We start from the raw sequence: 144,179 nt of genomic DNA, 5'->3' as shown, positions 1-144,179 counted from the left end.
CTGTCACATATATAACACAACCTGTATTCACTACACTGTCACATATATAACACAACCTGTATTCACTACACTGTCACATATATAACACAACCTGTATTCACTACACTGTCACATATATAACACAACCTGTATTCACTACACTGTCACATATATAACACAACCTGTATTCACTACACTGTCACATATATAACACAACAACTGTATTCACCTTGTCACATATATAACACAACCTGTATTATATACACACCACACTGTCACATATATAAACACAACCTGTATTCACTACACCACACTGTATATATAACACAACCTGTATTCACTGTCACATATATAACACAACCTGTATTCACCACACTGTCACATATCACATATATAACACAACCTGTATTCACTACACTGTCACATATATAACACAACCTGTATTCACTACACTGTCACATATATAACACAACCTGTATTCACTACACTGTCACATATATAACACAACCTGTATTCACTACACTGTCACATATAACACAACCTGTATTCACCACACTGTCACATATATAACACAACCTGTATTCACTACACTGTCACATATAACACACAACCTGTATTCACTACACTGTCACATATATAACACAACCTGTATTCACCACACTGTCACATATATAACACAACCTGTATTCACTACACTGTCACATATATACACAACCTGTAACACAACCAACCTGTATTCACTACACTGTCACATATAACAACCTGAACACCACGCTGGTTCAATGTCACATTGTCACATATCACAACCTATTATTCACTAGATGATTGGTTCATATATACCAACGACCAATCATCGAAAAAAACCTGGTTAGCGTCATTTTTTAGATTTTCCTGTATTCAGGTTGTAGTTGCAGATAAGTATAAAGAAAAACTGTCTAATAGTGTTGTGACATTGAATGTGGTTCTCTGTTGTTTTTAGAAACTGCACAAATTACAAAAAACATTTGGTTCTCTGTTGTTTCACATCCAGTGTAAAATGATTCAGTTCCAGTGTAACATTAACTTCCCAGATTCTTCAAGAAATATTCAGTCATGACTTTTCAGAAAGTGAAGTGAGTTTTCTTAGAAATAAACACGTTTTCAGGCCCTGACAACGTCCTAGATATGTTCCGTCATCAAGTATTTCAAACTCTATTACAGCGGTCCAAAATCGTTTGTGTTCGATTATGAGAAAATGTGATCGATTGCTTGGTCGTTTGGCCACTGCGACCAATCTTCGATTATTTCAATTAATCGGACCACCACTACTGTCTAATATATAACACAACCTGTATTCACCACACTGTAACACAACACTGTCACATACAACACAACCTGTATTCACCACACTGTCACATATATAACACAACCTGTATTCACCACACTGTCACATATATAACACAACCTGTATTCACTTCACTGTCTCATATATAACACAACCTATATTCACCACATTGGTCACGTGTTTAACACAATCTGTATTCACTACACTGTCTTATATATTACACAACCTATATTCACCACATGGTCACGTGTATAACACAACCTGTTTCACCACTCTGTCACATATAACACAACCTGTATTCACAACACTGTCAAATATATCAAAGACTTGAATTTACTACACTGTCGAGTCCATTGACAGACATCTTTAAATTGGTTGAAGAACTGAAGAAAGATTATCAGAGAGTTGCCTGTCAACCAGAAGCCATCACAGCGTCGGTGAAGACCCTTCCAACGTCCCAGGTATCGCCCGGGGGATCAGGACAGTGGGTGTGACCAAACATGTCCCAACGGAGAGGCAAAAGGGTGAACCACTAAATAAACTAATCTGTACACCTTTACACCAGCAAACCATTCAGTCCCTCCATGCCCAAACTCTAATGGTCTACACTTCAAAAGACTGATAAAACACTTATTAAATAAGTCGTCCTGATCTGCCGCACGAGCCTCCATTGTTCTAGTCGTGCCTCGGGGGTACATTAGGGACCGTCCCCACCCCCAAGTCTCGCCGGGCAGTGATGCGCGACCTCCCTGTGAGTCAGCCCCAGGCACGGGCGACTATTATGGCCACCAGTGGGTCTCACAAATGCTTTGTTCCATGGATTAGATAATAATTGATAGTGCCTGGAGTAGCATCAGAATTTAACAGTTCTAGTCGACATAATTCTAGCATCGCTGCCCTCTAATTTGTCCACATTTTCTCCATGGCTCCAGGCTTCTTCCCACCCAACTCAAGTAATTGCAGCATTCTCCGAAATGGCACAGAAAGGAACGACTGGGTATTCAAAAGAACCGATCAGAGAATGAAACAATATGTTGAAATGTATCGGTGTGTACTGATTAAAAACGGGCGTTGTTTCTACCGTAACCGATGTCCTATTGTACTCCACACATCTATCTTAGCGCAGTAGTTTGAGAAGATGAAGGCACATCAAGTACTCTCAACACAAATGATGCTGCAAGATACCCTGTTGATGTAATTGGAACGCTGAGTTTCTAAGGTTGGGTATTAACAAAAAAATATAGGTATCTTTATGAAAATACACTTTTCATTGTACTATACTAAGTAGAGCATATATGATTATTCAAATATAATTTACATATCGATAAATATGTAATGGTATGGGAATGCAAGGCAATTAGAATACTGTTTTATATGTTACATATTTCTGCGAGTTTTTCGTGATATGTATGTACCTTGCGTCCGTTGTTATTCCAGGTGAAATATATTCCGCAATAAAGGGGTCCGGTTTGCCAAGGTTCCGCTGTAAAACATATAATTGATTTGATGTTTGCGGTCTGATTTCAATACCGTTTTTATGGCTGTGTGATATATTTAAAATGATGGTTACCTGTGTAATGTATTTTACAGAAATATTATTCTAATATTTTATACATTTGGAACAAAACCGAATTAGAGAAAAGAGATTATTGCTCACAAACCCTTGCTGAACTTTCCAAACGGAGAAAAGGAAAACGGTTCTTCAAAGGAAATACTTCGAAAAAAGTATTGTACAAGATTACAAAGCTCTATTCGATAAGTATTAGGTTTTAAGATGCTAGAGGTCCTTTCACAAGACACTTGAGATCTTATTTTGAATCAGAATTTGCACACCTGCAATTTCCTATGCAAATCGCCGTTAATTGTTACCTGTCTGAATGCATTAATCCATGGGAGTATCAATTAGACGCTGGCGACAGGTAGGTGAGGGGATATTGCGGGGTAAGTGGGGCGTTGCATTAAAAGAGACGTGTAATTACTCGCTATTGTAGGAACGATATCTAACACAGAAGAAATCAATGGGCTTAAAGCTCCTAACACCACCACCGTCGATATCGTATCCCTAACTCATTTCACGCGGGTTGGTATCGCTCCGCTGGCTCCTCACAGCGAAGCTAACATTTCAAAGGAGCATTTTACCCCTCAGGTCGACGGAGTTACGGCATAATATGACGACTTCGTCTACTACCCTCCCTCCCCCTCCTCAACCACACATCCACTTGTGCGAGCCCCGATTGCAGTTTGTCCGCACCAGGCGTCGCTATGGTGCTGGCTTCTGAGGCTCGCGCGAAATACGGACTTGCCCTGGGGCCAAAACCCGGGAGTGAGAACTGTTTCCCCGTCAGTCTGGGCGCATTTAGCAGCCTACACTGGTCGCAAGCAGACCGTGTATCGCGTTCTCAATCGTCACTCCATTTATATACGTATTTCTGGATTATCGTAGCCTATTTCAAAGGTAAGTTCATTTACTATTATTCCCTCGTTAATTTGTTACTAAAACCATATGTGAAATTGTCGATGGGCGTTTCAAGACCAATAGCTTGTTTTATAAGATGGTTGAAATTGAGTCCACGCGACGGGTTGTGTGACTGTTTCAGAAATGTTGATTTGTCTTGGGTGAATGAATTATCCATAGGCGGATCCAGAGGGGGGTGCAGGGGTGCGCACCCCCTTTTTGTGCTGAAAGTTTGTTAAATGACTATTGAAACTCAGGTGAAAATGAAGTGTGCACCCCTCCTTTTCTCAATAGTGTGCACCCCTCTTTCTCAAAATGCTGTATCCGCCTCTGTGATCTACACTAAAACATCTACAGGTAGTCATACTAATATATACACACTGGAAATTCACCGAATCTCCCGCCTATGGTGAACGAACATGGTTGGGATTGCAACACCACAGGTAAACTCCCAGGTAAACAAATGCCTATTAATTCTCTATACAGGTTCGCGCAACACCTGTTTCTCCGATTACATCATAATATTCTCGGTCGAGCTTCGTCCAGACAAACAGCGCACAGATGAACGTTTTCGTGGTAAACAGTGAATGTTTTCATGGTAAACAGTGAATGTTTTCATGGTAAACTTTACCCGAATTCTGAGTCGCTACCCATACTTAAGCCGTATATTAAGCCATCTCTCAGGAAAGGTATGCTCAAGCTTAACACTGACTGAGTTTGGTTTTACGCCGCTTTTAGCAATATTCCAGCAACATCACGGCGGCTCAAGCTTAACATGTTCCTACAGTGCCAGGACAGTGTTGGATCTGCAGACTACGATGTTAAATAAACTGACGCGATAATAATTGTCTCATGTCAGGACGAGTTTATTTGGGGTAATATGTCTATAAATAATTTAATATAATAATTTATATTTACATTAATGTAATATGAGTAACACGACGTTTTGGAATGTAATCCTTCTCCTTCTTCAGATGATGATAAGAACATACTCCGAAACATCATGTCCGCTTATACAGAAGTTGACATTCAAACAGATTCACTCTTTAGTGAATCACTAAATGTCATTCAAAGACCGGTGTTAGTCGAAGTTTTGATCGTGGAAATACACAACCGAAATGAACCCAACGACTTTTGTAATAAAATGATACGGTATGCGCAAACCATTTTAGTGGACATTGAAGTAATCACTCTTTTTGTACCACTGCAGGCGGAATAACCCGCCCCACCAGCTGGTCTTGGTTACCTGGCTATAGATGACATCAAACAGTTTAAACGTTGGTAAAACGATATTCCGATGCCGGGTTAATGTGGCGTTGGAGTGGAGACCTATATTAGATAAAACCTTCAGTGAATTAACGCTATACTAAGTAGCACATCCGTGAAATGTGTAGTGATATGTTTATCTATCTATATATACGGGTTGACTTTGAAATATTACAAATCAAATCGGTATATCGTGTTTGTAGAACACATTGACTTTAAATAACTGGTAACTGTGAATGTTGAGTTTTAAGTGTAGACTTATTGCGTTAGGTAAATCTTTCAGTGAATAGAACGCTTTACTAACTAGCACATCCGTGAAATATGTAGTGATTCGTTTATCTACCTATGCGTACGTGTGAACTTTGACATATTACAAAGTATGTGTGTGTGTTTGGTTTTACGCCACTTTTAGCAATATTCCAGCAATATCATAGCGGGGGACACCAGAAATGGGCTTCAAACATTGTATCCCATGTAGGGAATCGAACCCGGGTCTTCAGCATGACTAGCGAACGCTTTAACCACTAGGCTACCCCACCGCCCCTATTACAAAGTATATCGTGTTTGTAGAACACATTGATTGTAAATAACTGTAAGTATTTCCTAATTGGGGAATATATGTTGCTGTGTAGTGGTTTATTGTTGCGATTTTGTCTGTAGACACATATGTTGAACCCTGTCGGCCGGATGGGCGTGGGTAGCCTAATGGTTAAAGCGGTCGCTCGTCACGCTGAAGACTTGGGTTCGATTCTCCATATAGGTACAATGTGTCAAGTCCATTTCTGGTGTACCCCGCTGTGATATTGCTGGAATATTGCTAAAAGCGGCCGAAAACTAAGCTCACTCACTCATGTCGGCCGGGTCATTAGGTGAGTGGACACAGAGGGACATCGGATGCACGGTCACATGGAATGGTAATGGTCACCTGTCACTAGATCTACTGCGGGTTGACGTGAGACATGAAGCTCTGTGGCGACAGCCATAAGGCGGCGTGCTCTGTATCGTGTACCAAGTTTGATATACTGCATCTATATCAGGGTTGATATATACGTGAGACCTGATATAAACATTTATATCAGTGTTGATAGAACCATTCTATACCTGGCCTGCTTTATAACTCTCAGATATCAAATCTGAAATATCCCATATGTACCAAATAGTATCCCCTTCTATACCAGAAGGTAACTCACGCATATCAGACAGTACCCCGCCCCTATACCAGACAGTACCCAACTTATATAAGACAGTACCCTACCTGTACCAGACAGTACCCCGCCTATACCAGACAGTACCCAATTTATATCAGACAGTACCCCACATATATCAGATAGTATTCCGCCCATACCAGACAGTACCCAACTTATATCATACAGTACCCAACCTATAGCAGACAGTACCCCTCCTATACCAGACAGTACCCTACCTATATCAGACAGTATTCCGCCTTTACCAGACAGTGCCCAACTTTTATCAGACAGTACCCAACTTATATCGGACAGTACCCACATTTTATCAGACAGTACCCCGTCTATTCCAGACAGTACCCCGCATTTACCAGACAGTACCCAACTTTTATCAGACAGTACCCCACCTATACCAGACACTACCCAACCAAAATCAGGCAGAGCCAGACTGTACCAGATAATATCCCCCCTCCTGTACCAGGCAATAAACTACAATATGAGACCGTACCCAACCAATACCAGACATTACTCAACCAATACCAGACAGTACCCAACCAATTCCAGACAGTATTCAACCAATATCATACAGTACCCAACCAATACCAGACAGTACCCAACCAATATCATACAGTACCCAACCAATACCAGACAGTACCCAACCAATACCAGACAGTACCCAACCAATATCATACAGTACCAAACCAATACCAGACAGTACCCAACCAATATCATACAGTACCCAACCAATACCAGACAGTACACAACAAATACCAGACAGTACCAAACCAATATCATACAGTACCCAACCAATGCCAGACAGCACCCAACCAATATCAGACAGTACCGAACCAATACCAGACAGTACCCAACCAATACCAGACATTACTCAACCAATACCAGACAGTACCCAACCAATTCCAGACAGTACCCAACCAATATCATACAGTACCCAACCAATACCAGACAGTACCCAACCAATATCATACAGTACCCAACCAATACCAGACAGTACCCAACCAATACCAGACAGTACCTTAAATATGACAGGCAGCACCTCGCCCGTATCAGACAGTACCCAACCAATACCAGACAGTACCCAACCAATACCAACTATACCAGACCTACACATGCGACTTTAAGGGGACGAGCCACCAGGAGACCGAGACCACGGTATGCAGGTACATCACCTATTGCGGTCTGCCCTCGATGATTCAGCAGCTGAAGCCTGGGGGCCAGCATTTGTCATCCTCCCTCGCGTCATCCCGGAGCCGACCTTGTCCATGTAGAAATAGTCGTATCTATCTGGTTTACTGATACTAACAGGCAGACACTCACCACAGCCTTAATATGACACATTGTACAACATTAGAGATAGATATCGAGTCACACTAAAAGGCTGGAGGACCTAAAGTGATATGTGCTCGAAATACGTTCCAGTGGAATTTGCTGTCAATTTTTGTCAACTGTTCAACATTTTAATCGAAAATCAAGCAATAGCTCTGTTTTGGTTACACAAACCCTACCTCTAGCTGCCCTTCAGAATAATCGAGACGTTCGAGTAGCCTAGTGGTTAAAGCGTTCGCTCGTGACGCCGATAACCTGGGTTCTATTCCCCACATGGTTACAATGTGTGAAGCCCATTTCTGGTGCCCCCCGCCGTGATATTGCTGGAATATTGCTAAAATCGGCGTGAAAACATACTCACACACTTCGAAATAATAATGCATTGTCATATAAATTCTTCAACGCGGTGTTTCACAAAGGACATTTGTTAAGTTACTGTTTAACTGTTGTGATATAACATCAGTTTATATTGCAGTTTGCTGATCCTTTGACCGGAACTGACGTCACGGCGCGTGACGTACACCACGACATGTCGTCCCCAGTCACCTCAAGACCCTCATCCGTCACAACCCCCAATGGCCACTTTAACAAGATTTCCGGTGTTCCCTGCCCAGCGACCCCTACAAGATATACAGCCCCGGTCCATATTGACGTGGGCGGTGTCATATACACGTCATCTCTTGAAACTCTCACGAGGTGAGTACAACTAGCAGAGAGATGGGAGAAAGTGAGTGAAGATGATTTTACGCCGCTGTTAACAATATTCCAGCAATATCACGGCGAGGGACACCAGAAGTCCGCTCCTCGCACTGCACCCCTGTGGGGAATAGAACCCGGGTTTTTAAGTCGAGCGAACGCGTAACCACGGTGCTACCGTACCGCCCCGAATGGGAGTGAGTTTGGTTGAACCGCCTTGAACAGTATTTAGTAACAGGTGTCAGTTTGATGTCTGAAGAAAGACGAAGTTATTCAGATCATAGTTACACGTTCACAGCTTCTGTGATCTCATGAGCTTGGGTAGGGTCCTGAGGAATCTAGGATTCGAACCCTTAGGTTTCTGGCTCACCCAACGGACTCATCTCTGGGAAGCAAATTGGACGACGGGGCCAACAATCCCGTTTATTCAAAAAATATTTCCACATCACTGATTCTTGGCTATGACAAACAATAGTACTGTTGGAATCATTTACAATAAGAACACGTCCTACATGCTGAGTGGGTTCGTAGTAGCGTGTGCAAACAGTCTCCTACCCAGAGTTCCATGCGCCAGCATAGAACCTTTGCCACAGCCGAGCGCCATGTGACGATTCGATACATCTTACTCAGCCCACTGAAGATACCGCATACCAAATTTTGACGAGTTTACATCCAGATTTTCATAGTGAAGTGTTGATTTCCATCCAGAAAATATCTTTAAAGCTGAAAACTTTCCAGTCCACGTTCCACGTGCTGTCATGGAAACCCCACGGAGAGCTGGGTAGACGGTCAGTTTGATGGTATGCACGTCACTGCCGCGGTTTTAGTAACATATTTATATAACCATGCAAGATGATATGTAAAGCGACTAGAAAGGCTTGCATTTGGACAGTTTGTTCTGATTTCAGAATAAGCTCTTTGTATTTTGAGAAAGTCCGTTCACGTTCGTGTTGGATAGGATGGTCAAGCTTTGTACAGTATATCATCGCCCTTTAAAGGTGGTCATGATCTCAACCACTCGTTTGGCTGGTCCTATCTAGATTATTTACAATACATTGTAATAACACTTGCTGACTGAACCGTAAAACAATATTCACCTACTCAACTAACCGCCTCCGTGGTGTAGTGGTTAGAGCGTCCGCCCGGAGAGCGGAAGGTCGCGGGTTCGATCCCCGACCGCGTCATACCAAAAGACGTTAAAATATGGTACTTGTTGGTCCCTGCCTGGCGCTCGGCATTAATGGGTACAACAAGGACTGGTCGGCTCGGAGTCAGTATAATGTGTCTGAGTGGGGTATTCATGCTTCACTGCGGCATGGTATCTCAGTGGGCTAGCACTATAAAACCAGCTTCAGTCTGGGTTAGTACAAGTAGCCGCACATACACATACACACGCATGCACGTCGTCATATGAGCGAAATATTCTCAAGCACGACGATAAACCCAATTTCACCTCACCTCACCTCACCTCACCTCACCTACTCAACTCGTGAACATACGAATCTAAGCATCCGGACTACAATAGCTATATCAACGGTCATGCCATACTTAAAAGCCATCCAACTGGGGTTCTTTTTCAACTTAATGAGTGAGTGAGTGTTACGCCCATTTTTGCAATAATCCAGCAATATCACGGCGGGAGATACCAGAAATGTGCATCACACATTGTACCCATGTGGGGAATCGAACCCGGGTCTTCGGCACTTTAACCAATAGGCTATCCCACCGCCCCTTCCGCTTAACGACCATGTACTGGACGCTTCCAAAGGTCTCAATCAAGTGTTTATTTTTGGATGGCCCGTGCTTTAGGCTGGGTATCGCCAGGGGCTGGACAGGAACTTCACCACAATCAGCCTGGGTATTTTAACCGCGTGGGCAATCTTTGTCCTGGTTGATATTTTGAAGCATCATATATGGCTGACCGGAACAAAGGACGTCTAAAGACACAGCCCCAATATATACACCGATCAGGACATAAATAACGGATAATTGTACCTATGGTGTCCTTTCAGTCAGTCAAAGGGAAGCTGTATCGGATGGTGTACAATGATCAGAGGTGGTTTGGTCCATGAAGGTGGCAGTGCGCATGTGCGTGGTAATATTAAGTCTGGGATCGTGCCATCCCAGTCTATTCCCAGACCGCCAGATTCGGCAAGTCCTGGTGCTTCTGTTCTTATAGAATGTGGGTCATCTGAAATAGGACATGAAACCTGTGTCTGGAAATAGGTCTTCGTTAGGATTATATGAGACCAATATAGAAACCTGTCTCGGTCCTTTCTGGGAGAGCGTCGTTTATCGCGTGCAACGGTAACTGGTGGTCGTATATTGTTACTCGGAGACGGGACTCTTTCATTGCCCTTTTTGAGAAATCAGAGTGGTAGCCATTATGAAACAGGCGTATGCGTGTGTGGGAATGATAGGATGGTGCGTGGTGACAGAATAGTAAGCCTGTGGTTGTTGGGAGAATGGTAAGATTGTGTTTTTTGGGAGAATGGTAAGCTTGGGTTTGTTGGGAGAATGGTAGGGTAGTGTGAAGGTCGGAGAATGGTAAGCTTGTGTTTGGTCGGAGAATGGTAGGGTAGTGTGAAGGTCGGAGAATGGTAAGCTTGTGTTTGGTCGGAGAATGGTAGGGTAGTTTGAAGGTCGGAGAATGGTAAGCTTGTGTTTGTTGGGAGAATGGTAGGGTAGTGTTTGTTGGGAGAATGGTAGGGTAGTGTTTGTTGGGAGAATGGTAGGGTAGTGTGAAGGTCGGAGAATGGTAGGGTAGTGTGAAGGTCGGAGAGTGGTAGGGTAGTGTGAAGGTCGGAGAATGGTGAGCTGGTGTGTGGGTAGAAGTATGATAAACTGGTGTGTGGTGTGAAAATGGTTAACTGGTGTGGAGTTTGTAGAATGGTGAGCTGGTGTGTAGGTCGGAGAATGGTGAACTGGTGTGTAGGTCGGAGAATGGTGAGCTGGTGTGAAGGTCGGAGAATGGTAAGCTTGTGTTTGTTGGGAGAATGGTAGGGTAGTGTGAAGGTCGGAGAATGGTGAGCTGGTGTGTGTGTCGGAGAATGGTGAGCTGGTGTGTGTGTCGGAGAATGGTGAGCTGGTGTGTGTGTCGGAGAATGGTGAGCTGGTGTGTAGGTCGGAGAATGGTGAGCTGGTGTGTAGGTAGAATGGTGAGCTGGTGTGTAGGTAGAATGGTGAGCTGGTGTGTAGGTCGGAGAATGGTGAGCTGGTGTGTGGTGAGCAAAATGATGAACTGGTGTGTGGGTAGAAGAATTGTGAGCTGGTGTGTGAGTAGAAGATTGGTGAGCTGGTGTGTGGTGGGAGACTTTTAAATTGATGTGTCGGGGGAGAAGATGGTAAGCTGGTAGGTGTGGGAAAATGTTGAGCTGGTATGTGAGTGGGAAATGGTAAGCGGGTGTGTGGGTGAAACACTAGTATGCTGGTATGTCCGTGAAATCCTGGCATGCTGAACATGAATGGTAAACACGTAATTCAACACCACGTGGGCGAATAAACGCCTATTGCGTACTTTCGAGAACTAATTGAGGCTGCCGAAAGTTATGAACAAGCAACACCAAAGAATATGACCATTGAACCGATATGACGACAAAGCTAGGTGCTAACGAGTTAAACCAGAAACAGGCTGCACACAATTTCATGTACCCATTGCAGGCGCGTCTAGTAGCCCCAGGGACATTAAATTCTGTTGTCCCCCACCTGCCTCCTCCCCTCTCCCCTTCCCGACCCCAGGGTGTGCCCTCGAAGGTCTTTGTCAGCTAAGTGACTCTCTTGCCCTAAGTAGAAGCAATTGTCATTTGTTGCCGTCGTCCGACCATCTGAGTCCGCGGCGGGCAGACGATCAATACTGAGTTTTTGCCGCCACTTGCTTTCTGTGGTGGCCACTTTCTCACACTGTTTTTAGACAGAGGGCAAACTAAAAACTGAAGTCATTGATCGCTGTTGATTTGGAGAGGGTCTGACGGAAGATCGTGCCTGCTCAGGGTCGCCTCCGGGCCCTGTGTCCGACTCTGGTCAAGTCGTCTGCTGAAGTGGTTGATTCTCCGAGAGACAAATGTTAGCGCTTCATAATTGTCTGAACTACCTGGTCTTGGCGTATCTGAATGTATGCGACAGAAATATGTTGAAAAACTTGTGAATTCAATCGCGGTACTCTGCACGTTTCATCAGTGAAGCCCCCAAAGATCAAACGATGTCGTTTTCTGGCGATTACTGATTGGAGAGGTTTTCATTTGGATTGATTAAAAGAGTTAAAATGTAAATCCTGCAAACAGCAGTTGAAACGCGGCCAACGACTGATCTGAGCGGTATATTGTAGTTGTTGCACTTGCGTTGATTTGAGAGCGCAATTTCATCCCTGCCATTCGACAGGGCCGAGGAAGTAGCCGTGGGCTATCCTCGACAAATAATTACAGCCTTCTTTGCCGCTACCCCTATCCTTTTACTTCATGCCTCGCAGAAAGTTGCGCTCGCCATAGAGGGGAAGTCGCCCAAATATTAACCCTCAGGGTGTTTTGGCACGGCATTGAGGGTCAACAAGGGGTACCGTCTACTCCCCTTCTTCTCAATTGCAAACAGAACTGGAAGAGAAGCTGGAAATCATCGGCAAGTGTGCTCCTCTGGTTGTGACATGTTGTATTTTAAGCAGGACGATATTGAATTCTATTGACTCCCTCTCGTTGTCCCTGGATAAGGGGATGTGGGGGCGCCTGAGGCTGATACGTTTTTTTCAAATCCAGGATAGTGAATGTTGTCGATAGAGGCAAGGCTGTCAAACCTAAAGAGTGATTTCTGTCTATAAGATAATGCAACATGTTTAATGTTGTTTGTGTACGAGAAGCAAAAGAAGTCGTTGCTATGGTTGCTCGCGCTGAACACGGAAAAGCCCGAGGGATGGGCCGCGGACACGTCAATTCGCACAAATCTGCAAGGCGTTCTGGAGGCAGGCAATTTGCGAAGGCTTTGCGTGTTATTTTACTAAAAGCAGTCATAACCGATGTAATATACAGCATAAGCTAGAAAATACCCGTTGCCGAAGCGGTGGAGTTTCGCACATTGTTCTGTTGTCATGGCGAGATCGCTTCAGCCTTTGATCCAAGCCCTCCGGACATGGCCCGGGAACGTGGATAATTAAATAAGAATGGTTTTGCACAAAGATGATTTCATGCACAAAAAAACAGACAGAATTGTAATGAAGTCTGGATATGCCCGAGGGCAAATATACCTCTTGCTAGACGGTCCCCCACCGAACCGTATTCTTCGGGCCCTCGCTTTTTCAAGACGAAGTAAAGGAACAATTATAATGAGCCCAGTCCGGATGAAATACAAGCTTCAAGCCGGTATTTACTATGGCCTCCGGGCGAATTCACAAATGGAGGTATAAATGCCTCGAGGTTGTTAATCCGCTTTCAGTATACACATTATAAGCTGGTGGGGCCAGCCAAGTTGGTCTAGTGCTATGGCGGCCCTATATATGTGCCAAATATATTCAGTCAGTCTTCACGGTTTGGTTGCGATGATAATAGCTGTACAAACAGTAACTGACGCTGACGTGGTGTAGATCCTATTACGTCTCCTGTAAATTTCTATGGTAGCCTTGTCACTCGTCGAGTTTTCTTCATTGGCTGTGTGTCAGAGAGACGATATCAGTTTAGTGGGTGTTGTATTTAATCTTTACCATTTATCGAAGGTGAAGGTGTGAATTTGCAAGGAGAGGCGTTATTAGGTGATGTGTTCTATCATGACGGAGTCCGCTTGCTGCTTGAGGGAAGCCTATCGGACGCTTATCGTAGGCGTTTATTTTGATGAAATTCACCCACGCGTCTGTGATACTCTTTGACTCTTCATACTCGCAGAGTATCTAGGATTGAATCCTTAAGGCCCACCCCGTGGTCAAGTCGATAGAGCGTCTGCCCGGAGGACAGAAGGTCGGTGGTTCAGTCCCTGGGTCGTATTGCACCAGAAGACGTAGTTTTGTTACCCTGCCTGTGACTCTGCAGAAGGGGAGGGGTGGGATGGTTACTTGTCTCAGACTCCGTTTTCTGTGCATATCTTGAACGTGACGTAAAAGCCCATTTCACTTGGATTCTAAACTGAATCATTGATTACCTAAGGGACGTAACTCCCGAGCTCCCTTAATGTCGCGCTCTTGTATGATCCCCGGGGAGCTGAGAATGAAAGTTGAATGTATTCCGATCCACTGACGGGTGATAGTAATGCAGTGCAATGATTATTCACATAATTCGTAAATTGAATATGGTAATATTTTCTATATAAAACACATAACATTACGTGCGTCTTGACTGAAAGGTTCATTGCAAGCAGGGGCTGTTGGGTAGGCACGTGGTTAAGGCGATCGCTCGTCAAGCCGAAGACTCGGGTTCGATTCCCCACATGACCACAACGTGTGAAGGCGATTTCTGGTGTCCATCGCTGTGATATTACTGGAATATTGCTCAAAGGGGCGTAAAACTTAACTCACTCACTCACTCATTGCAAGCAGATTTGGTCGAGCTTCTAGAATCACTTGAACTTAAACTACTACGCGCAATAGCATGATTAACCCTACCATGCATAAAGAAAACGACCCGTGAAGAACTGGATTAGAATTGGTCTTAGGCATCCCGTGCTTGTAACAGGCGACTAATGGGATCGGGTGGTCAGGCTCGCTGACTTGGCTGACACATGTCATTGTATCCAAACTGCGTAGATCGATGCTCATGATCTCAATCACTGCATCCAGTCTCCAGACTATTAACAGACCACCGTTTAACAAATCGCTACCCGCGGCGTCAAACAACAAACATACAAAAAAAATAAACGAGCAAATCAAACATTCAGAAAACATGTCCATGAGTGAACTGTTTACACACGTAAATTCCTTTCAGAGAGACAACAGCTGGCGGGAACACATGTTGAAATTGTATTTCGTGTATTTACCTATATTTGTATAGATTGTGCCTGGGGCGATGTGTTGTGTTTGAAAGGTGTTGATGTTAATTAGTTCACTCAAGGGGCATGTACCCCCAGGCAACTGGACCCAGGCTGCCGAGATCAGCTGGACCGTACCACACAGTCTACCTATTGTGTCATGGCCCCTCGGGCGCTGACATCCTAATGGACACATATAATAGGAGAAAAAAGTCCGTCAACTGTACTTGATTTAATTTGCGGTTTGATGATGGCTTCTTTTGCCCACGAAAATAGAAGAGTGTCTGGCTCCAAAAATCTTGTATAAATTCACTTATTTTTCTTCTGTTCTCTATGGTTTCTCTTGAAGAGACTTGGTGCTGATTCTGAATGCAATTACTGAACCGACGGGAAAAAAGGTTTATGCCTGAAAAGTAAATTTCACTTAAATTATGTTCCTATTTTGAAAACAATCGAAACAGAGCAAGCATTAAGTCCATATCACTGTATGTTACCCGTACCAAAAGATCAGTATTGAAAAATCTTTGAGGTTTAGCCACCATGAATCATTGGTGTATACTTTCTTTTGCCTGTTAGTATATATACAGTACTGGTTTCTATCAACTTATGATCTGGGCGTGTCCTGTGTGCAATAGATCAATGTCTATATGGTGTCAGGTTCGCTGACTTGGTTGACACATGTCATCGTATCCCAGTTGTGTAGATCGATGCTCATGCTGTTGATCACTGGATTGTCTGGTCCAGACTCGATTATTTACAGAGAGCCGCCATATAGCTGGAATGTTGCTGAGTGCGGCGTTAAAAAACAAACCAAACAACTGAAAGTCCTTTGAAAGTAACACTGAAACCAACTCACTCATTCACTATATCCATTAGGCTTCTCTGCAAGAGTGCGGTGGGGTAGCCTAGTGGTTAAAGCGTTCGCTCGTCTCGCTGAAGACCCGGGGTCGATTCCCTACATGGGTACAATGTGTGAAGCCCATTTCTGGTGTCCCCCGCCGTGATGTTGCTGGAATATTGCTAAAATCTGCGTAAAACCATACTCACGCACTCTCTGCAAGAATACCCGAAGAAGTAGAATCTTAGTCGTGTTATTTAAAAAGCAGGGCGAGCTTTTTAAGCATAAACCAACCCGCCTTTAACAGTCAATATTCATCATTCTGCACCAAAACTTGGATATGATCGTGGGTAAAACCTTTCGATCCTTATGAACATGATAGATTATCTGACCTCCACCCCCCGGCGTGTCCAAGTCGCCATTACCTGTGCTTTACAGAAAACACTTGTCCAGTTTCCCGACCACCTCCGTCGCCCTGGCGGGATCGATGGGGAAGAAAGAAGATATATTTTACTGCCTACATAAGGCAAGAGCATGCAAGGCTTCCGGGAGGCATTAGCGCGTCTGGGAGGGTCGATAGGCCGCGGTCAGAGACGCCCATAACTCGATACTTAAACAAGCCCGCTGGCCATCATGGATTTTTTTTATCATGAAATTATGTGAGATATATTCAAGGAGCCAGTTGTATTGGAAACTGTTGACAATGACCAATTCATCAGCTGTGTTTTAGTCTTTAACCTTTGGAATAATTGTTAAAATTGTTCCTAATAAGGCTGGATTTCCCAAAAGACAAATCCGGAAACAACTGAAAATCGACTTTGATTTTTGTTATAATCTGACAACGTCATTAAAGATGGTCAGAATTGAAGATTGAGATATGTGAGATTTTAGGTGAAACGAATAATTCCATTAATGAGTGAGAGTGATGTTTTACGCCGCTTTTAGCAATATTACAGCAATATCACGGCGGGGGATACCAGAAATGGGCTTCATACATTGTACCAATGTGGGGAATCGAATCCGGGTCTTTGGCGTGACAGGCGGACGCTTTAACCACTGAACTACCCCACCGCCCCGATTCTATCAATGAATCTATTACGGTATTTCTTTTCCAAACATCATCTGAATTGTTTTGAAATTTTGAAGATCCAAGGTCACAATTTTCATATTTCTCACAGGATGTTGTCTTTGTGGTGTTCCCAGGTTTCCCGACTCGCGACTGGCGAAGATGTTCAACGGAAGCATCCCTATCGTACTGGACAGCCTGAAGCAACACTACTTCATCGACCGTGACGGCAAGATGTTCCGCTACATCCTCAACTACATGCGCTGTCAAAGGTGTTGTCTTCCAGAAGACTTCACAGAGTGGGAGCAACTTCTTGAAGAATCGCGATTCTTCGAGCTCCAAGGAATGGTTCGGGACATTGAAGCTACGCGACGTAGCAAACAGCGTCCAGTGACACAGCCCGCACAGACGACGGACCAGACAATCATGCAAACAGTCCGTGAGATCAAGTCGGAGCCCAGTTCGTCCGAGTTCTGTGACTGTATTGCAGTAAGTATCAGCCCTGACCTAGGGGAGAGAATCTCGTTAAGTGCTGAGAGGGCGCTTTTGGAAGAAGTTTTCCCGGAACTTACGTCAGCGCTGATGGATACACGGAATTCTGGTTGGAATATGGAGAACCATTTTGTGATTCGTTTTCCTCTCAATGGATTTTGTAAGCTCAATTCTATTCAGGTTATCCAGAGGCTTTTAAACCACAATTTCCAAGTAATCGCCTCGACAGGCGGTGGCGTGGAGGGTCAGCAGTTCAGCGAGTACCTGTTCTGCCGGAACTGCAAGTCGCTACACTGAGACAGTCATGTTATGGAGAGGGACGGAACTTTAACTGACCAGTTGCTTTATGATCAGAAATTCCACATTAATCCTGTGAATGAAAGCTGCTGGCGACCCATATAACGCGATCTTATTCCGTTTCCGTGAGGGTGGATTTCGGATTAACTCATGTAACAACGAACTGTGTCGTTGTCGACGTTAGCTGTAAGCGTCATCTGATGCCTAAGAACAATTTGCATTTGATAGCAGATTTCAACTTCCGCGCCACCATGATGGAAGTCATCTACGGATTATTTCAGGGCCTTGAGACACTCGGAACAGCTCGCCGTATCCCGTTCCCATATACCTCGGCCGCACTGGAGTAGTGATAATACTTTGCAGCCTATTTACTGCCAGATCCTTCCGCGTGAAGTTCGTCTGACTGTCATGACCCTGGTTTGGAATGCGATCATTTTATCTTTGACATAGAAAAAGTATATATTTTGATTTTTGAAGACGACATTCAGTAAAACATAAGCCAAAGCCAAATTGTGGTTTGTCATGTGACCGGCTCTACTTTCAATATGGATTCCCCAGGTGTTATGGTATGTGATTCAGGCGAACTAAGTGTCTACAGCAAACTACGAAACTAAATGTACGGACCATGCGGTCAGCTTTGTGTACATGACGTGCAAGTATATAGTTCTGTGATATGAGATTTCAATGGACCTGACTTGTTGGCGTTCTCTGAGCGTTATGCTTACCTTTCAGCTGTACCTATGACAGTGCTAAATGTTTCAATCATATGTTTAGAGGTATTTATACTTTCGATTAATGGTGTTAAGTCGTACTACTAGGAGATATCTTAAACTGATTCATATGTATACACATACTGCTTGAATTAATTCACTGTGTCATGTGATCACGTTAGTTAGGGGCAGCTACAGACTGGACCCATGCCCTTGTTGCGCACGCTCGATATGCGCAGCAAAGGCAAGGAACTCGTTCAGGGACAGCCAGTATGAATGTCGTCCGCGCACTTTTAGTAGTATTTGTGGTTATGAGATTTGACAATTATTGCATCTATTTCACACCTAAAATGTAAAGTCATTATCAACTGCTGTTTGTTGAACTGTTCTTGGTAGAAAGCATATGTACATATATTTATGCTTTTTGTATTATCATGTCTATTTATTCGGTGCCTGTTATTGAAATCTTGTAAGTGCCGGGGGATTTGAACCTTGTAATTATGCATGTTTTACATTCTGTGAAAAACAGGACGAATCCGTTACAAACTAACGGGAGTAAGTATTCAGTATGATTCAGTTGGCTCAATAACGTCTGTATTTGTATCAGGCTACTGTATCAGGCTACTATATCAGGCTACTATATCAGGCTATTTCTGAAATCATTATCGTGAATGAACATGGAAGAAGTTCAATAATACTGTTTTAAGCCAATCAAACACGTCGATTTAGATATACTGTATGTCAGACCAAGCCAATCAAAAGCAAGAATATCAATGATATATTAGTTGGTCTGGTAAAATAGGTTTGGAAATTCCATCTTTCTTCAGAGTGAGTGAGGTAGGTTTCACTCCACTGCGAACAGCATTCTGGTCATATCACGGCTTCCCGCTTGGCCTGTGTGCGAAGAGCTCTGTAGATTGTAAGACGTTACCGCTTTGGTAAGAACCACGAGCGTGGGTATAGTGCAGACAAATCAAGAACCCACGCCACGCCTTTGCCATCCGTGCTCCTTTTCAGACTATATCTTTAGGTTTCATTGCTATAAGGGACGGCTGGCTGGCTAGGTGGTTGAGGGGTTCTCGCTCATGGCTCAGTTTTAAACGTACGTTGGTGACGCTCATTGCAATCTAGGATAGTGGTGGGAGGTGACTTAATATATCTGGCTTCTAACTTGGCTGATTGCATTTCATCAGTCAATCAATGTTCATAATGTCAAACGCGAGTTTGTCAAGTCCATTAACTTGTCGCCTTCATTAAAATTAATATTACTGCACTGATAATGAAACAAAACCGTTATCATGACCAGTTAATGTTTCTGGAATATTGCCAACAGCGGCGGTAAAATCTCATCACTCACTCACGAAGAATATATTGGTAAATATCACGAGCTTATTATATAAGTAAACATTTTGTAGAGGGAATATCGCTGTGACTCATCACAGAATACATTTTGTATGTAAATCTATATATTTTCGGTGTTTAGCACAGAATGGTTGAACACAGTGTGTGCACCATCTTCGATTATCAAGGGTATTTTACCTCCATCCGAGTATGAACCTTGAACGGAGGTACGATACACTAGCTACTGGAGGGTGTGCTGGTACAGGGGGGAGACATTCTCTTCCCACAGCCGAGGCCTTGCGAATGATCACTTTTGAAACAACGTCGCTGATTGCACAACTAAATCTGATTGCCTCCAATCACCAGTCTTGAACGCTCACACCATGAAAGGGCCGTATTAGAACAGAGGTTACGTAGGAAGATATGACAGGAGTAACCTCTGTGGGAAGAGAATGGGGGTGAGACGGCAGCTCCCCGGAGTAGATAATTTCGTCACAGATAGATTCATAATGTGTGGTCTGTTTTAGTCACGTGCAATGTTATGATCTTATGAAATCCATTGAATGATTAAACGTCTTTACAAATCTTCATGTTTTTCTTGTCAATTTTATACCCACGACTGCATCGATCCCACATATGATCACATCTCTCCCACTCAGTAAGTTAGACTAACACGTAGTCTCTGAATATAAAATTTTGAAAGAAACAAATACATTGTACTTCAATTGAAATTGGAATAGACTATAACGCTTAGTTTCTGAATATATATGATTTTGATGGTTGTAAATAAACCCATTTAAATCGAAAAGGAGCCCCCGTGAGATGGACCAGAACCTGAGGAAATCTAGACTTGCTTCATTTAGGGCTTTAGCATTGCAGGGAGGGTGAGGCAGTAGGGGAAATAATGTGGTTCAGGGACTGTGAGACAGACTTGGAGGGTGAGGCAGTAGGAGAAATAATGTGGTTCAGGGACTGTGAGACAGACTACATTGCAGGGAGGGTGAGGCAGTAGGGGAAATAATGTGGTTCAGGGACTGTGATACAGACTAGGAGGGCCAGGCAGTAGGGGAAATAATGTGGTTCAAGGACTGTGAGACAGACTAGGAGGGTGAGGCAGTAGGGGAAATAATGTGGTTCAGGGACTGTGAGACAGACTAGGAGGGTGAGGCAGTAGGGGAGATAATGTGGTTCAGGACTGTGAGACAGACTACATTGCAGGAGGAGGGTGAGGCAGTAGGGAAATAATGTGGTTCAGGGACTGTGAGACAGACTACATTGCAGGAGGGTGAGGCAGTAGGGGAAATAATGTGGTTCAGGGACTGTGAGACAGACTAGGAGGGTGAGGCAGTAGGGGAAATAATGTGGTTCAGGGACTGTGAGACAGACTAGGAGGGTGAGGCAGTAGGGGAGATAATGTGGTTCAGGGACTGTGAGACAGACTACATTGCAGGGAGGGTGAGGCAGTAGGGGAAATAATGTGGTTCAGGGACTGTGAGACAGACTACATTGCAGGGAGGGTGAGGCAGTAGGGGAGATAATGTGGTTCAGGGACTATGAGACAGACTACATTGCAGGGAGGGTGAGGCAGTAGGGGAAATAATGTGGTTCAGGGACTGTGATACAGACTAGGAGGGCCAGGCAGTAGGGGACATAATGTGGTTCAGGGACTGTGAGACAGACTACATTGCAGGGAGGGTGAGGCAGTAGGGGAAATAATGTGGTTCAGGGACTGTGAGACAGACTAGGAGGGTGAGGCAGTAGGGGAGATAATGTGGTTCAGGGACTGTGAGACAGACTACATTGCAGGGAGGGTGAGGCAGTAGGGGAAATAATGTGGTTCAGGGACTGTGAGACAGACTACATTGCAGGGAGGGTGAGGCAGTAGGGGAAATAATGTGGTTCAGGGACTGTGAGACAGACTAGGAGGGTGAGGCAGTAGGGGAAATAATGTGGTTCAGGGACTGTGAGACAGACTACATTGCAGGGAGGGTGAGGCAGTAGGGGAAATAATGTGGTTCAGGGACTGCAAGACAGACTACATTGCAGGGAGGGTGAGGCAGTAGGGGAAATAATGTGGTTCAGGGACTGTGAGACAGACTACATTGCAGGGAGGGTGAGGCAGTAGGGGAAATAATGTGGTTCAGGGACTGTGAGACAGACTACATTGCAGGAGGGTGAGGCAGTAGGGGAGATAATGTGGTTCAGGGACTATGAGACAGACTACATTGCAGGAGGGTGAGGCAGTAGGGGAAATAATGTGGTTCAGGGACTGTGAGACAGACTAGGAGGGTGAGGCAGTAGGGGAAATAATGTGGTTCAGGGACTATGAGACAGACTACATTGCAGGAGGGTGAGGCAGTAGGGGAGATAATGTGGTTCAGGGACTATGAGACAGACTACATTGCAGGAGGGTGGGGCAGTAGGGGAAATAATGTGGTTCAGGGACTGTGAGACAGACTAGGAGGGTGAGGCAGTAGGGGAAATAATGTGGTTCAGGGACTATGAGACAGACTAAAAATTGAAAATGAGACCCAGTGGGTCCAGAGACTGAACCTGAAGAAAGTCTAGACATGTTGCATTTAGAGAATTGCTTTGAAGAAAGGGATGTGTAGAAGAGAACACAATCAGGGAACTGCGAGACAGACTATCAATGTGTCTAAGACATGTATTACCGAAAATTCTTCTCCCATGAGGGGCGGTTGGGTAGCCTATTGGTTCAAGCGTCCGCTCGTCACGCTGAAGACCCGGGTTGGGATGAAGTCTATTTCTGGTGTCCCCCGCCGTGATATTGCTGGAATATTGCTAAAAGTGGCATTATAAACAAGTTACTCCTTCGAAGAAGCTGACATTGGACTGGAATGCAATGGTGTTAAACCAATCCGACCCACATCATTCATTATTCGTCGAGCATAAGGAAATACCCAACAAAAAAATAAACTTTGAATGATAAATGTGTCATGTTCAGATCACTTAACCTGTATCCGAAACATAATTTGACATAACCTTTTTCCAAGGATACTTCCCATTAATATCCTTTAACTACCTGCATATCAAAGAATGTTCTTGCAATCTTACTACCGGTTAGAGAGTGTGTGCAGAGACTGAGCTAAATGTCAAACAACGTTGTGGAACAAGCAGAAGAGGGGACAAAAACTATAAAGCCTCGTTTAAGTCTCAGATTCCCACTTCCGCTTCCCATTCTCTGTATGACCTCTCAAGCATGTGTGGTGATCATTGAGTTCCAATGGCGAAAAAGAAGAAGGGCGAGAAGAAGGGCTAGGTTAGGTCGTAGGATAAGGACCCTGATTGAAATGTCAAAATATTAAAGTTTATCTTTTAAATCCTTCAACGACTTGCATGGGCGGTGGGTAGCCTAATGGTTAAAGCGTTCGCTCGAAGACCCGGGTTCGATTCCCCACATGAGTACAATGTGTGAAACCAATTTCTGGTGTCCCCAGTCGTGATATTGCTGAAATATTGCTAAAGGCGGCGTAAAACTATACTCACTCACTCCAACGATTTGCAATCGAATCGCTTCAAAACGGTCTATTTTGAAGACGATATACCAGGCGGGTTTGGTCGTGTCATAAATTCGACAAATAACTGGTACCTGTGTAGTTTCTATATTTCATTTTATTGACAAAAAGTTTAAAGTGAAAAACTGAAATGTTGATATGAAAGTTATGGTGAGGCAGTAGGGGAAATAATGTGGTTCAGGGACTGCAAGACAGACTACATTGCAGGGAGGGTGAGGCAGTAGGGGAAATAATGTGGTTCAGGGACTGTGAGACAGACTACATTGCAGGGAGGGTGAGGCAGTAGGGGAAATAATGTGGTTCAGGGACTGTGAGACAGACTACATTGCAGGGAGGGTGAGGCAGTAGGGGAGATAATGTGGTTCAGGGACTATGAGACAGACTACATTGCAGGGAGGGTGAGGCAGTAGGGGAAATAATGTGGTTCAGGGACTGTGAGACAGACTAGGAGGGTGAGGCAGTAGGGGAAATAATGTGGTTCAGGGACTATGAGACAGACTACATTGCAGGGAGGGTGAGGCAGTAGGGGAGATAATGTGGTTCAGGGACTATGAGACAGACTACATTGCAGGGAGGGTGAGGCAGTAGGGGAAATAATGTGGTTCAGGGACTGTGAGACAGACTAGGAGGGTGAGGCAGTTGGGGAAATAATGTGGTTCAGGGACTATGAGACAGACTAAAATTGAAAATGAGACCCAGTGGGTCCAGAGACTGAACCTGAAGAAAGTCTAGACATGTTGCATTTAGAGAATTGCTTTGAAGAAAGGGATGTGTAGAAGAGAACACAATCGGGAACTGCGAGACAGACTATCAATGTGTCTAAGACATGTATTACCGAAAATTCTTCTCCCATGAGGGGCGGTTGGGTAGCCTATTGGTTCAAGCGTCCGCTCGTCACGCTGAAGACCCGGGTGGGATGAAGTCTATTTCTGGTGTCCCCCGCCGTGATATTGCTGGAATATTGCTAAAAGTGGCATTATAAACAAGTTACTCCTTCGAAGAAGCTGACATTGGACTGGAATGCAATGGTGTTAAACCAATCCGACCCACATCATTCATTATTCGTCGAGCATAAGGAAATACCCAACAAAAAAATAAACTTTGAATGATAAATGTGTCATGTTCAGATCACTTAACCTGTATCCGAAACATAATTTGACATAACCATTTTCCAAGGATGCTTCCCATTAATATTCTTTAACTCACTGCATATCAAAGAATGTTCTTGCAATCTTACTACCGGTTAGAGAGTGTGTGCAGAGACTGAGCTAAATGTCAAACAACGTTGTGGAACAAGCAGAAGAGGGGACAAAAACTATAAAGCCTCGTTTAAGTCTCAGATTCCCACTTCCGCTTCCCATTCTCTGTATGACCTCTCAAGCATGTGTGGTGATCATTGAGTTCCAATGGCGAAAAAGAAGAAGGGCGAGAAGAAGGGCTAGGTTAGGTCGTAGGATAAGGACCCTGATTGAAATGTCAAAATATTAAAGTTTATCTTTTAAATCCTTCAACGACTTGCATGGGCGGTGGGTAGCCTAATGGTTAAAGCGTTCGCTCGAAGACCCGGGTTCGATTCCCCACATGGGTACAATGTGTGAAACCAATTTCTGGTGTCCCCAGTCGTGATATTGCTGAAATATTGCTAAAGGCGGCGTAAAACTATACTCACTCACTCCAACGATTTGCAATCGAATCGCTTCAAAACGGTCTATTTTGAAGACGATATACCAGGCGGGTTTGGTCGTGTCATAAATTCGACAAATAACTGGTACCTGTGTAGTTTCTATATTTCATTTTATTGACAAAAAGTTTAAAGTGAAAAACTGAAATGTTGATATGAAAGTTATCAGATATGGTAAAATGTTTACACCTAACAGCTTTGACTTCTTGCACTCGCAAGGTTTGGACGTCTAATGAAAGGCCGCAAAGGGAGTGAGTGAGATATTTTACGCCGGTTTTAGCAATATTCCAGCAATATCACGGCGGGGGACACCAGAAATGGGCTTCACACATTGTACCCATGTGGGGAATCCGTGTCATCGGAGCGAACTCTAACCACCGTATCAAAACGCTGCATGCAGACAACTGGATATATAGTCGACCGTGTAATTCTAAAGTCCACCAATGAAAAAGGTTTTTGTCAACGTATGGATTCAAATATGGCCTGCATTACTGATCACTAAAATCTAAAGATTTGAACAAAACGTGACAACCTCATAGCATCTCTGGCCAACCGATCCCGTTAGTCGCCTCTTACGACAAGCATTGGTTGCTGTAGACCCTTTCTAACCCTTCACGTGTTCTTTTCAAGGTTCATCTCAGTTTAACAGTTTGGAAGAGATGAGAAGGAAATATGCACTTTGTGATTTTTGAAAAGAAAAATTAAAATTGAATATATCGCACAAAAGCCACCCGAAAAACGTACGTCTAACTAAACTAAATTTAAAAAACAATGAACGCCAAAAAATAGCTTTGACAATAAGGCTGCTTCGATAATAACAAAAATGCAATGCCACATTAACAGAAGGCAACGCAAGATGTTCCGCTGTTGTTCCGCTTTGACAGTTGTCTCCTGGCTTATAGTGCTGAACCCATCACATCTCCATGGTGACAGATAAGTAAACAAAATCAGCTGTGTCTGCTTCTAAACAACAGAACTTACCACGGGATGATGATCACTGAGCGTTCTGATCAGGACGCCAGTGTGCATTCGTAACTACTCGCCTCTTTCCGTGACCTACAAGAAGACTCGTACCCCTATCGTGGCAAACCAATCAAAGCGCGCGTAGTAAAACGCATTTCGAAGCATGAAAATGGCGGCACCGTTGAACTTTGAAACTTCGCTAAACTATGCAAAGCACAATTTAACAAAAACTTTGAGCTAAAGGATCAGAAACTTTAAACACTGAAACATGTTTACAAAGTGAATGACTGTATTGCTCTTTTGCCCACGGGATATAGGATATTATATGAGCCATGCTTGTAATTTCAGAGTTATCTTTCCTTTGTAATAGTACTAGACTATTTTCATCCCCATGCCCGTTTGCGCTTAGACAGGGCCCAGTCGTAAACATGGCCACGAGAGGTGTACGAGACGCCATCCGGCTTGCCGGAATGACACGAGTAGTTTACGAATGGCCAGTGTGTTGATACCCACACTAAACGCCAAAAGAAACGTTACCCTCCTACCTTTATGAATTACTGAAAAACTATCAAAGATATGTTAGAAGGTATTAGTTTACAAGAAAGCTTAACAACACAGCTTTATGCAAATCACGAAAAAACATTCTCAAATGCATTCATATTTAGGTGAAATGCATCTTTTTCAGAAGAGTTAAATTGTCCTATATTCGTCCATGCCGATTACCAATAACAGTGATTTAGATGTTCAAAAGAAAGGTTGAAATAAAATTCTGCTTTGGGACAATGATAAACCATTCAAAGTCACCATTTTCAACTATTAAAACAAGAAACAACTGTTGTAGAGTGTGTAAAACTGTAAAATAATCATTCCTATAATTTCAGGCTTTTAAAACATTTTCTGCTGATTTGCATAAGTGAAAACAAGTAACACGTGTCTTTGATATTGTGAAAAAATGTTTAGGAACATCTACAATTATCTTTGTTAACATTTTTGCTTTGCAAAGTAACATTTTTCCATTTTCTGTTTACACATAGCAATATCAATCGCCAAAACGCAGCAATATTCAAGCAGTATTTGCATCCATTTCACATGTAGAATGATTCTATAGGGTATGAAGAGAGCCTAGAATACATGATATGATACACAAGTACGAGAAATATGTCACGATTAACAGCTGAAGAGAGAGAGAAAGAGCCATTGGGATGGTGCAGATGGGGTCGACATACAATGCTGTTGCCAACGCCCTCGGATGCCACCGTATCACGGTTATAAGCCTTATTCAGGGCTTCCGACAGACTGGGGTCACCGTAGACAGACCAAGAAGTGGACGTCCACGCATCACAACGCCAGCTGAAGATAGGTACCTCCGTCATTAAGAAAGGAGGGTAACGTTTCTTTTGGCGTTTAGTGTATATCATGCCAAGTTTATTCCCCAGAATGTTCTCAACATATCTCTTTGTTTGTTTGTTGTTTAACGCCGCACTCAGCAATATTCCAGCTATATGGCGGCGGTCTGTAAATAATCGAGTCTGGACCAGACAACCCAGTGGTCAACAGCATGAGCATCGATCTACGCAACTAGGGTGCGGTTTAGAATTGATCTTCAGTAACCCATGCTTGTCGTAAGAGGCGACTAACGGGATTGGGTGGTCAGGCTCGCTGACTTGGTTGACACATGTCATCGGTTCCCAATTGCGTAGATCGATGTTCATGCTGTTGATAACTGGATTGTCTGGTCCAGACGTGATTATTTACAGACGACCGCCATATAGCTGGGATATTGCTGAGTGCGGCGTAAAACTAAACTCACTCACTCACTGTTCCTGATCATGGATCATCTCAGAGGCTCTCTATTCCCATCTTGAAATCCGCTGCCAACCTCTTAACAATGGTAAATTTAGAAGCATCACAAATGACACCATGGTCCAGACTCGATTTTTTACAGAAATGCTTCATGACACCGTCTCAACAATCAATTTCTATTTTTATCAATAGAACATGTCTGGTGACGTAATGGATGCAGAAAAACGCTGCCTTGTTAGAGGTGTGGTTCCGATTCTGACGGTGATTTATAGAACGTATTGTACTTCATACATACATATTGTTAAGGGTGCACTTATCAAACACGCCTCGGGTGTCGGAAAATGTATCAAACTACATTCATTTAGAATGAGCGTATCAGAGAATTTTCTTCATATATCGATCCTTTACAAGTTAAATCTCTTCCCAGTGAAAATCACTAATGTTTTGCTGTTCTTAATAAATGATGTCAGTCCCGTCATACTCTGTGAAAATGTATCTATAGTACAGCTGATTGATTATATTTTGCTCTGATCGTTTACTGGAAGACGGCACGAAAATTGTAGAAATAGCAACAAGGGGGGCCACGTGTGAGTTGGGTTGCTTTTAGCATTATTCCAGCAATATCACGGCGGGGACACCAGAAATGGGCTTGCACATGTGGGAAATCGAACCCGGGTCTTCGGCGTGACGAGCAAAAGCTTTAACCACTGTGCTACCCCACCGCAACCATGCGGCTGGTCCCGGAATGGCACGAATGGTCACGAATGTTACATAAGCTGACAAGGTATTTCTAATAGCATCATTGTAGCAGTTTCATCCTCTTTTCTTCAGTTCGGATCCTTTTTGGCACCCTACCCCTTCCAGCCTTTCAAAGCAAATATTTAGTTGCTTTATTCGTGATCCTGTATACTTGTTTATCACACAAACCTATTACTAACATATTTGGTGACAACAATACACATTGTAGCAGTTTCATCCTCTTTTATTTGCTTTTTTTTTTCGCACAGGGGCCCGGAGTCGGTGGGGTAGCCCAGTGGTTAAAGCGTTCGCTCGGCACGACGAAGACTCGGCTTCGAATCCCCCACATGGGTAAAATGTGTGAAGCCCATTTCTGGTATCTCCTGATGTGACTTTGCTGGAATATTGCTGAAAGCGTCGTGAAACTAAACTCACTCATTCACTCACTCATTCACTCAAAGGGGCCCCGAGTTGTCCACTTTGCTGTTCAGAGTTGCGTCCCTTTCGCATGCCAGAAACCGATGATAGTGCTTCGAATACGGGTAAGCCTGTATTAGGTTCCTAGATTTGTCAGCACCATACCCGTGTTGGTCAGAGGAGACCTACATCACGGAGACCTACATCACGGAGACCTACATCACAGAGACCTACATCACGGAGACCTACATCACGGAGACCTACATCACAGAGACCTACATCACGGAGACCTACATCACAGAGACCTACATCACGGAGTCCTACATCACGGAGACCTACATGACGGAGACCTACATCACAGAGACCGATATCACGGAGACCTACATCACGGAGACCTACATCACGTGCGTTGCTCTCACAAAAAGCCAGCACTCCGTGATAAAAGAGGTGGTAGGGTAGCCTAGTGGTTAAATCCTTCGCTCGTCACGCCAAAGACCCGGGTTCGATTCCCCACATAGGTACAATGTGTGAAGCCCATTTCTGGTGATATTGCTGGAATATTTCTAAACGTGGCCTAAAGCCATACTCATTCCGTCCGTAGTATAACAATAATACCTTTCAAAATGACACTAAAGACCAAAATCATTCACAAACTCTTTCTTAACTAAGCATATGTTTAAATATGCATCCTGCCTGAAATATTAGCTGTTTCGCTCTTGTGGTGACAATACTCAAGTTACTTTGGACAACACCGAGGGGAGTTCTATGGAGTTCTATGGATACAACTTCTTTAATATAATATGAGCGACGTTTCCGTGTAGCTACTACCTGACTGACTGACTGAGTTTGGTTTTACGCCGCTTTTAGCAATATTCCAGCTACATCACGGCGGGGAAACACCAGGAATGGGCTTCACACATTGTACCCATGTGGGGATTCGAACCCGGGTCTTCGGCGTGACGAGCCAACGCTTTAACCACTAGGCTGCCCCACCGCCCCGTAGCTACTAACACCGTTATGAAGCAAGTGATGAGTTTGATGATGGCTGGACTGCCACGTGTCCATGAAGACGGCGGATAACTTCTTTGAGTGGCAGTTAGAAGTTGGTGTGATGAACAACGAGGAGACAATCCTTATTATCTTACCTCACACATAAATGTCGCTTTCTGATTGGCTGAGGGCTCTTTTATTATTTTCAATGTACCCCGCTTACAAGCGAGTAACATTTCAATGTACCCCGCTGTCAATGGCAACTCATTTAGTACTTCATGGTAGTAATTCTTTATCTCGAATTACATTGAATCACGTATATGATGTACGGAAATTAACGATGTTTTGCGAATGCAAATCGATGGAAGGGACATAATCTGTTTTTCTTGTCAGCAAAATCTAGCAATGGCTATAAAAACATTTGTACCCGTGCTTCAAACAATTCAAAATTAACATTAAGGTGTTCGCCAAGATAAATACATTGTTCACTGGTCCCTCGGGGCCCATGGGTTGATGGTACATCGAGGGTACATCAACCCATGCTCCCCTCGTTACCAGTGAACAACTTATAATATACTCACCACATACTCCTGGTGGTTGGGTTCAGAAGCTTGACGGCTGACTGTTTCTGGGGCTTCCAGTCTAACCCACACTAAAGCACATGTAGCAAATGGCCACTTTGTTCAATACAACCGTGAACCCGTGAAGATCCGTGTTAGAATTGATCTTCAGTAACCCATACTTGTCGTAAGATGCGACTAACGGGATCGGGTAGTCAGACTCGCTGACTAGGTTGACACATGTCATCGTAGCCCAATTGCGTAGATCAGTGCTCATGCTGTTGATCACTGGATTGTCCGGTCCAATCTCGATTATTTACAGACCATTGCTAAATAGCTGGAATATTGCTGAGTGCAGCGTTGAACAACACCAACCAACAACCAACCATGAATGGGTACCCGGTAGGGGTTGTATCAGTGTGTGTGTGGGAGAGAGGAGAGGAGATAATCGTCCCCTTCCCGCCTCTAAGACACATGCACTCATACTTCTTCCTCATTGTACCTGCTGAGGGCCTTAAAGGGCCACTGATCCAGAGCAATTTCCATGGACTGGTTGTTGCTTTTGTTATTGTTTTTCTTCCGTGAGTACCCGGATGATATCCAAACAAGGGTTACCGAAGAGAGTAGTCGACCGACTCTGCCTTTTTTAGGATACGAACGGAACTATTGTTGCATTTGAAATACCAGGCATAATCTACAGCATCTTCTATTCTCCTGGAAATACATACATGAATCACTATGCCAATCAAAGTGGGTTGTTTATTTGGATTCAAATCATCAAATGTATTATATCTTAGCATATCTTAGGTAATAGACATCATATTTTTCATGATTAAATATCGGGAAAAACACAGTGCTGGGATACTTTATTACAATCAGACAAGAACTACCGGGGATATTTTCAAATAACGGCATCTGATGGGCATGGACCAATGGGCATCCACCCTTCCTAATCACGTTCCCACTGTTTAGGTTGAAGAAATTCTGCCAAGGTGGACAGTAGCCCAGTCCCCGTGTTCGTCACGCTCGAGGGAGCAGGGGATCGCCAGTTTGCAGCTCGGTTTCCTAATTAGACTGTTGTCTGGAAACATTAATCGCTCTGGATCAGTGGCTCTTTAACCTCATAAAACCAGAATAACAACTTTTAAAATGAAAAAATCAAGGCTAACAGAATCCTCATCATACGTGTCAAGAAAATACGTTGGCCGATTGGTTGGAAAACCGGAAGTACGGATGTATATCCCTGATGAAACTGGCCCACATTTCAGATTATGTGCAATTACATCAGACAGACTCGCGATAATCACATTTGGATGCCACAGCCTTATTGGTATTCCTACGCGCATGTCTGTCACATTAGATGAAGCCACACAAACTGAAACCGCCAGCAAGACTTTAGGACCAGTGACCACAAAACACAGGTTGGCCCTGGCGACGGGTGAGTGTCATGGCGTACATTATAACGTCTGTATTGTACAAGACACCCTGGACTTGGGAGACAAAACAAAGTTATAGACACGACTGGATGACGCAAGAAATATGGAGTCATACGGCTTTATGTCAGGGTTTAGTATCGTGTTGGGCAACACATGCCAAATTGTGTTGTATACAGAGTTTGGTTTGGTTTGGTTTGTTTCACGCCGCACTCAGCAATATTCCAGCTATATGGCAGCGGTCTGTAAATATTCGAGTCTGGACAAGACAATCTAGTGATCAGCAGCATGACCATCGATCTACGCGATTGGGATACGATATGTGTCAACTAAGTCAGCGAGTCTGACCACCTCATCCGTTAGTCGCCTTTCCCGACAAGCAGGGGTTACTGAAGACCGGGCCCAGGGGTTGAAATAACCCTTTGCCCGACGCCCAGAGTCCAGTGTTTTTTTCTGTCGGGCAAGCAAATTTGTATATCACACTGTACCGGTGTCCAGTTGATATACCAATGTTAATTATGTTGTTTATTTAAAAAATCAACAAGAAAACGGCCGGTATAGTGGAAAAATTATCAGGGCAAGTGATTTTACATGTGCCACTGTACCGGAGTACACTAGCAATTTTAAAGTTATTTCCACCCCTGTCAGACTAATTTTAACCCGTATCTTCACGGGTCTGTGTACAAAGAGGTCAGGGCTGAACAGGTAGGGCCAGTGTGTCGTTGTTCGATCTTGGCGCTGAGGTGATCGTAAATCCCATACCTTAACATAGACCTCCGACAGTCGCAGCGCTTAGGTTATTAGACTTTTAGAGACCCTGGTAAATATTTCGGTCTTTGCAACAGAAAGAGATACCAATTCAGTCTGTCTTTTAGCTTAATCTCTTGTCTAACAGTAAGTCAAGTCTTGTCCTCGAGAAGCTTGTAGGATCGGTTGTTGGGGCCCCCAGTTATAATATGATACGTGATGAACCAGAATGGCCTTCCACGATATGGGACAACGTCAGTATATTGTTGGGAATGTATCCTTTCTGAGGTACCTGGATTTTGTGTACGTACGTGCGTGCGTATTAAGTGAGTGAGCGAGTAACTTTGGTTTAACGCCGCTTTTAGCAATATTCAAGCAACATCACGGCGAGGAACACCAGAAATGGGTTTCACACATTGTACCCATGTGGGGAATCGAACCTGTGTCTTCGGCGTGACGAGCGAAAGCTTTAACCACTAGGCTACCCCATCGACCCGTGTGAAGTGGAGGTGTCATCGTGTCTTGACGTATAGAAGCCTGGTATTTGAGTAAAATATTTGATTTGAGTACGATTCATGCAGATGGGATCCCTTAGAAAGATTTCACACTGACGTGATTAAAATGCTAACCCACTTAAGTGAATCAATGTTAACTTTGTGTATCACAGTTGAAATTACGAAGAAGGCGAAGAAGCCTTGTATCCTTAACGTACATGTACTTTAACTATATGTACTTTAACGTGGTGTCAATGTTGTCCCTCTGAAAATATTCATCTGAACAATGTCTAATCATAACAAATCAACAGCAAAGCCCATAGCTGGTAACAGTAGACATGCCCTACAGAGGAGTAGTATACCAACTCACTTGACAAAGTCAATATCGGGTGTGACCACCAATTGCGCTGATGCAGCCGAGGCAGCAGCGGAACATATGACACACCAAATATTTGGAAATAGCTTTGGGGAAAGTAATGCAAAATATCAACCAAAGACTGGCTCAACTATCATGGTTAACTGGTGTTGAGAGACGTCTGTAGAAACTGAGATTGGCAGAACAAAATATTGGTTCACAGACCAGGACTCCTGACAGATGACACCCTGACCACCAGATCCCAGCAACAAAGGGAAGTAACTCCAGGACAGGAGACTCACAAACTTGTTGCCTTCAGAGTACATGGAAACACGATTTTCGATGACTGGCAGATCCAGTGTGCCTGCGTTGTACAACAGCCCTCCCCTTTTGAGTGAATGAGTGAGTTTAGTTTTACGCCACACTCAGCAATATCCCAGCTATATGGTGGCGGTCTGTAAATAATTGAGTCTGGACCAGACAATCCAGTGATCAACAGCATGAGCATCGATCTGCACAACTGGGAACCGATGACATGTGTCAACCAAGTCAGCGAAACTGATCACCCGATCCTGTTAGTAGCCTCTTACGACAAACATAGTCGCCTTTTATGGCAAACACATGCCCTCCCCTTTTTGACAACAAAAATCCAACCTGACCCTGATGTATCACATAGAAATGTAGTTTAAAATGTGTCTTTGGCAACCCATGCTTGTCCTGCCAGGCAACTAAGGGGTGGTCAGGCTCCCTGACTTGGTTGACACATGTCATCCTTTCCCCAGTGCATGGATCAATGCTTATGCTGTTGATCACTGGGTTGTCAAATCCAGACTAGATTAATTACAGACCGCCATCATACAACTGGAATAATGCTGTGTGCTGTGTTAAACAATAAACTAACACAGAAATGTTCTAATGGAGATAAAGTCAAACAAAAAAGAATCAATTTTACATCTATTTATTTATGACAAAAGGCAAAATGATTTACAACAAGATGATGAATGTTGACATGAAGACTCCCAAGTCCTGTCTGAAGGTGGAAGATCCAACAATGCCATACTGTGAAGGATGATCGTTCCTCTTGTAATGCCAAGGATGAAGATGCAGAGTATGAACTTGGGGCACCTGCCGCATTCAGCAAAATTGGAAATACTGTACGCTGAAGCAATCACCCATTTATCCTGACATGATTCTTGGCAATTAAAAATGACATGATTAAAATGTCTTGACCATCCTGATGAAATGCGTGGATTCAACATTCTTGACCACAACACGCGTCAGTCACACAGTGTCCATGCACATTACTGACAACCTGTACCACACTGAACCTGATCACACTGGGCAGCTTCATGATCTCACTGGCGGGAGGTCTCATACCTGGCGGCATCCCTGCAACACAAATATACAGTTGGTTACACATACTATCTGCCCATACATTGTCACAGTGAGTGAGTTTAGTTTTACACCGCTTTTAGCAATTTTCCAGCAATATCATGGCAGGGAACACCAGAAATGGGCTTCACACATTGTACCCATGTGGGAAATTGAACACAGGTCTTCAGCGTGACGAGCGACCACTTTTTACGACTAGGCTACCCCACTGCCCCCCTTGTCACAGATTTCAACTGATTTGAATTTTTGATCAAGTAAATGTATCTATGGAACAGGAGCCCTGTTTTTAACATATGGATTCAGACCATTACTGATGAAAATAGATCCGATTTCAACTATCCCTCTGAAAATAGATCCGATTTCAACTATCCCTCTGAAAATAGATCAGATTTCAACTATCCCTGGGTACTAGAGTTTTTTAAATATAATAATTGCCTTACTAACCAGTGTAAAGATAATAATCCCTTGGTATGTTAAAACAATGGGGAAATAAGAGCCAGTATGGCTTGTTTTCACCTTTTACGATTAGCAGACATTCAGTTACTTTCATTATAATCATTGCAAAAGTTAGTGATTTTATTTCAAGTGGCAACAGGTCTACAGGTCCATAATGATATTTCCCTGATATCCGAAAATTGAAATTCCATGACATTTATCACGACAATGACCAGTGAGCATATATTACTGTCAAATACATAAAATAAATAAGAGTGTTTGGTATTTTCCTGCCTGGCTTGGATATACTCCATATTGAATAACTCGTTTGGATCAATAACATTAAAACTCAATTGAAAAGAAGCTCATTTTCAAAAACAGTCTTTGAATATTGATTCTAGTGATCCAGAATAGCAAATTGATTTCATGAAGGGATATGGTTTGACTTCACAAACACGCCAGAAAATAGTAACAGTCCTAACAACTGTACAAGACTAGATATACTGATATGTTGGGATAAACGTGTAACTGTTGCCACAGGCATTTTAGCTGGAGCTTGTTTTGTTCGTAATTCCATACAATGCTGATGCTTACTGTCCGGGGTGCTGTTATTGAATGCCACATATGATTTTGGTCAGTTGATATGACAGTTGAGGGAGTCAATACTGCAACCACTCCGAATCAGAGCTCCAGATGAGATTTAGCTCATGTGGGTACTGAACCCACTATTTTTTTGGAGTGGGTTTTATAAATGTTGAGTGGGTATTTCATTTTCCGTTACCCACTGCTTTCAAGCATGTGGGTATTTCAGTCATTTTACTCACCTAAGTATTATGTCATTGAGTAAGTTTACTAAGCAGGTATTCAAATCCAACTTAAATATAATGGAAATGATTTCATAAAAAATCACTCATCCTGTACTGACAGTACAACACTAGTCCTGTACTAAGTGTACAACTTGATAGCAATCGATGTCTTTTTCATTACGCAAGCGATTTTTATAAATATATTCCGTACGCATTTGTTTTAAACATTTTGCGTATCTAACATTTAAAATGCGTAATTGGTACGCAACAATTATTTTTCAATGCGTAATTGGAAATTTTCTATGCGTATTTTACCCGGATACACAGCTTATCTGGGCCTCTGTCCACCTACTATAAAAAAGGTATTTGTTCCTACTAATTTATTACTGCATACTGGACATCCTTGGCTAGGCTTCCTAGGCTCAATAGGCTCAATACACACCTTCCTAGGCTCAATACACACCTTCCTAGGCTCAATACCCTAGCTGCCTGTAGTGCACTACATCCAAGACACAATGAACTAGCTCCTTGCAAGAATTGGCAACAGGATATTGGATGTGGTTGGATTGTTGCTTTAGTGATCAACAGCATGAGCATCAGTCTATACAATTGGGATAATAATAAGTCATCTTCTATAGCGCACGTTTCCAAACACCAGTGATTGCTCGCGGCTCTTAATCACAATCTGATTCTTATTACCCTGGATAACCCAAACTGCCTGTTAGGCGCTAGAAGGTTATAGTCACATGACTTTATCCAACCGGGTACCCATTTTCTGCTGGGTGAACATGTGTCAACCAAGTCAGCGGGTCTGACAACTCGATCCTGTTAGTCGCCTCTTACGACAATCATGGGTTGCTGAAGACCAATTCTAACCCAGATCTTCATGGGATGATATTGGCCATGATGACGGAACATCCTGAACCAAAGTCTTGGTCTAGATACTGACTCTGTAACCTGTGTAACCTGTGTAACCTGTGTAATCTGTGTAATCATAAACAGCAGATTGACACACATAGCATTGTAGGTTGTAGTCAGCCAATATTAAATGACCAAAATCAAAGTCAGCACACGTTCAAATATTCACATCTTTCAGGTACAAATTTATGGTCTACATTATTGAAAGATCTAGCATTATACAAAATTTCATTTATATCATAATCCAGGGAAATGGGAAGAAAGCTCAATGTGGTGCTTGAAGTAGCACAACTTGAAGCAATCGTTAACTTTTAATGTAAAACAGAACTTGTTGTCAGCCCTTTTAAGACTACATTAACCCAATCCAGAATGAGTGGCCAATTTCAGATGAACGAGGTGATCTCATAAATATCCAGTAATCTAATTATGATCATACACATAATAGGATGATCTCCAACAGCGCTGACTGGAGCGAATCTACTCTGCCACAAGCAGTTAGCTAGAAGATGTTTTTAAAGTTATTTCTTTCGGGTCCGAAATACAGGCTTTCTGGAAAATACAAGTGGGTGGCTATCAAACCAAGGTAGTGTTGCTGTAAGTGACCACACCTGAGGTCATATTTGAGCATCAGATACAGAAATCACAATTTGAACGAAACTTCAGGATAAAATTTGAAAAGGACAGATGATAATCCTTTCCCCATCCTCCATGTTCCTTTTTATCCATGTAAGTACAAAATTGGAGCCGACTAATCCGCCTCGCGTCCACAATTAGACGGCAAAGCCTGCCCTGCAACCTAATAATCCCGCGATCAGCTCAACCCCCTCTCCCCAACCAGCATCCGGACAAAACACCTGCTGTTGCCCAAGGCCACACGCTTAATGTACTTTCTTGCCATGGGGCGAGTGCTAAGTTTCATGTGACTGAGTAATGGGGAAGAACAACTGAGTTATTACTGGCTCGAAGTCTGCCTGCGGCCAGCCAAAATGTCAGAATCAATACGTATTTGATGAAAGCATAATCATAGAGGCCCTGGGGCTCTCAAGAAGCACTGATTATTTCCCCCGGCAGAGAGATCACAGCTAAAAAATTTCAAAAGATCAGAAGATAGGCATCTGGTTTCCACATGAACTGAAGATTGCATTACCCAAACCGGTTCAATCAAGAATTCTACTTCCCCGAGGCAAGGCAAACTAGAAACTTGAAGCGAAATTTCAAAACTTATTTTGTGTTGCAGACAAATGCTGCCAGCTATGTATCAAAATGAAACATCGGAAAAACACTTCTCAATTTTCTTTAGCCATATATGGAGGAAGTTGGGAATCTTGTGCACCTGAGTTACTCGAGGAAATCAATTACTGCAGATGTTATTATGGAATGGTGGTGTAATGGGTGGCACACAATTACATTAACTTTTCATCTCACGATTTCAGCTAAATGGCTTACAAATATAGGACAAAAATCATTTCAATAGAATTACAACTACATCAGCCTCCAGCTATCTGTACAATGAAGAACAAAAATCCAATTGCTCAAACTTATTTCCAGGAAGAAAAGCTATCTTCCATGACATACAAAACTACTGTTTTATAAACCATGTACTGGATAGTGTTTGTATAGGGATTATCATGTTTATAACTGATCTTGTTGAATCACTGTACATACGGAATAGCGTTAATAAAGTTCAGGTTTGCCAAAGTCATTCTCCTGTGATTCTGAACTGGATACATCTTGGTCAGATTTTGTTGGTAGGGATACACATCAATTCATTAATTCCAATAATTGCCTACACAGAAGATTGCCTATAAAAATAATACCAATCAACAATTCAGTTTCTTATATCCGATATTCAGGCCAAAATAATCTTCACTTCAGGGTTCGTGTAACAAATCTCAAAGCCACACGAAACCGACTGGGCAATATTCTAACTCTACTGTGGATGCCTGTAAATTAGGAAGAGGTATGAGTGCATATGTCTTAGAGGCGGGGAGGTGACGATTATCTCCCCTCTACTCCATCACTGTACCCATTCACAGTTGTTGGTTGGTTGTTTAACACCACACTCAGCAATATTCCAGCTATAAGGTGGCTGTCTGTAAATAATCGAGTCTGGGCCAGGCAATCCGGTGACTGACATGAGTAATGTCCCATTTTGTCTGGGCACAATGGCATGCAATCTACCTAGTCACTGAGCCTGGCTGCACTCAAATCTCAAAGCTTAGGCCATTTCTCATCCTGAATCCCAATATGAGGAGGTGAGGTGAAATTGGGTTTATCGTCATGCTTGAGTGAGTGAGTGAGTGAGTGAGAGAGAGAGAGAGAGAGAGAGAGAGAGAGAGAGAGAGAGAGAGAGAGAGAGAGAGAGAGAGAGAGTCTCTTCAGCATAATTCCAGAAACATCATGACACAGGAACTCTTTGTCCACATTCAGCAGAAGCTAACACTTTAACTTAGGTCAGTCAGTCTGTGGTTTTAGCCACGAGCAAAATTTCTTTTGGTCTGTGCTTTGCTAGTAAACACGCATACAGTAACACAAATATCTACTGAAAATGATCTCAGTGAGTGATTTGAGTTGAATTCACTTTGAATAGCTTGTCAAAATAATATGGTAGGAATGTTTGAAATCATGCAAACCTAGACGTTCACAAGTTTGGTGAAACCCATGAACAGAGGTATGGTGCTGGTAAGTGACAATGTAAACAGGGCAAACTAGGATTTGAACCCACGTTTCTGGAAGCCACCTTAGATGAGTGAAATTCATCGGTACGTTTTCACTGCAAACAGACTATAATTGTAACCCAAATTCTAACAGTTTACTATGCTTTTAGAAATATGCCAGCAATGTGATAGTGAGGAACACCTGAAACCGGTTTTCCTGAATCCACACATGGAACCCGGGTCTTCAGCATGGCAAGCAAACACTTAACCCACTGTGCTATAGTTGTTTAGTTGTAGCATTAGTTGTGTTTCAACCACATTTATGGATGCGATATATGATCCAACACTATCAATGACATCTATTGACATTCAACTTATCATCAATGAACTTTAACAGTATGATAAGGCCATTTGTCTTGAAATAAATCAATTCTTTTTGCAGCTGCTATTTCACTGAAATAACATTGATGCAACATTCAATCTCACTCGCACTTGTTTGCATGCCCTAAGGTATCAGAATGTTCCCCAATCAACATTACTCAGTATCCAACACAATCGAATGCACAGTCAACAAATACAGCAGTTAATAACTAAACATTTTGATAATTCTGTTGATGATCCATTTTAGATAAAGATGTTAGAAAAACAAACATTAAACTATCCCTGAACATGTCCCATTAAATGATAAAAAACAACAATGAGTGGGAGGCTTTTATGTTGAACACAACTTTTTTATCTTCAACATCGCAACAGAAACATTACTTGATTTCTGTCATTACCAAGAACAAAATGACTCCATGCAAGTCTCCAAACAGGTGGATTACAAATAAAAATGCCTTTTCAAATTAGTCCCATGAAATAGAAGTTCCCTGAGGATGAAACAAGTAGATGCTCTGGTTTTGCTGTGATGTTTCTTTAGGATAAATTTGTTTCAATCACTTGCAATCACAGTGCAGTTGTTTGTTAAGGACAATCACAAAGTTTAACGCTGTGATTAACTCAAAAGACAGTTTGAAAGTGACTTAAAGAAAATTGAATTTTAATGATGGCAAGGATTAGGGGTATGCAGCAGTAGAAGCACTCATAAAATTGAAAACAATGTCACGTTAATCTGACTCACTATCGATAAATACAGATATATTTCTCTCTGGGTATCTGAGCTTTGTTGGGGTTTAAGTTACAGTATAGATATTGAGATATATAGAGAGATATAGAGAGAGAGAGAGAGAGAGAGAGAGAGAGAGAGAGAGAGAGAGAGAGAGAGAGAGAGAGAGAGAGAGAGAGAGAGAGAGAGAGAGAGAGAGAGAGAGAGAGAGAGAGAGAGAGAGAGAGAGAGAGATGTTTATTTCAATAGTACTCATTTGGGCATCAAATGTTGTTCCCATGTGACTTAGGTTACAACAAATACTAGGGCTGCGCAATATAACCGTATATCGCTTCAGACATGAAAACGATACGTATTGCGATATGCTGATCGAAAACCGGTATTTTGACATGCAATCGGAAAACTTCGTAACACTCGGAAATCTTCGGATATTTCCGTTTTTTTAATTTTTCTTTTCCCTGTTTCATTAGTGCCAAATGTTACTTGCATGTATATTTTGTCATGATTAAAAGTTTTTATAAAAGGTTAATCAATCATAGTGATTTTGTTGTGTTTTTCGCTTTATAATCAAGCATTAACTCGATTATAATAGTTTTTGTTAAAACAATAATTCTTGCAATATATTGATTGCAATATGAAAATTCTCTGCAATACCCACCCCTAACAAATACTACACTCAACTTGTCATAAAATGTGACTGGGGCCACACATCTGTGACAGAAAACCATTTAGTGATTCAAGATAACACCGACTAGAATGTCACATGTTGAATGCCATGAGCAGTAGAGACTACACATGGAAAGTGATAATGTTTTATTCTAGCACCAAGTAAGATCACACACTGCCATACAACAGCATGGGGTGTTGAAGTGCACATTACAAAGTTGAACAAAATTTGTGAATGTAAGTTTGGTAACTCACAACTTCGAATAGTATTTCAGTAACATCATGGTAAGTCAGTTTCATGTTGGAGACAAGCCCTACACCATGTAGTCAGATTCCTGGCTGTCAAACACAAGGGAAGCAACTCTGTATAGTCAACAGTAGTGCATTCGATAATTGGGTTACACGTCTGTTAGTGATTCAAGATAACACTGACTAGAATGTCACATGTTGAATGCCATGAGCAGTAGAGACCACACATGGGAATTGATTGAAATCTCACAATTGATGATTGGTTCAATACCAACGACCAATCATCAAAATAAAATTGGTTAGCGTCATTTTTTAGATTTTCCTATTCAGGTTGTAGTTGCAGATAAGTATAAAGAAAAAAACATTTGGTTCTCTGTTGTTGTTTTTAGAAACTGCACAAATTACATTAGCAGATTGCACATCCAGTGTAAAATGATTCAGTTCCAGTGTAACATTAACTTCCCAGATTCTTCAAGAAATATTCAGTCATGACTTTTCAGAAAGTGAAGTGAGTTTTCTTACAAATAAACACGTTTTCAGGCCCTGACAACGTCCTAGATATGTTCCATCATCAAGAATTTCAAACTCTATTACAGCGGTTCCAAAATCGTTTGTGTTCAATTATGAGCAAATGTGATCGATTGCTTGGTCGTTTGGCCACTGTGACCAATCTTCGATTATTTCAATTAATCGGACCACCACTACCACACATGGAAAGTGATAATGTTTTACTCTAGCACAAGTAAGGTCACTGCTATACAACAGCATGGGGTGTTGAATTGCATATCACAGAGTCATGAGGTCACAAAAAATGAGGTAAAAAAATGCCAAGGGTTTAAACAGAATGCAACTGTATTGATAGGCTTTCAGCATAATTTTCAATTCTCCACGACAAACTTCTTGTGTGCCTGAAGCACTAAAATGACAGACTTTCTTAAAAGGAATACTGAATCAGATTCCAAACAGGAACAACCCTGTTTTCCAATGAGAAAGTGAAACATGCTTGGTGTGTTCTTTACAACTTACATTTGAAAACAAGAATAAGACTTCTGCTTAATCAAACCATAATGTAAGTTCATTCTCAGGGCTCCAGATAATTTTTCAACATCAGTAGTACCTTCTCCTTATTTGTTCAATATTGAGTACTGGAAAACCTTAAGTGTACATTTAGAGTACTGAATGGAAGCTAAAGGACTATCAGTAATCTTGTGTTTCGTTTCATATATGCACCACAACATTGCTACTCTTGTGTAAACAGGTCAATAAACAATTAAAACAATACTTTTTTTGAGATAAATACGTCTGTAAATGATTCTAAGACCGTACACCATTGCTGTGGTATTTTTATCCGTACATATGCCGATAACCACTACATCTCGAGACGTTTCCTAAATTATTTCCAGGACTACCGTTGTGAGCAGACGTGTAAGTAATGCTCTAGCTATATCAAAATGGCCAATGAGAGTGTGTGAAGCAGACCAGTGACTAACACCATGAGCCACAACACACTCCAATAGGGCAGGATGATGGGCAATTAGTCCAGAAGCATAACTGCCTAGTTTTGTCATTTTCTTACAGTGCCGGGGATCTTTTCTAACCAAGTTCTCCACAAGCATGTGACTAGCTTGATATATTTACAGTTTCCTGCTAAACATTGAAAGGATTGGATTCCTCGTTTGAAGATGAACTTGACCAATGGATTGATTTTAACTTCAAACATTTTTATGAGCAGAACCAACTGTCACCTTCAAAAGCATGGATGAAAACTTGTAGCAACTCATCTAGACATGTTTATGTCAAAGGTGCTCATATACTGCATGCAGAGTTTCGAACCTTTTACGGATGGAAGGCGTGGGGTTGTATTTTAGCACATATTACCACTATGCTGGCTCTTAGTGTATTTCCATCCTTGATAAGAATAACAAATGATGACATCACAAGTGGGGTGCCATGTATATGTTCATGAAGAAAATTTTTGATGTTTTTATTGTGGTAGAAAAACTACCACAACACCCCCCTCCCCCCCAACATACACACACACACAAAATCCAACGTGGATATGTTAACACACATTATTGATTAAGCCCAAGGAAGTTAATAATTAAGGAAATTGGAACCAACAAGGCACCTAAAATCTCTTCAAGAAACAAAACCACAATATTTTCAAAAGGCTCATACTGCAGTCATAATAACCAGATCACTAACAGGTGCAACAATCTAGTTTTAAAACAGTCCAAATGGAAACATTTTCAAATCATACAGAATTCACAACATTCACAGACAGAAACCAAGTAAAACAATTCGCAGGCAGTTTGTCGTTGTCAACGGTCATAAAGAATTCATAACTAACTAGCGTATCGTGTCATGTCAGGACTAAAGCTAGCTTTAAGGTCAAACAGACCAGTCAGAGTTCTCTCCCTTGTCACATGTTGAATGCCATGAGCAGTAGAGACTACACACGGAAAGTGATAATGTTTTACTCTAGCACCAAGTAAGATCACACACTGCCATACAACAGCATGGGGTGTTGAGGTGCTTGTAGTTCACAGTGAACAATTGCATGTAATTTCTTGAAAAATTAAACTACAATATCAAACGTAAGTAAGCGTCTTGCAATCCAGAGGCAACCTGTGTGGTTTTATTGAAAATAGTTCACTCAAACTCTTCTTCCATTTACGCACGAAACAGCATCCATATCTTTAAACGACAGGGTGAGAACATTTTTGTATTTTGTTTGGAGAAAAAACACACACTGTAAGTTATCAAGGGAGGGGATTACATGACCAATTATAAACTTTGTGAGCGAGTATGGTTTTACCCCACTTTTAGCAATATCCCAGCAATCATGGCCACAGACACCAGAAATGGGCTTCACACATTGTACCAGAGGTACAGTTAAGCAGTCTAAGTAAACTTAGGCTCAGTATTATTCGTTACACTGCTATACTGAGTCTAACAAAACCTTGTAGAAGGTCGTGTCAGCTAACCTTTTGGACTTAGAACACAGCTTACCAAATCGCAAAAGTTAACATCGCAAAAACTCTAACGATTCCGAATTCTATTTTCCGTGCGATCGCTTCCAAGTGATACACGCAATGAGTAAACAGTCGCTAAAAATAGCGTTTTTATCCATATTCAAAGATGTCATCTTGCGAAAATATAAGCAAATAGTAACCATGTCATTAGAAACCCATAAGTGTATATACTGCAGGTAAAATATCTGTGTTTTATGCGGATTTTCGTTTGTTGATAGATCAGTGTCAGCGACCAGGGAAGAAAAAATCCCAAAACTGTTTTGTAAGTCCCGCCGAACCCTAACAAGTAGTCATTGTCTGACTGGTTAAATCCGTTCGTCCGTCTTGCGTTTGATTGGACAGTCATAGGTCGCTCAAAGGTTAGCTGACGCGACCTTCTACTAGGTTTTGTTAGACACAGTATAGCAGTGTAACAAATAATACTGAGCCTAAGTTTACTTAGACTGTACAGATAAGCTGCGTATCTGCGTAAATTATGCAAATATTTATATGAAAACTCAATTTCTATTAAGTCTATTGCGTACAAGTACCCTTGAATTATTGTAAATACTCAATAAATGTGATCTTACATGCGTACACACAAAAATGTCAAATCTTCGCTTGTGTACCGGTGGATAGATACAATAACTGAGGTATACTGAGAGGTTCTATTTCAGGACATGAACTTGACAACTTGCAGTCTTTCTTATCGTTTTTCATATTACAGATCAAATATAAATAACAAACACTAACATTTAAACTTAATGGAAAATGCAAAATACCCAATTGAGTTTGAGTGAGGCGAGTATCATTTATTTGGTTACTCAAAGGAAAATTAGGATACCAAATTGAGATGAACACAAGTGAGTACATAACTTAATGATCCAAAAAGTTATCTGTAGCTCTGTGTACCAATGTGGGGAATTGAACCTGGGTCTTCAGGGTGACAAGCAAACGCTTTTAACCACTAGGCTCTCCACCGCCTCAATAAATTTGGTAATTGTACTTTATGTAATTAGAATTATCACAAAAGTGACACGATGCAATGAAATGAATGCAAAATTCGCATTCCTGAATGAACCTTTCCAACCACCAGGTAGACAATTCTGCTCAAGTATTGATAAATACACTGCCCAGCTTCAACAAGCGATACTTTCTTACATCTGTACCCATACACGGCACTCAAAATGTTCAATACACCAAAATTGGACAACCAGATTTCCAGTAATATTTTCAAAATGATCATGCACATAAGATCTTTGATGGGTTGTGCTCAACCTAATAATAATGTTATACATTTGTATAGAGCGTATTTCCAATGTAGCATAGCACTTGTTACCCAGGATAACCCAAGCTGCCTACCAGGCACTAGAAAGTTAATCAGGGCTCGATTTAAGAGATGTTAACCTATACTTGCACCAGGTGCAACCTAAGATTAAAACCTCGTTGCACAAGCCAAATTCCAGTTGCACTGATTTTATGGTGAAATGAAAGAAATGTAATGAAAGAAATATGCTATTGAGTTATTTAGATGTTTTATTCAGAAATTTACCCACTCCAAAATTGACCTGCACCTGGTGCAAGTTAATAATAATAATAATGTGTCCATTTATATAGCGCCAAACTCCACACTAGGTATGCTCATAACGCTAACAATCAAGGCCATTATTACCCCGGATAACCCAAGCTGCCTGTTAGGCGCTAGAAGGTTATAGTCATATGACTTTTTTCCACCGGGTACCCATAAGTATTAATTATAATGACTTATCCCATAATGTTTATTTCTCACTCAAACATGAAAAGCAATGACAATTTCAGAAGCTATTTAAAGACTTTATTCTTACCTCTCATCATCGGTGGGGGTCCTCTCATACCGGGTCCAGGGGGTCCTCGTCCTCCCATGCCAGGTGGACCTCGCATCGGGGGACCTCCCATCATCGGGCCTGCACAATAAAAACCTCAAATATACTTGATGGACCAGCGAAGAAACATCATGCATGGGGTAAAACCATTCTGAAAATGATTTCTTGACCAAGAACCCATTGACGTAACTTGCAAATGAGTGAGTTTAGGTTTACGCCGCACTCAGCAATATTCCAGCTGTATGGCGGCGGTCTGTAAATAATCCAGTCTGGACCAGACAATCCAGTGATCAACAGCATGAGGACTTAACTTGTCTAAAGTCCAGATGTAAATAAAACTGTTCTTGGTATCATAGTATCCAATCGACACTGCAGCATCACGCAGTCTTTCACTACCATCACACATTTGTAGAGTGATTGAGCTGGGTTTAACACCCCTTTCAACAGTACTGACATGACATGGGAGCTTTGTGAGAGGAAACGGCAAGACATAATGCTGGTCTTAGAAGATTACTACTTTGATGAATCCCACGAATGATGGTATGATGCTGACAAATTTGAACCCACGACCACAAGTTTCTTGAGTGTCCTAGGGATGCAAGGCTGCACAGCAAACTGTGACCATGCCATTAGTCACTTATCAAATGATTTATTTTATGGCAAACCTAGCAAGTTCAGTGTATATCTAACATATATTATAACACTTTGCAAATGGACACAAAATTTCATCTTGTCATGTTTTATAACAAAATTTACTTCTGCGTTTAGCCATGAGTTAACCAACCATCATGTCATTCTATCCTTTATCTTTGTCATGCAAGTACATATCTACTTAAAATTGTTTTCTTGTACTTCGAGTTAAATTTAATTGTGTGTTACTATTTCATGTCAGTATATCCTCTCTATGGATTTGTCAAGTTTCAAAACCGCTTTTGAGTTATCAAGACAACATATAATAAAACAATAAGTACAAGTCCAGTATGTTGATGTCCCACATACACGGTTTTACTGACTGACTGACTGACTGACTGACTGACTGAGTTTGGTTTTACGCCGCTTTTAGCAATATTCCAGCAACATCACGGCGGGGGACACCAGAAATGGGCTTCACACATTGTACCCATGTGGGGATTCGAACCCGGGTCTTCGGCGTGACAAGCCAACGCTTTAACCACTAGGCTACCCCACCGCCCCTACATGGTTTTACACGACGCATGATTCCTGCGTATTTGACGCAACAATTTTGTAAACGACTCTCAAAATATTATCATACGAGTCTAGCTTGACGCAAGTTTTATGGGTGGCCCTCACAATTGAGTTCAAAAAAATCGATTTGATGAGCAAAAAATGATATTATTGTTCGATGATAGTTTGACTTTTACAGAGCTGTCAGGTTATTCCAGAGAACTCAGAGGAGATAGTAACCCTGGCTGTGTGAATTGAACAATGCTGTAGTTTCATTTGGTGGTGTGAAAGAAATATTAAAATTTTCATGACTCCCAAATATTGAAAATGACTCCCAAAAATAAATATTGTGAGTCACCATGACTCCCATTTTATAAAGCCTGTGTAAATCCCTGCACATATTATCAGATAAAATGTTATACCTTGAGGAGGGCCTCGGGGACCTGCTGGCCTTGGTCCCGCTGAGTAGGAAGCTCCACGACCACCTGGTGTCATCATTTGTTGAGAGGGACCACCTACACCTCTCACTGGTCCCTGTAGACCAGGCCCACTTCCAGATCCGCTGGGTCCCATCACGCCACGCCCTGCGGCCCGTCCCATACCGGGACCACCTGCACCAGCCAAAGGCACACGAGCAATGCCTTCCTGTAGTAAACAAACATACAAGTGTGATGAAACAAGCGGCTGTCTCAGTCAATAATCTTGACAGTAATAGATGACAAGGAAGATTGATTATCTGTGTAAAGGTGGTTTACATACACAACATAAACGGAGGCCCACAACTGAGGTTTGATACATCACTACCATAATTTAGGACACAGCAACTATTTCCAACATTAACATGGTCGAGCTGACAATAGAAACCTATTAATCCTGGCGACATTTTCATTCTGAGGAAAGTAATTTTGGAGTGAGTGAGCAAGTGAGTTTAGTTTTACGGCGTTTTTAGCAATATTCCAGCAATATTACGGCGGGCGACACCAGAAATGGGCTTCACACATTCTGACCATGTGGGGAATCGACCCCGCACTTCGGCGTGACGAGCGAACGCTTTAACCACTAGGCTACCCCACTGCCCCAGTAATTTTGGAGGTGAGGAATAATTAGGTTCAAATGATGTGAGTATGGTGATGTAGCTATGATGAAAATCTTTTAAACAATCCAAGACCAAATGATAGGCAAACTCAGCTTGAACAGTTTGCTTGCCGAACTGAACATTTCAAATGATGACTTAGCGCGAGTATATCCCAGCATAAGACGAAATATTCTTTTTTCAAGGTGAGGTGAGATTGAGTTTAACGTCGTGTTTGAGAATATTTCGCTCATATGACGACGTGCATGCATGTGTATGTGCGACTGCTTGTACTAGCCCAGACTTAAGATGGTTTTATAGTGCTAGCCCACTGAGATACCATGCTGCAGTGAAGCATGAATACCCCACTCAGACACATTATACTGACTCCAAACCGACCAGTCCTTGTTGTACCCATTAATGCCCGAGCATCAGGCAGGGACCAACAAGTACCATATTTTAACGTCTTTTGGTAGGATGCGGCCGGGGATCGAACCTGCGACCTTCCGCTCTCTGGGCGGACGCTCTAACCACTACACCACGGAGGCGGTCTTCTTATTTGAAAATGTACATTGCCGACAACTGGGATTATGAATACATGATCTCGCATAAGTACGGGAACAGGCAACAGAAATAACTTAGAGTGAGTTCAGTTTTACGCCACACTCAGCAATAATCCAGCTATATGGCGGCGGGTATGTGAATAATCGAGTCTGGACCACACAATCCAGTGATCAACAGCATGAGCATCGATCAGCGCAATTGGGAACTGATGACATGTGTCAACCAAGCCAGTGAGTCTGACCACCCGATCCTGGTAGTTGCCTCTTATGACAAGCATGGGTTACTGAAGGTTCATTCTAACCCGGATCTTCACGGGTTAGAGGTAATTTAGATATCACCAACAGCATAATACACTTAACTTTCCATGTCATTCTATTTCCACTTAAAATTGCAGTGAGAAAAGAATCAATCATTTCGAAAACCTGTGTAGACACTTACAGTAGGATCTGACACAGGAAAAAAAGAAATGTCTCACCATCCTCACTTAGAATTTAAGTATGATTACAAAATTCTTACCTCTGCTGGTGGAGGTCCTTCAACTGTCATGGACACCAAGTGTTCTCCTCGGAGAAGTACCAGACCCAGAACTCTTTTTTCCTCCCTCTCTCCAGCCTTCTGACTCTTTGGCTTCACCTTTCGGAACTCATCGCAATCTCCCAAAATCAGGTTCATGTGCTTGTCGAAGGCTTTAAACGTACCGATGAAGATGCGCCCATCTTGGAGGGTGCACCTCATACGGTAGTTTATGTGCTGAAGCATTTTGCTGCTTTTCGCAACCTGTATAAAATATGCAAAGTATACATAAAAGAATGGAAGTTAAAAAGCTAGCAAGCTGATGAAGACAACACTTTAAAACTTTCAACAACAGTTACTGTTTCAATTTATCTTGATCTGATCTGAGATATTAGGCTAGAAGTCAGCAATATGTCCCTATATTGTTTAAGTGGAACTGACAATTTCCAAATTCAGGTTACAAGGATATATCCATACATATATCATTAATCTAATGAATATGTAATAGTCACCCATATTCACTAACAACCATACCAACACAGGACCAGGTTTAAATGTATTGTATCATATTACTGGATGAAATGCAATTATTAGTAACCTGAAAATAATTCCGATTTTGTACAAAATAATACTGTGTACCCAATTTGCCTGCCACAGGCAGAGAGGGAATCCTTGATAAATACCTTTCTATTAGTATTATCACTAAATGAACGTATCTAATTTCCTCGAAAACAACTTTTGTATCTATAAACATGATAAACATGCTTCCATATCTATCTTAATTGGTTCCTTTCATTCTGCTCAAAACAGAAAGAGAACTGATATTAGAAATCTTTCTTCTGACACATTGTCCACGTAAGTTATGAACATGTGCACTGGTTAAACATACTAGACATTAGAAAGATATAATTGAAACGTTCAACAAACGTTTAAAGCAAGCCACCATACAATACAACATAACTTAGTTAACTAACCCGTTAAAATCACAGAGTATTTTGATAAATACTAATTAATACAAACTAAAATATTACCGCAAACACTGATTTAACATTAAACTTACACATATTTGATAAAATAGCTGTGAGGTCTGCTTAAGCTAGAACTGGTACCGTATCACGAAAATAGGATACACCAGGACAAGAAAATAAACATTCACCAACATCAAAATTAATCTAAAGGAGATCGACATGAACATTTCATTTTATGAAATTGCTAGCAACATGTTTTCCAAATGACAAAATGAACCAAAACAACGTTGGTCATATTGAATGAAATATCGTGATTTTTCAAGATGTAAACAATGGGATGTCGTTTCTTTGAAATCGTGCAGATCCAGTGTCTATTTACAAACTAAATAGTCGACTTATTGCATTATAGATATATGAAATAATAAGTCTGCACAAGCTGACAACATTCAAGATATGAAAACTGAAAGACATACCATCTTGCTTCTTTGGATGTAACAGATTGACAAAAATTAGTTTGGGTTGTGACCCAAATCTTCAAACATTCACATTTGGAGCATGTACGTTTCCGCGGCGTATTCACTTCAGCGTCATCTATGCCGGTTAAGGGAGATAACCGCCAAACAGTAATTCGACCGGTGTTACCACTAAAAAATAATGATGACGTTTCTATTTTGACGAATGGACACAAAATGTTTGATGACTCAGATTAAAATGTAAACAAAGATTTAAAAAAGTGAATATTTTGAAAAAAGTCCTTTAGTCTTAGGTTTAATAAAGACATTTGTCTTGTTGAAGAGATTATTTAAGAAAGACAAACAATCTTATTGAAATGCTTAAAGCACAACATTTGAAATAACAACAAATAAAACAGTATCTGAATTTGTATGTGAAATTTTGTTTCACATAGATATAATGGAATGAGATGTTTGAGTTTAAAAAAAATATCCAAACATAATGGAACGTAGTTGTAAGCTAATTCTACATTTTTTACTCAAAACATGGAGTAGCGTGAGACAAGTCCTCTTTTCATAATTCCGTCTCGAGGATGAAAACGTATTACATAGCGTACTTACATTATTGTCGATTTCCAAGTGTAGATTACGGTGACATCTACAGTGTTTTGTTACTCGCGTCAAGACTTTCATTGAACAGAAAGTTTACATAAATGCTTCATGTACTACACTCTAAAACACAAGTGGTCAAGCAGAACAGTGGACGCGTCCGTGCATGTTCTGAATTGGAACACATAGGCCATATTTAGAACAGGCGTGTGTTCAAAGTCTGTGAGGTAGGTGTTCTACTTTCAGAACACAATGTGTTATTAGAAGACTGTGATTTCGCAAATAAAATCAATAAAATACTTTTGACGTAATCATCAATCCGTTGAGGTATTTTAAGACAATGTTGAACAATATACAAGCAGACATTTAAAAAAGGTTTTAAGTAAATTGATAATAATTTCTGTATTTTAACTTTAACCTTTTCTTTCCAGAAGGCGAATAAATATACATGTATTTTGCAAGAGGAAAATGATTCCTCAAAATGTTGTAAATAACTTGGTAAAATCCTGGTTATATATGGTTTACAATTGATAAATAACTGAATAAGCAACCTCTAGACTATCAGAACGCATAGTGTTCCTTTACATTTGATAAAATGAGCACTTTAGGACGGTATCTGTTCTATAAGATTTGATAAGATATCTTTTTCGGACGGCGTGTGTTCTGATTAGAACAGCTGATGTTCTAGCAAAGTGACGTCATGATAAGCATGCGCAGTTGTCTCTTCCCTAAAGCTACCAAAAGTCGTTTGGCGCCACAGGTCAAAATGAAAATGCTGCCTGTGATTCAGCTTATCGAAGACAAAACAAGACTCCATCAGGGTGGCAAATATAACAAGACCGCAAGGGTGAGTGGTATGTTAAAATTCATGTGTTACCTTATTTTATATCCCGTAATGTAAAGAAGTTATCATTAAGTAGGTGGTTACAAAGATTCTCCCACAATGTACAAACGTGAATTGCATATTCTTACAAAATGGAACCTGTTTTGTATTGACTGAAACCGTTGGATAAGCGTTTTTCATATTTGTTTGTGGGTGAAATAAACAGTATTTTCATTCAAAATTGTGAGTCACGAATTAGAGTTCAGTTGAAATTTGAAATCACGTGTATGTCACATCATATCTTTCAAATGAAGTATTTAGTGTAAAATTGTATTATTTATTGTAGGATGTGACCGTTGATGAGATTGACGGGGCCCTGAAGACAAAAGCCTCAGAGGGTCCAAAAATCGTCGCTTTCGTCAGGGGTGATGCTCTGGACGGCCTCCACATCGCCGCCGACACTGTGTCATGCGAGGTGAATGTCGAAGTGGCATCATGGCCACAGTATTGAAACTGATGGCGTTGTACTACATTTTCAATTTACGCTATTCCAGAGCATACACGGTGGTTTGGTAGGTTCAGAGAAATCGGGGACGTTATCTCATCCTTGCCCGACCCTGAGATATAGGAGCTCTTTTTTTTCAGCGTTTTCTTCAATGATGCACTTTAACTGCATATGGTATAATATGTGCACGAATGAGTTGTTGCAGTTAGAGTTAGCTTCTTTTCCTACACTGTATTTAGCCGTCCGCAGTCTAACAAAACTGACTGACTGACTGAGTTTGGGTTTACGCCGCTTTTAGCAATATTCCAGCAACATCAAGGCTGGGGACACCAGAAATCGGCTTCACACATTGTACCCATGTGGGGATTCGAACCCGGGTCTTCGGCGTGACGAGCCAACGCTTTAACCACTAGGCTACCCCACCGCCCCGTCTAACAAAAGGATAATAACACGTTTTCGTATTCAGTGTAGGTGTTAATAAAGTCTTGAAGCATTTCATATTGTTGTTGAATCATTTCATATTCGCTCATGTTAGGCTGGTGGAAGTGTCTCACACTAGTGTTCTGAAATAAGGCTCAGAACACTCAAAGGGCGTTCTAAATCTGTTACAGCGTCCGAGGCGTCCGGGGGTGTTCTGAATTGAACACATACAGAACACACAAAGAGTGTTCTGAAACCTAGAACACGAGCGTTCTGTGAGTGGAACACTACTGTTCTGACGGCAGAACACATAGTGTCTAAATCAGAACACTCCGACTGCGTTCTAAATCTGTTACAGGAAGGGTGTTCTCATAGTGTTCAGAACTAGAACACTTAGGTTTAGAGTGTAGAATTGATGAATTGAAGAAAAAAAACCCCGGTATTTTTGGTGTCCAAGAAAACAAAATAAAGGTAAGACAGAACACAAGGATTGAGTCTTCTCTTTATGAAAGACAAAAATTTCTTTCGGATATTTCATAAAATGATTTTTCTTAAAAGTGATATTTACTACCATGCAGACTCAGCAAGGTTCCAGTTCTATGAGGACATGTTAATTCTCCTCTTTTCTTAGGAAAATGCCTTGATCGATGCTCATGCCGTTGATCACTGGATTGCCTGGTCCAGACTCGATTATTTACAGACCCTTCGCCATATAGCTGGAATATTGTTGAGTGCGGCGTAAAACTAAACTCACTCACTATTCCATCTGCCTATATGAAGTTCTTCACTCTCAAAGGTCAGTTTACCTTAACCCTCCCCCAAACTCGCGCACACGCACGCACGCGCACACACACAAAACATCACTGTACCTTCAGTAACCCATGCTTGTCATAGGAGGCGACTAACAGGATCGGGTGGTCAGACTCGCTGACTTGGTTGACACATGCCATCGGTCTCCGCGCATTGCGGCAAATCAATGCTCATGCTGTTGATCACTGGATTGTCTGGTCCAGACTCGATTATTTACAGACCTCCGCCATATAGCTGGAATATTCCTGAGTGCGGCGTAAAGCTAAACTCACTCATTATTTTCACTATTTCAATTTTAAGTGGAAATAGAATGACATGGAAAGTTAAGTGTATTATGCTGTTGGTGATATCTAAATAACCTCTAACCCATGAAGATCCGGGTTAGAATGAACCTTCAGTAACCCATGCTTGTCGTAAGAGGCGACTAACGGGATCGGGTGGTCAGACTCGCTGGCTTGGTTGACACATGTCATCAGTTCCCAATTGCGCAGATCGATGCTCATGCTGTTGATCACTGGATTGTGTGGTCCAGACTCGATTATTCACATACCGCCGCCATATAGCTGGAATATTGCTGAGTGCGGCGTAAAACTAAACTCACCCACCCACTCACTATTTCAGCAGATATTGCAACAAAACCAAATGGAACACAAAGTAAGCATGTTATCTGACAAGAAAACATAAACATTTCATTAATGATAATTTTCTTTCTGTTCTTTATTATAATACTCAAAAAGGCAGAGTTTGATTCAGGTACAATGAAAGTAGATCCGACAAAATGCCTTACAACACTTGAGTGAAATAATGCAGATGCAATGTTAAATGTTACGCGTTTACTTGTATACCAAGCCTTTTTGTTGTGAAATGACTTGTAAAAACTGTACTCAGGTGGGACCAATATTTTCCCTCATTTCACAGATTAGTCTACATACGTTATAGTTTGCAATGAAATAAGAGGAATACCAAGACGACGTGCCAGAATTGTGATTTATCGCTTATTACAAATCCTTACTTTGAATACACAATGCCATTTAGAAAGTGGTAAATTAGGAGATAAACGTACTGCGACCTGAAGCAAAAATGGTGAAATTATACTAATTTGTACAACATGGGTACCGCAAACCATGCAGATAGGCCCAAATTACCCCATTTGAGACCCGAATCGCGCACATAAAAAGGGTGTGAGAATCACAGTATCAGTGTTGAAAGAAATACGCACTCTTCATCTTTTGTTGGCTTTGTTGATAAATGGCAAACTTATGCCAATAACAGATGGATCTTGAATAGGACCTTGACTTAGAATTAGTCGGGTATACAAACACGACCCGATGATACAATTTGACGCAAGTTGATCGATATCATTAACCACTTGCATACCGCTACTAAGCTGGATGCTACATTGTTGACGTCGCAAGGTGCCCGTCGTAGTCATGGCAACAACCAAGCTCCAGCAGCCGGCCACGTACAGAGGAGAGCTCATGAACACAAGATGGCGACCGCAAGTTCAGCGGGCATCGGTGGAGCCGAACTTCGACAGCGTTATCAGCCAGACCAGGACCCAGAATGGAATTCAGACCTGCCGTATGGGGGCAAGATTTATCTTGCTCGGAAGAAGAAGGCTGACCCAACATATGTGCGAGTCTTAGAGGTGAGAAAGTCCACACTGAAGTTGATCAGGGTACTGGGACTTTGGTGCCATGTGATGAATGTCAAAAGTCAGTCACTGAGTTCAGTATTTACTTAGATCTCGTCAGTAAAAGAAGCAAAGGCATTGCTTAAGCGTTTAGGGCTAAACATTTAAATATTGTATTATTCATATCTTTGTATCAGTGTATGCAGACAGACACGATTATTAAAACTGCAGATGAAACCAGTTCGTGGACATCAATAATCGATTAACCTTTGTTGTTAATCACGGGGACTGATGCGGATCGGGGTGGGCACACAGAAATAGACTGGTTCGATAAACTGCGTCTGTTTCATAGCAGAAGTAACATCAAATGTCATCTGGACATACAATCATGGATTGTTGAGGCATCAATATTTAATCTGTAGACAGGAGTCAGTAATTGGATACCTTCATTGAGATAAGATTCATTATATATTCACGTGTTATGATTTATCCCACATCTCTTGATCCAGAATATAATGTTTCAAACTGCTGTTCATTGAAACTGACTAAATATGCAGAATTCCTGCCACAATCATGTTAATGAAAAGATGCCACATACATCATGATACTAAATATCTGTCATAATCGTGTTTCATCTACACCAGCAACTCTTATTTCCTTTTGATCATTTACAATATTTCAGTGATAAAATAGATATTGATCACTTTAGTGATATAATGCATCATGTCGGAATGACTGTCATTGTACCTGAATCACATTCTGGCTTTTTGAATGATATAATAAAGAAAAGAAAGAAAATAAATACATTATTAATGAAACGTCAGATAACATGCTTACTTTGTGTTCCATTTGGTTTTGTTGCTATATGGCTGAGAAAATGTAGATGCAATGTTAAATGTTACTCGCTCACTTGTATACCAAGCCATGTTGTTGTGAAATGACTTGTTAAATTGTACTCAGGTGGGACCAATATTTCCCTCATTTCACAGATTTGTCTACATACATTAAAGTTTGGAGTGAAGTAAGAGGAATACCAAGAGGATGTGCCAAAATTGTGATTTTTTTGTATGCTTATTAGAAATCCTTACTTTGAATACACAATGCCATTTAGAAAGCAGTGTTCATGAATGGTGTTTCAAAGTCACAGGACATTGGGTCCTGTAAGTTTCAGATGTCTGTCTGACCCATTGAAAATGCACAGGACCCATGGAATAAAATTATACACACTTTTCAGATTTAATATTTCTTATAATTGACATTGAAATTATTAACAAACATAAGATTTATAAACAGCAAACAAGTGTCACATGTCACATAAAACAACTTCAGTCAAAGTCATCGTGAAATAAACAGTCAGACACTGGGGCCGGCGGGTTGTAGACTTCTGTCTGACCGTTAGCGAATCTGCCGGATTTGTCAGAGGGTCAGATGCTATTTGTGAACACTGAGAAAGTGGCCAGATGTAACAAATGTTATATTTGGCATTACGCTTTCCCCGTAAAGTACAGATTCTAGTACTTTTGTTGGGTTGAGTCCTGTCTGGGATTTGAACCCACACTCTCAGAGTCAGGCACCTAATCACCTGGCTAGCTATTCTTGAAACGTTCGTAACCCTACAAACTTCTTAAGCCCGTTCTTATCACATTGGCTACGATCAAAGTTAAGAATTCTTAGGGCTCAGAACGTTTCGAGAATAAGGGCCTAGCACACAGTCGGCTGCATAACCCGCTCAGCCACTGCTGATGGAAGCCTACTTCAGCCTACCTATGTTGGGTTTAAGATACTTCATCCTTCCGATGTTTTGTTTCATATATTTCAGCCTCCATTGTTATGTTTCAGGTACTCCTGATTGTGTTCACAGTGTCACTGGTCATCTATGCGTACTTCTACTTTGACCACCTGCATTTCCATATTGCCCATGCCTATGCACATATGGGATATGCAACTGCACAACACCAGGTGGGGCAGCGGTACTTACATGGCAAGGGAACAGACCGACACGCTGGCAAGGCCATGGAGTGGTTCAGGTAAATTTCTATTCTATCATCCAGCATCTAAAATGAAAATATTCACAGAAAATAATAAGATTATATAAGTGGAATATAATAAGAAGGCGTTTATGAACTCAGTTTATTTTAGAATTTTGCTGTTACAGGTTTGTCAGAAACAAATGTTAGGATAATGTATAATGAGTGTTTTGTTGGAAAAGGTACTATGAAAATATGGCAAAAGAAATTCATAGATTACAAATTATGGTTACACAATTGTTAGAATTCTCCGGGGTCATAAGGCTAGGTCATTGACACCAGGTAAACCTCTTGACCTTAATGTCTTATTAGGGCAGTGGGGGAGACTTGTTGTTAAAGCCTTCTCTCATGAGGCGGAAGACCTGAGTTCAATTCCCCATTTGTGAAGAAACTTGACAAGTATTTATCCGAAATAGATTTCCATTTGCACGGAAACTAAATGTTAGACGCATTAAAGGTATTTATGTGCGCATACCCATACGCTTGAAATCTTATATTATGTCGTTACTTAATTGATTTTGAGGCGCATTACCTGCCTGTAGCCCCATTTGTGTACAAAGTCTGGTTTCCTTGCCATGATATTACTGGAACATTCCTAGGACCCCATCCCATGAGCACATTAATGTCAATATGAAGCTCTTTGTAATTCTTATAATCATCTTTGTACCGGGGATGTACTTCTGGTTTATAACTGCTGGTCCTTTGGCCTGTGGCAAGCAGAAATAGTAGATGTTATTTCAATTGAGTGTCCTGTAGGACCAGTTGATGGTCTCATGCATACTGTTGTGATAGGCTGGCAAGATTTCAGGAGTGTGATTACTAAATGGTCCTGCTGAGATTCAAAACGTCTGATGTATTGTCCTGAAATATTTGCTGATTCTGCATATTTTCTATTTCAGGAAGGCTGCCGATCAAGGTCACCCTCATGCTTCCTACAACCTGGCCATCGGGTACCTCAGGGGCCTGAAGACTGACATCAAAACAGGGTCAGTAGACGCTTAAAATATTATATACTGAAGGTGAAAAAATAATTATCATAAGGCATATCAACAGAAGAATGTTTGCTCCAGTGTTAAAAAAATAATACAATTCAGCTTGCAGCAGTGAGTGGTTATCTGTGTTATCTGGCCCATTGTGGGTCATTCTGACCTGATGCTCATTGCATCAATCACAGGTCTGGCAGGGATTTGATTATTAACACCTGCAGTGATACAACTGGAGCACTGTTGATCACGGTTTTAGTCACTTTCTCTCACTTGGTTTGTTTGTCTGCTTGTTATTGTTTGCTTTCAGCAATTTTCCTGCTATATGATATTGTTTGTAAATAATCTAGGCTGGAACTTACAGACCAGTGATGGACATCATGAGCATTGATTTATGCTAATAGGATATGCTGACATACATCAACCAGCTAGGTCTGCATGCCTGGCCACCCAATCCCATTAGTTGTCACTAATGACAAGCACTGCTTGCTGAAAACCAGTTCTTACTTGGATCTTCATAGTTCTTCCAACCATGAAGATCCCATTAGAGTTGGTCTTCAGTAACCCTTGCTTGTTGTAAGAGGTGACTAATGGGATCCCGTGGTCAGGCTCGCTGACTTGGTTGACACATGTCATCGTGTCCCAATTGCGTAGATTGATGGTCATGATGTTGATCACTGGACTGTCTGGTCCAGACTCGATTTTGTATTGCCCTAATATTGCTGTATTATTGATGAGTGGCATTAAAAAAACAAACCAAAATGATAGTTCTTCACTTGATTTAATTCCAGTAAACAGTGACAATGAATCTGATGGTTATTTAATTATTTGTATTTTGTTTTATTTACAGAGAGGCCCACACATTAATTCATCACGCAGCTTCGAAGGGAGTAGCTGAGGCACACAAGGTCCTTAACGAGGTCTGTGCCAAAGGAGGCTGTGATTAGGTCAGGGAGATTCTCACCTGGTCAGTGTGTTGAAGGATTTGTCTGGACCTGCCTAGTGGGGAGATACAACACCAGTGTCTACAGCAAATGTTAATTGACATCCCCAAGTTGGAAATACAAAATAATGATTCATTAGTTATGACTAATATAATGACTAGGTTTTTATAATGTCACTGATAAAAGAACCAGTGAAAATGAAAAAGATTTAATCCTTACTTATAAATCATTGCATTGAAAGGGATTTTAAGTTACTTCTGATTTTAAGAGAAAAGAATTTGAAATAAATATCAGTTTTGAAGAAAATATTGCTGTTTACTAAGTTTGTGGGGAATCCCAGATTAATCCTGATGTTATTCGTCCATATGTTCCAATACTCTATTGCTGTATCACAAATACTTATATTTAACAAGTTACTGTATTTGTACTTCAATAATCCCATGTTATCAAGAGATAATATGCTTATTAATCCAGCTGCTGATCAAATAATATGCAATGTCCATTAATCTTCATTCTTTGGCCATGATTCCATGACGACATCCATGACGACATTTATCTGTCTAACCAATAAGAGAATGAAACGCATCCGTCCAACCGTTTGATCAGTATTTTGTCTATCAACCAAAATATATTTGATATTTCTTTGAATACTTTTTTAACTTATTCATTAAATATGGTTCCATGAAGACTGCTGAATATATATGTGTAAAAAAATTAAAAGAATGGAATATGTCCATTGAACTGTTCGATTGTTATTTTAAAAGATAATGTTGGTGTTTGTTTGAATAATTATTTAAATTTATTCATCTGATGTAGTCCCATGAAGACTGCTGAATATGTCCGTCCAACAGTTAAATCAAAAGAACGTGTACATCCTACTGTTAGATCTTCATTTTATCAAAGAAGATAAATATTTGGATGTTAGTTTAGTTTTGTTTTAATCAGTATGTGTACATTTGTCAGGATAGGAATGTATAATACCACCAATGTTTATATTTTAGTCTTATGAGACGTATTACAATGCCTATTTGTAACCAACGTTTAGAAATTTATTTATCATTGTTGTTTGTGACAATTATGGATTGTTTCAGTTTACTGTGGTAGAAATGTGCAATGGCTTCTTGAACGTGTGTTGTTTTCTATATGACAAAGGTCAACCTACCAAGTCAATCATATAAATATTACTGCTGAAAACCTATTGAAGTATATCCTTTTGTTTAAGGTCTCTTTAACATTTGGATAATTATTTAGTTTGGACTGTCCAGTATGGAGAAAAAACAAAATAAGCAAAAAGGCTGCTGTTAAACTCCATGAATTTAAATATATTCATATTTACTGGACAAGCAAAACAGAAAATTGTATTTTCAGTTAAGGCACATGTTCTGTTCCGCCTACACCCCCACAAGCATATGTGTTTAATCATGCTTTTTATGCTATTATTCTCTTTTGTGCTGCATTGTTTTTGAAGTTGGTTTGAATATAGAATTGTTCACGCTGATGTCAGTTTTCGTATAGGTCACAAATACACCAGTGATACAATATGCAAGTACGTTATGTTCACAAGGTTTTATGCTGATGAAGGAAAGCTTATTTTCTGCTGCTGCTGTTATGGATGTGTTGTATACACTATTTGTTACATTACATGTTGAGAAATAAAATCTACTATCTAAAACGTACTCTTCTGTCATATTTACTTTTATGATCATTCCAATCTCCCCAAATTATGATGTGAGTGAGATGTTTGATTGGAGGAGGATCTGTGATTCCTGATTTGGTGCCTCAATGGACTGTTGCTCATACTTTCAACCACCAATTTGAGTTTATTATATAGTATGACCAGAAATTATTGAGAATTTTAGGAATATGTTTAATTGGATTTCTAGTATAAACAACCTTGACCAGCTATCAAGTGCTTGGTTTCATTCAAGAGATACAACTCCGTTAATCCCTTTTCATTAGTTTGTGAAGAGTTATCCCCCTTCGTTTACTTGCTAGCAGACGACATTTTCACTGATCCTCAGTATGGATGATTTAGAGAAGAGGAAGTTGATTTTAGAGTATTATAACAAGGACATCAGATCAGCTAAAGTGATTCCAAGTAGAACAGGCATCCCTTTGTCCACTGTTTATCGTGTTTTGAAAAATATTGCAAATGGATATGGCATTGAGCACCAGGGAGGCGCAGGTAGGCCCAGAAAATTGACTGTCGGTGACAGGAGGCGGCTTGGTATTCTTGTTTCTAAAAACAAACGAAGGAGTTTAGAAAACTTAAGGCGGGATATGATTGATAGAGGAACTGTGGCTGTCTGTAAGGAGACAATTAGAACTGAGCTGCATGCAATTGGTTGGCAGAAAAGTCGAGGAATTTCATCACCGATCATGAAACCTGAACAAAAGGAGCGAAGGTTGAACTGGTGCTTACAGCATAGAAATTTTAACTGGGACAATGTGATTTTCTCAGATGAAAGTTCTGTGTGGCTGTTTCCTAATACACTGAAATTCTGGACCAAACAAACTGAAAAACCTTTGTATCAACGCGCAAAGTACAGTCCGAAATTTAAAGGTGTGGGGAGGGATATCTGTGATAGGGGCAACGTCCCTCTGTGTATTTGAAGGGAATATGAACAGTGAGCGGTACACAGATATTCTCGAGGGACATTCAATTCCATCTGCTCACTTGTTCTATGGAAACTTTTGGATTCTCCAACAGGACAACCATCCAAAACATCGTTCAAAGCATTCACAGGCCTGGTTTCGGACCCAAAATATGACATTATTAGATTGGCCAAGCTATAGCCCTGACCTAAATCCAATAGAAAATGTTTGGGGACTTATGAAGGAAAGTGTCAATAAGAAAAATCTGACAAATATTGCTGAAATGAAAGAAGAGGTGGTCCGATATTGGGACAGCATGGACCACGACTTTCTAACTTCTTTGATCAGTAGTATGCAAAATACTAACTATTCACCTGTCTTTTAATCTGGAGTTATGTTCTGCTAATAAATTACAATTAAACTCTGTGTTATGAGTGAAAAAATTAAATTACAATCTTTAAATTCTCGGTAATTTCTGGTTGTACTGTATATACGAATATGTGTTAATATAAGGGTAATGCTATTTCGGGCAGAATGGAAGACCGCGGGCCTCTGCAAATAATAATGCCCTCAAAAATAGCATTACCGTTATTATTGCTAAAATACATGGAATTTGTGTTGAAAAGAAAAAGGAAACAATGAAGGAATTTGACTGTAAGTTTACTCAAAACCATCTTCAGACGGGGTTGACTGCCCGAATGCAGTTACGTCATCGAACAATGCAAGTGACGTCACAACAGAAAGTGACGATATTCGACCTTGGCCTTTGAAAAGACCATAGTCTGCAACATGTCAAACTATGTCAGTGCTCGGTCTTGGTCCAACAACAACGTTAATAATGCAATTGTTAAGGTTAGCACCAGCAAGAAAGCCAATATTACCGCTATTTAAAGCGGGAATTCGGGTTGCTTTGACTTGTTTGACCCAGAATATATGCCAGTCCAAAGCCAATGTCGAATGAACCGACGCACCCACTATGACGTCACTTGACAACAGAACTGATAGTGGCCCGTCGTTAAGGTTGAGCGGTCCAATATCATTTGCAGCGGCCCGCAAAATTCTGATAATAGGAGGGCCGTTTCATGATAATTCCATGTGTTTTAGCTATAAAGATGATTGTTAACTCTTGTTTTAAAAACAAAACTCTCACTTACACATGTATTATTGTATTATTGATAGTCGCTATGGTTGTGGATTTTACTAATGCCTCCTTCAGCTATGATTTTGGGTGAGCTTCAGACTTATGAATTGACGTGATATGTAGAGTTATCTCCCTTGTATCTGAACTCAACGAATTCGTCTCTTTCAATAAAAACAAGGACACTTTTAATTTTATGGTTAAATCTGTGTATACCAAGAAACAACCCTATTCTGGGTCGAAATATAGAATAATCACTTGATTTTAGGTCTGTGCCCGATCCACAAAGAGCTAATAACACTATGATATTCATAAGCCTACATGACTTATGTATGTAGTTGAGTACAACCTCCATGACCTGTATGTAGTTGAGTTGCAACCTCCATGGCTGTATGTAGTTGATGTACAACCTCCATGACCTGTATGTCCATGGCTGTATGTGGTTGAGTGCAACCTCCATGGCTGTATGTAGTTGAGTGCAACCTCCATGACCTGTATGTAGTTGAGTGCAACCTCCATGGCTGCAACCTCCATGGCCTGTATGTATGTGAGTTCCATGAGTAGCAACCTCCATGGCTGTATGTAGTTGAGTGCAACCTCCATGGCTGTATGTAGTTGAGTGCAACCTCCATGGCTGTATGTAGTTGAGTGCAACCTCCATGGCTGTATGTAGTTGAGTGCAACCTCCATGGCTGTATGTAGTTGAGTGCAACCTCCATGGCTGTATGTAGTTGAGTGCAACCTCCATGGTTGTATGTCCATGTTGAGTGCAACCTCCATGGCTGTGTATGTAGTTGAGTGCAACCTCCATGGCTGTATGTTGTTGAGTGCAACCTCCATGGCTGTATGTAGTTGAGTGCAACCTCCATGGCTGTATGTAGTTGAGTACAACCTCCATGGCTGTATGTAGTTGAGTGCAACCTCCATGGCTGTATGTAGTTGAGTACAACCTCCATGGCTGTATGTTTGAGTACAACCTTGAGTGCAGCCTCCATGGCTGTATGTAGTTGAGTGCAACCTCCATGGCTGTAGTACAACCTCCATGTGTAGTTGAGTGCAACCTCCATGGCTGTATGTATGTTTGAGTGCAACCTCCATGACCTGTATGTAGTTGTTGAGTGCAACCTCCATGGCTGTATGTTGTTGAGTGCAACCTCCATGAGTGAGTTAGTACAACCTCCATGGCTGTATGTTGTTGAGTGCAACCTCCATGGCTGTATGTTGTTGAGTGCAACCTCCATGGCTGTATGTAGTTGAGTACAACCTCCATGGCTGTATGTAGTTGAGTGCAACCTCCATGGCTGTATGTAGTTGAGTACAACCTCCATGGCTGTATGTAGTTGAGTGCAACCTCCATGGCTGTATGTAGTTGAGTACAACCTCCATGGCTGTATGTAGTTGAGTGCAACCTCCATGGCTGTATGTTGTTGAGTGCAACCTCCATGGCTGTATGTAGTTGAGTGCAACCTCCATGGCTGTATGTAGTTGAGTAGTGCAACCTCCATGGAAGACAATTTTCTGGCTGTATGCCTACCTGCAACCTCCCTGTATGTAGCTCAATGCCATATCCATTTGCAATATATTTCAAAACACGATAAACAGTGGACAAAGGGATGCCTGTTCTACTTGAAATCACTTTTGCTGATCTGATGTCCTTGTAATAATGACTCTAAAATCAACTTCCTCTTCTATGTAAATCATCCATAACTCTTCTGGACAAACTAATGAAAAGGTATTAACGGAGTTGTCTCTCTTGAATCTGAAACCAATCAATCATTGATAGCTGGTCAAGGTTTTGTCCAGTATACTAGAAAACCTCCAATGTAAACTTATTCCTAAAATTCTGTTGAGTGTATTTCTGTTCAGTGGGGCTGGATATGGACTATATAATAGCAATGAGATGCCGCAATTTGATTTGCAAAGTTGCGTCCCTTAGTCGTGCCAGAATAGTGTAGCCGTGAGTTCGAATCCAAGATTCGCCCACTTTCCAAGGTTATTCTGTTCCATACCCCTGCTTGGGTTTGACCAACTCAGCACACTCCTCAGGCCTACTTCCCGTCAGGCTATGCTACGACATTAAGCCAATGCGGGGCGGTAATGTGAAACTACCGTAAAAGTCAAACGGGCCGATCTCTCAAGCGTCTCCTAATCCGGCCTTTCTTACATCACGTTAATCAACAAAGAAATCGACGTTTTCATTACAAATTAATCAGATGTGGGGTATTAACAGATTTACGGTTATCGAGGGAATGATAGTGCTTTTGAAATTTTATAACGAAAAGAATCTTCTCTTGACAAGCTGGGTGCCTTGGCAAATTGTATAGAAACAAAATCAGATAACTAAAACTGGTTTCCTTTATTAATTCCCGTTCCCACCATCCCCTTTCATTATGTTACATTTATTAAATGAAATTGAAACGGCTTCATCGTATGGGAGACATTTGAATGAATTTACCTTTTTAGCTTGTGACAACACAGTTAATAGTATAATTACACTTTTTAAAACATAAATTTCAAAATATTTTTATTACCAAGGTTCATAGGAGTGTACCTTTTGTATTGTGTATCTAAAAATTATACATACACGCACTTTTTCTCACTCGGAATAAGATGTATTCTCGCTCAGAAAAAAGCCAAAGCTTAGGATCTTCCTTATGGGACGCGTTTGAAATGGTATATTTTCCTTTCTAAAAGATAGGTACTTCTCTGTTTGAAGAAATTCAATTATTCACGTCAATAATGCACACAAATTAATTGCGGTTTTCAGTATTTATTGCATTTGTAAAGAACAAATTAGTCTAGATTAATGTAAGCTTTATCCTCCTCGGCGTTGATATGGAAACATCAACCAGTGAACCTAGCAACCCCAACCAGGTCACGTGATAGAAGGCATAACTTCGGTTGTGTCCGTGATAAGGGCGACATTTGCCGATTGCTTGTGTACCGGAAGTGTCGAAGTAAACGCAGGCAGATTCTTGTCAACACAGGTAGAGGGACATACCCTAGCAACGACACCCCGGTCTGCAATCATGGTGAGTATTTCCAAGTTAAAATGAAGAAAACTTTGTTATAGTTAACCAAATGATGTCTGAAACCTCCTTATTTCTTCGATCGAAGTTCGAAGCAGACAATTTATCTATGAGTCACCCACTGTGTGGACGATTTTCTGATGATTCTTTTCTCTTTACATTCCAAGCACCTGCATCTGTGGAGTACATAACAACACATGTTTAAATATTTCTAAGGTACTGTATAAGTACACGTTGCCTTCTAAGCTAACCTTGCCTGTTCTCGCGTTTAACTAATTCATATCGGTGTATGATTTTGATCAGGGTCTATGCTGTGTGTGTTGTCACAGTTGTCAAGGACTAGGGCCAGTAAAGAAACATGTAGATGTTATTAGGTTTGAGCATCAGCGACACACTGTGATACACATGGTAACTTATCCAACAGAAGATATCTCATTATTATTCAAGAACCTTTTCAACCCATATGGTAACTATCCATATTCAAATAATAGTAAAAGTGATATCTTACAACTGTGATCCTGCTCTGAAAAACTTTGGAAACCAATTTGGGGAAGACTTGGTTTTTATCCAACACATCCCTGATTCCCAATGATGTAGAATGTTTTTGTGACCAGTGTGCTCTTAATTATGTTAAACACTTCATCATGATCTTAATCATGTAATTTCACAAAGCCTATAAAGACTAATTTGATAGTACTGACATCTAAATTTGTCCGTGACTCTCCACAAATGTCTTGAGACTAGTGGTCATGCTACTAGTTAAACTTATTAGTAAATATGAAATTGGATACCTGTTCATGGAGTTGTTCCAACAGTTTCAGTGAAACAGATTTATCTCGACCTGCTCAGAGGCCAATATTTATCCTCAAGTCTGCAGCAAATGTCAGTGACAGTTCCAAAATGGAATTTTAAATTTTCAAATTGATGATAAATAGTAATAAGTTATGGCCTTGACTTCTCAACCACTCACTGATTTGAGCAAAATATCGATTTCCCAACAAGATTTCCGAACAAGTGCCTAGAGCTCTTAGCTTGGAATCCTAGGTAAACCCGAGTAAATGTACGTAGTTAAGCATTTCCATGTTTTGTTGTCATGTTGGCCTGATTAATAAAAATGTCCAACGTTACCTTTTCTCCAGTGATTAAAGTCAATCTGTTATTTGAAACAAATTTAACTTTGAACACTACCCATCATTGGTAAACAGAAGTTAAAGGTTAGAAATTTAGGGTCTCCAAAGATTCAAATACTAGTACAAGAGGAACAATAGTCAAGGAGACCATGATTCCTTTTAGTCTGAACACTACCTGATATATTTGAAAAATGAAATTATTACTTTTAGTTACAACAGGACACATGAAAATGATCAAGTTCTCAGTCACATTATTTCTGTGACATTGGATATAGGAATCTGATCAACAATGTGATCAATGGTTTAGATTAAGTCAATGGAGTGCTGTCATAACTGTAAGGTTAAAGTCTGAAATTCAGGAGGTCCCAGATTCAAATAATATAGCAGTAGTATTCAAAGATTCGTGGATCCAGAGGTTCAAATTGTTTTTTAAAAGCCACTGGCCTCAGGGCAAGTGACTTTAAGAAAGTAACTTGTCCTGGCTAATTTTCCACTTGCCCTGATTTTTATGACATAATCATGATGATGTAATTATGAAAGAATAAATCAACATGGTATTTGATGTTAATGTTCACTGGACTATTTATCGAGAAGTGATAAATGGCAAAGAAGGATAACTCTACTTAATTATCACTGCACAATTTAATAACTACAGTTTGAGCAGATATGAAATGAAATCCAAGTTTACTTGCAGTTTGAAACCGTAAGCAGAGATTATATAGTAGCCCACGGACAAGTAACATACCAGTATTTGATTGCCCGAAATGAAAACTGACATGTCCCGGGCGTCGGGTGATGGGATTTTTGAACCCCTGGGATCCCCTTTAATTTTTACTTTAATTCAATAACAATGTAATCAATATATGATCATAACTAGTGTACATATGTTGCAGTATATTGCAATAAAAATTAATATGAACTTATATCCAGTGCTTATTTTGGCTAAACCACTGAAAACATTTTGTTCTTTCTTCAGTCTGACGTAGAAGAAACATTCAAGAGGATCCAGTCTCACAAAGGTGTCTTGGGAATCATTGTAGTCAACAGTGAAGGTAATACTGTTTATCTGTCTGTAAACAGAATTTTCATCAAAAACAGATGGCACACAGGACCATTTCAACTTTCATCTTGTGTACAGCAACATAAACTGTTCTGTGTGTCTCTGTTTATGACTTTGATTTCACCGCTACACAACTGTAGGGAGTGAACAGAGACTGATGTCCATGCACTCAGAAGGAGTTTTCAAATTTTGTTAGACCCGTGAAGATCCGGGTTAGAATTGATCCTCAGTAACCCATGCTTGTCATAAGCGGTGACTAATGGGATCGGGTGGTCATGCTCACATCGCATCCGATTTGTTTATTATGTTTATTATCTGGATGTAAACACCCAATCAACTTGCTTATTTCATCATATGATTTTGTCCAATACTTAATCAAGATGTATGGAAATAAAGTGATGACTCATGAACTACCTTTGGTCTGGCAACATTGGGCAGACCAGTCACCGACACATACATAATTCTTCAAACTCTCCCACAATGTGAGTTGCTGCCAAGGAAATGCTACTTACATTGCCTTTCATGAACAATATGGTGGGAGAGAATGAATATTGAGAATGTGTTAAGAAGAAGACAGACAGAGTTCTGTTCATCCATATCACCACAATGTGCTGTGTAGAGTTATGTCCCTTAGTCAAAAACCTTTTGTGGGTTTCGAATCCCATATTCACCCAGATTTATTTTCTAGCTTTGTCAGTCCACACTGCATAATGATAAACATCCTAGACCTGGATTTCCTCAGGTTTTCCTCTCGAGGAGACAGGATTTGAGTGAAATACTGTTGATAGCAGTGTTAATGTGGCTTGCGCCTGTGTTTGTTATAGGTATCCCGATCAGGACAACGCTGGACAACTCGACCACTGTCCAATATGCCGGTCTGATTCATTCCTTAGCAGCCAAAGCCAAAAGCTGTATCAGAGATATTGACCCACAGAATGAGTTGTGCTTCTTCCGACTCAGGACGAAAAAACATGAGATTATGTGTGCACCAGGTGAGGAAAATATGCATAATACTGTGAAGTTTTTATCTTTGAATGAACTGGGTATGTTGATCAAAATGGTGCTTTTGACCAATTTGTAAAGTCTAATGTAATATTACAAAATAGTGTTGTGACAATTAATAAATAAATTCATTTTGCGAGCAGGTAGCCCTTTTTGTTTCAAATCACATGATCAAGTATTGATGATTATTTCAATTAACTGGAACACATGCACTGCAGAAGTTAGGCTACTATGGAGACATTCTTTTAACTTGTATTAAGATCCACGATCTGATGTTAGATAGAAAAGACAAGGCGTCTGTTTAATCACTTAACTTATATATCTTTGATATTACTGTCAATTGCTCCCAGCAACCTGTGAAGATCCGGGTTAGAATTGAGGTTAGAATTGATGTTCAGTAACCCATGCTTGTTGTAAACGGTGACTTAACAGGATCGGGTGGTCAGGCTCGCTGACTTGGTTGACACATGTCAACAATAATTGCGTAGATTGATGCTCATGCTGTTGATCACTGGATTGTCTGGTCCAGACTCGATTATTCACAGACCACCGCCATATAGCTGGAATATTGCTGAGTGTGGCGTAAAACTAAACTCACTCACTCACTTATTGTCAGTTTTTCAGAATATTGAGGAATGTTGTTTTCTGTTTCAGACCATGATTACTTGATGATTGTCATCCAGAGTTAGGATCCACTGGGAGGGAAGATCTGCATGCATTGCGTTAGGGGTGGGGGGAGGGGTCTGTCACTCTACATGGACTTTGCTGTCATTATATGGATGTCAATTCCAATATATTTATTCTGCTTCCTGAACCTGGTGTCCTGTATCCGAACAAATGGTTGATTTCAAGTTTCTCCGAAATATTACTTAATATTCATCATTCTTTGTATGTTTATCACATTCTTAGAATTTGGTGAAAGTCATGTAGAGTTTCATTGAAGTTTTATTTGATCTATTTATGAAATTGTCATTTGTTATTGAAATTAAATCTTCATCTCTGAATTTTGCCTTTGGTTTTATTATTACTCTCAGGAAGGAGAATGTCTTGCTTTATAAAGGCGTGATCAAAGGTGCTGCAATTTGCTATACAGAGTTGTGTCTCTTTTTCTCTGTCAGGATCAGCTAATCTGGGTCGACTCCAAGATATGCTTTGATTCTAATACTCTGTCTTTCAATGTCATATGCTCATGGATTTCACAGAAGTGATTATGGGAAAACATTTTGACATGTGCTCTAAAGTGTTTTCCAAGTAGAAAGTGAATATTTCTTGAAGACTACAGGAAGTTTATAGTCATGACATATTAGTTATTACTTTAAAGTAGCAAGGTGCATCATCTTATACCTATCTGCAATAACAACCTGGATAGGAAAATCTGAAAAATGATGCTAACAAATTGTTTTCGATGATTGTTTGTTGGTAATGAAGCAATCATCAATTGTGAGATTTCAACCAATTCCCAACACTAGTGGCCAGTGTGTCACTGTCACAATGGTACAGCCAGCCCTCTAAACATTGAAGTATGATGGAATTTCCTTGACATTCAAGCCTGTCATATTCATGTGTGTACAAATAGGATCAACACTTGACTGCTCACGGCCAAAGACCACTGAAATCTGGTTGTGTCAGAACTTGACAACTTGACTTTTTGAGTTGAGCCCCATCTGGGATTCGAACTCACGCCCTCAGAGTCAGGCACCTAATCGTCAGCACACAAAGTCAGCCGCCTAACTCGCTCAGCTACAGTGACTTCCTTGTTTACTGTTACTGACAGTTACTAGAGGTGCAGGGACACTGGGGTAGCCCGTTGGTTAAAGCGTTGGCTGGTGATGCCGAAGATTAGGGTTCAATTCCCTACATGGGTACAATGTGTGAAGCCCATTTCTGGTGTCCCTGCCTTGATATTGCTGGAATATTGCTAAAACTTACTAAAAGCGGTGTAAAACCATACTGACTCACTACAAGTGTGTTTACAAGGGTCTCTACTGCCACATGACACAAGCCTTGATGAGTGCCATGCCATGATTTTCCCTTCTACCAAATTAGACTGACATATACCACTTTATACTGAATTTGGGTTAAACATTTATTTCATTTCAGAAACTATATCAAGCTTATATGAGATAAACATGGTCTAAATGGAAAATAACTGGCTGCTCTTTAACCAATAGTAAGCTTGTGTTTTAACGTAAGGTAGGATAGGACATAATATGACCAGATTTCTGTGCTATAGTGCTATATTGTATTGGTACATAATGATACATGTATTCTTATGTATCGTTCTGATTTATGCTGACTTTAAGAAGAATGGAAAAGCTGTATGTGTAGCATAAGTGAATATAAATTAACTTTGATTTGATCTTATTCCATAATATCATTTGGTTACTGCATGATGTGGAACAAAGCTAGAGGTGATGAAGGTCACAGGTGTTGTTATTCTGGGGACACCAGCTAGCACAGGTATAGTGCTAACACACCTACTTGCCATTGTACAAACCAATCTAAGTGCTGAGGTGATCGTAACCCCAAAGCTTGTAACATAGTGAGTGAGTGAGTTATTATTTAACGTCACATCGGCAATATTTCAGCCATATCGGCTTGTAACATAGATTTATGACAGTTGTAGCGCTACGGTTGCTTTGTACAATGGCACCCAGCAACCCATTAGGAAGAACCTACTACAGTGCACTCTGTCTAATTCGGACCAGCTTGGGACCGACTAAAAAGTCCGAATTATACAGTAGTCCGAAGTACACAGATTTTTATGGAGACATAATTCTAGGAACTTACCTGACTTATGATTCATATATTAAATCTATCACATTTCACAATGTCTGAAAACACTTATTAAATTTCAATTTATCATATATTATCAGCAGAATTAAAATTATAAACTATTTTTCGCAATGTTATTAAAAACAACAATTCTTGGACACCTGCTTGGCAGTGGGTCCACAATAACATTAATCAAAGAGCAAAATAACGATGTTTCGAGGAATTCATTAAATAAATTGAATAAACTAATGAATAAAATCAACAACAACATTCATAAAAGTTGTCAAGCGTGCATATAAAATTACTATTTCAATCTTTTGTGCGATCATGTAATGTAAGTCAAGTCACTGACAAGTGACATCTCGCTCGCCGCCCAATCTTCACGCTCAGACACGATGTTTAATCCGAAAGCGGACTTCCTGCTAAGTAAATAAGACAAAATACACAAACCAATCAACGGAATGTTTATGCAAGGTTTATTGGCCAAGCGGACTTCCTGCTCAGTCCGAATTTTCCTTATCGGGCCGACACTTTGGTCCGAAATCCGAAATAATGAGAGTCCGAGATACAGAACTTTTTTATTATGACAACAAAGAAGGATTACGTCGGGATCGTGAGTTCAGTCCTGTTTATACAGCAATCCGAGAAAGACAGAGTCCGAGTTTGACAGAGTGCACTGTATAGTGTTAGGGATACATCATAATAATGACCCCCATGATTGTAACATTTTTGGATTACCCTCCCCAAGTCCTTGCTGATGTCTTTCATGGGAATCAAAAGACAAAATGTTGTGATATTTTATTGTCTTTTTTTCTTGACCCCCACTAATGTGGATTATTGTTTTTTACCCTCCCCATAAGGCACTCATAGTTTTTGGAGGCCCTCCCTGATTTGGCAACCCCAGTATCAATGATTGGTGCTTATGGTGTCATAGCAAGAGCCCCATAGCAACAAGACACATAAACTCAGATAATGGACACCATCCACTGTTCAGAGGTGAGGTGAAATTGGGTTTAACGTCGTGCTTAAGAATATTACGCTCATATGACGACATGCATGCGTGTGTATGTTTGTATGTGCGGCTGCTTGTACTAGCCCAGACTTAAGCTGGTTTTATAGTGCTAGCCCACTGAGATACCATGCCGCAGTGAAGCATGAATACCTCACTCAGACACATTATACTGACTCCGAGCCGACCAGTCCTTGTTGTACCCATTAATGCCGAGCGCAAGGCAGGGACCAACAAGTACCATATTTTAACGTCTTTTGGTATGGCGCGGTCGGGGATCGAACCCTCGACCTTCCACTCTCCGGGCAGATGCTCTAACCACCACTGTTCAGACCTATATTTACATGTATATGCTTAACGTGACACTTTGCAATATTGCAGCTTTATGACGGTGTTGTGTGTGACTGCTTGTACAAGTCTCGACTAATCCTGATGTTACAGTGCACCAACCTGAGACACAATAACACAGTTTTAACATGAATACCCAACTGAGGTTGGTTGGTTGGATGTTTAAAGACGCCGCACTCAGCAATATACCAACTATTATATGGCAGCAGTGGCGGGGACATGCAAGTACATTTCCTCCTATTAATTGGATTTCTTCACGGCACTTGAGAAATTTGAACTTACTTATCCCTTTCAGAATTGCACAGAATATTTGCATATTGTTATTTTGCTTGTAGGGTTTTTATAGAGAGATATCCTCCGCGAAGTGAAGCACTCAGACACATCTACAGTCCTTCATTAATGCTGGCGCCAGGCTGTATTGCGTTTCACATCCTCCAAGCCCTTATCGTAATGCTATAGCTCTTACTGTTGGTTGGTTGGTTTGTTGTTTAACGCCGAACTCAGCAATATTCCAGCTATATGGCAGCGGTCTGTAAATAATTGAGTCTGGACCAGACAGTCCAGTGATCAACAGCATGAGCATAGATCTACACAATTGGGATACGATGACATGTGTCAACCAAGTCAGCGAGCCTGACCACCTCATCCCGTTAGTCGCCTCTTACAACAAGCATGGGTTCCTGAAGACCAATTCTAACTCAACTGAGACACAGTATACTGATCCAGAGCGAGCCAGTCACTGTTTTATCCCTTAATGCTACCCCTTGTGGTGGTGTGTGGTCCGGTGCATAGAGCTCAGGTCTCAAATCATATGAAGTTAAGCAATGATGGGCATGGCGAGTGCTTGGATGGGTGACCGTGTTGGGGACTCCTGAGAGTTTCTAAGACTAGACTAAGTGTACAAGTTTCTAGAATGAAGCACATGTGATACATGTGGTCTCGCCTTAGGCAGTAAAGTTGAAGTGGGTTTGTTAAAAAATTGCCTCTGTTCACTCAGCAGAAAATGGGTACCTGGTGGGATAAGTAATTTGACTATTAACCTTCTAGCGCCTTACAGGCAGCTTGGGTTAATGATAATCAGATTATATTGTTAACGCTATGAGCATTCACATAGTGAATGGAGTCTGGCACATTATAAATGCACTTATAAAAATGCACTTATTAATGCCAAGTGTTAGGCAGTCATAAAAACTGCAATCTTTTGTCCTCTTTTCGAAATGAAACAGCCTGGGATCAAACACCCAACTTTCTGCTCCCAAAGCAAACACTCCATCTGCTAACCCACATCATTTTAGACACAGACACAGACGAGATATGGTAAAACAAATTTATGATATACAAATGTATAAAAACAATAAATACAAACAATGTAAACACAACATAATATTAGAACAGTGATGCATGGACAATGTTTCAAGATGTAAATATTAATAGTGAGCAAAGTAGTATTTTACTAAACATACTCCAAATCTTTTGGCATATATAAACAGCATTCTCGCATGACTGACTCCTACTTCTCTTCTGTAAATATCATAAAATATGGTAAATATATACATTATATTAGAGCATGGTGGTAAAGATATAGAAAACTTTCCAAAACCGTTTTGTGCTCAGATTGGTCTGCATGACACAATGACATTTTATAAATCCCAGACATTTGATTGTCAGCACTATTTAACCAAGCTAAGATGTGATTAAGAAGATTATAAAGAAATAATAGCAAAACATTCTACAGGTATGAATAAGTTCTCAGAAAAGTGAACATCTAGGAAAGAAGGTTAATGGTGACACAATCAATGCATTTATAATGAAGAATCATGTTCTATTGTACTATTTAAAATAATGAAGTCAGATGCATCTTTTAAACTTTCCACCTTGAATTTGGTGACATTTTAAAACCCTTTTTTTTGTCAATCAAATAACTGCTTTTTTCAAGATGCATTCTACATCATATACCTGTTTTTGCTCCAAAGAAACAATGAGAATTTTTTACAATTTATCACAAAATGTATATTTGTAAACGGCCATATTCACCCTGATTCCTCTGCTATAAGGAGGAGTGTGATGTTATACAGACATAACATCTTTTATAGGGCAAAGAGATGTTTAACAGTTGACAAAACTATGAATGTTTTCAAAGCAACGGAAAATCCATAACAGGAAGATAAATTGATACAATTACTACAGGGACAAAGACTATATGGACAAGTTGACAAAACATTTCATCATTTGGGATACACACAGCTATTTAGTACTGGTCAATATTATTACAGAATACAGAAGTTTATTGTATTTCGGGGCCAGGAGGCCTAGAGTACAGAGTAAGATTTATTTTAAGATATAAATAATTTTTAAAGAACTTTAATACATGATACACAATGCCATTGAGAATCTGGTCAAATGCAACGCGTTCTGTTTGGGACCACGCCCTCCCAGTTAAGCACAGACTCCCGCACCCCTGCCGGGCCGAGTCCCATCTAGGACCCGGACCCACAGCCTGGCACCCACTCGCCAGCACACAGAGTCAGCCGCCCACACTGGGCGGACAGCTAGGCGGCCGACCCCGTGCACCGGCGCCCGACACTCTAGGGGTGCGGGCCTGAATCCCAGGCGGGACCCAACATAAGCACCAGAATCCGCACCCCACCAAGAAAGCGCAATCCCAAACACAACATATGTTACTAAATAATCTTGCTTTGAATACTTTATACGGAGTAGGTGGCTAAGCAGAGCAATAGATTACTATCTGTTGTTGATAACAAGGTAATAAAATGTGCAGTACATGGATGACTACAATAATACATTGGTAGAAAATGATCCCGAATGTGGGCGTAATTTGGACACATATACAGAACATGATATTCATCTTCTTCACCTTCTCCGCAGTACGGGCATAATAAATCAGCAGGGTTAATATCAAGTTTAATATCTTTCAGTATTAAGCTGAGATTTACCTCTATAGATTCACCTGCATATACCCACTTTTCAAATTTTGATAATTTTCCTCCTTTTTTTAAACACCATTATTTTGGTTTTGTCTAAATTTACTGTTAAACCACACTTTTCACAATATTCTTCTAAAATATCTATTTTTCTCTGGAGGTTGATTACTGTATCTCCAAACATAATGGCATCATCAGCAAATAAAAGCAGACCAATTTCTTCAATATCACTATCTACTAAAATACCTCGTGGGTCCGCTTGGACAATAGTTGCAGCTAACTCTTCAATATACATTAAAACAAAACTGGTGACAACATACACCCTTGACTAACACCTCAAGAAGATGAAAACATTTCTGTAAACTGGCATGGTGTACATCTCACACATGCTTTCACATTACAATAAATACTTTCTAACAATTTATATAATTTACCATGAATTCCTTTCCTAAGTAACTGAAAGAGAAGCTTGCTTCTATCGACATAATCAAAAGCCTTTTTGATGTCTATGAAAATACAATACAATTCCCTTGTTTTTTTCTAAGATACTTATACGCTAATGTATTTAAAATAAACATATTGTCAACAGTGGAATACCCATCTCTGAAGCCAGCTTGTGCTTCTGACACTGCAGAGTGTAGTTCTAACCAAAATTTTAATGTTCAGGTCAATATTATTTTATGTCATTATCAAAACCACTCGTACATGTTTAAATGTTACGGCAATCTCATCAAAATATGATGGTTTATGTCCTTCTTCTCTGTCAAAATTTTTGTAACGAACCATGAGTGAACTTGACTGCAGACGATGCATGGCATTTTGAGAAGACACGTATCTGCCAACAGACAAGGCTTTAATTCAGAAAAATTACCCCTACAAAAGAAAATAACCCAGAGCACAAACAAATTAACAAATTGTCAAATCTACATGCCAGAAGACTCAGGAATGACAGTGTATGTTTAATGTGCACAACTGTGTAAATGTGAAGCCTTTATTATTATACATTCAGAACTGTCTGTTTACAACTCTTTCTAGATAAAGAAATCACATATTGAGTTTTGAATTTATCTGTTTGAACAGAGACTTTTGAAAGATCACCTTACTTGACTCACTGAGGTTGGACAATGGTTGTGTGTCAGATCTCCATATCAGAATTTATTCAATCGGAGTAAAACATCTGAATGAAACTGAATAATATCGTCAGTGATAAGATGGCAGGATTAATTTGTATACATTTGAATAAACTCCACAATTATATTAGTTCAGTGGGACAAAGGTTACACAACCATTCTGTGTTGATTAACAACATAAACACGTAAATGGATTATGTAAAATATTTCAAGAAGATAAATAATGATAATTTGTTGTTGAGCACCTCCCTTTACACCTATTTGGTAAGGGACTGGTGATTTATTGGAGGACATTAGGGCACAGTGACTTTAGACTGGTGACAATAACATTTTCATGACCTTCCCATTGTGTAACATTCATTCAACTGTTACATAAGACATTCTTTTTACCTGCCCACTTTTAATAAATTACAAGTCCCTAAATAATGTTTGAATATATAAAAAACTATTAAAAAAATGATTTTTTTTTAGTAATATGACACCGTCCTGAAATAAATGACCCGTACTTATGTGGGAAACAAAACTTTGTCTTATAAATCCACATTTTTACACAACAAACACTGGCTCTGGAAAATATCTGTATTTAAAAGATTAATATACTCTACTATGTTTACACATGGAAACAATTCTGTTTGTGTATTTCATAAGATGAGACATGGTTTTAGTTTGTGTAACAAACACTTTGGGGGATCATTTTAGCTTATAATCTCAAAGTGTCATTAAACCAGAGGAGTTTGTTGTGGTGTGAGTATTGAATACCTGCACAGATAGACTGTGTAATCTTGTCAAGAAAATAGACTAAAGCTAGAAAATGGCTTGCATCGGATGAGGAAAACTGAGTGCTTTACAGCTAGACCCTAATGTGACTTTTAATGCATTCGCTGTAATAGGCATCTGTGATGCTCTGGAAATTGAGATCTGACAAAGTGGGCACTTTAAAAGAAAAAACATCACACAAATAAACGTTTTGATTGAGTGGTTGTGAGCAAACTTGGTTCAAACGTTGGTGAAAACGTTATTTACTGGTAGTTAACAATTACCAGCCCTGTTTCTGCAGTTTAAATATCTGTTAACATATGCTAATGTTTATTCTTCGCAGGGGTAGTGTTGTATAAATTACTTACCAACTTGACGAGACAAATGGCCACATGGAGCATTTAATGGGCAATTAATATGCTGAATATGTTATATCACACATAAAGTCTTCCAGGCTATTTCTTGATAGTAGAAAGGGACATCGAGAGATGATGACAATGGTTCCAAAGTGGTCATCGTAACTGGACACGGCACAATTACATATGAAACATAAAGTAACACTCTGACAGCTTTGTTATAATTGATGTGAATACAAAAAGGCACAATGACTGAAGATAGGTGCAAGTTATACTGTTACCTGTGCACATACTGAATGAGACGTATTTGAACAGAGGTAGACTGAGTTCACATGTTCATGCCTTTCACAGAACATGTTCAAAGCACCTTTAGATGGTAACTTAAAGACAATACCAACTTGGATTCTTGCTTTTCCACCTTGCCAGGAGTACATACTTCAACAGCTTGAACCATATATTGAACCAAATTAGTTCATGCAGTGTCACCCATGGTTGCAGGGCGACAAATCACCCTACACTTGGGTTCAAAATCATGGAAAATTGAAAATACCAATTCAGTTAAAATCATAACAACCTTTTCTCAAACGTGATTTTAATGAGCTTGGAATTACATTTGGACTCACATCCCAGCCAAGATTCACCAGAAGCTACTCTATAATGATTTGCATAAGTTTCCTCGCCAGAATGAGTATTCTGGATCTGATAAGATCATTTTATCCTACTTCATAAAATTCCGTGACATGAATAGTAAGTCATTCACTCATTGTCAATGTAGTCACTGCTCCATTGAGTCAGTTCCTCATCTTCCTGTTTTCCAGCTAAAGTTTGTGTTCTCTGAACAGCAACATATGAATATGCATAGGGTGTAAGTTGTTATAAAAACGGGGTTGCATTCTGAAGTTTCAGGTTGAAGCAGGGCAAGTTCTAAATGCATAAATCGAGTCATGAGGATGTATGTTATAACAACTTTAGGGACCGTTCATAATTTATGGCTGGGGGTGTGATGATGATTTTTAAGGAGAAGCATGTACAATGTGACTGACCCCCATTTATGTACAAAGTATGTGACTCCCCTGCATGTCATGTACAAAATCAATGCCCCCACCAATTCTTTTTAATATTTTAATATTTTTATGTACAAAATTGCTGATACCCCAGTACATGTGTACAAAATTGCCGAACTGCCCCTTCCTCCCTAGAACACCCATTGAGACATAAATTATGAATGGTCCTTGAAACATTTCTGCTTTGTGAAAGAAAGAAATCCTTTCAATATCCAGTGTTAAGAGGAAAGATACACAAAATCTAACCGACAGTTTCCATGTAAAGGCTGTCAAAATTATATATATCCATATAATCATCAATTGATAAAGAAATTATTTGTCAAAGTTCAGATGATTTTGGCAATGTTTTGAATTAACTTTAATTTAAGACATTTTAAATGTACTTTTCATACTTTAATGGACATGATTATCAACACATATTGTAGTATTCCCATCTGGGCACAATGGCCAAGATATCTGTAAAATGACAATGATGAGATTCAGTTTATGGTCTGAGGATCATATTCAGCAAAATATGTGTATGTGTAGTGACCAACAGGAATGTTGAAACTCCCCTCTTTCTGTCTACTCTCACTGTTAGTGATGCTTCAAACTAACTAGCCCATGTTAAACTAATCATGTACTTAATGATTGTCTGGCACTGTTTGCACTGAGCAACTTGTGTATATATACCACGATTCCATAAATAAAACAAATCTGAACAACTATGCATAAAAAGTAGAGGTATACAAAGATCAATTCAAAGAACTTGGGACCGTTGAAGTGAGTGAGTGAGTGGGTTTAGGTGCTGCGTTATAGCAATATTCCAGCAATAAATGGGCTTCGCACATTGTACTCATGTGGGGAATTGAACTCGCCTCTGCGGTGTGATGTGTTTTAACGTTTTAACCACGAGGATTGTTTCTTATGACTGATTTCAAGACAGTGACAGAGCATGAATAGGCAGGGAGGACTTTATTTTATTTGTTTAGTAGGCTAGAATCAATGTACAGTTGTTGTTTTTTTATGCCATGTGTCTGACCTTGACCATGCCCTCAAAACATCAGAGTGGTGAGTTAATGAAGGGACGGCACTGAACCCAAAATAACCACTGATTCATGTTCCTACAAATGTGACATCCTTTGTAAGGAATGTCATCTTTCAAAAAGTTGGAATGTAGAGAAAAAATGAACTTTGAGTTTGAAAATAATGTATATAGGTTACACCTTATCATGAAAAGCACCTAATTCATTTTGACAAACCTTATAGGGGGTTTTGCTGTTTATAATCTATGTAGTCTGTCTCAAAGTCCCCGAACCACAATTTTTTCCCTCATCCATCCATCCCTTTTAGCAAAGAACTCAGGTTCTGAATATCCCAGCTCACTTGGGATCCTTTTCAATTTAAATAATTAATTGCTTTCATCAAATCTTATATTTTCTTATATCAGTTGCCAGTCAGTCTACATCAGCAAGCACCTGGTCTGTCAGTCCATTACACTGGGCGATGCGGTCCACATGTTGTCTGTAGATGGTCATGTTGTACATGAAGTTGGGGACGCGGGTGTTCTCGAGGTCAGCATACTCCTCCAGCATTTGGATGTCTTCATGGGCGATCTTCCCCAGCTTCAGTAGTAGGCTGAAGTTGATTGTGCGTCTACGCTTCAGGATCTGAAGAGCACCTTCCAGGTACACCTGGTCCTTGCAAAACCCACCTGATACACAACAATATATTTTCAAGAATTAAGCTTAATAAAGGAAACCTTCTCGGTCATCTTCACATTATCAAAGTCTGATGCATGTTTTCATATTTATTTTCAACTTATCAAAATTAACTGAGAAATATACTGGAACTCACACACATCACCCTGGCAGTGGACCCGTGAAGATCCGGGGTAGAATAGGTCTTCAGCAACCCATGCTTGCTACAAAAGGCGACTATGCTTGTCGTAAAAGGCGACTAACAGGATCGGGTGGTCAGGCTCACTGACTTGGTTGACACGTCATTGGTTCCCAATTCCGCAGATCGATTCTCATGCTGTTGATCACTGGATTGTCTGGTCCAGACTTGATTATTTACAGACCGCTGCCATATAGCTGGAATATTGCTGAGTGCGGCGTAAAACTAAACTCACTCACTCACCCTGGCAGTGAAATGCTTCAATATCAGGAATAAAGAGATCCAATATATCATGCAGTTACTTCCCTTTGCATGCACACAAGTGAGTGAGTCAGTATGGTTTAAGCCGCTTTTAACAATATTCCAGCAATACCAAGGCAGGGACACCAGAAACTGGCTTCACACATTGTACTCATGTGGGAAATCGAACCCAGACCTTTGGCGTGATGAGTAGATACTTTAACCATTAGGCTACCCCATCGCCCCTCATACACACGGTGCGGTGGGGTAGCCTAGTGGTTAAAGCATAGGCTCGTCACGCCGAAGACCCGGGTTCGATTCCCCACATGGGCACAATGTGTGAAGCCCATTTCTGGTGTCCTCCGCCGTGATATTGCTGGAATATTGCTAAAAAAAGCGGTGTAAAACTAAACTCACTCACTCATAGACACTAGTCCTCATACACACTACAGTCAGACCTCATTTATCCTAACACTTCGGTTTTTTATTGAATTGTTCAGACAAACGAATCATTTGGATATCTGAATCAGGACCTAGGCGGTCGACTACACGTGAAAGCAAAACAACTAAAAATAACATTGAAACATAACTACATCATTATTTAACATAACATCTTGCATAACATAAATTACATCGGCTTGATAAAGTGTTTGATTGATGATTGTTGACGGACAGAGTTGTTATTTGCTGCTTTGATTTTTAACAACAGCTCCAGGTTTGTGAGGTCTGATATACGAAACTAGAATTTTTTTTCGTTTCCTTGTGAAGAATGTTCGGAAACCGAGGTATTCGGATATCTGAAGTTCGGATATACGAGGTCTGCCTGTATAAAGTCTGTTTGATTTCATTTTAGACCGATGAATTGCTCACTCACACAAAATCTAATAATTGCAACACAAACAAACTTTGCACAGTCCCATGAAAACGACAGACCAACTCTGATGCTTTGGATCATAGTTTTGGACACTCAAATAAAAAGGTTTTTTCACAAACAATCATTATTTTGTTGTCACTTTTCGCTATTTCTTACGAGGGGGGACCACTTGCTGGTAGAACAGCCAGGTGTGAGAGTGGCACGTGTGAAATTGAAATTTCAATACCGGTACACATGCTTATTGATTACCTGGCTGTCCTACAAGCAAGTGGTCCCCCTCATAAGAAATAGCGAAAAATGTACTATTAAAAACATTATAAGTGAATACGTAGTTTAGGGGTTAACTTCCTCAGGTAAGTACAGATTCTAGTAATTTTGTTTTTGTTGGGTTGAGTCCGATTTGGGATTTGAACCCACACTTTCAGAGTCAGGCACTTAATTGCCAGCATAAAAAGTCAGCCATTTCACCCACTCAGTTTTTAAACATTACAAAAGTTAACTTGTCTTCTACAAGGATTCTACCTTTGGAGATCTTTCAGAGTAAGGTAAACTGTGCAATTTGTGTGTACTAGTGCAAATTTTTCCTTTGGCATTTTACTTCAGACAAGAGGATAAAAATTAGGGTTGTCCAAATTTCATGATGTATCGCAAATTTAAACCTTTGAACTCCACCTTTTCATGAGGCTATTCACGATCCACATCCCAGTATACTTCTCAGGGAGCAGAGAATAAATTATTTTTGATAAAGAATAATGTAGCGCTTTGAGAAAGCCTTCTGGTGTGGATTTAGTGCATTATAACATGCATATTATCATCATGTTCAGACCTTCAAAAAATATCCTTACCTGGAAGCGATGTGTCCACCTGTCCCCGCTTTGCTCGTATACAGTAGTCCCACCTGACATCAGGGTCAAGGACAAACTGACCAAGGTCACGGAACAGTTCTTTGAAGGACATTTCAGATGCCTTGAATGCAGTGTAGTAAAGGAGTGCAGCCGCCACAGACAAGGGTCGGGCCGGAACAGGACGCTGTGGAGGGAGGCCAGACCCTCCTCTGTGGGGTTGAGAGGCTTTAGCCCCAGCTCCCGTCTCGTCTTGAAGTTGTTCCAGGGCTGGTAGCGGTTGTTCAGACTACGCAGATAATGGGTTCCTGTAAATTGAGAACATACTTGGTTATGCAGGGTATAATATCTCCATACTAGTATGATAAATATACTAGATCAACTCAGAAGCAAAGGTTTGTTTATGAATTACGTCAGTTGACAATTGAAGGTGAATAGGGTACATTGGCCAGATCCAAGGGGTGGGGGTGGTGGTGGTGGTCTTTAAGGGTGGGTAGGGGTGGTGTGGTGGTGGTGTGGTTCAGACACCCCCACCCAATGGAAAACATTAACTTCATGTGGACCTTTGTCATGTCCCTTCCCTTTTTGAAAATTCCTGGATATGCCTATGGGGTAATACACATTTGAATCCCAGCCCTGTCATAAAAGATAGAATGATTCAGTGAATCAAACATTATGCTTGTGATAGTATGTTTTACACTGTACGGTTTTGAATAAATACTATAAATTGAGTAAATGTGAATTAACAAATGAAAATATTTTCATATTTGGTAAATTATGGTAATGTTCATATTTTCTTTATTCAAATCAACACATATATATGTTAAGAAGACCCATAAAGATCTGGGTTAGAATTGGTCTTCACCAACCAATGATTGTTGTATTAGAGGCGACTAACTGAATCGGGTGGTCAGGCTTCGCTGACTTGGTTGACACATGTCACTGTATTCCAATTGTGAAGATTGATGCTCATGCAGTTGATCATTGGATTGTCTGGTCCAGACTTGATTATTTACAGACTGCCGCCATATAGCAGGAATATTGCTGAGTGCAGTATTAAACAACAAACAAACAAACATGTTTAGAATGATGAATTATAAGCATGTCTTACCGATTTCATGTCGGAGCAATCCCTCCGCCCACTGCTCTCGTAGGTTAACTACACGTACATTCAGCACTGGTCTGCCCTTTGACCTTGTCATAGACCCACGGGAAATAAGATCCTCACTGAGGTTTAGACAAATCTCAGACTCAAGGTCCTCCTTACGTAAGAAACGCTTGACAAGACACAAAATCTGTGGCCTTGTAAGAATGCGACCTCCGCTCTGTTCCTCAAATATTTCATAACTGCCATAACGCTGTATGGCTATGTCCATGATTAACTTGGCCTGAAATTGTCACAAAATATCCATCAAATGACTTATATAAAGGCAGAATAACTTAATTGTTATACTTTCATCTAAGGTTCCCCTACACCCTCTCTGTTCCTCAAATATTTTATAACTGACTTAACATTGTTCATGATTAGCTTAGTAAATGGTGAAAACATACAAAAAATACCATCAAATGATTTATATAAATACCTAAATTGTTACACTTTCATCCATGCTAACCCAATAACCAAACACCAGGGTTTTACACAGACTTTGGAAAAGAGAGTCATGGTGACTCCCAGTATTTATTTTTGGGAGTCATTTTCAATATTTGGGAGTCATGAAAATTTGTTTATGTGTGTATATCAAAATTTTATTGTTTTCTGTTGTATTGTCATTTATATGTTAGTTAATAAATAGTATATTTTTCACTGTTCAGTTCAGTCATAACAGACTCCAGTATACTGAACAAATAATCAGGCTTGTAATTTATTCACTGTAACATACGGTTATTAACATGAATTGAAAGAAATATCTAAATCAATGAAGATCTCACAAAAACTATCATTGTTTGCTTATCAAATTGATTTTATTGAACTGACCTCTAAGGGTCACTCATAAAACTTGCGTCTAGCTTGACTCGTATGATAATATTTTGAGAGTCTTTTACACAATTATTGCATCAAATATGCAGGAATCACACGTCATGTAAAACCCTGCAAACACCCTTCCTTCCGTCAGATTATTGTCCCTATTGATGAAGATCACTAGGCCCCATCAAATACATGTACATAGTCCAACCTATTATCTATACTTCAAGTTCAAACCAACTTCACAGTTGTCAATCAAACTGTCTTAATATTTGAAATAATACTGCTGTCCATGTCACATTTAAATAATATTACAAATATTACCGGTGCATAACAATAACATCTGTCCAGTTAGAAGGATCTCTTATTGGACCATAAATGCGAAAAACCCAACTTGTGCAAAGTATTGTGTTCCACATTACTGTTATAATGTTTAACTGTTATATGAAAGCACAATACAATTATTTCACAAGAATATTTAGTTCTCAGGTAGATTCTTGTCATGCTTATGTTAGTAAAGTATTCTCAAAGGGTCCAATTTCTACCATATACGGGAAAGTGTACATTTGAAATATATGATGCTATCCTTTATTCATAGACATGATAAAGACTGCATGGTTTCATAAACTTTTTCAATACAATTGAGAATCTGGGCAAGTAGCAGAGATTTATCTAGACCTACCAAAATGCTGATATTCTGTCCCAAGTCTGCAGATTATGTCATCAAATATTCTCAAATTGGAATTGAAAATATACCAGTTCATTTTCATCCAATATAACAAACAATAAGGCTTTGACTAATTTTTCTCTCATAACAAGACCAATAAAAGAAAGATTTATTTTTTTAGTTTTGCCTTGCCAGACCTGCCTTAATTTTGAAGACTGAATATTGCTGAGTGCGGTATTAAACTACAAACAAACTATTTCTTACCTGGGACAAGTACTTGTCTGAAGGATTAGTGAATCTACTGAGCACTTCTGGTTCAGCTGGGGTTCGGTAGATAAACAGTGGGTTATAGTTGAAGTTGGCTCTCATGAAGCGATCTTTCTCTGCACGTTCATTTTCCGGTTTGATTGCCGCTAACAATGGCACCTTTTTCCGACGTTCATGCGCTTGGGATGAAACAACTTGCCCTGGCTGTCGAGGATTTGGTGATGACAATGTATTGATTCTGTTAGGCGTGGATGCTCGGTTGATTCCAGGTAATCTCATTTTTGAGGTATAAGTGTCTCCATTTTCTCCACTACTTTCAAATGAATTTGCCATTTCATGCGAAACATCGGTGTAACTTGCAGATACTAGTGACTGTCTTTTCCTCAACAGTTTTTTTCTCTTTTTCTTTCTGCTGCCAGTTTCGGTTGGCACTTTGCTGTAACTAGGTTCAGGTACAGTCACTAAATCGAGATAGTTTGCTGACTGTATCGGTAACAATGGACCGTGGATGTCGCTCGCCATTGAACAGAATGAAAAAGTGTCCTGGATTTACAATATCCTAATGGCAATTTTGTCGAATTAGATAAATAACCACAGGTGATAATGCGAGGACTAAATGAACCAAATCATATATGTCCATCAGCTGGCAAAACCACGCAGCAAGTCATTTTGTTGAAACACGTTGTCATTGTCATTTCTGAAGAACGGAAAAACGAAGCGTCGCGGAAAGATTTTGTGTCATTGACTCAATCGACCAGCTGACCTAGCTGTCGATAGGTAAGGGATTATGACAAGATTGTGCCTCAAGCATAACACAAACTAACTACTCTAGCACATTTCGTTGACTAACCCAGAAAAACATCTATTGCTGTCATTTCACATAATGTCCTAATTTTGTTCATTTATGAAACACGTCACTCAGTGGCAAACGTAAACATTGCTTTCGGCAGCCATATTTTCCTGTTTGTCATCGCCCTGGCAACTCACAGGAAGTTAACAGTGCGCGTTGAAGAGTTATTGCCCTTGGACCATGCGATGGCGGTGAGGTGAGGTGAAATTGAATTTAACGTCGTGCTTGAGAATATTTCGCTCATATGACGACGTGCATGCGTGTGTATGTGTATGTGCATGTGCGGCTGCTTGTACTAGCCCAGACTTAAGCTGGTTATATAGTGCTAGCCCACTGAGATACCATGCCGCAGTGAAGCATGAATACCCCACTCAGACACATTGTACTGACTCCGAGCCGACCAGTCCTTGTTGTACCCATTAATGCCGAGCGCCAGGCAGGGACCAACAAGTACCAAATTTTAACGTCTTTTGGTATGACGCGGTCGGGGATCGAACCCGCGACCTTCCGCTCTTCGGGCGGACGCTCTAACCACTACACCACGGAGGCGGTCTACGATGGAAATTAAAGCGTTGGTAAACACGTTATGATCAGTATGTCGGTTACATCAAGAAGGAAATATATTTATCATCTATGGGATGACAAAATAATAATAAAACAACAACAAAAACCCAACAACCACCAACTGACAAACAACCTACCAACACTAATGAAATAAAAACAAAACATTAATACTAATAGCTAAAAAAATAAATAAATAAATTTTCCACCCTCCCTCTCAAAACCCCTGACAACTCCCACAATAAACAAATGTTGATAATTCTATTAAAAAACCCAACTAAATTAAGTCTTACGAACAACAATACGTTTTCAATTCAATACCATGAATCAAAGACTGTCCTGCCCAATTTTTACCAAGGGATTCGGAATTGTACGTAGTAAAAGGATATTCAGGACACAGCAATGTTGTTGGGATGTCAATAAAATAGAATTGGTACAAATAAATTAACATTGTAATATTAAAAGGAAATGGTTACTTACAGTATTTACGTTTTAAGTGCTATTTGAGTATTGTGTTAAGATTATTCGTTCAGATAGGGGAAGAGGATATGTGTGTGTGTCCGTGTGTGCGCACGCGTGTGCACGTGTTGCTGGGGTTAATTAAGGCTTCACGCTCACACTTCACCAGAACACAGTTTGCATTTACGTATTCGCTATCTGTATACGGAAAGATTTGGTAGATAATGTAGAGTAGACACATTACTGTATGCATATGTATCGTATACGTGTGCTTACCAATGCAAGTGATTTAAATCTATGATAACATAAAGATAGCATATCTATCTTATAATTAAATGGAGTAAATTAGTTGTACATAGAATGTTGACATTTGGTGCACAGTTTATCCGCAGAATACACAGACGCATTCACATATATCGTATAATGATTTAGATCATTGAAACATGAGCGATATACATGATTGAAGGCAGTCATTTAAGCATTTTCTGCAGAATGTTGGCGCATTTGTTATCGCATATGTATATAAAGAGCGCACAGATACATGCTTATGTATACACAAACGTGCTTTACGCTATATATGAGGTCGATTATCATCTTGAGAAAGTCTCTTCTTAATTCTAATGATTTGAAAAAAAGCTCTGAATAAAAGGTAATGAGTAGTCTTACTCCACTTTGTCGAACTTTGATTTCTCGACCTCACGGTTTGATCCTTGTGTGGGAGGTTTTTTGTTTTTTTCTATCTCATCACCATTTTCTGGTTGAGTTGAACCTCAGAAAACTCGAAGTATTTATGCAGGTCCCTCCAATTTCGAAGGGCAGGGATGTAGCCTAGTGGTTTAAAGCGTTCGCTCGTCACGCAGGAGACCCGGGTTTGATTCCCCATATGGGTACTATGTATAAAGCCCATTTCGGGTGTCCCCCGCCGTCATATTGCTGGAATATTGCTTAAAGCATACCTCCTCACTCACGTTGCAAATCGTCAAACATGTGTTACCGTATAGCACACAAAGTAAGTGAGTGCTGCAGACGTTATAAAATTCAGCCTAATGTCAAACATGTGTTACCGTATAGCACACAAAGTAAGCGAGTGCGGCAGATGTTATTAAATTCATCCTTACGTCAAACATGTGTTACCGTATAGCACACAAAGTAAGTGAGTGTGGCAGACGTTATAAGATTCAGCCTAACGTCAAACATGTGTTACCGTATAGCACACAAAGTAAGCAAGTACTGCAGGCATTATAAAATTCAGGTCACATGAGGAACAAATTTATTCCTTCCAGTTTTGTTGCAGAAGCTATGAAGTCAGAGAGAGTGATTATGGTTTTACGCTGCTTTTAGCAATATTCCAGCAACATCACGGCAGGCGACACCAAAATGGGCCTATGGAGTCAGAAATAAAGAACTATAAAATATTCACCAAAAATACATAAGGCAGCCTTTAATTTTTCCATTTGGAGCTGCCTGTTTATGTTCATTTTCAAGGTACCTGTGAAGATTTGGGTTACAACTAGTCATCAGCAATGTTGTAAGAGGCAACTAAAGGGATCGGGTGGTCAGGCTCGCTGACATGTTAGCCACATGTCATTGTATCCTAATTGCATAGGTCGATGCTCATGATATTGATTTAATCACTGGATTGTTAAGTCGATTATTTACAGACCACCGCCATGTTGCTGGAATAATGCTGAGTGTGCTGTTACAAAGCAAATAAACAAAACACGTTCGAGAAATTCAGATAAGCTGCCTTGAAAACCTTGCAAATCTTTACTGCAAATGTATAAGCCTTGATGGCAATTGGTTGATTTGAAAAATATTCACATACTGATTTGTCAGATCTTGATACGGAGGAATTTGAAATAGAGAGCCGATACTAACATGTGGACAATTCCATCATTACATGATAAAGTGATCTGTTGATATTGAAGTATGTGCAATGTTATTATTTATGACATAATTTTCTGAAAAAGAAATCACCTTCTTTTATTGATGTATATTACAAAAGGATAATCATGTAAGTTAGTTGCATCAACATTTGAGATGAAGTGTTGGCACACACACAATGTGATGACACATTTTAAAGTGTATCAACAAACTCTTCCCTAGACAGGATAACAGTCATACAAGACACTGCTGATTGGTCAGCACACACTGCAGGCATGTGGTTTGGCGTGTATCACGTGTTGTCCACTACTAACACAGATCGCGCCGGATAGCCCTGCAACTCGGCCACGACGTATCGGTACTCGTACTTCCCTGCATCATTCTGAAACAAGCAGCAAGTCAACGATTTAGTACAATGAATCTCAAATAGGTGAGGTGAGGTGAAATTGGGTTTTACATCGTGCTTGAGAATATTTCGCTCATATGACGACGGGCATGCATGTGTATGTGTATGTGCAGCTGCTTGTACTAGCCCAGACTTAAGCTGGTTTTATAGTGCTAGCCCACTGAGATACCTTGCCGCAGTGAAGCATGAATACCCCACTCAGACATATTATACTGACTCCGAGCCAACCAGTCCTTGTTATACCCATTAATGCCGAGCGCCAGGCAGGGACCAACAAGTACCATATTTTAACGTCTTTTTGGTATGACGCGGTCGGGATCGAACCCGCGACTTTCCGCTCTCTGGGCGGACGCTCTAACTGCTACACCACGGAGGCGGTAGAATCTCAAATAGATGTCCATGGTTACTGAATCATTAAAGACAATTGATTATTGTTGTTATTATTCTGTTTGTGGTTTAATGCTGCACTCCATTGCTTGGTTTGTTGTTTAACGCCGCATTCAGCAAGATTCCCATGATCAACAATATGAGCATCAGTCTACACAAGTGGGATGTGATGACCTGTGTCAACCAAGTCAGCGAGTCTGACCACCCGATCCCGTTACTTGCCTCCTACGACAAGCATGGGTTACTAAAGACCAATTCTAACCCGGATCTTCCCGGGTCTCCAAAGTATAGAGACATGTGGGGAATTAAGTATGATCACTTTTTTTGGAATGTAACGATTACCTGCTTCATCTCAGCGGTAACCGTAGCCTTTCCATGCGGGCCTTCAACATAGAATCGCATCCTCATGTATTTCACGCCACCGCTCTCAAACTCTTGATGGCTGCAACAGAATAGAACACTGTAACCTCCTTGCCAACTACTGTTATGGTTACAACAGAATACAACACTGAAACTTATTTCTCGACTACTGTGTTGGTTACAACAGAAAACAACACTGTTACTATCTCGTCAACTGCAGTTATGGTTACCATTGAATACAACACTAACTACAACAGAATACAACACTGTAACTACCTTGTCAACTGTTGAGATGGTTACAACAGAATACAGCAATGCAATCACCTTGCCAACTATTGAAATAGTTACAACAATAATACAACAATGTTACTACCTTGTCAACTGCTAAGGTGGTTGCAACAGATTACAACAATGTAACCACCTTGTCAGCTACTGTGATGGCTACAACAGATTACAACAATGTAACCACCTTGTCAGCTACTGTGATGGCTACAACAGATTACAACAATGTAACCACCTTGTCAGCTACTGTGATGGCTACAACAGATTACAACAATGTAACCACCTTGTCAGCTACTGTGATGGCTACAACAGATTACAACAATGTAACCACCTTGTCAGCTACACAACAGATTACAACAATGTAACCACCTTGTCAGCTACTGTGATGGCTACAACAGATTACAACAATGTAACCACCTTGTCAGCTACTGTGATGGCTACAACAGATTACAACAATGTAACCACCTTGTCAGCTACTGTGATGGCTACAACAGATTACCAATGTAACCACCTTGTCAGCTACTGTGATGGCTACAACAGATTACAACAATGTAACCACCTTGTCAGCTACTGTGATGGCTACAACAGATTACAACAATGTAACCACCTTGTCAGCTACTGTGATGGCTACAACAGATTACAACAATGTAACCACCTTGTCAGCTACTGTGATGGCTACAACAGATTACAACAATGTAACCACCTTGTCAGCTACTGTGATGGCTACAACAGATTACAACAATGTAACCACCTTGTCAGCTACTGTGATGGCTACAACAGATTACAACAATGTAACCACCTTGTCACCTACTGTGATGGCTTGGCAACACTGTACAACTTGTGGCTACAACTGCCAATTAAAACTAAAGGGAACAATTATGACTTCAATGTAATTATATTTACAATGTGGTTACATTAATGTAGGTTCTGTTCTACTATTACCTGACATGTCTTCTACGCCGACGTCGTGTCATCTCACCGTAGCCTTTCAGTGGCTCTCCCAGCATACTAATCAACTGAAACAGAATCATGAATATCAAAATAAATTAGTGAGTGAGTGAGGATGGTTTTATGCCACTTTTATCAGTATTCCAGCAATATCAAGGGGACACCAGAAATGGGCTTCACACTTGTACCCATGTGGGGAATCAAACCAGGGTCTTCGGCATGAAGAACTAATGCTTTAACCACTAGGCTACCCCACCGCCCCTTTTCAGTTCAAAATATACATCACAAATCAACACATGCATGGTGTAAGGTTAGAACTGTATATGACCGTAGATAAGCTGAATATTGAGGACCAAAAAATAGCATTCTGTAAAAAGGGGTCGGCTTATCTATATATATTTTACTCATTTTTGTGGTGGTAAGAAAACATCATTGTATCTCTTTGTGTGAAAGAACAAGAGAAAATTACCACTGTCGGTAAAGACGTTAAATTTGCAATTAAACATCACTTGACAAATTATTTTTCTTTTCAGTTCTAATTTGTTTCTGCTAGGCATTGTAGTGGTACATCATCAATATTAATTGCACTCCACCATTAGATACATAGAAGTTGTGGCCTGGATAAAATTTCTATGGCATTGTCACGTTGGTGAGTAGAATGGTTTGGTTTGGTTGTTGTTTAACGCCGCACTCAGCAATATTCCAGCTATATGGCGGCGGTCTGTAAATATTCAAGTCTGGACCAGACAATCCAGTGATCAACAGCATGAGCGTCAATCTACGCAATTGGGATACGATGACATGTGTCAACCAAGTCTGTGCCTGACCACCCGATCCTGTTAGTCTCCTCTTACGACAAGCATGGGTTACTGAAGATCAATTCTAACCCGGATCTTCACGGGTCATCAGTAGAATGAAGTTGATGTGTTTAACACCTACCTGATCATTCTCCATACATTTCTTCAGAGCATCTCCGTATATCCCACTTGGACTCTGGGATGAGAACAGCTCTCGGCCAACCACATAGAATATGATCCCTGTTAATCACAAATATGTCAATAAAATAACATGTAAAATTTAGGCAGCAAAAAGATATAATTTACATCAAAACCTATTGATAAATGAACAGGCCACAAGCCTTTTTGTCCCATTGGAAGAAACTCATTGATGTTCACAGCACAAGGAAAATAGTCTTTTCAAAATCACAACAATCTCGATAATCTGCCTTATCAATGTATCTGTACATTTTGAGTCCATATGTTTTGTCAATACAGAAGTGTGATCACCCAAGGGAAGCAACTTTGCACAATGAATTGCATCTGTTCATACAACTGAGCCACTGTGACCTCTGAACCCCGTTTTTAACAACAGTTGTCAGAAAAAAGCTGAAGCAGAATGCCAGTTGTTTTGAGGATGAATAATATTAAGGTATTAACCTTTCTTCAATATTTTATTATTTTTAAATTTTTTCATATTATATTTTTGCAGGTTTCATGTATGTTGAGCTGGAAATCCAAAGAATACATAATATTTTGTTGGTTTAAACAAAACTGGACTACGTACCTGTTATACCAACACCAACTAGAATGACCAAGCCATAAGAGATATCTTTGCCAGCTTCCTTTACTGGAAACAAATAGAACAATGTGATCACCATGTCATTTAATATCATAATCATTACATTATTTGGTTGAGTGTGATTCAAAGCTGTATGTTCAAGAGGCCAAGATTATATAACAAAAATTTCCACCACGCATTGACTTTACTCAAATGAGATGCCAAATGCTTCAATGTTTTATAAAAATTGCTTGCATATATATTTAAGTTGGTTTTGATTAGGTATGACATAAGGCAGAACATACCTGCTTAGTAAACTTACTCAATGACATAATACTTTGGTGAGTAAAATGACTGAAATACGCACATATTTGAAAGCAGTGGGTAACAGAAAATGAAATACCCACTCAACATTCATAATACCCTCGTCCAAAACATACAGTGGGTACAGTACCCACATGAGCTAATCTTATCTGGAGCTCTGCTTCACATTAAGTAAGTATGACTGCATCAAATATACTCATCAATATATAAAAGTGTTCAGTACATATTCAAACATGCATCATCACACATCACCATGCTTTGTTTCTGGCATGAGTGAGTGAGCTTGGTGCATATTTGACTCTTAAAGTGGAACATTACACTGCAACAATTTTAAAGCAATACATTTCTATGAATTTTTAATAATTAAACTTAATATTCATAAAATGCCAAGGAAATAGTGCACCTTCAAGTTAATAGTGAGTGAGTAAGTGAGTTGAGTTTTACGCTGCTTTTAGCAATATTCCAGCAATATCACAGCACCAGAAATGGTGCTTTCCACATAGTGAGTGAGTGTGTGATCCATGTAGGGAATCAACACAGCAATATCAAAGGACCAGAAATGGGCTCCACAAATTGTATCCATGTGGGGAATCAACACAGCCTTTGAACTTTACGATGGACTACCCCACCGCCTCCTCAAGCTGATAACTTTGTTGTTGATTTACATAACATTTTCACATAAAATATAGCAGCTAAATCTCAGATTTTAGGTAAAAGATTGATGACCCACTGCAGTCTTGTGAAAGCTTAAGAAGCACTATGACATCTTGCCTCTTGTGAGTGAGTGTGTCTTAAACATATTGAACAGTCTGGCACAAGGGCACAGCACGCAATGACACTGCTCTAAAATATAAAACAACGTCACTGCATTAGGCATTCGTAGCTGAGCAGTATGCAACCATAGTAACTAGTAAATGCAAGCTTGTAAACGCAGAGTTGTACATTGCTGAGATCTAACAGTGAATTTAGGACATGCCGGGTCAAGTGATTCTGTGTTACTGACCCTTTTCTCCACGTGTCAGACCAGAATAAGGACCCTCTTTAGCTTCAACAAGGTCCTTCTTATTTTCTGTCGGTTTTTGTGTTGCATAGAACCTTGGACTTTGTAGCCTTTTCGTGAACTGCGCGTCTCCATTTAAACATGCGATTGCTATAGGTTTTCTATTCGATGTGCACAGCAAACGTCTGTACGATGTCCTAGAATAAAAATTGTCGCTACGTATAAAATGAAAGGCATTGTTCCATGAGGGAACACGTTTGAGTAGCCGTGATAATTTTGTAATTGTTTGATTCATTCTCTTGATCTATGCTATAATGTCAAATTGTATAGACTTCAAACTTTCCCAAGCGTGTTGTGGAACGTCTTCAGGTTAGAGTTATCTACCCTTGGTACATTACCCCTAAAACTACTTCTACTTGCTAAAACGGGTACACGAGAACCGAGATTTTAATCTACGCAAATATTACGCCGATTGTTGAAGCAAAAAGGTGAGGGTGAGGTGAAATTAGAATTAGAGAGGGGGAGGGGGGCACTAAAACATTCTAAAAGTATATCCAAGTGAGTGCGTGTTATTTACGTATTCAACAATATCACAGCAAAATATTGCCAGCCTGCAGATAATGGACAGACAGACCGCTGGTTGATAATATGAACATGTGAAATAAAACAGGACACCGAAGACATCCGATCCATTTCTGCCGCCTCTTACTACCAAAGCCCGGTCCACAAAGCAATCCTAGCTTTAGTGATCTCACCCAAATCATTTAAAATGGTCTATTGCAACGGCCCCCCGGGCTCATATTTGCGCATGTCTGTAAATCGTATCAGTATTCATGACTGGCGGAATGATAAAGAGGTAAAATTCACAAATATTGTCTGTGTACAAAGAATAGCTATTTACAGTCACAGAGTATCTTGCAATGAAAATATATCACCAAGCAGGAAACATAAGATCATCTGACTTATAGGTGTGATCTCATCTACGATGTATTTACTGTTATAGTGTCCTTCGTAGACTTGCACAAGTCTCTAAGGTAATAATTAATTGTTTAAATAATAATTTCTATTTAAAAAATGGGGCGAAGGGATAGCCTAGTGGTTAAAGAGTTCGCTCGTCACACCGAAGACCGGGTTCGATTCCTCACATGGGTACAATGTGTGAAGCCCATTTCTGGTGTCCCCCGCCGAGATATATATATTGCTGGAATATTGCTAAAAGCGGCTTAAAACTAAACTCACTCACTCACTCTGCAAAAAAACATATAAATAACAGACTGGGTACTGTCCGCTTGTGTAGAATTACCTCTTTAAAGGATAGAATAACTATACATCCATGGGGCCTGCATTCAGTACAGCCTTACAGCAAGGCTAGATCCTTTGCTTCAGTATGTGTGTAGGCCATGTACCGTAGGCCTAGAGCCTCTTCGGGGGGCTGTAAATAAAGTTTGTTTAATTATTTATTGCTTGATGTTCTAGATCAAATATATTGACAGAGCAACAAGTGTTGGAATGACCTGATTTCATTTGCAATTTTGTGGGGTGGCATAATTATGGACAATCTCACCCAAGTGCCTACTAATATCAACTACAGCAATATGAGTTGAAAAAGTTACAAAGTGTTACTTTTATATAGTGTTGATAGATTTGATGTCAGAAGACACGAGGGTGAGATTCTATTTATCATCAAAAATCACTCTTCATTAGTTTTCAATGAATAATATTCATCTTTGAACACGGTACGGCCATTAGACTTGCAGTACAAATGTCATAGCATTGTGACGTCATGAACTTTATGACGTCACAGCATTGTTCCCATTTTTGACGTCATAGCATTGTGATTCATGTAATTGATGACGCAAGGGCATGGTTCAAAATCTACTATATTTCCAGTGGAACACAGCTTTGGATGATGAGCCTGACATGAAGACCAACAAACAAAGACACTAAAATACTAAACGAACATGGAGGGACATGTTCACAAACCCACATAACAAAATGCAACAACATTTCCTGTAAAATGCACACGTTAGCAACTCTCTACAGCGAACAAATAGTTGATCCCCGACAAGCCCACAGTCCACCGAATACTCCGTATTTCTTGTCCTCTTTCTCATCTCTAACCTCCAGAAGTAAGAGAGCGGGTCGGCGAAAATTATTAACAGTTTTTCACTAGTAATTTGGTTTTTATTAAATGTTAAGATTTAAATTACTAATTTAAATTCTTTACATTTATTTAAGAAGTAGAAACATTTGTAACAAATGTAGGTGAAGAAATATAAAGCTGGCCTGTACATTGTGAGTGTGCAAGGGAAATGGTCTAGAAGCCAGACCCCAAAAATGGTGAAAATGTGGTGCAATTCTGGCGACCGAATGGGATGTGATATTCCACAATCAGGAATGATTTAGCTTTGATTTAAAGCCGGTTGTCATCAGCTGCCATACGTGACTATCGTGCAGGGGCCCTTTTAAGGTGCAACATGTCATTTCAGTTATGGTCATATTTTAACCGATGACTGGATGGTTTAATTTGAAAACAAGATTTAATATTAACTCTGGTTTGGATTGACCGATTTTCATCAAAATACTAGTTTTGGAATGCTCAGATCATGATTTAAAATTGTGGACAATAATATTACATATATACTCATCACAAAAATATTTTCGTAAGATCAAAGGTCAATTCTAAAAGAGAGTGCATTTTATAAATTAAATGGTAATTTTACTAAAATTATGTTTTTCTAATTCAGCTATATCATTTGAAGATCATATATACGTTTGGTTACACTATATGCATGAAACACCATTACAAGGAAACAAAAGTTGGTACTTTGTTTTTAGATCAGCAAAATATTACATAATGTCTGTAGAACAGTAACAGTTCCAGTTAGTATCAACTACACCAAATATGATCGTTTTACGGATCCAACATATTTGTGAACCTGTGAGAATGTTTAATGAATATATGCATATTCAGTCTCATGAGATAGATTGTAGGTCATTCCAAATGACAACACTATGTATGTCGCCAATATCAACTGGTCCCTGCACTAGGCGGATCCAGAGCGAGGGTGGAGGGGTGCGCAACCCCCCCCCCCCCTTTTCTCAAAAAGCTGTATCCGCCCCATTCTCTTCCCACAGAGGTTACTTGTATCCGCCCCTGTCTGCAGAAGTCGTACCTCAGCGAGGGATTTGCCCAGTTACATTTAATCACTATCAGCTATTCAATACACGCACAGGAGTTGGTACAGACGTCGGCAGATGCTTTACAATTAAATTTGACGCGGTAAACCTTGGAATCGTACATACATATTGACAGTAGTGGGTGACCTCGCGTAGATGGATACTAAAAGACCAACTGTCGTTCATTTCCCGAAGTCAGTATGTTCGCATGACTACGTTGTCAGTCAAGCGGAGAGTTAGTGAATTGACAATAGTGATCTGCATCAGCTGATGAACGTCAACAATACGTCAGTCCTGAAATATTGACAGACCTCACCTAGATGAACCCTACAAAGTCGGCTGTAGTCATCTGCATTGTTCCAACAGACATTATGAAGCCATCAGCTGTGATCAGCAGAGCGTGTTTTAAATGAAGGACATCTTCTGCTTGCCCAAATCTATGTATTTTTTTCCAAATCTATTTATTTATTTTCCAAAACATTCGCTCTGTATCGCTGGGACCTTACAAAACCTACTAATATTCCGCACTAGTGGTTAGATCATGCTTCGATTCATACCAAAAGAAAAATATGGTACTTTGGTCCTCGCTCGGCATTAATGGGTAGAACCTGGTCAGTCAGTCGTGTCTGTATCGCTTCACTGCGGATCTCAGTGGGCTAGCACTATGCAAACAGTTCAGTCTGTCTCAAGCAGCCGCCAAACATCCCGCCCAACCAAATTTCTGCAATGCGTTAAACCCAGTCCAAACCAAACATGGAACTTTCTCTGCAATAGTCCAAAATGGAGCTAGTCCAGCCTCCCACTGGTTCTGAATCTCCGACCTCAAAGGGGACTAATTCAGCATAAACCGACTTATCTATTTCTATCAAATTTCCTATTTTTAGAGACTTACGCTTTGCATAAAGTGCCAGGATCCTGTAATTATGGATCGACACATGCCCCGGATATGCTTATTGGTTTTTCAAGACCATACCTATATTTCTGACTTTCTCACACATTAGACACAACTGTTGTAAGATCCAATATTCAGCTTGCACCCTGTGTAGCCTTTACATGGCATTGGGTTTTGTGCGTGTGTTTGTTTGTTCCTTGTTTCATTTGTATGGGCTGGGGCTTTTCAAGATGAAGTCCATCTAAGCAGGATAAATTGATTATTTTCTGACTAACACAGAAGTAGCGAATGAAGTGACCTATTTTTGTTTTGTACCATAAGCTCCCGTTTGTTTCTAGTGACTTGATTGTGTGTGTTTTTGTAACGGGTACTAAAGGTAGGACAAAAGGTGCTAACCTTTTCCTCAAACACACTTCAAATCAAGAAGGGTGTCTTTTTGGGTGATCGGAAAAAAAGTCACAGGAAAAATAAGTCACATTAACTGTTTTGTTATCTGTTTAATTCTGATCATAAATCACAGGATCAGTCACAGGATCAGTCATAAATCACAGGATCAATCACAGGATCAGTCATTAATCACAGGATCAGTCACAGGATCAGTCATAAATCACAGGATCAGTCATAAATCACAGGATCAGTCACAGAATCAGTCATAAATCACAGGATCAGTCACAGAATCAGTCATAAATCACAGGATCAGTCACAGAATCAATCATAAATCACAGGATCAACCACAGAATCAGTCATAAATCACAAGATCAGTCACAGAATCAGTCATAAATCACAGGATCAGTCATAAATCACAGGATCAGTCACAGAATCAATCATAAATCACAGGATCAGTCACAGAATCAATCATAAATCACAGGATCAGTCACAGAATCAATCATAAATCACAGGATCAGTCACAGAATCAGTCATAAATCACAGGATCAGTCACAGAATCAATCATAAATCACAAGATCAGTTACAGAATCAGTCATAAATCACAGGATCAACCACAGAATCAGTCATAAATCACAGGATCAACCACAGAATCAATCATAAATCACAGGATCAGTCATACAGAATCAGTCATAAATCACAGGATCAATCCACAGAATCAGTCATAAATCACAGGATCAACACAGAATCAGTCATAAATCAAAAGTCAATCACAATCAGGATCAACCACCAGAATCAATCATAAATCACAGGATCAATCACAGAATCATAAATCACAGGATCAATCACAGAATCAGTCATTAATCACAGTCAGGATCAGTCACAGAATCAATCATAAATCACAGAATCATAAATCACAGGATCAGTCACAGAATCAGTCATAAATCACAGGATCAGTCACAGAATCAGTCATAAATCACAGGATCAACCACAGAATCAGTCATAAATCACAGGATCAATCACAGAATCAGTCATAAATCACAGGATCAATCACAGAATCAAACATAAATCACAGAATCAATCATAAATCACAGAATCAATCATAAATCACAGGATGAATAACAGAATCAATCATAAATCACAGGATAAATCACAGAATCAATCATAAATCACAGCATGAATCACAGAATCAATCATAAATCACAGGATGAATCACATAATCAATCATAAATCACAGGATGAATCACAGAATCAGTCATAAATCACAGGATGAATCACAGAATCAGTCATAAATCACAGGATGAATCACAGAATCAATCATAAATCACAGGATGAATCACAGAATCAGTCATAAATCACAGTTCCTCCTGTGACTTTTTATCCGTGACTTTCTTTCTACATTCTCTTCTTGATATCTTGTTCTCCTTATAGGACACAACCACACCCTAATCACTATATTCAATCATGGTTAATTTTTTTATAACGTTTGCACTGAAAACTGATGAACATGTATTTATGATACTGACTATCTGCTTGGTTTTATGGAAAGGCTAATCCAGTACATTGTGTGTACGATGTGTTTGTGATCTTTTAATTAGCACGAGTATATGCTCCAATTATCCATGGGGTAGTGGATAAAGAGAAAAGATGGGAGGTATCTGGTCAGGGTGTTAATGCGTTGGGGTGGTGGTGGTTAATTACGTTCTTTGTGTATATTTGTGGCATTTATGAAAATGCAGTTCAATGGTAATTCTCAATTTATCACTGTAAACATTGTAACGTTTCGATATGAATATTGCGGTCAATAATGGACCAGTCCAGCAATAACCCTTCCTAATCCCATAAAACCAGTGGGGCATGAATGCCCACATAGCATAATGAACATTACTTAGTTGAATAATTTAATTTCTATGTGGGCTATGAAAGGCTATGAAATCACAATACCGTTTGGAACGTGTCATATGTAACTGATGACACAGACGTTTCCACGGACCCGTTTGTAAACAGTCCTGTTAGATACACAAAGTCAGTGTGTATACAAACATACATATGTCACCTATCATTTCGAGGTTAGAGTCATCTTTATCATCCAAAACTGTGTTCCACAGGAGATATCGCTTGTGTGAGATCAAACGATATCGCCTTGTACAATGCCCTGACAATGCTATGACGTCATGTACTTGATGACGTCACAATGCTATGACATCGCTGCACTGCAAGTCTAATGGCAGTACCATGTTCAGAGATGTACATTTTTCATTGAAAATTAATGAAGAGTGATTTTGGATGATAAATAGAATCTCACCCTCGTGTCTTCTGATATATCAACACTCGTTGATAAAGTGAAAATATCCTCGGCAAGCCTCGGATATTTGTAACTTTATCAACTCGTGTTGATATAATTGATATCAGAAGACACTTTGGTGAGATTATCTATTTGTCATTGAAAACTAATGAAGAATGATTTTTGATGATAAATAGAATCTCACCCTCGTGTCTACTGATATCAATTATATCAACACTCGTTGATAAAGGTAAAAACACTTTATCAACTCGTGTTGATATAATTGATAACAGTAGACACTTGGGTGAGATTCTCTATGTATTAATCGATAATTTCTACCGCGTTGATCAGAAATTCCATATTCCTCAACTGACCCACTGGGTTACTGGGGCTCGTTACATTGACACTGACTGTTGAATAGAGAATGTGGCAGCTTTATTTATCGACTCAAGCCAAACACATATAATCCCTTGCATGGTGCAGTGGAGTCGAAGTAAATATTGTGTTTGCAGCCGGCTTTGTTTAGTGGCTGATAGTAACTGACGTGGGCATTGTAGTGTTATGTAGTACTGGTATGTGTTGCGTAAGTGGATACACTGTTTGTGTACACTGTTTCTTCCCTGGGACTTCTGAGGGTAAGTTCCTCAGTGAGAGATATAGCACAGGGCATCGGCGAAATATGGTTGGAATATAGAACCACGGAGACAACTGACTGGTCTGAACATTCCATACACACAGGTAAGGTTGAGTGTGTTGGTGAGGTGGCGGTCGCATTATGTATTTGAAATTCAGTGTGTGTAGTGTGTGTGCGCGAGTTACTAAACGACTGCCTTTCTACGTGTTTTGGATCAGAGACCATATAACACAAATGGTCTCTGTTTGGACAGAGTATATTTTGGGAAGAAAGGGTTGGTTGGGGGGTAAAAACAAACATGGATGGTGAGCAACCTGTCGATTTACGTAATTAATTTGGGATATATTTGATTTGTGACTCGGTTTCCAGTGTCACAGATTGACGTTGTGGAAGTGTGCGAAATAGCCACTGGCCCGCTAGCCCGTGGTTAGTAAAAATCCAGTCGGGCCAGTAAATTTGCACAGTCACTGGCCCGACTGGCTCGTGAATATTCATGGGGTCATTTTGTAAATATATCACGCTCTTCGACTTATTAAGTTATAAAACACTTTTAATTCATGCAACATTATGGCCTGATAAAAATGTTCATCATATTAGCAGCTTAATGGTGAAACCCGTGTCGTTCCGACAATATCTTATTCTCATCTATTTTGGTAATCTTTTTGTTTAGTTTCTGCATTCAAATTTGGGGCTAGTGAACTATTTTGTGGGCTAGTAACTTTCAGGCATTACTAGCCCGACTGGCCAACAAAATTTGGAAACTATTTCGCGTGCGTTGTGGTACCTATATTGTCAATTAAAGCTTTAACTCTCTGTGTCGAAAACTTATAGTGAGGCTCTTTAGAATGCATCCAGACAGCCTTCTACAATAATGTTGGCTTAAATGCTGGAATTGCGTCTGGGTCGCACAAATACGACAATCACAACACACTGATGAACATATATATAACAAATGCAAAATGTACAATCTAGTTGTACGCCGTATATTATGTTTCACAAGGGGAGAGCACTCTGACACACAGGAAGTACGTTGTAGATAGTGAAACCGGTGTCAACATGAGGAAAATGACGAATGTTATCTGAAGTGAAACCAGAATACCGTCCTTGATGTAAAATATAGTAAGGTTATTTTGGAACATTGTAAACCGGAGTATTTACCAAAACCTTTCGGTTTTAGGGACAATACGTCAGTATGTTCAAATTGTAACAGGTTGTTATTTACTTACTTAGGAAAATGGAAATTTACAAGCTGTGTAACCTGGTTACAAACCGTGATGGCGGAACCAGGGCTACAGCAATACATTTCTATGACATGTATGGTACAAGTAGCGATACCATTCACGAAAACTGAACGAAACGTGCCAAATGAGTCCTAAGTGAAATCGAAAAACTGCTGGAGATCCAACGTTTGTCCAATATGTCAAAAACTATTGTCATCCTGTTATGGATTTTTGGACTATAAGAACATCTGTTGTTTTTTCACATATGTACAATTGTAAAACACGTCACTTGCTTATTAAAGACAAATAACCACAAGCCTTCATCCAAGTTTTTTACCAGGGTATGAAAGTCCGAAAAATTTCAGCCAGACCACAGGGCTGGTTAGATGTAAAACTTGCCAGACCTGACCAAAACTTACCTGCCCACAAAATATCTTCATATATACATATTTAAATTTTAACCCATCTGGCTAATTGGTCGGGTGAATTTGAGAATCTCAGAGCTACAGATAACTTTTTGGTTCATTGATTTATGTACTCGCTTGTGTTCATCTCAATTGGGTATTCTAATTTTCCTTTGAGTAACCAAATAAATTGTACCCACCTCACACAAACTCAATTGGGTATTTAAAAAGTTTTAAATGTTGGTTTCCGTGTTTTTTTATTTATATTTGATCTGTAATATGAGAAACGATAAGAAAGTTGCCAAGTTCATGTGCTGAAATAGAACCTCTCAGTATACCTCAGTTATTTCATCGATCCTCAGTAACCTCCATCTGTAGCAGGGCGGTGGGGTAGCCTAGTGGTTAAAGCATTCGCTCGCCACACCGAAGACCCGGGTTCGAATCCCCACATGGGTACATTGTGTGAAGCTCATTTCTGGTGTCCCCCGCCGTGATATTGCTGGAATATTGCTAAAAGCGGCGTAAAACCAAACTCATTCACTCACTCACTCCATCTGTAGCACATGGGTCTGCTTACCCCCAATTCTAGTAGGTTTGGTAACAGAACCTAATTCACCCGGTACGCAAGCTAAAATTTGACATTTTTGTGTGTATGCATGTAAGATCAAATTTATCGAGTATTTACAAAAATAAATGCGTAATTGTACGCAAAAGACTTAATAGGAATTGAGTTTTCACATAAAAATATGCGTAATTTACGCAGACACCCAGCTTATCTGCACCTCTGGAATCTGGTAGTCCGTCTTGGAAATAACCCGTCCCGGGCGGTTGGGCAGGCAGGTATTTCGAACGCTGTTTTTACAATGTCTGTGAGTCAACCCACCCAGTTATAAGGAGCAAACACTGCTGTTCAAAAACCAATGGTCAAATGATAGATTTACCCTAATGGTAATTTCAAGCCAGACATAATTATTGCTGGCTTTGGAATACATGTACACTGGCTGATGACACTGGTGAGTGAGTTGGGTGTTACTCCACTTTTAGCAATATCATGGCGGGGAACACCAGGAATTGGCTTCACACATTGTACAAATGTGGGGAATCAAACCCAGGTCTTCGACGTGATGAGTGAATGCTTTACCCGCTAGGCTACCCCACCGCCCCAACATGTTATGAACACTAAGGCTGAAAAGATTCACTCGCATATTCGCTGAATCGAACCGTAGCCCTTCATGAATTCAATTCGTTATTCGTGGTCACCAGAACCGAATATTAACGACTATTTTTGATTTTTTTAAGGCAGCATGTTTTACTTGAACCCTTATGTCCTTTCCAAAGTGAGATATGCAAGAATGGAACATGTACTAGCATTGCAGTAGTGCAAGTCATGTTAGTTTGCCAAGACTGCACATGGTACTGTCGACTATAACTATTACATACCAAATTGGAGTGTCATGAGATCACTGGTTATTGCTATGACAAATCAAAACTGTCAACATGGACGTTCCATAAAGTGCATCAATCACTTAACTACAATATTATATTCGTGAATAATCATTCGTATTCGTTAAAATTCATGATACGTATCATATTCAACATTCATGATGGGCGGTATCATATTCACCACATAGTGTATTGCTGAAATATTGCAGCCCTAAACTCAGTGTCAGTCAACACTGGTCAATGTTCTCCATTGACACGAGACATTCTTTGTAATATCAACAACTGCTTTGTCTGGCCCAGACTGGATAAAAAACAGGCTACAATGATATCAATTGAAAATTGCTGAATGACGTAACAGAACATACAAACATGGATCTACTCCATTATCTACCCAATTTCTGTTTGTAGTATTTGAGTCTGTGTTCTTCTTGTTCCAGGTGCTGTTATTGCTCAACATGATGTAAATAGTTGCTACAGTTGCTGGTGAAGACCTTTATATAATGGTGATTTCTCTCAATTACGAGGAGTATTTCGACTCATTAAAGATGCCGGAAATAACACTGATGAATCTTGTGAGCTGGATTGCTGCCTCAGCCATGATATTTGGTGGTGTGGTGCCATTCATTCCTCAGTATATGGATATACGAAGGACCAAGAATGCTGAGGGATTTTCTCTCTTTGTTTGTTTGACATTACTGGTGGCCAACATTCTGAGGATAATGTTCTGGTAAGACAGCTGGGTTGAATGAACTTTCAATGATGATTGAAATTGTTCTTAGTGTGTATGCTTGTTTTGTCTGTGTAACCATGGTTACATGTCCAACAAGAAAGTCAACTTGAAGACCCTATTACTCAGCCATTTATCAGTCATCTTTGTTCAATAAGCAGTGTAATGTGTTTCTTTTGAAGTTTGTAGTTATTCAAAACATATTTGTTCTAGTTTTATTCAGATACTGGTATTTACATTTTTTTTCTAGTTTTGACCATGACAATTCATTACACTTGGAACATTGTTCCACAATGATCAACACTGCCGCATAACAGATCAAACAGTTTGATCTCTTGTCTGGTTGGTCAGATCTTTGACTCGAAAAAAAAGAGGATCTGACTTGGTATAATTATAATACAGTCATCCATTGCTGTAACGCAGTCATCCATTGACCCGACATATATAAGACACCTGCATTATCTTGTGCATCCAGATAACTTTTGGATGACCCGACATAGTATAAGACAATTTTCCTTTGAGTAAACAAATAAACATTATACCAGTCAAACTCAATTGGTATTAAATTTTAAAAATACAAAAAGTTTTAATGTTAATGTTTGTTATTTATATTTGATCGAATATCAGGGCTGAAAGACTGCAAGTAACTTCATGTCCTGAAATACCTACCAGCCTATCCAAATAGATTTTTGACATTTTCGTGTATGACCAAATCACATGGTGAATTTAAACTTCAAGATGTTATAATGCTAATAGACTTAATAGGAATTGAGTTTCTAAATTTGCATAATTACCAGACCATCGGCCTATATTAAATAAGTAAACTTCCAGCCACATGAGGGCTGGTAACTTCTAAATATTACCAGCCCCAAATGGATTTAATCAGACCAAATATGGTGAATTTACTCAGATGTTATGGAATATCTAAAAAAAATTACCATACCATTGGGCTGGCTAGCTGTAAATTTAGACCGTCCGTCAGAAATCTAGACCATTTGGGCGGTCGGACGCGCCTTATTTCATTCACTGATTATACATATATGGCATAAAGGCCAAGTAATATCATGTTTTTTGTTGATAGTTTATTTTGATAGAATTACTGCTATTTTGTGTACTTAATTACAGCTTTCACCAAAACCACGTTCTACAGGTTACGATTCTTTTAAGCATTTTTACTTGAACCCTGTCCTTTTCATTGCTATGCAAGTTGGAACATGTACTAGCATTGCAGTAGTGCAGTATCATCATGACTTTCACCATGCCAAATTGATGGTTGAGATCACTGGTGTGTGTGACAAATCGCATGGGCAATATTGCATAAGAGTGAGATCATTTCATCCAAACCTAGGTATTTTCATGGGTGAGTGACCTTTACATGGTATTGTGTTGCCTTGGTTTTCTTTCACCATGCTCCACCTATCACGAACGTCAGGGTAAATTTCATTTACATGGTGTTCAAAATGTATGGTACTCAACGTTTCTGTGGGATATTTCTATTTGTGGCATTACAAATATTCACCAAAGTCGTTTAGTGTGTCTCTTTTATGATAAATACCCTGGACATATTTTGCCACTGAAGCTTTATGTCACCTTCCGTTTCTAGTTTTATTTCATCATCCCTCTCTCTTTGACCATTTTTCCAGAATATTTCCTGTTTATAAGGCCACCTGCCTTTGGGGTTTCTTGAGGACAATAATAAAAATAAAAATTAAAACAAAAAATATAAAATTCTAATGTGATAAGTGAAATCAGTGTGAAACCTAAACTCACTAATTTTTAGGATATAAACAAACCATAAGAATTAACATGGAAGCTCATGTGGGTTTTGCTTTGACTTGGATTTTACTTTATTTTTTCCCTCCTGCCTTTGTTTTCTGAGGACAAAACTCTGTAAAACAAGAAATAAAATTGGTCTGGCCTAAGGTTAAATACAACAATTTAGAAGGACTCAACTTTACCTGTCGATGTAGATTCTTGATATTTAGTAGCAGGATAATATTTTCCTGAGTATAAAATCGGGGAGTGAATACCTGTGCTTGCAGGCTTTCACAGGTGTGAGTTTGGTATTGAGGAAATCACTTGTTTCAGACACAACTGGGTAATTTGATTAGATTGCTAATTTCAAACCGGATTCAAAACAAGGCAGTGAAAAAAGACTCAGAATGTTTGTGAAAATTTAATGGAGGGATGATGATAATAAAGACAGTAGAGTGGATGCTATTTTCTTTGCTTGGCTTGTAACCATGGTAACATGTTCAACCCGATAACATTATCACAAGACACATCCCCACACAGAATGAAGTGGCCTATGAAATAATGATGGATTGATTAGATTGGGATATTTTGATGAAAATGCAGTGAAATTTATTTATGTAAACAAACTTAGTTTTTGTTTTGAGTTGATAATGTCTTCAACTGCAAGGCATACTGAGTACAATGTATTGTCCAGAGTGGACGTCCTATTAAGCTGTGTGACATTATTTAGTTCTTGCATATAGGTCATATAGTTTTGTATCTGAATTTTAAGACAGGAATTTCAATTTTCAATTAATGGAAATGTTATGTCAGTTATCTTTGTGTTTAACAAGTTTAGTCAGTGTATATCAGTGTGGGATTAAAGGGTACTTGTTACTTTTTACTGACTGTCTCCGTGAATCTCTCTTATCCTCCTTGTATGATCGCAACAAAAGTGTGCAGCTGTTATTACAAGACTCTGTGCATGGTTTAGGAATGTTAGTGAGTTTTCAGAAGGTTTACAGCTTACGTACTATATTTCCGACATATTTATGTTTGTCTGTTGAGGGGCGGTGGGGTAGCCTAATGGTTAAAGCGTTGGCTCGTCACGCTGAAGACCCGGGTTCGAATCCCCACATGGGTACAATGTGTGAAGCCCATATCTGGTGTCCCCCGCCGTGATGTTGCTAGAATATTGCTGAAAGCGGCGTAAAACCAAACTCAGTCAGTCAGTCAGTTGTCTGTTGAATCTGTCTGGATTGCTGCCGAACGGAAAAGCTCCTAACTTACCCCTTTTATTCTTATTATTCCATAATTACAGATCATTATGATGAATAGAAATTGACTAATTAAAAAAACAGTTTAGCTAGTGGAAGAGTTTTTGGTGCCATGACAGTGATCACTTGTTTGTAAACGTAATGGTCAGTTGGTTGTTAGATCAGCTCCATACATGGTTGTTGCCGTCAGCGATGACAGGGAGCCTGGTATCGGTGATAGTATAGAGAGCTCTGCGCATGGTTGTTGATGTAAGGAGCTAGCTGTTGAGCCCTGGGCTGTCCAAAAGTCTGGCTGTCAAATTGTTGGCTGTCCAAGATGCAGCATGTGGGATAATTTATGTCAGTCAGAACATCTGAACTTACATACTTAGGCAGATGGCTGCTGCTGTATGCTGTTGCTGCTTGTTTCATTCATGAAGGAATATAGGATTTGATTGGATGATTATATTTAGCATAGTGTCTTACAAATCGGACTGAAGCTTTGTTAGTGAATGGGTTGATGGTATTAATCATGATTCGAGATCTGGTACACTTGATCAAAGAGGATGAGTGTCATAGTGAAAATGTCTTTGTTCATAACCAAAATTTACCATGAGATAGGCCTGAATTGATGAAATCAAGTTGTGCAACTTTCACGGGTACACCCATGTAGCTATTGTTTCCAGAATCCTGTCATTTGTTCTTCAGCCTTTGAAGTTCACTGCGACTTGTGTATTTCATTGTGAATGGTTAACATTTATTTATTAAAAATACAGCTGCGAGTTCTGATATTTTTTCCTTATGCATAGAATTTGTTTTGAGCATGTAACTCTAAAACTAGCATGTACCGGTACTCATAGTTATTTTAACCTCTGCATATCACCAGGGCTCACATTTCAATATACCTTCCAGTCCTCGATATCACCAGGGCTCACATTTCAATATACCTACACTAACACCTAAATCCATGCTCTTGTGATCTCAAAAAGCTCACCTTGTATTGTACTGACCAATCAAACGTCAAGGCTTGTTAAAAGGAAAATGGTAAGGGAGAACTTGAGACATCTTTTCGGTCAGAATTTTTTAGGCCTTTCTTTTGCATATCTGTCAGGTTTTCAATGTTGAATTTCTTGCAAAGCCTTGTAAACAGTGGGACTGGTAACAAGATTGTTGATATCGTCACTATAATTTTGTAACTGTAACTCACATTTTGATTTCTCTGTAAGGCTGGTAAGTGTAGAAAATCAAACTGATTGTTGAAAAACAAGGGCAGGTAATTTGAGTTTACAAGAACGACAGAAATGGCTCATGGTATCAGTGTGGGTTTATGACAATGTGAGATACGGATGTTTGTTGTAAATGCCGCACTCAGCAATTTTCCTTTGTGAAGCCCATTTCTGGCGTTCCCCTCCGTGATATTGCTGGAATATTGCTAAAAAGGACATGAGACTAAACTGACTCACTCAGCAATTATCCAGCTATATGACAAGGATGGGTTGATGAAGATGAATTCTAGCCCGGATCTTCATGGATGATGAGATATGGAGACTTGGAGGATGCCAAGTTGAACCTGAAATATCATGTTAATGTTAAATCATCATGTCTAGTGGTTGGTTATCATTAATTAGATATTTTCATTATAATGTATAGCTGATACTTTCACTGTTTGAATGATAGAACTGCTGAAACATAATTAGTCCAAATGGTTTTAGTCTAGATCTACTGAAATGCAAGCCATTTTGTCCATGGTATGCAAGGTGGGGTCACTTACTTGAACAGTGGGTATTGTGGCCGATCCCATACACATGCTTGTCAAAATCGAATCGGGGTCATACTAGAAGGACTGCAGGGGTGCTCTGCATGATGTGTAATTCTAATGGGGGTGCTTATTAGGGAGTGGGTGCTGAATATGGTCATATTGTATAGATACAGAAGTGAGGGTTGAGGTCTGTTCAAACTTAATATAGTGGTTGTGTCCTTGCAATAACCATGATGTTAAAAAATTAGGGGTTCCAGGTACCAAATACAGAAAAATTCAATAACCCAAGGCACCTATTGATTTAGAACACAGGATAAGTGCTTAATTTTTACAAGATGATGTATTCATTGTATAAGTGTTCTGTAAACCAAAGTAAAAGGGCAGACAGAATAGTTTATTTACATCTCACTCACACAAACATAATACATTTAAGTGATACAATATATAAAAGCGACCAATCGCAAAGCGATTTATGAGAGATGTTACACATAAGAAGACAATCCTTTGTACAATGTAAAAACACGTAAGTATATAAATCTTAAGAATGTGAAACACACCATAAAGTTATTTGTACAGTAATAAGCATGTATGTTCTAAAATATTCCAGCAGATTTTGCCTAAATTAAAAATAAACTCTTCACATGTAGAAATAAGGGCAAGTTGCTGAGGCGCTGTAAAATCAGTAAAAAAAGGAAATTTAACACAGCAAAGCTTTAGAAGATCACTTGTAAAACGTGTATATAGCGGACAGTTCAGTAAAACGTGAGCTTCATCTTCAACACAGGTTAAACAATTACAACAAAGTCTATTTCCTGCAGGGATGTTCTCATATCGGCCAGTCTCTATTTTCAAAAGGGTGACACCACATCTAAACTTGGATAGCGCACTTCAATGTTTCCTTGGCATGTGACATTAACTTCGCATCCATATTCGTGTTTAAAAGTCTTATACGTCCTCAGTTTTCTATTAGTATCTCCATTTAATGTATCCTTCAGGTCGCCCTGAAACTTGTAAGCATAGTTTGTTCCACTGTGCTAACTAAGAGTTAGATTAACTAAGGGTTTGATATGATGTGAGGATTTGGCAAGCTGTTGAAAAAACAGTGTGACCTCGTGTGTATCAACACAAGAAGGGTGAAAGGTGACAAAAACATTACAGGTAACAGGTGGTGAAAAGTGCAGGTGAACTGTAACCATGGTAACTGCATCTTCTGGTGTGACAACTGTTGTCTGATGAGGGGGGACTGTCTGCTGCAGTTGTCTGGGATTGTGTGTTTGTGTTTATGCAGATTCTAAACACTGGGAAGGCCCAGGTGGCCCACCTCATACATTGCTGGGTAGGACTCTTCTCTTCACCTTCTGCTCACCCACCCACTCACTCCTGCATGACATCTCACGAAACCTGCATGACGTCATGACACCTGCTTATGTCTCATTAGGGCTGTAATGATGTGCTTGATGTCCATTGAGGATGAAAGTCCAGAATGCTTGTCAAAAGCATAATATTAATGAGAAAGATTCGGGGGACCTTTGGAAGTACCTTTGACTATTTTGGGGATGGACAGATGGGATGTTTGTTAGTGACAGGACACACTACTCAACTTTTGATAAGGATAATCCATGATTGAAAACAATGAGTTTCCTATGTTGAATATACCTGTGAAGATCCGGGTTAATATTAGTCCTCAGCAACCCATGTTTGTCGTAAGAGGCAACTAACGGGATTGGGTGGTCAGGCTCGCTGAATTGGTTGCCACACGTCATCGTATCCCAATTGCATATAACGATGCTCATGATGTTGATCACTAGATTGTCTGGTACAGACTTGATTGTTTACAGACCGCCGCCATATAGCTGCAATATTGCGGAGCGTGGCATTAAACAACAAACAACCAGTCCAACCTATGTAAGATAAATATTGACACAGAATGACATGTTTACCCTGTCAAAAGATGAGTAGTAAGATCTTTTTTCCCTACGAGGGGCTGAAAACCTCTTAACAAATTGTTTTAGGGCTATTTAACCAATTGTTTCTAAATTCATTTCTCCCACCCCAAACCTATTTCATTCTTGAACTGAATGTTATGCCAATGTTATGGAGCTTCAACCTTGACAAAGTGTGTCAATACAGCACTACAGAACAGTCTTGCTTGTGGTGTGTCGGTCGCTACAGCTTTTTGTGGTCAACTAATTGAAGAAAAAACTTCATGGTCTGTTTAAAATATATTTATTTACTGACTTCATCTTTGATGGACATGGTCAGATAGGATGCTGCTGTTACAAAACTAATGTAAAATTATGGTAAGTTTTAAATGATTGTTTTTTTATAATTTATGTCAGAGGTGTTGGGCCCTGTGTCAAGTGCTCTTAGTGCTAAGACATATTTGATAGAAGACATTTGCCTAGCAAAAACAGATTAGAACTGAAAAGGTAAATAATCTTGTCTAGTGATGTTTAATTGCAAATTTGCAAAGTCGTTTTCTCTTGTTCGTTCACACAAAGCGATATGTGTTGTTTTCTTAACACCTGAAAAAAGTTTGACGAAAGTGTAACTTGTAGATAAGCCAAACCCCTTATACAGACTGCTTTTTTGGTCCTCAAAATTCGGCTTATCTATGGTCATATACGGTAAATGTTTCACCCAGCAATCTTAACGCTTATAAGATTGCAAGATAAGATGGTCTTTGTGCAAAGATCACTTTATGGAACCTCACTAGGGCACACTTGCTTACTGCAAGCAAACTGCTAAGACTATAGTAAGTTTATACTCATATTTCATTTGAGGGTTACCATGATCTTAGTACTAAGATCCATAGTGTAATCCAAAATCAACAGCAATAATGGAAAGTATTCACAATTTGGAATTAATCATATCCATGATATCTTATTCAAAATATTGTATAATATATATAATCATACCATCAAAATGAAAAAGATGTAAAACAGAAGCCTAAATTTGGAGAGAAGTGTATGAAAATAGAGACACTTTAATAGCTGATCATTGACTCCAGTTTTGTCCCATATATTTTTCCAAATACATAATCGTGATAATTTTGGTATTTTCTTTGAGTTTATTTATCACAGAGTTGCTGAATATAAATGACATGTGTGCCAGCACATTATTTCTAAAAACTACATACCTTCTTGTCTACAAGTGTCTGGTAATCAAGTCATAAGGGGAGGTAATCAAGACACAAGGGGAGGTAACCATGGTAACAATGTCTAATTTAATGCAATTTTTCAGGCACATGCCTGCTCACATTGAACTGAAACACATTCACTTTCTTCAATGTTTACCAGTCACTTGTAGGTAGTTTTCAAGAAAATAGTGTATTGCTTCTCCTGATCAACTCACTTGGTAAGCTGGTTTAATGATTCAATGTCTGCTTGGCTAAATCCAGGTCGTCTTGTCTGTATTTCATCATGAACATCTTGCATCGTGACACAAACATCTTGCATTGTGACAGAACATCTTGCATCATGACACCTGCCTGCTGCACATCCCGCCTAGTTTATGTTGCCCTGTCATACTTTCTGTTGCACCTGTCATCGCTTGCCCTGTCAGGTCTCTAACCGTCAATATCCATGACTGGATGTCAGGAGAAATGTTTCAGAAATTGGGAGGGTCATGTTAAAACTGGTCATTGTAGTTGTGTCACTGTACCACTACTAGGTACCCTTCAACATCCGGGTTAGAATTGTTCTCCAGCAACCCATGCTTGTCGTAAAAAGGCGACTAACGGGATTGGGTGGTCAGACTCGCTGACTTGGTTGACACATGGCATCATATCCCAATTGCATAGATCAATGCGCGTGATGTTGATCACTGTCTTATTGGGTGCAGACTCCTCGATTATTTACAGCCCGGCCATATAGCTGGAATATTGCTGAGTTGTAGCAGCAAGTTAATGTCAAAATCTTCTTTAGCAGCCCTGTTATGAACTGGGGGGTGGGGGTAATATCGGGACTGATGTGATCCCAAGTACCCATGTTTGTCAGACAAACACCAATTACAATGAGGTAGTGGAAGTGACATTGATCCTATGTTTTGTTTGTTGTTGAAAGCAACACGCAGCAATATATCAACTATATGACAGCAGTATGTAAAAAAATAGTTCCGACTTGAAAATCAAGTGATTGATATCATGAGCATGATAGGTTACCTCTTACAGTCAGAGTTTGCTGAATACCATGTGGTAGATGTTGACATTTTGTGTACCCACGAGCATGTGTATTTTAGTTCTATGCTACTTTTAGCAATATTCCGACCCGTGAAGGTCCGGGTTAGAATGAGCCTTCAGTAACCCATGCTTGTCGTAACAGGCGAACTTAACAACATGATCGGGTGGTCAGGCTTGCTGACTTGGTTGCCACATGTCATCGGTTCTCAATTGCGCAGATCGATGCTCATGCTGTTGATCACTAGATTGTCCGGTCCAGACTCGATTATTTACAGACCGCCGTCATACTGCTGAGTGCGGCGTAAAACTAAACCCACTCTCTCATTTAGCAATATTCCAGCAATATCACGGCAGGGGACATCAGAAATGGGCTTCACACATTGTGCCCATGTGGGAAATCGAACCCGGTCTTTGACATGACGTGCGAATACTTTAACCACTAGGCTACCCCACCGTACCCTTGTGTATAGTACTGACACACCTAGAAACTCGCTTAGGGTGAACGGAAACCCAGGATCACATCATTCTTATGTGCCAAAGGGACACAACTCTGGCTAGCAAATTACAGCACCTTAGACGACAAGGCCAGTTATGCCCCCATCTATGCAATCAAAATATGTAGATTATTACATGTAATTAAAAATATCTTAAGAATACAAATCTAAAAAACACGTAGAAGTTATTGAGATTGACAAATACAAATCTTGGAGACAGACGTCATGTCATGTTGGGATGCTATGACATTACAGTACAGTGAACCAACATGCTTAAAATAATGTCAAAATAGTCAAAACATTTGTTCGAATATACATTGATCACAATAATCATGTTAATATATAGTTAATGTGATACATATTCTAATAATTCAATAAGTTTTGTTGTAAATATTTTTATCTAATTCAGGTTCTTTATTACTCAAGGATTATTTTGAGTTGTGAGGAAAGTAGTTTCTTAATTTATCCCTTGTGGGCTTACAAATATGCAGTTGGGAAAAAAGACCCTTTAAATAAAGAAATAATCCTACTGTGAAAAGTCCAGTTGTTTTGAACAACACTTTCAACCAATCAGATTGCAGGATACAATTCACCTCATTTTACAATGTTGCTATGTGCATGTGTTGTATGTGTCAGACACAGCGCTGCTTGTGTGTCGAAAATTGTCTGCATTGTGTTCAGTATCACCTGCATAATTCCTGCATGCAATGAATGCTCTTTTTCAGATGAAATGTTTTAGATTATCTTCATTTTTCAGATTTGCGAAATCCCCATGTTTAAAATCAGATGTAATACAAATTATCTGTTTGTGTAAAACATATTAAATATGGTGCAATATATTTATTATCATGATACCGACATGCAAAAATATTAAGAATACATTCATAGTGGGTGTTTTTGTATTTTAACTGACATTGACTCTGAACCCAAAACATTGGGCCTGACCGGTTTGTTTTTTGTTTTACAGATTTTGTTTATATAAGTAAATAATACAGGACCTTTTTGTGGTGTAGAAGTTGTTTTCAAAACAGTCACCTTTACCTTCACTTTTACAGTGTTTTTTTGAAATAATAGCAATAACAAAAAGATTGTCACTGTATGTTTTCCAAAATGTCAAGCACTCCTTTTTGCTTTGTAACTTGTTAACCTCATGGTATCCAGTCTGTAGATTAAATATGAACCTGACCATTGATTGTATTGAATTATTTTATTAGTTGACAAAGTATAGTTCCATCATTAGTTGTAATGGAGATTTCTTTGATAAGTTTTGGTCAAACTGTCAAGCTTTGGTCAAGCTGTTGTATTGTTATGTGAAACTGTAAATGCTCTGGGAAAATACACACATTATCAAAAAATACCAAAATATTGAATTTAGAAATGAATTTGTCCTAGAATTTTTAAGTCCTTAAACTTGTCATGCATTCTCTTTTCATCAGATTTTGATCTTGACTACTTCTGGAAGTGGACAGACTTCCTGAGCTATGTTGAGTTCATGGCCACCTTCACGGTGGTTGTAGGGATGCTCACGTACGTCTTGCTGGATTTTACTATCTACATCGAGACCATCGGGTTTCTGGCTGTATTTGCTGAGGCCATGCTAGGGGCTCCGCAGTTCTACCGCAACTACCAGAATAAATCAACAGTAGGCATGAGGTGAGTTGGGGTTATTCTAACTATTCCAGGTCAAGGACACTGTGAAGGTCATTTGCAAAATATCTGTTTATTTTGCCTTTTATAATTGAAGTGTTTCATATGTTTCTATATGATATAGTGGTCTGCTAATCATCACAGATCTCTCTAATTCTGAAGCTGTTAGATGAACTTCAACAGGAGGTAGCTCTTAGTTGAAAACAAGTGATATTCCCTGGCTTTGCAGACCGTTGTCATGTTATTGGTTACCATGACATCACTCACTCACTCCCAATCTCATCTCTGATTTCTTTATCTGTGAAGCTGGTTAAATGTACTTTGAACACTAAAGACACAGGTTATTACTGTCAACAAACACAACAAGTTGTATTTTGTTGTACTAAAAAGTATCTATTGACTGACCGACCCGTGAAGATCCCGGTTAGAATTGATCTTCAGTAACCCATGCTGGTCATTAGTATAGAGGCGAGTCACGTGATCAGGTGGTCAGGCTCGCTGACTTGGCTGACACATGGCTTCGTAACCCAATTTGCATAGATCGATGCTCATGCTGTTGATCACTGGATTGTCTGGGTCAGACTCGATTATTTACAGACCGTCACCATATAGCTGGAATATTGTTGAGTGCGGCGTCAAACTAAACTCACTCACTCACATACCACTGACTGACCAATGTTTGTTTCTTTCAGCAAGAAGATGGTGGGTTTCTGGACAATGGGAGACATCTTTAAAACTATCTATTTCATCTTGAGGTCATCCCCAGCCCAGTTCTGGATCTGTGGGATGCTTCAGGTGTCAATTGACATGTCCATCTTCGTCCAAGTGTATATGTACCGCCATCATCCTCCAGGCAAGGTCATCAAGGCTGCCAGAAGCTGACCTTGACTCTAAGGTCACATGATTATACTTGAACTGTTCAAGGATCACCACTCAAACAGGCAGAAAGAAATGATAATGAAGAGATTTGATCAATCTTGACCACTGCAGTTCTTTTGCTGTATTTTAATACCTTACTGCATGAAGATCTACGGACACCTGCGTCAGAAGTTGCTTCAGGTGAACTTCTTATAAGCAGGTCCGCTAAATCTGGGCACAAGTGAGCTAAGTATTTAGGCTGATACATCCAATTTCTGATCTCAAAAACCGAACATAATCAGAGAGTTCCAAATGTACAAAAGTAAAACCGTGCCATCATTTTATTGTGTAGATTTTGTGCAATTCATTGTTTCTGAGCACTATAGCACTTCCGCACAAAAGGGTATAATGTCAAGGTTATATTTGTATTTCTGTAGTAATTTTCTTTTGCCAGATTGAAATTCCTGTATTGATGTTGTAAGTTAATGATGCCAAATCATTTTAGAAAGCTGCCACCTGATTGGCTGAAAAGGCCACGCATCATTCATCAGATTTGGCAGTCAAAGGTTTATGTAGTTGCCCTGAGATCTTAATGCAGACCGTATGAGAGTAAGCATGTGATATCAATGATATCGGGTATGGTGCACTGTCTGAGATCTTGATGCAGACAGTATAAGAGATGTGATATCAATGATATCGGGTATGGTGCACTGTCTGAGATCTTGATGCAGACAGTATAAGACATAGCATCTGATATCAATGATATCAGGGTATGGTGCACTGTCTGAGACCTTGATGCAGACAATGTATCAGAATGCACTGATATCAATGATATCAGGGTATGGTGCACTGTCTGAGATCTTGATGCAGACAGTATGTATAAAAGATATCAGGTATGGTAAGCATGTGATATCATATCAAAGATATCAGGGTATGGTGCACTGTCTGAGATCTTGATGCAGACAGTATGAAAGTAAGCATCTGTCTGAGATGGTGTGTTCGTGAGTGTGTGATATCATTCATATCTAGGTGATCCATGTGAATGTCTGTGTACAGAAGCATATTTGAGGGTAAATGAGGGTTACCATGGTAGATGTAGACAATTCCTGAAATGATTGATGGGCCTATATGTTATGTGTCTTGTTTGTGTCTATGGTGTTTTATGTCGTCATGGGAATTAAATATGGGTTTGGATAGTCAGCAAATTTTAGAATTTTATAATATGAATTTCATAGGCTGTGTGTTGGTATTGCAAATCGTCCATCAGGTATCATATTTTGTCCATGCGCTATATTAAAATGTCCATGAGCCATTAAAAATTGTCCTTGAACTATCATAATTTGTCCATTAGTTTTCGTATGCGAACCATGATATATTTTCCATGAGCTACCATAAGCTATCATATATTGTCCATAAACTATCATAAATTGTCCATGAGCTATCTTCTTGTCTGTGAGCAATGGACAGTCCATGAGTTACACTGGTTATATATGGCCCCAGGAGCTACATTGTCCAGGGGCTATGATGTATAGACCATGGGTTGTCTTTGGTGAGCTATTGTGTATGGTCTAGCTTGTGCATAGACAAACCATAAAGTATTTCCTACACTTTAGTTGTTTAATGATGTTCTAGTTGAAACAGTCATGTTATGGCGGGATCAGTGGCGCTCCATCGCCCTCGCTGACAACAGACAAGCTAGCCATTAAACGTGGTGTGTAACATCAACACAAGTTCCCGGCAGATGGGGATATTTGTGGCCTCACATTTGCTTGTGTAAGTCCGAGTTAAATCTAAGTCGATGTACACGTATAGAAAGTGGAGATAATTGTGTTGCGATCTTTTGCCGCTCTATTGTCCCCATATGGCTGTATGGAACAGAGGTTGCTGGAAGATTGCTAAAACCTCTGTGGGAAAGAATGATATGGCCCAGGAGTTACAGTCCAGGAGCTATGATGTATAGACCATGGGTTGTCTTTGGACATTGTTATAATAAACCTTAAAGCGCCAAGTAATGGAGTAAAGATATTTTATGTCAGTTTTATTGATAAACTATTTGAACCCATTGCACAAATTGACAGTTTCATAAACAAAATGCACGATATCACAATAAAATTAACAAATGAAACAAATACTGGTTTGCACATTTTGAACCTGTTTGGAATTCTATCCAACTGAAACCATTTATCAAAGTGCTTGTGACAGACTTGGTTAAAATTGTTTGAGATTTATAGCTTTTATCAGAAAACATATCACACCTTATTGACCATGTGGGTGGTGGGGTAGCCTAGTGGTTAAAGGGTTTGCTTGTCTCGCCAAAGACCCAGGTTGGATTCCCACATGGGTACAATGTGTGAAGCCCATTTCTGGTGTCCCCTGATATTGCTGGAATATTGCTAAAAGTGGCATAAAGCTAAACTCACAACAACTTACCTTGTGTAATAGCTCTTGGACCAACTCTGCAATCAGACATCACATTCTATCATATGAGAGCATATTTGAAATTGTATGTATTGTCTATACAATCACATTTAGCATGGTCTGTGATCTTTGATGTACAGTCTGGGGTCTGTCATTTACCTTTCATGGTCTGTATCCATCTGATGTATCGTCCAGTCAGTTGAGTTTCATTAGTCAGAACTCTCCATAACATAAACCTCTCCATAACATAAACCTCTCCATAACATAAACCTCTCCATAACATAAACCTCTCCATAACATAAACCTCTCCATAACAAGCCCTCACTTTGTGCAAAGCGTTGTCTCGTCACGCCGAAGACCCGGGTTCGAATCCCCACATGGGTACAATGAGTGAAGCCCATTTCTGGTGTCCCCAGCCGAATATTGCTGGAATATTGCTAAAAGCGGCATAAAACCAAACTCAGTCAGTCAGTCAGTCACTTCGTGCAATCCTTCACTTTCATTCCTCAGGACAGTGTTATATATGTAATGCAACAATGATATTGTAGGGTGAAGGTTGTCACCATGGTTACTGTAGCCAGAGGTTTTTGTCTCAATTTATGGTACAGAAAAGTCATCAGTAACCATGATAAACATGGGTGTAGGTGTAGCGGATAGAGTAGTCAATAGAGTGAGCTAGAAAACTGAATCTTGAGTTTGTTGACTGGAATACCCTTTTCTCCCTGGCATGTAATGTGGAGGATAAAGTTAATGTCTGTCTGTCTGTCTGTCTGTCATAATTTCGTTTCCAAAGCCCAACTCAAAAACTGTTCAATATATTTCAACCAAAGTTGGCAGATATACTGAGAGAAGCAAATAAAGGAACACAGGAAAATTCAAGTGTTCCATTAATATTTTCCAGTTTTCATCACCAGCTTTTAATAGTGCTGTGGGAGGAAATCTGAGAATAAATAAAGGAACACTGCCATGAAGTGGTGTTCCCTTATTTGTTTCCCTCAGTATATATCAAACAGATCCTGAAGCGGTAGCTTTTGTTATTGTTGTTTTCAGCTCTCGATTTCAAGGGAAACAATTTGTAAGCCTCATACAACAGGTTTGATCTAGAGCACAACTCAAAAACCATTCCTTATCTTTCAACAAACCATGCAGATACATCAAACAGATCCTCAAGTGGAACTTATTGCTGTTTGCAGACATTCTTTTGCATTTGTATATTTTCCTGTTGGTATGTAAACACCCTAGACTTAGCTGATAAGGAGGTAGGTGACTTTTGCAGAGCAGAAGTAAGAAACTATTCATTCAACAGTAGGGCTGTGTATTGGCAAATAAATTGTATTGCAATATATTGCGATTCAGGTACCCGTATAGCGATACGTATTGCAATATATTGCGTGTATAGCGATACATATTACAATATATTGGGGCAATATATTTGGGCCTTATAAGTCCCTAAATGTTTGATGGTTCTGTGAGTGACACTGTGGCGATATTTTTTCTTTACACAAATATTATAAGTCCCTAAAAGTATATGTTATGGTTCTGATAACAGCATTCTCAAACTTAGATTGCATCTCAATATTATGTCAGGGATTCTAGTTTTATTTTACATAAATATATAGAATTTCAAAATGCCGTTTGTCATTGAATAACGAAGGAAACATCTGTTGTGAATGAAAGTCTGTGTACATTTTAATTCATGTGTGTTCTTTACTCAATATACTGGTTTTCAGAAAAAAACATTATATATGTATCGTTTGTAACGGTATTGTAGTATACCGGTATAACTGTGCAGTCCTATTAAACAGTTTTCATCAAAACTTGGGACATGCATTCATCAGGGGCTGAAGTGGTGCCTTCGCAGATTACTAATCTTTAATAGGTACATTTTAGTCCTGTTTCATTGGTTTGATTTTGACTGTGTTCATTGTGGTATGTTTGTCCAGACCATCTCTCTAAACCTAATATTGACAGGTATCTAAGTCATTTAAGATTGTTTTTATCAATATACACATGTATATTTTTCACAGTCACAATATGGGGGCGGTGGGGTAGCCCAGTGGTTCAGGTGTTCGCTCGCCATGCCGAAGACCCGGGTTCGATTCCCCACATGGCTAAAAGCGGTGTAAAACCAAACTCACTCACTCACAGTCACAACATAGCTGAAACACTGCCAATGCGACTTAAGAATTTAACTCACTCACTTTAGAACCAATAGATTTTCCTGCACACAATTACCAAACACAACTGATGCCTTTTGCTATTTAGGGATTTTTAGAACATATATTTTTTCTGTTTCCATGGCAACAAGTTTGACTTTGTGTGCTTGATACAAGCATATGAAGTTCCATATTCCAATTCCTTGGTGTTGATTTGATAACTTAGTAAATACGTGTTTGAGATAAGGACAATGGGTTGGTGAATCAGATAAGGACAAACTTTATGGATGAACAACTTCTTTATTCGGGTAATGCGACATTTTGATACAGATTGTTGTATCGTTGTCAAGCAAGTATGAGTTAGGTATCGAAACGTCGCATCACCCGAATAAAGAAGTTGTTCATCCATAAAGTTTGTCCTTATCTGATTCACCAACTTCTAAATATGCCACTCAAAGAAAATATGTGTGTATTCGTACAGAGAGATTAGATAGAAATTCTCTCATTAAATGTAAGTTCAACAAAATACCAGTCAGATGAAGACTTTTATGGAGAAGCATGTACAATGTGATTGACAACCCCCCCCCCCCCATTACATGTGTATAAAATTGATGACCACCCCTACCTCCCCAGAACAAAGTGAGTGGGGAACAGGCACGCCACGCACACGCACATGCTCACACACACACACATGAGAGAGAGATCCCGTATGTTATGTGTTTGAACAGGTCTGTGTCCACTGTTTGGCTACAAGTCTTTTCTCTCTTAAAAGCAATGATTTTCTGCTGATATCACGGGGGACCTATCACTGCATAATATCAAACTGAAGCTTCAGGGAATATTTCTTTTCGCGATTAATTGGTAGCACGTTTTTTGTACTTTACTCACCTTCATCAAAGTTGTTTTTGCTCTGTGTGGAACCTGATAAATATGACCAGTATTTTGACAAAATAAAAATCAAACAGCTTCACAGATCATGTTAGGAATGTTCCACATGGTGAAGAGAAATATGCAGTGAAACGATGTAAAGTTGGACAGTTGTGTTTACAGAAAGTTGCCTTAATATTTAGGCTCCCTTGTGATAGAATCTTGGTTTAGAGTTATGTCCCTTTGATCATATGTTGCGTTCGATGTTGATAATGCCGGATTTGGAATGTCCATGAGTCAACGACTTTTTAATATCAACTTCTATATTTTGTAACACAGTGTTTCGGAGTTATTTCAAGATGGAGTAAGAACGTTGTGGTTCAAAATATAGGAGCTGATATCCAAGAAATCTTTGATTCATGTTCAGCACTTCTAAATGAACTTCAAAGACCCTGAGGTCTGGATTGACATGGCTTCACTGCATATATTTTGCTTTAATATGGTAATATAAATATATATGACAAAATATTGATAAATGTTTTATATTTATGAGATTTAAGATGGCAGCTTGTTTTTCGATTCAGAACCATGTTTCATGAAAGAATTTTAGCATTGTGTATATCTTATGGTTATGTTTGACCGATATTAATAATTGTGTGATTTGGATGAGATGGTAGAGGGCAGCTGATATTTTTTTATGATCAAGGGTCATGTTTCATGAAATGATTGTAGAATTATACTATATCTTATGTGTATGTTAAACAGTGGGAGTACAACGTTTGCTTCGTGAAACAGACCCTGGCAGTACTGGCACCCTCCATTGTAAACCCTCACAAGTGAGGCTTTGTGTCCACATCTCTCTGGGAGAGTGACCATTGTAGACATGTCATGAATTTGTCAGTTTGTGTTATATTTGAATTATGTCATTTATATAAAGGGCAATAGCCATTCGGATAATGGGGTTAAATAAATAAATAAATAAATAAATAAATAAATAAATAAATAAATAAATAAATCTGTTTGGTTTAAAAGTTGCATGTATCAAGAATATTGTGGATAAGCCTACAAAACTGATGCCAGGCACAACCGTGAAAATTAATGGCTGTCCCCTGTGGACTTCATGGGTTTGTAAGTGTTGTATATTCTAGATGTGTGATATGTGCTGCAGCCTGATTGAGTGCCTTACTGCAGACTTGTTGTGCAGGCTTGTTGTGCAGGATTATACATGTAGCATCAAACACCAGCAGACTGGACACAGTCTTGGATCATCCTCAACGATCCAGGGAATTATAGTTTCAGTTGTGATAAATACCCTGGACCTATTGGATACCATTGCTTAGGTTTGAACTTGACTGAGTGATTATGGTTTTATGCCACTTTTAGCAATATTCCAGCAATATCACAGCAGGGAACACCAGAAATGGGCTTCACACATTGTACCCATGTGGGGAATCGAACCCGTGTCTTCGGCGTGACGAACAGACGCTTTAACCACAAGGCTACCCCACCCCCTGTTTTGAGCTTGTGAAAGCATGTCACTGAAATCTACTATCTGGTCAAATTACTCTCAAGAGGGAGAGAAATATTGAATGGTATGTCCAAGCTAAAACTATGGTGGCTAATGGGCCAAGGTTATTTATAAAACAAATTGGGTACGTAGCCCAGTAGTTAAGATTTCACTCATCATGCTAAAGACTCGGGTTTGATTCCGAACATGGGTATAATGTGATGACTCATTTCGGGTGTCTCCAGCTATGATATTGCTGGAATATTGCTGGAATATTGCTAAATGTGACATAAAAACTCACCCTCACTCACTATTGTAAAATTTAACTGTAATGCACTGAATGGTTGAGGATAGGTTTAGATGTTAAACTGTTGGAAGTAGGAGTCACCAAAGTTGCAAGTGTCAACAATCTACATCACTTTTCGTCCCCCCTCTAATTAAATCCGAAACCTTGCAATTCAAGTTATGTAAATGTTGAAAGCCTTGTTACACCAAACTCACTCAACATCGGATCATGGCAATAGCCCTTGACTCAGAGAAACATTCCTGTGATGATATTGAATTGATTATGTTTGTGAACTTAAAATATGCTGCTCAAATTTGAATTGGGATATCCTGAGTATACAGGCAAAGACTTTGTATAGGTGAAGAAGTCATAGAAATAATATTGAATATTGTCTTTGGACGGACTCATTTTCAGTAAACATTAAGTAATCAGCAAGTTATGTAACATTCCAATAACTGCTGTATTAAGTTTTCTAACAGTATGAGGGGTGGTAAGGTGGCCTAGTGGTTAATGCATTTGCTCGTCATGCTGAAGGCCTGGTTCGATTCCCTGCATGGGTACAGTGTGTGAAGCCCATTCCTGGTGTCCCCTGCCGTGATATTGCTAAAAGCGGCGTAAAACCCAACTCACTCTAACGGTATGAAAATTCTCAACATGATATGCTCTCTGAAATGAGACCGCCTCCATGGTGTATTGGTTAGAGCGTCAGCCCGGAGAGCGGAAGGTCGTGGGTTCGAACCCCGACCGCGTCATACCAAAAGACGTTAAAATATGGTACTTGTTGGTCCCTGCCTGGCACTCAGCATTAATGGGTACAACAAGGACTGGTCGGCTCGGAGTCAGTATAATGTGTCTGAGTGGGGTATTAATGCTTCACTGGCTAGCACTATAAAACCAGCTTAAGTCTGGGCTAGTACAAGCAGCTGCACATACACATACACACGCATGCACGTCGTCATATGAACGAAATATTCTCAAGCACAACGTAAAACCCAATTTCACCTCACCTCACCTCCTCTATGAAATGAATTAACTCTATGAAATATCTCAATATCCTTATCAAAATTTGAGCAACATATGAAAACCTGAAATTTAATGACAGACAATTCAGTTTACAAAATGGCAAGGCAATAAATATCTTTTAACAAGGAGATCCATCTTTTTAAATATATTTGTGTTAACCAAAACTAAGTGTTAAATTAAATAATCATACTTTTATTGATGACTGTAATGTTGTGTTCGGCAAGCTTTGATCTGTGGCCTGCCTACGTCATATGCATCTGTGTTAAATAAGGACCAGAATATCTGATATTGAGGGACCAGCTTTGTGTATCGAAGTGTTTTGGTGGCTTGGTCTAAAAACATTTTATCATCTTTGTAGATGATGGATCTGTGTAGAAGATACTTTCATCTTATCACTGATAGTTTGACAACTAAAAAAATTGGAAAAGGACGATTGAAAATATTTGACTAAAATTTTACCAAAGATTTTAGTAAATCATGCATATATACGTGTTTGTATGAAGTATATCCAATGTGTGAATAAAGTAAGTCCCACTAGGGTCACAGTTAAACAAGATGATATCACAAAATGAGTAACAATTCTGATGGTTATGATATCACAGTATAAGTAACAATACTGATGATTATGTCACAGTATGGGTAACAATACTGATTATGATATCACAGTATAAGTAACAATACTGATGATTATGTCACAGTATGGGTATAAGTAACAATACTGATGATTATGTCACAGTATGGGTAACAATACTGATTATGATATCACAGTATAAGTAACAATACTGATGATTATGTCACAGTATGGGTAACAATACTGATTATGACATCACAGTATAAGTAACAATACTGATGATTATGTCACAGTATGGGTAACAATACTCTGAAAACCTAAAGTCAGGAGGGAAAATATACAAGTAAAATCACCAGTCAAAGTAATATTCCTTCTAAATAATCAAAGTATTTTACTTTTGGCAATTTATGAAGTGTATATGGGGCAAAAAACAATCTTAAAAATATTTTCTTGTAAGTTTACATTTTTGGCCAATAAAACATTAGGATTTTATTTTTTGAGCGGTGAAAATTAATTTTTATTTTTTTTCTTATTCTTGAAAAAATATGACAGGCGGATCCGTAAAACAAGAAATAAAATTGGTTTGGCCTCAGTAACAATATTGATGATTATGTCACGGATAACAATACTGATGGTAATGATACCATCTACGCAGATGATAATTGTTTTTAGACTATAGCACCAATACACTTCAATGTGGTTTTATGTTTTCAGCGTCCGTGAAATGCTGACTGTGTATACTGCTCCCATCAGCTTGTATATCCCTGTGAGATGGGCAGTGGCACCCACTATTTTTATATGCTGTAGATATAGATTCAAGACACCAAGTAAATCATTAAACATCTCAACTGTCTTGTCTTGATTCCGCATTACAGTGCATGAGAAATTTGTGATATTTTAGCACTGTTCCAGAATTATCATGCTGGCAAAACTTAGAATGTATTCTTGGAATTTAGCCGCTGGTTTGAAGCCTGAGTCTAGTAAAATTTTGTGTCAGTGAAGTAAGTCCAGTTCATCCTAGTTCACATATCTTTAGGGGCGGTGGGGTAGCATAGTGGTTAAAGCGTTCACTCGTCACGCCGAAGACCCGGGTTCGATTCCCCACATGGGTACAATGTGTGAAGCCCATTTCTGGTGTCCTCCACCCTGATATAGCTGGAATATTGTTAAAAGCGGCGTAAAACTGAACTCACTCACTCACATATCTATATATATTGACGAGGACTGACACCAAGGTGTAGTGGATAAAGTATTTGCCAGACAGATGATAGGTTGTTGTACACCTGGCAGTGCAGCCTAGTGGTTTAAGTGTTAAAGCGTTTGCTCGAAGACCTGGGTTCGATTCTCCACATGGGTACTATTTGGGAAGAACATTTCTGGTGTCCGCTGCCATGATATTGCTGACATATTGCTGAAACTCACTCATGTTAAAGTGACATTCTGTTCAGACACTTTTCACATGACCGCCTCCGTGGTGTAGTGGTTAGAGCGTCCGCCCGGAGAGCGGAAGGTCGTGGGTTCGATCCCCGACCGCGTCATACCGAAAGAGAAAGACGTTAAAATATGGTACTTGTTGGTCCCTGCCTGGCACTCAGCATTAATGGGTACAACAAGGACTGGTCGGCTCGGAGTCAGTATAATGTGTCTGAGTGGGGTATTAATGCTTCACTGCAGCATGGTATCTCAGTGGGCTAGCACTATAAAACCAGCTTAAGTCTGGGCTAGTACAAGCAGCCGCACATACACGGTCGTTATATGAGCGAAATATTCTCAAGCACGACGTAAAACCCAATTTCACCTCACCTCACTTTACACATTAAGCGCCTGTATCAGTGAAAGTCTATATGGGAGCTAATAAGAGGGTGTTTGGGGCATACATGACATCCTTGCCATGTCAGTTTGCTGCACTTTAACACTGAGTTCTCGCTGTTGCCTTCAAAATAGGAGGCAATGCAAATCTCATTTTGTCAAAGAGATTTTGTACACACTTCAACCTGCTGGCCAAAGAAGAAAAAGGGTTTAAGTTTGAATGCAGGTGTATGTGTGACTGTTTATACTACTCAACATTTGCAAAGGTCTAAAACTTTTTGTAGTCATGAATTATAGGGTATGATGTATATGGTGACAGGATTGATAGTATATGATGTTGCATGACAGGATGTAATAGTATATGGTGTTTTAGGTAGTGTGTGTTTCATCAAATACTGCACCATCACTGACCTGGCCCGTGCTGTTCAGCATGAACGTTACGTGAGATCCGAAGCACCCTGGACTATTTCGTGACAAGATTGACAGAAACGTTCGTAAAATCCCTGGTACGTGCATACCTTCTATCGTGGTTACAAATGTTTCCTGCGTTCGGAAGTCCGTGAGGGAAGTTCTGAGTGCTGTGCCGGATGCAGTCAGTGAGACCATCGCCATGGCGGCAATACGTCTGATGTCTTCCATGATGTGGTTGATGCATTGTTTGTTCTGTGTGTTTGTTGTTAAAGTCGGTCTTAGCAGAATTCCGGGTATGTGCCCTAGTAAATAATCGAACCCAGTGACCGGCGTTATCCGCAATGTCACACGCATTTTGAAAACCAACAGCATCAATGATCGTGATGCTTGCAAATTATGAATCATAATCATAGGCGGGTCCAGAGGTGTGTAGGTGTGTGTGTGTGTGTGTGTGTGTGCGTGTGTGCGTGCGTGCGTGCGTGCGCGCGCGTGCAGGGGTGCGCACCCCCCCCTTTTGTGCTGAAAGTTTGTTAAATGACCATTGAAACTCTGGTAAAAATGAAGCGTGCTACCCTCCTTTACTCAATAGTGTGTGCACCCCACCCCCACCCCTTTCTCAAAAAGCTGTATCCGCCCCCGATAATCATGGTGGGTATTGGATTCGCGCATGAGCCTGCGTCAAATAGAGGAAAAACGGCATTGACGTATAGAACCGTTCATGCAGGTGAGGGGTGGTGGGGTAGCCTAGTGGTTAAGGCGTTCGCTCGTCACGCCGAAGACCCGGGTTCGATTCCCCACATGTGTACAATGTGTGAAGCCCATGATGTCCCCGCCGTGATATTGCTGGAATATTGCTAAAAGCGGCGTAAAACCAAACTCACTCACTCACTCATGCAGGTGAAGTCTGTTCTCTGTCTGGAGCATCAGTATTGTGTGTCTGCAGTTTATTAAGTGGGACACAGACATTACCTCTTATAATAATGTATTCATTGGATACAAGATGCATAATTCTCATCATTGGTTGTCCGATCAACAAAACGTTGCTTACACATCTGTAACCAGGTTCACGAGAGTTATTCACACGTCTGTCATGAGAACAATCGGATTCGATTCCCTACGAAGCTACACTGAATGAAGCCCATATCTGGTGTCCCCAGCCGTATCGTTGCTGGAATATTGCAGTGGCGTAAAACTACACTCAATCGCTCCCTCTTTAACCTCGATCCGTGAACATCCGGGGTAGAATAGGTCTTCAGTAACCCATGCTTGCCACAAAAGGCTTGTCGTAAGAGGCGACTAACGGGATCGGATGGTCAGGCTCGCTGACTTGGTTGACACATGTCATCGGTTCCCAATTGCGCAGATCGATGCTCATGCTGTTGATCACTGGACTGTCTGGTCCAGACTCGATTATTTACAGACCGCCGCCATATAGCTGGAAAATTGCTGAGTGCGGCGTAAAACTAAACTCACTCACTCACTCCCAGTTTAACCTCACCATTTGTCAACGCGTCCCCCTGCTTCACCCCATTTGTGATCCTCTAGTTATTTTACAGTCCTTTGGTGACTGGATTTTTCACAACTTGTATTTATTATGTATGCAAAACTTATCTCGTCACTACATGGTTGAAGTATTGCCGAGGTGATGTTAAATTTAAACTCAAGCACTCACTCTTATTGCTTCGGACCCGTGAAGATCCGGATTAGAATTGATCTTCAGTCACCCATGCTTGTCGTAAGAGGCGACTAACGGGATCGGGTTGTCAGGCTCGCTGACTTGGTTGACACATGTCATCGTATCCTAATTGTGTAGATCGATGCTCATGCTGTTGATCACTGGATTGTCTGGTCCAGACTGGATTATTTACAGACCGCCGCCATATTGCGGGAATATTGCTTAGAGCGGCGTTAAACAACCAACCAACCAACCAACCTATTGCTTCGCCTAACAAATCCGGTTTCGATGTCTTTGGTTGTGAGGAAGGGTGAGGTGAGGTGAAATTGGGTTTAACGTCGTGCTTGAGAATATTTCGCTCATATGACGACGTGCATGCGTGTGTATGTGTATGTGCGGCTGCTTGTACTAGCCCAGACTGAAGCTGGTTTTATAGTGCTAGCCCACTGAGATACCATGCCGCAGTGAAGCATGAATACCCCACTCAGACACATTATACTGACTCCAAGCCGACCAGTCCTTGTTGTACCCATTAATGCCGAGCGCCAGGCAGGGATCAACAAGTACCATATTTTAACGTCTTTTGGTATGACGCGGTCGGAGATCGTACCCGCGACCTTCCGCTCTCCGGGCGGACGCTCTAACCACTACACCACGGAGGCGGTCTTGTGAGGAAGGGCATGACGTGCAGTTTTTACACATGAAGTCAAGCCTAATAAACAGAGATGACTATGTAGTATTAACGCTGACTTTACTAGTATATCGGGAAGGCTTGATTCTACCAGGATATCAGCATCAGGAGGAAAGACGTCTGAGACATCACGGATATCATCTGAACCCTACAAAAATATTGACATGTTCAGTCATTGCGGGATTGTGAGTGTTTTTTTTTTTTGAATGAATGAGTATGGTTTTACGCCGCCTATAGCAATATTTCAGCAATATCAGGGGCGGTGGGGTAGTCTAGTGGTTAAAGGGTTTGCTCGTCACGCCGAAGACCCAGGTTCGAATCCCCACATGAGTACAATGAGTGAAGCCCATTTCTGGTGTCCCCCGCCGTTATATTGCTGGAATATTGCTAAAAGCGGCGTAAAACCAAACTCAGTCAGTCAGTCAGCAATATCATGGCGTGGACACAAGTTGGGAATCGAACCTGGATCCTCGGCGTGACGACGAACGCTTTAGCCACCAGGCTACCCCATTGACCCTTTAGCATTGAAAATGTCTGGCCTCGCATCAATTAACTCCATGGTTAACTTAAATACTGTCAAAACAACGTTCAATCACAATCGTCCACTCACTCATACAGTGCTCGGATAACTGACAACCATGAAGTACATTTCTATGCACGTTCTTTTTTAAATAGTGAATAGCCATCAAACCGTGTTTAGTGTATTTAATATCAAGTTACCTCGTATCAGGTTACCTCGGGGTGCAGCGTATTTCAGCCTGTTACTATTTTGAAGAAGCCTACAAGTACAGACAGTGCTAAGCAACCAAGAATATTAATAAGTGCAAATCTGTGACTCGAACCCACAATCACATCTGGTTACCTAGACGCAAATCTGCACAGTTTATAGTGGTGCTTCACGAGACGAAGCATTCATGTCCCAAACATTTGAATATTGTTGACCCGCGAAGATCCAGTTTGGAATTGGTTAGATCTTCAGATCCATGCTTGCCTTGAGATCGGGTGGTCAGGCTTCCTGCTTTATCAATGCATGTCATCGTTTACCAACGTCATAGATTGGTGCTGATGACGTCAACCATGGGTGATTGTTCGTACAGACAGCCGTCATATAGCTGGAATATTCCAAGTTCTACGTTAAACAACAAGAAAAACAAAATGAATAGTAATATGGTTATCATATTATCCCTTTTACTTGACTTTGATAAAGTTCCTCTTCTGAAAATGTTCCAACACCGGAGAATGTTTCCAAAGTGAAACTATGAGCTGTTAAAACAATAGGCTTTATTCACTGAGAGTGACACAGTTGTATCACGACCTCCCTGTTTGACAAGAGACTGCAATGTCGCCGCGCCGCTTTTCGTAACTCAAGTGTCCATTGTACGTACGACGTTTTGTCTTCATACGTACTTAGTTGAGTGAGTGAGTGAGTTTAGTTTTGCGCCCCAATATTCCAGCAATATCACGACGGGGGACACCAGAAATAGGCTTCACACCCATTGTATCCATGAGAGGAATCGAACCTGGATCCTCGGCGTGACGAGCGAACGCTTAACCATTAGGCTATCCCACCGTAACCAGTTGAAGAAGAGGACAAATGCGGGACTGTTTATTAGGCTTCGTAAGTGAAGAGATTGTTTCACTGTTACTTGTGTCACTTGCTCTCATACCCTGAGAGATTGGTCACTTGACATGAATTTCTCCAAGCGTTGTTTAATTGATCCCCCTGGGCGTGTCCTTTTTTCTCATGACTTCTCCCGCTGACCCTACACTTATCCAAGGGCCTTGTCTTCATGGCTCCCCTGCGCCGTGTGACTTATCCACAGGTCCCACTTATTCTCCAAACCATCCTAATTTCCAGGCGCGTTACTAGTTCTTGAGACACTCATCCCATAAGTGCTACCTGTACTTGTTCTTGTGACGCTCCTCCCAGAAGTGGTACCTGTTTTTGTTCTTGTGACGCTCCCCCAGGAATACTACCTGTTCTTGTTCTTATGACCCCCAGAAGTACTACCTGTTCTTGTTGACTCCTCCCCAGAGGTACTACATCTTCTGTGACGCTCCCCAGAAGTACATGTTCTTGCGACGCCCCATGCCCCAAGTACTACCTGTTCTTGTTCTCTTGTTCCCCCCCAAGTACTACCTGTTCTTGTTCTTGTGACGCTCCCCTAGAAGTGGTACCTATTTTTATTCTTGTGACGCTCCCCCTAGAAGTACTACCAGTTCTTGTTCTTATGACGTTTCTCCCAGAAGTGCTACCTCTTTTCCTGCAAACGAATGTTGTATCCTCGAAGCGGTATGTGCTCACGTGCACAATTCACACAGTCACTGAACAGTTCCAGGGCGTGTTGTAAACCAATACCCACCAAAAACATGGGCAACTTAAAGTTGCGAAACAAATTATGTAAGTTCAAATACAATCCATGAACAGTTCTTCAGTCCGTACGGCAATGATCAGATCCCGCTGCTTAGAAAGGCAATATGGATAATCCTGAAAATTACAGGAGAATTTCTTTACTACGTTCTCTTGGAGAGATTTATACCTACGTATGTAATGCCAAAATAGGCGGGCGTTATGAGTAAAATTTGAGTTTCAGATAATCAAGCATCTTAACGCCAAGTTTATTCAACTACTGATCATGTGCAATTACTAAATATATCCAATAAAATGTGAAAAGAAAACTATGAAGATTTTATTGATTTCTCATTGATCTTAAATATGTCAAGAGATTATAGTGTAGATAAGTAGGGAATGGCTTTAAAAATCATATTGTGGTTTTTAGAATTGGGGTAATTTTATTAACTGCATAAATGTGGTACTACAAAGAACACATTTGATTACTATATATATCTAACATTTATCTTCACTTGCTAGGTTAAGTAAATCTGTTTCTGAATTATGCCAAAACCACGTAAATTGGAATTTCTTACTACAACTGGAAACTATCTTTTACTTCAATATTCTTGTTATTTGATTGTCTGATTGTTCCGATTCGTTTGTACGTGGGAACAATAGATTTGAGAGTTAATATACCTATGGACTTTAAGAACTTCGGGTCTACTCCCATTTGTGAGAACTCCCAATTGTGAGACTCCCAGTTATGAGACAGTGGACTAGGTAATTAACAAAGAAAACACACCATACTCCCCTGTCTGATAGAATGGATTAACCCTAGCTAATTACTGATTTGCGATGTAAATGAATCTTGTGGAGGTAACTAAATGAAACTTTATAAGATAAATTGATTAACATACTCAGGTAAATGTCTTTAAAATTAAAGACTTTGTGTAGGTAACTTCGTGATCATTTGAAAGATTAATTGATTTACCTACTCAGATTTACTCCGTCTCCGAAACTACAGCTTGTTAGACACACACAACTGTAAGTCTCTAATTATGACTACTTAGAGAACAGTTGTATTTGATGTAATCTGTATATATTTATATGTACTTAAAAATATATTTATGCAAAAGTCAATATCGATGACCTCACATCCTCCATTTCATTTTGTATTTTATGTTGCATGGGAGCGGTGTTAACATAAGCAGTAATGCTTGTTCACCAATCCCAATTCATTTTCATAAATAATAAAATATGTTTAAACCAAAATGACTTTCAAACTTCATGATAGTCAATAAAAATGTGTTATCATAATTACATATTCTTCTGAATAAATAAAATATTTAATGAACTATTTCTTCTGTGTAAATATAATCTTTGATAATCTATTTCATTAATCAACTCATCAATGAACTATGCCTCCTGTGGGTACTCTTCAACAACTGGGCTGATCCCACTTTCATTGTAGGGATGTGGTAACACCACCTATGTGCACTGAACCATTAATTAATGTGTCTCACAACTGGGAGTTCTCACAAATGGGAGGACACCCATATGTGTGTAAGTGTGCGGCTGCTTGTACGGCCCAGACTTGGTTTTATAGTGCTAGACTGAGATACCTGCCCACTTTTACCATACTGAGATACCATGCTAGCCCACTGAGATACCATGCCCATTCTTACGGAACGACTAACTAGATTCAGTGAAATGATTTCTCATTCGGAGTCAGTCGGATTTTCCACATCACATAAAGTTTTTATTATGAATCGTCATAGTCATTTGTTCAAATATAGACACAAGAAATTACACTTTGCTTTCAACGACCTTTCCAAGGCTTGGGTTCCAGATAAAACGTTTCCGTTGCGGAGGGAAAGGTGAAATATTTCATCATATTTGAAATATGTATAGTGGTCATAAATCGTGTCTAATGATAAATAAGATGCAATATAGTTTGGTTAAATTGCTGTCGGGGGTTCGTCAAGGAGAGGATCTCTCCCCTCTTCTTTTCCCATTCTATCCTTATGGTCTAGAAGATTTTCTCAATTTGTAATCATTGTGGCAGAACTCCAGGCAGTACTTTTCCTATCACATTTGTCTGGATTAAATAGTCGGTTGGAGTTTACAAATTGATCAAATGTGCATTTATCTACCTTAAACTTTGAGTGCTGGTACATGCTGAAGACACTGTACGTTTTGCTTAAACTGAGAAACACGAATGGTTTTGCTTTAATTCCTGAATAACTTGAGGTGAATGTTGATACGTATGATAACCTCTGAATAACATTTTACGGAGACAGAATAACGATCACTGCTATCAAAGATGCAGCAGACTGGGTACCAAAGCCTGTATGTCCTTGTTAAAACGAGAAGTTCACATTGACACTTGAACTGTCTTATTTCGGCATTTGATAAACTAGTTCTTCCAGCATTGTCAATCTGTCGTTTTGGAAACAACAATATAATTGATCGTGTACATCTAAAATCTCTAAAGCTTGCAGCAGGTCTGAGAATGTCAACACCCAACTATATGGTCTATATGGAAAATGGGAGAGAACCGTTACCTATACAAACAGACAAACTTGCTAGTGGATACTGGTGCTCACCCTTACAACAGAACTCCCTGTTTTAGGCTCAGTTGTATATAGTCATTGGTTAAATCACATCGAAGATATTTTAAGAACTTGTGCTATCCCACATGCTTTTCAATATCCACATCTTTTCTTGAAAGAATGAATAGCTGCAAGTGGTTCTAATTCTAAAAAGGATCAGTTTCTGCAAAAGTGATATCAGATATTGTTCTAAAGGTTTCTATTTTTCCTATATTTTCATATAAAAAGATATTTATTACTCTCATACAACATTAATAAACATTTACTTTAGTTGAGAACAAACAGTCATAAGTTACCAATTGGTTAAACATTGATTTGTTTGAGTGGCATTTTAGAAGTTGCTGGTATAGAGATGACACAACTTTATGGATGATCAACAGTTTTATTTTAACAATAGCGACGTATCGGTATAGATTGTTATACCGTTTTCAAGCATATGGGGGAATGATGGGGTACACCAGTATATATACAAGATAAGATCTTATCTTGTATATAAACTGGTGTACCCCATCATTCCCATATGCTTGAAATATACATATACAAGATAAGATCTTATCTTGTATATAAGATCTTACCTTGTATATAAACTGGTGTACCCCATCATTCCCCCATATGCTTGAAATATACATATACAAGATAAGATCTTATCTTGTATATAAACTGGTGTACCCCATCATTCCCCCATATGCTTGAAATATACATATACAAGATAAGATCTTATCTTGTATATAAACTGGTGTACCCCATCATTCCCCCATATGCTTGAAAACGGTATAAGAATCTATACCGATACGTCGCTATTGTTAAAATAAAAATGTTGATCATCCATCAAGTTGTGTCATCTCTGGTTAAACATTCCTGTCGAAGAGAGATTCTGTACAAAATACAATTCGCAACAAATTGGTTCCAAAATTTATTTAGATGTGAAACACTGGCGGATGGACATTATTCGTTAATCACGGAGACTTATTATAAATACATGTCAAGATATATAAAGCTTGTTGGGAATGACAAGAGACATGTCATGAAATAATTGTCAAACATTTTAACACCTGTATACGCCATCTTGAAGTCAGTTTAACATATTTATATAATTATGTGTAAAATGTTTTCATGTGACCTCCCGCAGGCTTTTTATGTATTATCAGAACCCCACTGCAGACTTCTCGTTTGTTCCTTAAACGTTTCAGCAGGTTTTTCATGTGTTCTCTGAACGTTCCGGCAGGTTTTTCATGTGTTCTCTGAACCTTTCTGCAGGCTTTTCACGTGTTCTCGGGACCTTCCTGCAGGCTTTTCATCTTCTTGGGACCTTCCCGCGGGCTTTTCATTTGTACTCTGAACCTTTCTGCTTACTTCTCAGAAGTGGTGTGATAATCTTGAATTACATTTAATGTTACAGTTAGCTGTACGGCAACATATTTAACAACTTATCAAGCATACCGAAACATAGCTGCAGGCTATTAATTGGATGTCCAGATATTCACCAATGCTTTTCGTATAAAGATATGTTGGTGCAATCAAGACTGGGGTTTGAAATGAATTTGCAACAACATTATGTCTATCATGTTTGACATTTTGTTCTATTGTGGCAAAAATCCCGAAATAAATTGATTATAAAAAATAAGATCAGATGAAATTATTTTTAAAAAACCCATGTAGAAATATTCTTTTGGGGTTGACTAAGCGCATGTATAATATCGCTAACATTTTTTCAAGTATAAATCAAACACACGATAAAATCAACTAAATGTATAGTTTCGTTTTCTCCTCTGTTTATGTGAAATGTGAAACATGCATGCTTTTGTTCATTTAAATGTTTAATGAAAAAGATTACAAATTCTTAACGTTAGAATTGGCCTTTAGCAACCCAAACAAACAAACAATCAAACAAACAAATATATATCATAACCATGTGTGCATGATATCTCGCAACATCGCATATACTGAACAGAAAAAGATATGCATCAAGAATATTTTGGGAGACATCTTTATGAAATTGTGTACTCATTCTTCAACACAAGAATACCCCAATAGGTTCACGATCCGTAAATTATTTTGTTCAGTATATTTTACAATGAGCAGGGGTCATGCAGAAACTGACATGAATCTGATATGCGTAGTTATCCTTCTGGCATTGTATATTTGAACAAACACAGCACAAAGACAGTTTTCTAAATTTACACCGGGATACTCAATAACACAGGGAATATGAAAGTCCCACAGAGCTTGTGACCTTTGACCAGCACCGCACATCTGTTTCCGGAGATGTGTGTATCAGTCTATAGCAGGACCCCAAGGGGAAGGGGGAGGGGGGTCCGCGAAGAGGAGGGAGGGTGTGTATGTTTGTAGAAAGTGTTCGATCATGTCATTGCATTGGATTGGTGGGTTTACAAGGATGGAGAGGAGAGTATATGTTGTGTTCAAACTGACTGTAGTGAGTAACGCATTGTTTCGTTATCTCCGTTTGGTAATCTTGGAGATTCATCTGTTAACAAAATCCAAATACACAACACCTAATCTATCACATAGACCTAGACAAATATCACATAGACCTAGACAAATATATCCCAAGCAATCCATTAAGTATAATATTTGGCAAGTCTCGATTACTGCAGTTTCAGAAAAGTGAAAGCCCTTTCAATTTCATTTGAATAATTTTTTTAATAAAATATAAATTAATTTTCTGTTTAATATGATCATTTCAGAGACTTGATGTTAGTTATCTGTTACAACACCATATGGGCGGTGGGATTGCCTAGTGGTTAAAGCGTTCGCTCGTCACACCGAAGGCCCGGGTTAGAACCCCACATGGGTAGAATGTGAAGCCCATGTCTGGTGTCCCCGCCGTGATATTGCTGGAATATTGATAAAAGCGCGTAAAACTAAACTCACTCACTACAACACCATATATATTATCAGATCCTGTAACGAGGCCTGATGGCTACTATATTCAGCTTTTGTTAAAGGAGTGTTGCGCTGACGCCATTCCCAAGCATACATATTCTGTCACATATTTGAAGAGCTATGATATATCATATCACTCAAATAGTAGCGATCATGAAGGCGATAAGAGAGCACTATAAAACAGACTCCCCATACCAGATCCTCTGTTTGAACTGCGTGTACGTATAATAATACTTAACTACGGATTCGTGCAGTATTACATTCGTGTATTTTATAGATGATCGGACATGTACACGTGAAGATCCGGGTTAGAATTGTTCTTCAGCAACCCATGCTTGTCCTAAGAAGGCGACTAACGGGATTGGGTGGTGAGGTTCAATGACTAGCTTGACACATGGCATCGTATCCGATGTGCGTTGACTGATGTTCATGTTACTGTAGTTTGGTCAAATCTTGGATTTTGTTCTAAGAAACAACACTTCAAGAGACCCAGCAACGGTAGATAGTGCCAGTCAACATGTTGGTTTAAATCTGTCGAGATGAGCCATGCAAGGTGTCCTACTTACCACCACCTTCTTGGTACAGTGGCACTTAAAGTCATAGATGACAACAGTTGTTCTTACTTAACGGTGATGCCAATAATTTTGTTCTGAAGAACACAATCAGTTTCCTCAGTGGAGTTTCTTTACCTGAAAGTGATAAAGCCTTTGACGTGTGACCCCCAACTACGCACTCAGACGCTGTTTTTCTTGTTTCACTTGTGTTCAGTATAATTGTGAATTTTATCAATGCGTTATGTCATGTCATAGATGATCATCCAATGTGTTATATGTCTAACACGTTTAAGACAAATACCCTTGTCCTCTTTCCACAACGCGGTCGTAAGTCTGTGTTAAAGTATGGGAGTCTTTCTGCTAAAATCCCTTCATTGAACAGAGTTTTGGACCTTTTAATAAAAAAAAAAAGTCGACATCAAGGATTTGATTGCAGTCACAGAATTTCTTTCGCTCATCAGTGTAATTTGATTAGCAGGTATTTTTAGCATCATTGTGGCAACGGGCCCTGGGTATTTATAATAACACAAAAAAATAAAAATAAGAAAATATGAAGAAATATAAATTAAAATACACTGGATAATGGTAGATGCCGCGACTTAACAGTTTACGTGTACTCACGAAACATCGCCGACTTATCAAAGGACAATGCGCTGGGCCACGCCCACGTTTGTCGCAACAACTGCATACAACCGTCCCAAATCCTCAGCCAATTAGATATCAATACATCCAGATTTCTCGGTATGATGTTTACTGGAAACTGCAGCATGCGCAACGTGTGGGCGACATCTATATATACATGCTTCTCTCATTTCCCTGCCTTACATCCTTCAAGTCAGGAAGCAATCCCGTCATGGCACAGCAGTGCCTTCCTTCCATTTCTCCATATTGGTATATCGTGAGGGGAACAGACTATTATACCGTTTCCATTAATGTTTTTATTGTCAGAAACATGGACGTATTTGTTTGTTGTTTTTAAGTCCGCATTCAGTATGAATGCTTGTTTGTTGTTTAACGCCGCACACAGAAATATTTCAGGTATATTGTGGCGGTCTGTGAATAATCAAGTCTGTAACAGACAATCCAGTGATCAACAGCATCAACATTGATCTACGCAATTGGGATACGGTGACATGTGTCAACCAAATCAGCAAGCCTGACCACCGGATCCCGTTAGTCGCCTCTTACAACAAGCACGGGTTACTGAAGGTACATTCTAACCCGGTTCTTCACTAGTATGACTAATGTTCCAGCTAAATGGCGGTGACCAGAATCAAGTGTGAAGAACGATCCACGTCGTCGGATTATAATAAGACGACATCAAGCAAGTCTCCCTGCCTGACCACCCGATCAATTCCTCACCTCTTACAGCATAACTTGGTAGAACCCATGTTAACCGGTTACCTAGTCAATGCATAATGTGTTTTACCCTTTTTGTTTCGAGATATTATTTGTTTCTTCTCTTGCTCCGCAGTCAGCATCAATCCAACTATATCACTTTATAAATTCGAGTATGCGCCAGAGAAACAAGTGGTTGATGTTATGAGCAACGTTATACGTCATATCACCTCCTTGTCCACCCTTCTTGATTCATTTGTCTCTTTTGACAACAAATGGAGACCTTTTCTGACGGTGGCCCATGTAGGACATAGAAACGTTTTTGACATGTTTAGGGTCATTTGGGGTATTACACGGTACCTATTGAAATATTACACACCTTATTGAAATGGGAACTGAAAATAGCAGGAAAGTCTGAATGTTGCCCCAATGCTCTGAAATTCATAAAAGTGGACATTGAAATATCAAATCATGAAAGTTTAAAGCGACTAAAAATGTAGATGCTCTGTGTTTTTATTAACATATATTTTTGTATTTTTTATTTAACTTCTCAGTAAACACTTCATGTGTCTACAGATTTTCTAATTATTGTTTTTATTTGACTTACAGGAGTTTCTTAATGATTCTGGAGGATACAAAAAACAAATATCAAACAAATCAACGAACGAAGAAAAATACAATCAAATAAGAAATAGCACAAAACCCTGTACTCTTCCACTTCACCCCCGACCCCACCCACGCTCCCAGTTAATTCAACAGATCCGTGTGATTTCTCCGTACTGCAGTTGATTCAACAGATCCGTGTGATTTCTCCGTACTGCAGTTGATTCAACAGATCCATGTGATTTCTCCGTACTGCAGTTGATTCAACAGATCCATGTGATTTCTCCGTACTGCAGTTGATTCAACAGATCCATGTGATTTCTCCGTACTGCAGTTGATTCAACAGATCCGTGTGATTTCTCCGTACTGCAGTTGATTCAACAGTACTGCAGTTGATTCAACAGATCCATGTGATTTCTCCGTACTGCAGTTGATTCAACAGATTCATGTGATTTCTCCGTACTGCAGTTAATTCAACAGATTCATGTGATTTCTTCGTACTACAGTTGATTCAACAGATTCATGTGATTTCTCCGTACTGCAGTTGATTCAACAGATCCATGTGATTTCTCCGTACTGCAGTTGATTCAACAGATTCATGTGATTTCTCCGTACTGCAGTTGATTCAACAGATCCGTGTGATTTCTCCGTACTGCAGTTGATTCAACAGATCCATGTGATTTCTCCGTACTGCAGTTGATTCAACAGAATATCCGTGTGATTTCTCCGTACTGCAGTTAATTCAACAGATCCGTGTGATTTCTCCGTACTGCAGTTGATTCAACAGATACATGTGATTCTCCGTACTGCAGTTGATTCAACAGATCCATGTGATTTCTCCGTACTGCAGTTGATTCAACAGATCCATGTGATTTCTCCGTACTGCAGTTAATTCAACAGATCCATGTGATTTCTCCGTACTGCAGTTGATTCAACAGATCCGTGTGATTTCTCCGTACTGCAGTTGATTCAACAGATCCGTG

At 39.9% G+C, this 144,179-nt stretch overlaps 7 protein-coding genes and 1 long non-coding RNA gene across 8 annotated transcripts; 5 read left to right on the top strand and 3 right to left on the bottom strand.

The window, feature by feature from the left end:
- Window positions 1–8,043: 8,043 nt before the first annotated feature.
- On the top strand, window positions 8,044–20,195 carry LOC124285690 (BTB/POZ domain-containing protein kctd15-like). Its single transcript, XM_046721966.1, has 2 exons — window positions 8,044–8,248; window positions 17,226–20,195. Exons 1-2 carry the CDS (start codon window positions 8,082–8,084, stop codon window positions 17,875–17,877), a joined length of 819 nt encoding a protein of 272 aa, XP_046577922.1. The 5' UTR covers window positions 8,044–8,081; the 3' UTR covers window positions 17,878–20,195.
- Window positions 20,196–32,647: 12,452 nt separating this feature from the next.
- Window positions 32,648–61,929, top strand: LOC124285677. Its single transcript, XR_006900865.1, has 2 exons — window positions 32,648–32,692; window positions 61,424–61,929. It is a non-coding gene; the product is annotated as an uncharacterized LOC124285677 (long non-coding RNA).
- On the bottom strand, window positions 34,588–51,681 carry LOC124285675 (small nuclear ribonucleoprotein-associated protein B-like). The gene is made up of 5 exons (XM_046721949.1): window positions 51,525–51,681; window positions 50,087–50,347; window positions 48,357–48,579; window positions 46,732–46,830; window positions 34,588–35,034 (listed from the first exon to the last, which is right to left on the bottom strand). The coding sequence occupies exons 1-5, from the start codon at window positions 51,525–51,527 to the stop codon at window positions 34,898–34,900; spliced, it is 723 nt and encodes a 240-aa protein (XP_046577905.1). The 5' UTR covers window positions 51,528–51,681; the 3' UTR covers window positions 34,588–34,897.
- Window positions 56,129–61,601, top strand: LOC124285676 (secretory immunoglobulin A-binding protein EsiB-like). Its single transcript, XM_046721950.1, has 4 exons — window positions 56,129–56,318; window positions 58,143–58,330; window positions 59,230–59,316; window positions 60,164–61,601. The coding sequence occupies exons 1-4, from the start codon at window positions 56,160–56,162 to the stop codon at window positions 60,258–60,260; spliced, it is 531 nt and encodes a 176-aa protein (XP_046577906.1). The 5' UTR covers window positions 56,129–56,159; the 3' UTR covers window positions 60,261–61,601.
- A 4,957-nt stretch (window positions 61,930–66,886) lies between the features above and the next one.
- Window positions 66,887–71,215, top strand: LOC124285686 (dynein light chain roadblock-type 2-like). The gene is made up of 4 exons (XM_046721959.1): window positions 66,887–67,022; window positions 69,126–69,201; window positions 70,034–70,201; window positions 70,866–71,215. Exons 1-4 carry the CDS (start codon window positions 67,020–67,022, stop codon window positions 70,898–70,900), a joined length of 282 nt encoding a protein of 93 aa, XP_046577915.1. The 5' UTR covers window positions 66,887–67,019; the 3' UTR covers window positions 70,901–71,215.
- A 9,534-nt stretch (window positions 71,216–80,749) lies between these two features.
- LOC124285683 (uncharacterized protein KIAA0895-like) lies at window positions 80,750–88,396 on the bottom strand. Its single transcript, XM_046721954.1, is given in 5 exon segments — window positions 80,750–82,284; window positions 84,429–84,578; window positions 84,581–84,733; window positions 85,537–85,813; window positions 87,320–88,396. Coding segments are annotated over 5 exon segments (1,362 nt in total). The 5' UTR covers window positions 87,845–88,396; the 3' UTR covers window positions 80,750–82,027.
- A 2,763-nt stretch (window positions 88,397–91,159) lies between these two features.
- LOC124285678 (mitochondrial import inner membrane translocase subunit Tim21-like) lies at window positions 91,160–96,736 on the bottom strand. Its single transcript, XM_046721951.1, has 6 exons — window positions 96,344–96,736; window positions 95,023–95,085; window positions 94,399–94,496; window positions 93,454–93,527; window positions 92,212–92,311; window positions 91,160–91,458 (listed from the first exon to the last, which is right to left on the bottom strand). Exons 1-6 carry the CDS (start codon window positions 96,633–96,635, stop codon window positions 91,369–91,371), a joined length of 717 nt encoding a protein of 238 aa, XP_046577907.1. The 5' UTR covers window positions 96,636–96,736; the 3' UTR covers window positions 91,160–91,368.
- A 12,093-nt stretch (window positions 96,737–108,829) lies between these two features.
- Window positions 108,830–120,249, top strand: LOC124285679 (solute carrier family 66 member 2-like). The gene is made up of 4 exons (XM_046721952.1): window positions 108,830–108,868; window positions 113,546–113,593; window positions 118,368–118,584; window positions 119,271–120,249. The coding sequence occupies exons 1-4, from the start codon at window positions 108,865–108,867 to the stop codon at window positions 119,458–119,460; spliced, it is 459 nt and encodes a 152-aa protein (XP_046577908.1). The 5' UTR covers window positions 108,830–108,864; the 3' UTR covers window positions 119,461–120,249.
- The last annotated feature ends 23,930 nt before the right edge of the window (window positions 120,250–144,179 follow it).

Source organism: Haliotis rubra, unplaced genomic scaffold (genome assembly GCF_003918875.1).
Source record: "Haliotis rubra isolate DU_JTF1 unplaced genomic scaffold, ASM391887v1 Scf366, whole genome shotgun sequence".
Taxonomy (NCBI): Eukaryota; Metazoa; Mollusca; class Gastropoda; order Lepetellida; family Haliotidae; genus Haliotis; species Haliotis rubra.
The sequence above is the reverse complement of the archived record's forward strand: the minus strand, read 5'-3'. Positions and strand labels throughout refer to the sequence as shown.

Bases quoted from the DNA above. Each gene is read 5' to 3' on its own strand.
- LOC124285678 (XM_046721951.1), bottom strand. From the start codon at position 96,635: ATGAATCAAACAATTACAAAATTATCACGGCTACTCAAACGTGTTCCC. The intron at 94,497-95,022 runs GTACGTAGTCCA...TGTGATTAACAG, and splicing joins AGTTGGTGTTGGTATAACAG to GGATCATATTCTATGTGGTT. The intron at 91,459-92,211 runs GTAATCGTTACA...TGCTTGTTTCAG, and splicing joins TTACCGCTGAGATGAAGCAG to AATGATGCAGGGAAGTACGA.
- LOC124285679 (XM_046721952.1), top strand. The intron at 113,594-118,367 runs GTAGGACTCTTC...TCTTTTCATCAG, and splicing joins CCCACCTCATACATTGCTGG to ATTTTGATCTTGACTACTTC. The intron at 118,585-119,270 runs GTGAGTTGGGGT...TGTTTCTTTCAG, and splicing joins AAATCAACAGTAGGCATGAG to CAAGAAGATGGTGGGTTTCT.
- LOC124285686 (XM_046721959.1), top strand. The intron at 69,202-70,033 runs GTAATACTGTTT...TGTTTGTTATAG, and splicing joins CATTGTAGTCAACAGTGAAG to GTATCCCGATCAGGACAACG. The intron at 70,202-70,865 runs GTGAGGAAAATA...TTTCTGTTTCAG, and splicing joins TGAGATTATGTGTGCACCAG to ACCATGATTACTTGATGATT.
- LOC124285690 (XM_046721966.1), top strand. From the start codon at position 8,082: ATGTCGTCCCCAGTCACCTCAAGACCCTCATCCGTCACAACCCCCAAT. The intron at 8,249-17,225 runs GTGAGTACAACT...TGGTGTTCCCAG, and splicing joins TCTCTTGAAACTCTCACGAG to GTTTCCCGACTCGCGACTGG.
- LOC124285676 (XM_046721950.1), top strand. From the start codon at position 56,160: ATGGCGACCGCAAGTTCAGCGGGCATCGGTGGAGCCGAACTTCGACAG. The intron at 58,331-59,229 runs GTAAATTTCTAT...TTTCTATTTCAG, and splicing joins AAGGCCATGGAGTGGTTCAG to GAAGGCTGCCGATCAAGGTC. The intron at 59,317-60,163 runs GTCAGTAGACGC...TTTTATTTACAG, and splicing joins AAGACTGACATCAAAACAGG to AGAGGCCCACACATTAATTC.
- LOC124285675 (XM_046721949.1), bottom strand. The intron at 46,831-48,356 runs GTATAACATTTT...TTTATTGTGCAG, and splicing joins TCCCCGAGGCCCTCCTCAAG to GCCCGATGATGGGAGGTCCC. The intron at 35,035-46,731 runs GTAAGAATAAAG...TTTGTGTTGCAG, and splicing joins ACCCCCACCGATGATGAGAG to GGATGCCGCCAGGTATGAGA.